This window comes from Equus przewalskii, chromosome 32, assembly GCF_037783145.1.
Source record: "Equus przewalskii isolate Varuska chromosome 32, EquPr2, whole genome shotgun sequence".
Classification (NCBI taxonomy): domain Eukaryota; kingdom Metazoa; phylum Chordata; class Mammalia; order Perissodactyla; family Equidae; genus Equus; species Equus przewalskii.
The window spans coordinates 13,379,665-13,523,843 of record NC_091862.1 but is presented as its reverse complement, the minus strand read 5'-3'; the positions used below and the strand labels follow the sequence as shown (position 1 = coordinate 13,523,843).

Sequence of the window (144,179 nt, the reverse complement as noted above, 5' to 3'; positions counted from 1 at the left end):
GACCATCTGGAAGAGTGAACAGATTCCAGTAAGAAGGAGCTAGAGATATCACTACATAACCAGGAGCTAAGGAAGGAGGACATGATCAGCAGAAGGAGAGAATGTTCAGCCTTATCGAAGGAATTGCAAGGTGAGAGATGCCCAACATTGAGGGGGATTCCAAAAGTCCCACAAAAGCGTTCCATGAGGGTAGCTTTTGAACATCTGCCATATTTGGCAAGTGCCAATGTCGGATCACCATCATAGCTTGAGTCAACTTAGAATTCTTCCCTCCCTTTGCCTCCTGTCTGTCTTCATGCTCCAACTCCGGAAGAGGCAGGAACCTCAATACCTAAATCTCATAAGTAAGTACAAAGAAAAATAGGTGTATTTTAGTTATAAGTTTAGTTTAAAAAATCCTCACATTATAAAAATAATACGTCATGATCAATTACAATATATTCCAGAAATTCAAGAAGCATTCAACATTAGAAAATCTAGCAATGTAATATTCCTCATCAATATTCGAAAGGAGAAAAATTAAAATAGTCATCTTTTTAGGAGTTGAAATGCATTTAATGAAAACTAATACCTATTTATAAAGAAAAGCTATTAGAAAATTAGAAATATAAGGGAGTTTATTTTACTTGGTAAGATCTATCAAATCCCTTCAAAAACATTTTACTTGGTAGAAAAACTACATAAGGTTGGAAACAAGAAAAGGATTCCTCCCCACACAATTCACCTACGAAAAGGAGACCCCGGCCAATGCAATAAGAGAAGAGGGAAAACATACATCAGGATTGGAAGGGAAAAGATAAATTATATGCTCATTATGTCATCATTTATGTATAAAACCCAAGAGAATCAAAGAGACTACAATCAGATTATAATCAGAGTCAGAAGTTTGCTTTATATATATCAACATGCAAAAACTCAAGAGTATCCTCCTATGTATTTTCTCTATTAAGTGTGATAATTAGTTTTATGTATCAACTTGGCAAAGCTATAGTACCCAGTTATCTAATCAAATATTAATCTGGGTATGACTGTGAAGGTATTTTGTAGATGTAGTTAACATCTGTAAACAGCTGACTTCAAGTAAAGCAGATACCCACTGATAATGCGGGTGGGCCTTATCAATCATTTGAAGGCCTTAAGAGAAATAACTGAAGTGTTCCACAAAAGAAATTTTGCCTCAAGACAGAAGTATTAACTCCTGTCTGAGTTTCCACCCTGCAGCCCTGCCCTATGGATTTCAGGCTTCCCGACCTCACACCGTGTGAACCAGTCCCTTAAAATAAATTGATAGAGGGACAGACAGATAGATAAATTTTATTGGTTCTGTTTCTCTGGAGAATTCTGACTGGTAGAGTAAGTGAGATAGAAAATGAGATACATTGTACAATGATAAGAAAACCTGTATTTTATCTGAGACCTAACTTTATAAAAATTAGTAAGACCTACATGGAGAGAAATTTAAATTCTATTAAAAGACATAAAAGAAGTGATATAACATGCTTACGGATGAGATTTCTTAATGTTTTGAAAATATTATTTCTCCCAGTTAATTTATCAATGCAATTACAACTTCAATCTCAGCCGGATTGTTAGGGAATTGTGAAAAATTCATTCCAAAATGGATGTGGAAGAATGAAAGTCTACAGATAGCTAAGGAAATTTTGGAAAATACTAACAAAAAAGGATAAAACATCCTAGCAGTTATGAACACATATTAGAAAGCCATTGGTGTCAAAACAGTACCGTTCTGCATAGGAAATGACAAACAGATCAGTGGAATCAATGAGAATACCTATTGGGCCACATGTTGTGATGAAACTTGGGTTAGGACTTCACAAATGAGAGAAGAAAAAACAGATTTTATGTTAAATAATGTTGGGAAAACTGGCTTGCTATAAGAAGAAACGAAAGAGTAGATTTACTACAACACAATATACGCGAACATAAGTGCATTAAATCTAAATGTTAGAGAAAATGTTACAAAACACTCAAAAGAACGGTGCTGGCCCCGTGGCCGAGTGGTTTAGTCCGCGCGCTCCGCTGCCGGCGGCCCAGTGTTTCGTTGGTTCGAATCCTGGGTACGGACAGGGCACTGCTCATCAAACCACGCTGAGGCAGCGTCCCACATGCCACAACTAGAAGGACCCACAACGAAGAATGTACAACTATGTACCGGGGGGCTTTGGGGAGAAAAAGGAAAAAATAAAATTTAAAAAAAAAAAAAAACACTCAAAAGAAAATTTAAGAAGTTTTACGAGATTAAATTGGGGAAGAATTTACTTTTTTTTTTTTGGAGATTGGCCCTGAGGTAACACCTATTCCCCATCTTCCTCTTTCCCTCTTTTCCTTTACTTTCTCCCCAAAGCCCCAGTGCATAGTTGTACAACCTAGTTGTGAGTCATTTTAGTTGCTCTATGTGGTATGCCACTGCAGCATAGCTTGACTAGCGGTGCATAGGTCTGTGCCCAGGATCTGAACCAGCGAACCCTAGGCCACTGAGGCAGAGCGTGCAAACTTAACCACCAGGGCATAGGGCCGGCCCCAAGAACTTCTTAAACAAGATTCCAAAAGCCCAATTTACAGGGCTAATTTTAATTTATGAATAGCATACTTTATGTACACAGAGTTAGCTATTTAGCAGGCTATTTTTACAACTTAATCACACATAAAAATAAAAGTTGATAGAATTGTGTATAATTAATCTGTAAGTAGAATAAAAATTCCATTTTTGAAATATGAGAACCTAAACGATCCTCAAAGCTCAGCAGTAAGATTCGTAAGAGTCAATGCTTTGATGCTCAGGATCCTTCTAAATTTCATTCGATCACTTATCCAACTTTATCCCGTCTTGTCAGTGACTCAGAGATAACTCTTCTTCCCCCCTTGTCAGGACAAGGTCGAGGCATGGAGGTAGAGTTTCAACAGATTTTGTCTTAAAGTCTCTCCTCAGTTTTCAAAATCTTCTCAGATCTGATGTTTCAATTAATCCATGCCAACACAGGAGTCTACTGGGGAAATGCTTACAGGTCTCTGTAGACGCAGCCACATGTTAGTATATAAAGAAGTCGATTTATGAACAAAAGACTCAGGTTTCAGATCCATCTCCCCTACTTACCAGCCTTGTGACCTTAGAGAAGTAGATTATCATGCTGTTTCAAGTATATACCTGGGTAAAATTAGTGGGATGATGATGAGTTTGCAAGTTCATTAGTTCATTATAGTTCATTAGAAACTATGCTTCTCCAATTATTGGTGATGCCAATGTGAGAATTATAATTGATGGGAGCCCAGAGTGGGTGATATTTGGATGTAGGCACTGTGGACTCTCAAACTACAATACAGGTTAATCACTTCCTCCTTCTATGACAACCGCTGGCCCTATCCTCAACACAGTAGGAAAATGTCTATATGTCTCAGGGTTCTTCGGTTGTATACAACAGAAAAAAAAAAAAAACTGGCTAAATTAAGCCAAAAAATCAAAAGGAATTAATTGGAAGCAAATGTGATAGGGTCATAGAATTGACAAAAGATCTGATAAATTGGGCTTCTTAAAGGCCAGTAAATAGAGCCTATTTGGGGACAGTGAGAACAGAGAGAGAGAATGTCCCCACATCACCATATGGATAAGTCTGCACCAAATATTTTCTCTCCTGGTTTCTCCCCACCTGGAAAGAGACCTTGATTGGCCAAGCTGGGTAACATACTTACCACCTCTTGGACAGGAAAGATCACGGCAACTTCACTGAAATACCAGATAATGCTCCTCACAATAAAGGAGGAGCGTCCTTTCCCCAAAGGGAATCAGGACACAGCTACCAGACTAAAAGGAAGTGCATGCTGGACAAGCAAACAACAATACAGCTTACAACAATCAACAGATATCTCTGACTGTCACCCTCTGAGCCTTTGCTTATATTGGAAGCTACCTGCTGTTAGACCTACCAAAACAGTAGGAATTATGGCTGCTCTACACCTTATGTTCATCTGAAATGGTAGTTTAATTGTTTGGACTTGTTAGGGACACTTGACTATACACCCTCTCCATCTTTACTTGCCTCTCTTCAAACAAAGAACCTAGGAATATATATATACATTTTTTATGAATGTCTCCAAGAAATTGTAATATGTTAAAAATGCATGTATTTTTCCCAGGCATAGTCAGTCATGGTAATTTATTACCCACAGTTTCAAATGGATAGAATAAGATATGCAAAACAGAATGAGGTAGAGATTTATTTAAAAACAGAGAAAAAAAGGAAGCTGTCATAGTCATACTAAGTAAGAAAATCCATCACAGAAGTAGCTCTGCTTTCTTATGACAGAATTCTTTTCCAGAATTAAGGATCTGTCACACTGGCAAGAAATGTGCTTGTAAGGATGCAGAGCTATTCTGTCATCTCAATGAGAAAAGATCTGCAGACTGCAAAAGACAATCATGCAAACTGTGCCCAAATGTGTCTATAGTCAAATAACTACTTTTCTTTGCTTCAGTAGCCTGAAATTTAATTATAAGAATGGCTGCATATTATAAACCAGGTTTGTTTTATTCCCATGGTTTCTTGAGGATTTAGTTCCTATCTAATTTTGACTACTTTTTACAAGTGGAACCAAAATGTGGCCTCGGGATGCAGGATGTTTCAGTAGATGCTCCATGGTCTTATCCACTGGTAAACTGTGCACCACCTGACCTCACTGGGGATGCTGCCCAGTGAAGCATCCAGCCTATATGTGCCCTTTGTGTGTATTGTACTTGTTATTTCCTTTGAATAATTCTTTTTTGCTCAACCCTCGAGAAATAAGGAGAATTCCAGCCTCAGAACAGACCTTTACTGACAACCACTACCAAAGAGCTGCCTATGCCTGTGAAGGTTCATCCCCACTGACAGAATCCTCTTATTTCCCCTCCAATCTATGTCACTGTTTGTAATGAAGACATTGAAAGAGAAATTGGAAAAAAAAAAAATCTGGCTTAATTAAACAGAGGATTTGAAATGTTATTCTTCATGTGTTGTATGAATGAAGATTCTCTCTGGAGTTTAAATCTAGTCTGATTTTTAAAATAGTCTGACACATGAATAGACATCTTGAAAACACTGAGTCTTTTTGAGAACAAGCTTTTACTGGCTTGGTGACCTTTGGCACATCATTTAAACTCCCTTTAGCCTGGGTTTACTTATCTGTAGAATAAGTACCTGGCCTACCCATCTCAGAGGTCAAGCTGAAATAATGAACGTGAAAACACTATGTAAAGCCAAAGTGAAGTGAATGCAATTATTTCTGCAAAGCAGCCTGATGTAGTGCAAATAACACAGACATTGCAATCAGTAGGAGGTCTTGGTCTAATTTAAGATGTTGTACTTAATAGCTGATTATTTATTTTCGTAGTTTTAACTACATAGTACAGAAATTGTTAGCACAGGTTTATAGTCAAACATAGGTTCAAGTATAGAGTCTGCCACTTAATAACATTTTCTATTAGACAGGTACCTTCTTTTCTTTAAGACTCAGCTTTCTCTCTTATAAAATGAGAATCATGTTCTCTATGAAAACCAAAATTAAACTTTTGATATACCCAAAAAAGGGCAGAGAAAATCGAAAGATAAAAGAAGGTAAGGTAGCCTCAGGTGCAGAAAGAGCTGACAAAATTTAAAAGGTGGAAGTAAGCTATACAAAAAGGATAACAGCGGCTGCAGATTTTAAAAAGCAAAAAATAAGCAAGTGTTTTAAATGGACACAAGAATTTTGCTTAGCGTTAAAAAAAAAAAAAGACAAACTATAGAGGCAACTTGAGAAATCTGCAGCAGTAAAAACCAACGAGATTTCGCAAGGACATCCAAATGGGTCAGTATATTTCACCACCACATTTTCAGAATTAAGCAACGAAAGGTGTGTGGATGAGACATTCCTCAGCCTCGGTGACTAGAAAGATGGAGGGTAAAGATGTCAATGTGATGTGTTTACAGGATCACACGTCTTCTTTTCACAATAAGTTTTCAGTGAGCTTTTCTGGAGGTTCAGACAACTTATATTTAGTTTTTAAGATTTAGATTCTGTAGTAGAGCTCAGAGATAGCGCAAGTAAAGCAAACTTTCAAAATGAAAGCAGCATGCAGCTAAGTAACTAAAGTGCTGTCTCTGATGGCTGTGTTAAAGTATTTATGAGGCAAGAATTGCAGCATGAAACGGAGTTTTATGTTAGAAGCATATTTGTGGAATATAGTTCATTTTAACTTGTTCTTTTTTTCTGAAAAATAATTGAAGCAGTAAGCCATGTCTGATTGATTCAAGTTATGAATGATTCAGCTCTGTGTGTTTGAGTGTAAAAGATGCGTAATTTAAAAAATAAACCTAGACCATACATTAATGATGGTGATAATGATATAGCGAGGTTATTGTAAGGATAAAAATGAATAAGTACCCAGGTTTAGTCCAACATCCAAGCATCATGAAAACCAGAGCATATTTCATGAAGAATCCAGTGCCATCTAGAGCTCTCACGCACAGAAGTATTATTTTCATGCCCATGTCCACCATTGAAGTGGTTCAATTATTTCTGTATATCTGCTTATTTCTCACCTGTTACCAAATGTCTTTGAGTGACATTCTCTTTTTTCATCTTGACTTCTGTTTGACCCACACTGGGTTTGACTTGCCAGGAGACCACAGGGCCTTGCTCTTTCATCTTCGACTTCCACACCAGCAACTCTGTTTCATAATTCACAGCCCCAGGATGGATGATCCGATTGGTCTTTCTCATCTTTTCACATTAATCCATGGCACAGATTTCTAGGTGGTCTTTGGGTCCAATGTCTACTTTGTGCCAAATCAGCTGCTAATGGGAATATCTCATGGTGGGGAATTTGGATGAGAAACTTTCACTTACAAGAACTGTGGCCTGATACATAATGAGACCTCTCTCAATGAAATCTGAGTATTTTTAATATCTTTAAGTTTCCAATGCCTACCTCACAAGATTTTTGTGACCATCATATAAGATAATTTACGTGAAAGCTCTTTGAAATCTCTAAAGTAAAGTAATATATGTGATATAAATATGCATACATTTAATTTCAAATAATTTAATTCTGTGTATGTAGTGACTGATTGAATAACTTATCGTCAGTCCTCAAGAATAAGGTACTTGCTAAAGATCCCCTCAAATATACCAACAGTCTGAGTTAGAGCTTCTTACTTTAAATCAGTAGAGATTTAAATAAAATTTCTGTGATTTTCTTCAGTACATATTGAACTACAACTAGCTATCTAGTCCTCTGTTAAACTCTACCTGGTATGCATATAAATGAAATCACACGATACATAATCTTTTGTGTTGGACTTCTTAGAGTAATATTTTTTGAGGTTCAGTCATGCTGTAGCATGAAGATGTCGTTTATTCCTTTTTATTGCTGAGTTGTAGTCCATCGTATGGGTATACCACATTCTGTTTATCCGTTCACCAGCTGATTTGGATTGTTTCTCTTCTTGCAATTATGAATAATGCTGCTATTTTTAATGAGTCATTATGTGGATACGTTTATATTTTTCTTGGATAGATATCTAAGAGTGGCATTGTCAGGTTTTATGGTAAGTTTATGTTTAGCTTTTTAAGATACTGTTAGGCTGTTTTCCAAACCAGTTGTAACATTTTACAGTCTCACCATTAATGTATGAGTTTGTACATACCCTTGCCAACATTTGTGATTGTCTGCCTTTTTTTATGATAGCCATTTTACTGGGTTAAGATGTGACTTCTCATCTATTTTTCAAACTAGCTATAATTGCACTGGTTAAGGGCTATTACTTTTAATAATATAATGTGTATCCAAGAAAATAACAGATTCAGTAAGAGGTGCTCCTCCCCTGCCTTTACCCAAGAGGAGAGATCTTGCTATGGTTATTCTTCTCATTTGAAACTGTCATATCTTAGACCTGCTTCATGTAATTATCACTGGAGAATACCAAATGCATTATCATTGCTCTTCAGATGACTGCCACATCTATTTATCTTTCTGGTGACAAGCACAATGTTATTTCTCTGTAAAATTGCCCATATTCACTAAGATGGACTGTAACAAAGTGGAGTGGGTAAAATATAAATGGATGGAGAGATTGATTTTTTGTGTATATATGGGTGGGCACTTCTTGCCAATCTGTAGCACATATAAGAACTTGAAACTATCTTAAAAAATTAAAACCCACCAGTAGTCCAAGAGGTATTTTAAATGTTTCCAAATCCTTCCTTCTCATCTTTCCCTCAAAATTGTTTTAATAAGAATAAAACAAACTGTTTTGAGTTTTCTCTCCTGTCTCCTAATTTCTTTCAACTTAAAAAAAAATATAACATGTCTTAAAAGGCAGGTTTCAGGAAGGAAGAGGAAAAATAAAAATAAAAATAAAGTAAAAAAATAAAACATAAACCAAGAAAAAAAATCTCCACGAAAGTGTAGGGACCTGAAATTGGCCACCCCAAGATATGTCTCTTTGGCATCAGGATTATTTGAGGCTGATTGCTTTTGATAAGCTGGGACAGGGAAGGAGGCTCTGAGGTACCGAACTTGCCCTTTGTTAGGACACATTTACATTTGTAAGGTAAATCTCTATCTGTAAAAGGTGCCTCCCTCTCTGTACCAGGAAGCAGAAAGGACATGACCTTCTCTCTAGAAACTCTTAATCAATACCAAAGGCAAGGACTTAAATCTGCATTTTATTGTGCCTGTTTCTGGTAACCTCCTGTAGCTGACTTCCCTCCCCCTCCCAACGTTGGCATCTCCTTAAAGATTAAGCATCTTTCTTTAGGCTGGGAACCGATTGCCCCCGCCAGCCCCGAGGCAACACACCTGCCACCCCGCGGCGTTCACTGAGACAGCAGACCTATCTGCTGTTTCCATCAAGAGCTGTGCTGACAGAGCAGCCTCATGACTACTGTAAAAGGGACATTTCAATCATGTGTGAAACACCCTGTTTGAGGGTATATAACCACTCTGTGCACCCCACTTCTTCGGTGCCCTTTCTTCCTGAAGGAAGAAAGGCCCCGGTCCATGGTTCCTCATAAAGCTTTGTTTAATTTTCTCTTGCTATTCTGTCTCATGTGAATTTAATTCGTTCTCCGACCAGACGAACCCACATTTGGAAAGAGGAAATGTCTTCCTCCCCTACAAAAGTCACTAAACAGACTCTTAAAAATTTAGTGCACTTGGAATGATTCTATTCACGGTATTTCGTAACACAATTTCATGATCATTGTGAACTTCCCCAGATTATCTTATATTTTTTGCTTATCTCATTTTATAAGTCAAAGAAAAGGCCCTCCTTCCATTATGCGAATTAACTATCAGGATTTTAAGACTCACAGTCAGTCCAACAAGCTTCATGTGGTAATGAACATGTCAGACATATTCTGTCATTTCTCACCATGCAGAAAACAGAAAAGGAGGATTTACCAAGATATATAAATATATGTTTATTATTTACATTTGTAACTTTTTTTTAAAGAAAAGTAGATGGATGACAGTAGTTTTATGTTTCCTGCCATTACTTCCAACCCTACTATGTTGAATCCTTCTTTCTCATCTCTTAACTGCATCTTGGGAAGATTCCATAACTTTCTGATCACTTTTAGTTATTAAAGTCCGGTCTAATTTAAAGCACCAATCCTAAACTCAATTCAAATCTTACCTCTTCCTTTTCTATTCCATGTCCATTTCTGAGATTAGTTTTGAGTTGTAACCTTAGTTGCTTGAAGTGATCAAAGAAAATGGAATCTGCTTTAACTCCCTTTTCTCTGTTTAGATCTTCTTAGAGCAAGACATTAAAAAGGAATGATAATAGTGGTGGGGTTCATCTAACATAGCTACCTGAATGCTGACAATGGGCACTAGACCTTTTCTTGTTCTGGTTTGAGCTCATTCTCCTTGCTGCTGCTGACCTTCATGGTGATGAGAGTCCACATGCGGTAGTATGAGTGTTTTTCTTAGGAGATTGTTCACTCAATGTTCACCCAGTCCCCTTTGTCACTGATGACCCATTCAGAGATAGTAGCAATGTCTCTTGTTGGCTATGGCAGTGGTTCAAGCCCACAATTACTTCTGTGGAAAGGACAAAACCTTGCTAGGCCAATCAGTCACCTGGGCTTATACTCACATGTCAAATCTCTATGTTCCATCTCATGGAACCACAAGAACTGCACACATCCTTTTTTGTACCCCTCCCAAGATCATAGAGAACTGAGATGGTTTGGGGAACTGATTGCCACCCATCTTCCCATAGTAAGCCCAAGTGCCTTCTCACACTGTTGTGATAGGCTACTCCAAGAAGCCTCCCACATTAAAAATTGAAAGGCCATAAATGAGCACAGTCTCTCTATTTACACATGTCCCTAAACTCTGGGGACACACTGACAAGCTCATCCAAGAACTTGTATGCTCCCTTATACTCCAAAGGAAGAACCAGAGAGGCTGTGTAGATTCTGCAACTCAACAAATACTCAGCCTTGCATTGAATGAAACTGTTCCTTTATGTCAGAAACACTTACATCTATACAGATTCCCTTGGAGCTCCTCTCACTTCCTTGGAAATGAGAAAGTCTCTAGCTGTGAACACTACTTCTCAATATCCCTAATGAAGGCTGACTTAGACTCCCCAGAAGACCCCTTTCTACATAGTCTAAGGATAGAAGTATTGAATATGGTTAGACCATCTGCTGCCTCTGGCTAAGGTGGAAAAGAAGGGCTTGCCCTCAATGGTTCTCTCTTTGGAATTTAGAGCAGAGCTTCTCAAACTAATGTGCACACATTTCACTTGGGGGTGTTGTTAAAATGTGGATTCTGATCCATTAAATCTGAGCTGAGGCCTGAGATTCTGCATTTCTCACAAGCTCCTGGGTGATGCTGATGCTGCTGATTGACAGACTACACTTTGAACAGCAAGGAGAAAGTATTTAGTACCTTTCTTCCCACAACTGTGTATGCTCTGGTTATGAATTCCAGGGGAAAGACGGAAGATGGAGACGTGCAAGCCAAGTGGGGAAGGACACTTTTGTTTCCTATTTAAAATCCTTTTGTATGAATTAGAAACTTTTGTTTTTACTTTTATTAAAAAACATTTAAAAAAAAAAAGCCCAGAAGCTGAAGCAACACAAAAGGATGAAAATAATTTAAAAGATTGCCATCCTTATTGTACATTTATATAAAATCTTCAGTTCTGTTTTTTTTCAAATATGAGTGAAGGGATATACACATCAGCTCACCCTGCTGCTGCAAGTTAAGCAGCTTATGCCCTTCTCACCCGAGATGGGTATCTTTGGTTAGCAAGTATTTATTAACCAGAAGGAAAGTTGGAATGCGTGAAGTCGGACTTCGGTGTGGAACTCTGCGACTACATCACATGACTTTTGAACTCCTATCTGTTAAAGTCAGAAAAAGTACAACGAACCCACGTACCTTTAGAATAGAAAATAAATATATCCATACAATTTCACTTATTTGTGGAATCTGAAAGTCAAAGCAAGTGAATGAACACACAAAACAGAACAAATAGACTTATAGATGTAGGAAACAAACTAGTGGATATCAGAGCGGGGAGGGGTGAGGGAGGAGGGCAGAATACATGAAGGGGATTAAGAGGCTCAAACTTTCCAGTTATAAAATAAATAAGTCATGAGGATGTAACGTACAGCATAGAGAATAAAGTCAATAATATTGTAATAACTTTGCATGGCGATAGATGGTAACTAGGCTTACTGTGCCGATCATTTCATAAGGTATGTAAATACTGAGTCACTATGATGTACACCTGAAACTAATAGGATATTGCATGTCAATTGTACTTCAATAAGAAAGACTTGGGGTCGGCCCAGTGGTGCTGTGGTTAAGTGCGTACATTCCGCTTTGCAGGCCCGGGGCTCCCGGGTTTGGATCCCGGGTGTGGACATGGCACCGCTTGGCAAGCCATGCTGTGGTAGGCATCCCACATATAAAGTAGAGGAAGATGGGCATGGATGTGAGCTCAGGGCCAGTCTTCCTCAGCAAAAAAGAGGAGGATTGGCAGATGTTAGCTCAGAGCTAATCTTCCTCAAAAAAAAAAAAAACAGAAAAACTTTTAACCAGGAATTGTAGGCACCCAAGTTCCAGTTTCATTTCTATTCTACATTAGAAATTGGCAGCAGAATATTAACAACTGAATCAAATAAATAAACATCTATCAGATAATTTACATTATAATAACTGATTTACAAAAAAAAATCATTTTTCCCACAGCAGTAGTATATTTATTGTGCTGAAAGCAGGTAGCAAGGAATGAACAGCTCTGGGGAACCAGTACAGAACTTTCACAAAGATTTACAAATCTCTAGCATTACACACTGAGCAGCAAAGACACAGGTATTGAATTCTCTTAGACCAGACTATTATATGTGTCCCAAATTTTCTGTAATTCTCATGACTGCATGTCTTTGGGGGGAAAAGTGCGTAATTTTAATGCACAATAAATACGTTACAGTTAAAAAAAATGTAAAAGCATGAAAACTTCCATGGTTCTCCTGCCAAAAAGAGACATTGAATATTAGAAAAACTTCTCTAATGGGTTATTTTACCTAAGAAAATACATCAATGCCCCCATTCTCTGAGTGTTTTGATCTGTACTCCTGACGCCTCACAGGGTTCGTGCTTCCCTCCACATTAACTTGTCAGGATTTTCGTCCCCATCTCCTTTCTAATGTGCGATTCCCCTAACACAAGTCTTTCTTCTTTGTTTTTTATGCTTCTGTCTCCCTTCCTCCAGATTCGCTATCTTAGATGCTTAGGTATCTTAGCTGCCGAGGTTAAATGAGGTTTCATGCTCAGACTGAAGTCCTGTTTCTTTCCAATTTTGATTCAGGTTGCCCCTAGGTTCCCTGTACACTTAGCGCCGTCTCTGGTCATGAGCTGGAACTGCAAGCCAGAAAAATTCGTGTCATTCTGAAAACACAGCGGCTCTCTTTGCATTGTAGTCTGGTCTGTATTTTATCTCTGAATCTGCTAAAGAATCTGGCAATGGCTTGCTGTCTATTCTTAGAATCGTCAGTGCCAAACTAATGCATTAATAGCTTTCTCATTCCCCTACTTCCATAAAAAAGTGGAAAGTTTTAACTGAGAACTGATGAATGCGTTTGAGGCAAAACCACATACAGTGCAAGGTGAATACTTGAAATATATTTTGTTTTTAATATCCTCAATTATTGGAAAGTCTTGGATCTGCTCTTTTGCAGGGCTTCAGTGGTACGTATTTATGTAAATAATTGCCTCAAGTTTTTCTTTAATTTTGTGTGTTTCTGACACACTTTTTGTATTTACGCATTTTAATTTGGTCTGACATCATGTTTAGTCTTTTCTCCACTTTTTCCCCCTTCTTCCTATTTTTTCCATTTTCTCTGCTGTCTTTTTTTTCTTTTTCTTTTCTTTTTTTTTTTTTTTTTTGCCTTATCGTGGACCAAAACTTGTGTGGATACACCATGCCTAAACGCTTAAAAAATAAGCACTTCATTTTGCTATAATCAGATCAAGTGTAAATCATATTGTACTATTTGTAAATGATGGCTAATATGTGAACAAAATGTTATCATTTTCATTTCATCAGAATATTTTTGCTAAACTAGGGCATTTTGTATTTAAATTATAAACAGTTTCACTTGCTCTTTTTGTTATAATTAATTTTCCTCATGGTTCTGAATACTCTAGAAGGAAAGAATGAACACTATAACCATTGAGAAACAAAGTATTGACAAATAAAAATGGCAAGTAATAGGATATATTGGAGAATATGAGGAAGCCATTTGGTGTAAACCTAATTCGGCCTGACCTTGTCTTTCCAAAAGGGCCTGACGGAGGCCATTGAGCATGCATTGTATATCTGCTTTAGAGATTCCCTATGGCAAGAGCAAAAGGCCCTTGAGATAAAGGTGCAGCTTCCCTCCCCATCCCAACGTTGGCGTCTCCTTAAGGATTAAGCATCTTTCCTTAGGCTAGAAGCTGATTGCTGCGCTCACCTGTGACCGCCCAGCTGGAGACAATAGACTTGCCTCCTGCTACACCCACCAAGATAGCAGACCCACTACCTGCTGTGTCCATCAAGCGCTGTGCCAACAGGGCAATCTTGTGACTATTGTGGAAGGGACAATTCAATCATATGTGAAACACCCTCTTTGAAGGTATATAACCACCCTATGTACCCCCACTTCTTTGGAGTGCTCTGTTCCTTTGTGGAAAGACTCTCCCGGGTTATAATCCTAAGATTTAAGCTCAGAATAAACTCACCCAAATTTTCATTTATAGATTGGTTATGGATTATTTTCGTCGACAGTATCAATTTCTGATCTTCTCGCTCAAAAAGGAAGTTACTGCAAAATGCCTGCCAAGTAAAGAAGCATAATATTGTGAACACTGAAAAATGACTCTGGGTTTAAATAAAGTACAAGAGGACATGAGAGAATCTGAAAACGTAAAAATGATTAACTATATTAAATGATTGAATGACATCTGCTGGGTAGTTGTGTAAAAAGAATGGCCTAACAACATGTGCATCACAGTGGAAATATGCAAAAATTAAATATTTCTTTAAGAGTTTTGTTGACTCTGTGGGGACCTGGAATTGGCCACCCAAGATATGTCTCTTTGGCATCAGGATTATTTGATGCTGATTGCTTTTGATAAACTGGGACAGGGAAGGAGGCTCTGAGGAATGGAACTTGCCCTTTGTTAGGACACATTTACATCTGCAAGGTAAATCTCTATCTGTAAAAGGTGCCTCCCTCTGTACCAGGAAGAAGAAAGGCGATGACCTTCTCTCTAGAAACTCTTAATCAATACCAAAGGCAAGGACTTAAATCTGCATTTTATTGTGCCTGTTTCTGGTAACCTCCTGTAGCTGACTTCCCTCCCCCCCCTAACTTTGGCATTTCTTTAAGGATTAAGCATCTTTCCTTAGGCTAGGAACTGTTTGCTGAGCTCAGCTGTGACCACTGGCTCAAAACAATAGACTTGCCTCTGGCTAAGCCCTCTGAGACAGCAGACCACTACCTGCTGTGTCCATCAAGCGCTGTGCCAACAGGGCAATCTTGTGAATCTGTAGGAGGGACATTTCAATCACCTGTGAAACACCCTGTTTGGGGGTATATAACCACTGTGTGCACCCCACTTCTTCGGTGCCCTTTCTCCCTGAAGGAAGAAAGGCCCTGGGCCATGGTTCCTCATAAAGCTTTGTTTAATTTTCTCTTGCTATTCTGTCTCATGTGAATTTAATTTGTTCTCCGGCCAGATGAACCCACATTTGGGAAGAGGAAATGTCTTCCTCCCCTAAACTCTGAATCTGATTTACCTTTTATGACTCGGATCTGGCTCCTGCCATTTCACTTCAAGTCATTCAAGGACAAAGACCATCTTCACATCTTGTCAGTCCAGCAAGGAGCACACTGTCTTATTATTCAAGATTTGCTTTTGATGGAGATTTGCAAATTAGCTGTAGGACTCTCTTCATTTATATACAATATTTTAAGCTTCCACTCTGAAGTCTGGTTGCAGTTTTTCCTACATAGCAAAACTTTCCATGCAAAAGCCAATTTACCGTTTCAGAAACACAGAAAGCAAGACAGCAGTAATGCTTCTTGCCCATATTGAATTTCTTCTATGGGGTCAAATTCTGCCGTATGGGAATTCTTTAAATTCTGAAATGGAGGATCCGTTTTCAGCCTGTTTCCAACCACAGGTGACTCTGTGTAAGAAGAGTGAGACCTCGGCACAAATGGCAAAGCGTGGTCTTTATTTATTTATTCATTTGGCTAAACTTCTGAGCATTTATTCTGCTGCATGTGCTGTGCTACACACTGGCACAGGGACAGATAAGACAGAGCCCGAAGAGCTGGGGGCTCCTGCAGAAGATCATACAAGAATAAAAATTAGTCTACATACATTATATATACATACTTCCATGTAAAATACATATATATACACACATACCTAAGTTATTGTATAGCAAAATAGATTGCGAAAATTATCCTTGTACATTTTATAATCATACCGTTCAGAGGACAGCCCACTACACTACCTGGCTACCCATAGACTAACACCATATAGTTGCCTTACTTAAGTACCTAGTTTCTGAAGATTCTAATAGTTTCATGCTGCCTCATATTTGTAAGCACAGTAGGATTTGTGTCAGAGAGTTAGTTACTAAGATGTAAGATAGTGCAGCCCTTTTTTCTACTGTTTGATTACAACTTACTTATCTTGGGATCTATATTTTCAGAGTCCTGCCAGGTAGGAGAGCTTGATTTCCAAGTGAAGATGTTATTATTCACACAATAAATCTTCTTATTCTGCCATTTCTTAAAAAAATGAATTTTAACTAAATCCTTTAAAGCCTCATGTAAAGAAGTATGTCTTCTGGAAATTTTTACTCTCATTTCAGGTAGTAAAGGGAGATGTTTTGGGCCTAGGGGAGGTTGTAGAATCCCTCAACCCATACTGCGCAGGACTTTACATTTTTATATTATTATTTTTGAGTGCAAAAAATGTCAATTAGCTATAGATATGGGATTTCATTTTTTTAAAGCTATAAAACGCAAAGTCAGATCTATGCTAACAAGACATGAACTGATAAATAGATGTTACAAATAGTTATTCAGGAATTAATTTCATAATTGAAATAATGCAAGTGATAGAGGTACAGATAGTGTTTACATCAACACTGTTGAAAACTTTAGGAATTTAATTTTTGTATGCTCTCCTAATTTTCAAAGTTTTACCAAAAAGACTATTTATCTGGAAAAAGATTGATTATCCCCATTATCTATCTAGAATGTGGTCTGTTGTGGTCTGTTAGCTTGGTGATTACTTCAATGATATAATTGTAGTTCTGACTTGATCCAGTCAAGGTTAAGATTCCAGGAAATAAGGCATTTGCAACAGTATACCCTCTGCTTCAGTGGTCAAGAATGAAATAAAAAATTATCAGAAGTCTTGATTTACACATTTATCTTTTTGTATTTTATTTTTAAAATAATTCTCAGAACTTCAAGATAGATCTGCCTCCCCAGAGCTCCTCTGCTAGAATTTGGCAGGAGGTAAACTACTGACACTTTTCTGGTTGGTCAGGTTAAAGATATCCACCAGCGAGGGATAAAACCCAAGAGAATCCTGAAGATGATCAAGAAGAGGGAAAAGGAGGGCTAGCCCCACCACATATTAAAATAATCCTACCTATAAAGCCCTTGTGTTAAAACAATGTGGGATTTCTGCATAGCTCAGACAGAATCACGAAAAAAGATAAATACTCTGAAACACACACTCAAATAATATGTGATAAAAAGACCATCTTAAATAGCAGATATTGCTTTTTTTAAATTAGTGATAACGGGATAACTGGATAGCCATGTAGATAAACAGTAAAATTGGATCCATTACTCACTTGATACAACAGGATAAGCTTCAAATGGATCATAGATTTAAACAAAAAGTGAAATCATGCTAGGAGAAACTTGGATGAATTATTCTATAACCTGCAAAGGGAATAACTTATCCATCTAAGATTCAAAATCCAGAGGCAAAAAGAAATACAAAAAATTTGGTCATATTAAAAAAAAAACTGTTGAATGGTTTAAAACACTATAAGCAAAATAATAAGATAAATTACTTACTTGCAATTTAAATCATAGATAAGCAATTATAGAAAATGCAACATGGAAGAGTCACTATGGAAAATAATTTGAAAATATCTAGTGAAATTACATAGCATTTATCTTTTGACTCAGCAATCTCTCTTGCTTGAATCTATCTGACAGATATACTGGCAAAAGAAAAAAAAACTTTGCATAAAACTATATATTGCAGAAATATTTATGATATATCCACACAATGGTTTACCATGTAGCTATAAAAATAAATGAGGAATATCTCTAAGTAGAACTAGAGATCTGTCTCAGAGAAATATTTTTCAGTGATGAAAGCAAGGTGAAAAGAGAATTGGTTAGTATGCTACAATTTATCTTAAAAAAAGCAACTACTGCAATGACGTGTGTGCTTATCACTAAAAAATAAAAGGAAATGAACATTTTAAAAATAGATACCTACGTAAGAGGAGAAGCAAGTAGGAACAAGGCAATGGAGACGGACGCTAGGCTTCTTCACTCCCTGTTCGGATTTTTAAATTGTGAGAATATCTCACACATTCAAAAAATAAATTATTTAATTTAACTTTCACACATCTTAAGAATTCTTAAGAAAATTAAACCAAAAAACCTAACTACATATGTAGTTGTGTACAATAGGTGTTATTCTATCACAGCCAACATCCTTGAGAACCAAGATTCTCGGTGCAGGAGTAAGAAGATACGGACATGCGGCGGGGAGACTAAGTAACACCCGGGTGGTCATGAATTTGATTTGGAAGTAGGAATGTGACACATGATATTCATTAGCTTTTATTCAAAGAAATAAAATAGCTCACCAGAGAAATGGTTGATTTCAGATCTGAGCAGAAAATAAAAAAAGCTGAACCTGAAACATTTTGTTATACCAAAATAAAGAAGACAAAAGATTTGTAGAGTCATTAAAAGAACTCAGGAGCCAAGCGAAGGAGGCTCCCATTGATCAAAAATGGGACAACTGAACAGCAATAAGGAAAATAACTAAAATGGATTAAAGAACATAAAATACGTGAAGTCATTAGTTCATAAATATTCCAAATAAAATTTTAAAAATTGTTGGTCAATTACTGTTTTGAAAACTGGTAAATAAATAAAAACGAGTAAATAAGCACTATCACTGATAGCTAAATAGTAGATAAAGAGATGTTTCTATTTATCAAAGTAATCCAGCTATTAAATGAGGAAGGAATGATACAGTTGCAATGCCACCATTTAGCAACCCCTAATGAATTAATGAATCAAGAGTGTAAACAGCAACTTGCACCACAAAAATAGAGGTAACCAGACAATATGTGCCCCTGATAGAAGAACAACAATACTACCTCTGAAGTAGTCTTGTCAAAAAAATTCAACCTGGGGGCTGGCCCCGTGGTCGAGTGGTTAAGTTCACGCGCTCTGCTTCGGTGGCCCAGGGTTTGGCTGGTTCGGATCCTGGGCACGGACATGGCATAGCTCATCAGGCCACGCTGAGGCGGCATCCCGCATGCCACAACTACAAGGACCCACAACTAAAATGTACAACTATGTACTGAGGGGATTCGGGGAGAAAAAGCAGAAAGAAAAAAAAAAAGATTGGCAACAGTTGTTAGCTCAGGTGCCAATCTTAAAAAAAAAAAAATTGAACTTGAATATGATTAAGTCTCGAGATGCAGCTATCAGTACAGACAAAAGATGGCAAGAGTTGTTAGCTCAGGTGCCAATCTTTAAAAAAAAAATTGAATCTGAATCTGATTAAGTCTCTAGATGCAGCTACCAGTACAGACAAGAGAGAGGACAGAAGAACACTTGAGAACATTGAATGAGCAAAATCCTGGTAGTTGGAAACTCCTCTAGATAAATAACCTAATTTCTTCCACAAATAAGTCATCAGGGGAAAACGTTGGAGAGAGAACTTATAGATAATAGACACATAAATCATTTTCACCGTTTGGACCTTATTTCAATCCAGATTCAAAGAGCAAATCATGAAACATTTAAAAATGGGAAAATTTCCAAAAATGATAACATATGAAACAGTTGGAGATCAAACACTTACTGGATATTTTATAGTATTAAGGAATTATTGGTAATTATTTTAGATAACGTTATTGTGATTTGGTTAAAAAGAGGTATCTTTAAGAGGTATAAACTGAAACATTTACAGAAGGAATACTATGACTAACAGAATTGCTTCAAAATAATACAGGAGGGCTGAGGTATATCTGAAAACTGTTGACCATGGATTAATAGTTGAAGATGAATAAAGGGTACATGGGGTTTCATTATACACTTCGGTCTACTTTTATATATGTTCTCAATTCTCCTTTTTAAAAAAATTTAACACATCTGGTGATTTCGAAGGACAAATGAAACAAATTAGAAATTAAGGAATAGTTTCTTAGGAGTAAAAGTGTTGAGGCATAAGCAAGCACAGTGCAGGAAATAGAATTCGTTCCTATGATTGTTGCTCAGAGTTTCAAGAGCAGAGGGAATACCAGGTTGGAACGGTAGGCGGAGGTCAGATCTCGGAGAGTCTTGTATGATAAAAGCTGTAAGTTATTGTGAGGGAAATGGGGAGCAATTAAAAATGTTTAAGCAGGACAGAACATCACTGGAAATGGATTTAGCAGGTTCAGATAGCACCTGTGAGGAAACTGCCTGGGGTGAGGCCGGACAGCAGCAGAGCAGGCTGTGACAGCAATGCAGAAAAAGAAATTTAATGGAGATAAAATTGATAGGACTTAGTAATTGAATATGAGATGAGAAATAAAGAAAAAGTCTAGGAGGACTCCCAGGTACTTGATTTTGTTACCTGTGTGGATGGGATTGTAATTAAATTAAAATAAAATAGAATTAATTTTTCAGGGTTTAGAGACTCTTAATGTATCTGAAGCCAATGAGATGCCTAAGTATTAGAAAACGAGAACCACAAATCATAACACCAGTGTCCACTGAATGTGAAAATCAACAGTCACAGAATACGGCTCTATGAATCACGTAAATGATTCTCTATGTGATGGCAAACAGACATTTAAATGTTCTGAGGCACAGTCATGCAATGTTGACGGTGCACATAAGAGCATTTGCTTTCCAAACATTTAGTAAAGACATACAAAAGAATTTTAGATTCTTCTGGATTAAAAAAGAATGATATTTCTGATTTATGGATGCTCAATAGTATTTGACATTTAAATTCAAAGTGAATTTCATCCATTTACTACAATTTTTTGAGCTGCTCTCTATAAAAGGTCATGTTTTCAGTAACTGTCTTCTGGTCTGTTCCTTTGGGTTTAGTATGAAAGTATGTTTTAAACATTAAAATTATTATTCTGGACATTAAAAGAGATAGATAAAACAATAAAGTAGCATGAGTTCCTAAAAGAATCTATTGCAACGTGAGTGGGTCACCAATTTTGATGTCTCCAGAAATAGGAGAAGAAAAAATCCGGAAGACTTATCTTGAAGCTACAGTCCTATATGAATATTTAAATGGATGTTTATCTGTGGTGGTTTTAGGAGCTGATGGAAACTGAAGGAAGCTAAAGCCAAAGCTGACATTTGGTTCTGCTATTGGTCACCAGGGATGGTCTTCAAGTTTGAAAAGGCTGTTTGCCTTTCATTGAGGGCAGAGAGCTGGCATTCTTATTAAGTAGTTTCTAACCGATGTGTCATGGCTTGTGCACAACCACAGTACAAGAGACAACAAGCCTTTGAGATGTGAAACCTACCTCACCACGGAGTAAGCTGAATCCACTTTTTTTTAATTGACATCACACTGATTTATAACATCATGTAAATTTCAGGTATACATCATTTCATTTTGGCTTCTATACAGACTGTATTATGTTCATCACCAAAAGTCTACTTTCCATCCGTCACCATACACACGTGACCCTTTACTCTTTTTGCCTCACCTCCAGTCCCCTTCCACTCTGGTAACCACAAATCTGTTTTCTGTATCTATGTGTTTGTTTGTTTGTTTATCTTCCACATATGAGTGAAATCATATGGTGTTTGTCTTTCTCTGTCTGACTTAGTTCGCTTAGCATAATATCCTCAAGATCTATCTATGTTGTTGCAAATGGCATAATTTTGTCTTTTTTGTGCCTGAGTAATATTCATATGTATATATATCCCACTTCTTTATCCATTCATCCATTGGTGAGCACTTAGGTTGCTCTCAAGTCTTGGCTATTGTGAATAATGCTGCAATGAACATAGGGGTGCATATATCTTTTTGAATCAGTGTTTTCATGTTCTTTGGATACATTCTCTGTACCCACTTCTTGGGGGTCTACATGGTTCAAAGTTCTGAATTAATCTGGATCTTTAAAATTAGTTTAATGAACTAGTTACTTAGAGGCATACGTAATATAAATACTACAATAACTCCACTTTCTGTCCATTGGTGTCCATTACATGGAGGAGAATTTTTGCAAAAAAAATATTTGACACCTTCTCTGGTTTGCTGTTATAGTCAATGCTAAGAGCAGAAAATGTTTTGATTAAGCAACACAATACAAATCAGAGACATTTACCTCCAGAACCAATGATCAGATACCTAAAATGGCTTCCAGTTATTTCACCCTTAATGAAGATATATTAAAAACTATAAACCTATGTTAATATGAAGTCCTCCAAGCTTCCTTCTTTTCATGTATGTTTACTACGTACAGAGAATCTTCCTCCCACTCTTTTTGATGTATTGACTTAAACAAGTGATTAATCCTAGTAGAATTCTTTGTTTTGTAATTACTTTTGATGAGATTTTGGCATAAGAAATCTCACAGAGTCCCATGTTTAGGCAGGGAGAAAATATATTTCCTTTGGAAAAGAAAAAAACACAGCAAAATGTGTTAGCTCTGCACTAAACATGTACACCACTCCCCTCCTGAGTATTAATTTCCTTTAGAAAAAGGATTTGATCCACGCCAGATGTAACTTTCTGTGATCCAGCAAATTTGACAGTACAGCTTTAAAAGGCCCTTAATTAACGTTAATTTCATTACTTTTGTGTCGTGATTGAAAGTTACAGAATAATATCCTCTACTCCCTGGAAACTATTTGCATGGACACACACACACACACACACACACACACACACACACACCTCAAAGTGAGGTAAAATTATGACAAATATTTGGTTATTTTAATTTTATATAAATAAATGTTTATTTAAACATGTAAAATGAACAACTGAAGCACTCGGAGAATTTAAAGCATAAGAAAATTATTCTATTCACTAAGATAAAAAAAGATACAGTTACGATATTTTTCAAGCTCTAATAAAAACCATAAGGCATGGTCTGAATTTTTTATTTTTACAGAGGAGTATTTGAAATATAATCTTAGATAAGATTCAAGAAATTGCTGAGAATAAAAAATGTATATTAAAGCATGGTTGAATACTATCTTCTAGACTCAGCAGAAGATGTTCAAGTAATATTGGCCATCTGATAAGTGGCATTTTGTCTTGCAATCAAGATAATAGTAGCTATTACAATGTATCAAGTAGTATTCTGGGTTCTATGGTGGTGAGAAAATAAAGTTTGATTTTTGTAACTTGCTATTCTTTTGACATATTTATGTATGAATTTTCCACTACCATTTCAAACCTTCAAAATATAAATGCTATATATATACTAAAGATTTCTTCATGGCTCATTTTCCTCTTGTTTAAGGCCTTAAGCTCTGCATGTCAGCTATGTACCAAGCAGCTGTTGCTAGGATGAATCTGTTTCCATAGCAATAGATGAACTCTTCAGATGCATCTAGAATTCTTCCTCTTCTTTACTACCCTTGTATCCCTTGTCCACATGTAAATCAGTGTCCAAATCTCTAGTGCAACACAATTATCTGAAGTGATAATATCCTGCATTTAACGTCCGTGGATGTGGAGAACAGTACAATACAGTATTGATTTTTTTCTATTTCCTTTAAGTTCGCCATTCTTTTCCCAAGCTGTTTAGGCTGAAAAAATTCCTATTACCTGGGGATTAACACTGCACCAAACTGATAAAGATCAAAAACATTTTCTGCCAATGCACTTTTCAGAAACAGCAATTAATAGGAGAATACAACTAAGTGCATATTGGGTCTTTCTTCCCTTTAAAAAAAAAAAAGCAGTATTCAATATGGAACAAACAATGTGTGACAAAAGTAACGGGCATTATCCTCCACATGGATTTGAGCCAGTCCATTTTGGACTCGGTCTCAAATTTCACACATTAGTTGAGATTGACCCATCAGAAGTGTTTCTGGGCTTTCCAAAGTTCTCAAATTCTTGGTGTTAAGTGTCACCATAGTTTTTCTGTCTGTACAGAAGACTGTCATATGATAACTCCTGTTGGATCTAAAATTGTCACTATAGATCCTGCTTTCTGATGCTGTTGTTCAAGAGCCCAAAAATCAGCAGGTTCAATAACTTCACTCAACCTACTGACAGAAGTTCCTGAAGAAATAGAGAGAGAAGCAGTAAAGCTATAATTAGACACCTTTCACAAGGCTCCATAACCCCTGCCAAGTGGTAAACAGATGGAGAACTTTGCAGTATCTGGAAGAAAGAGAAAAAGTAAAGAACATGGAGATAGAAATCTCTACAAATAATATTTGGGTCTACTCTTGGGAACAAACCCTTGCTTTGGGAACACAGACATGATACTGGTTTCTTGACGTAACTTCAGGCTTTCTGAGGGTGAACAGTATTGCTTTCTGTTTCATCTTCTATTCAGATCTAGGCTCTTCTTTCTGTGCAAGAAATGTTGCTTGCTTCTCTACCCATTTATCTTCCCTAGAGGTAGGAGGAAAGAAGCACAATATTCTTAACCAAATAACGTACACTTGTGCTCCAATCGTCTACGACAAAGAAATATATTTATTATGTAAGTATTACATTCGTTAGCAATTATTTCTTTCATTATATTTTACAATGAAAATACACTGATTTTTGTAATATGCCTCTGGAATCACTATTACCTAAAGAGAAAAGAAATAGTAACTTTGAAAATTATTTTTCAAAAAATATATCCATTTAGATTATAATCCATTTAGAGATGGTGATTAGACTTTTGGTGGTGAACATGATGTAGTCTACACAGAAGTCGAAATATAACGATGCACACCTGAAATTTATATAATGTTATAAACCAATGTTACCTCAGTGAAATAAATAAATCTTAAAAGTCCATTTAGAGATATAGAATGATACTTTTACCCTGTTTGTATAAATATATTAGGAAAGAAGTTGAAAATATGAAGCAGTATGTTAGGAAAGATCTTGTAATCTTTTTACTTATCTGTAATTTCTTCAGTTACGTTTGTAAAAGGAGGTAAAAAACAACTTGCATTTTTTAAAAATACCTACTGCCTAATTTGTCATTGTTCAATAATTGCCCAAAATTTATATTAGACATAATAGAAATAACATTCTATTCCAAGTACGGATTTGACTTTTTAAGATGGTTAATGGAGAAGAGCTTAGGAAGCGACTTCTGCGTCTTCTCAGAAGGATGATAAACTGCGACTGCTTAAAACAGCTGGGGATTATTCTTGCCAGCATTTGGCATCCCAACAATGTCTCCTGTCATGTCCATTTCTGCTTTGTCCTCATTATGAGAAAACAGCAGAAGATAATTTTCAATACTGATTATATTCCTCACTATGAATTTAATTAGGAAAAAATGGAACCTCTCAAACAAACCTCCATTTCAATAAATGTCTCTGATAATTTTCCTCTGTATTAATTTTTACATTAAAGGTAGAATGAGAAAATAATGACTTAGAAATCTTGAATTCAAAGTATTTTTCCAAATTTAAAGTTTCATTCTTTCACGTTCAATCATTCATTAAGCAAAAAGTGTAGATCTACCACACTCCAGACATTGGTTAGGCACCTAGGTCACAGAGATGAGTCATATAAGATCTCTGCCGTCAAGGAGTTTTGTTTAGGGTCTTTGCAATAGTAATTATTATCATACTACATATATGAAATAATAATTGATGACTATAATAAATATAAGCTTTTAACAAGCTTCTATTGTAAGATAAATGCTATATGTATAATTAAAAGGAAAAACATAAAAGTTATTATTGTATAGATGATTTAGAACTGGTTCACAAAGTCTTCAAATGTGCCTTTTTATTTCTTGAAAATTGCTCTAATGAAATCATGAGAATTTTATGCAAAGATGTACATACAACAATAGGGATTTGTTAAAATAATGATGAAATATTCATACTATGGATGTAATTCAGCCTGAATATCATAAAGTAGAAGTATGTTTAGCAACTTATAAATTTACTTACAAAATATGTTAAGTAGATAAAAGACAATTATATCACAATCCACATTTTAAAATACACCAAAATGATAACAATTATCTCTGGTGGAGATATTACAGGGGATTTTTTTCATCATTTTGCTTATTTTCTAATTTTTTATAGTGAATGCATTTAAAATTTTCAAGTTGTATGAAATTAGTTTTTAATAAAGCTGAAATACTGAAATAAAAGAGAAAGTCTATAAGTATTAGAAAGCCTAAAAGTAAAAAATTACTAGAAGATAAATCTGACATGAAGGAAGGGAGAGAGGGAAAGAAGGAAGGAAAGAGAGAGAAGGAAGGAAGGACAGAAGGAAAAGAAGAAAGAGAAAACAGAAGAAAAGAAATTCCTCCATAGAAGACTGGAATGGCTTTGACTTGACTTGAGATTAGTTGCCTTGCCCCAAATACCCTGTCTCGACATTACCGTGTTTCCACTGGTAAGTTGCCAGAAACTTGCATCTCAACCTGATGTGCAAGATATCAAAAGATTCCCATGCTTCCAAACCAAAAAACCATGTCTGAATCCAAAGTAAAATACAAATAATAGGGATTTTTGTGTGAACATTCCATCAAAACCACAACACAAACTCTTTTACTATAAGTGTGATGAGAATTAGCCAACATGGAAGCTACTCATCAACGAATGTTTAAAAACAAATCGTGCCTGGAAGTCAAGGTGGGGCTGTGTGTGTGTGCGCACGCACGCATATATTTACAAGTACACATTCATATCTTAGTTAATAGGAATGAAACTTTGTGAATAGTAATCCAGTTAAATATCAGAATTACATTTCTCTTGGTGATTTGTCTAAAAAGAACTCCATGAGAACTCGTTACAAAACACCCTGATTATTTCAGCTGAGAATGACGTAGATCTCCACTCCAAATTTTGCCTAGAGATAATCTGTCTGTTGTTTAAAGCTCATTTTGTTCACTTTGTTGTTTCTCACTGCATGAAACAAGCATGGTACATAGTAAGGGCTAACTAAATATTTGATGAATGAATGAGTAATTGAAATGCTAGTTCTATATGGCTCTCATGTCAGGCAAAAGTGTCTTTGCCTGTCCCCAAATATTTATAACATTGTGTTGGTATTTTTCATAGGCTACTTAAAACACACTGCCTGAAACAACTGTTTTGCTCTTAGATAGGTTCATCCCCTGTGAGTAGAGAGACTATGACTGATTACTGTTTTAATCTTTACTTTTATTTAAGGAATTTCCCTCTAAGGGAAAAAAGTGGTTCTAAGTAAAATAGATCAAAAAGGTAATACACAATGGCAATAAGAATGGAAAATAAATTTTTAAATGTAACTAATATGTTTCTGGAGTTTTGTCCAAAAATCTTATTTACTCTACATTCTCACAAGTGATTTGGAAGTAGAAATAAAATATTTATCAAATATATGGATGAAGAGAAACTGGATGGGAGAGTGAATAAGTTGGATAACAGAATCCATATCAAAAAAGAACTTGTTTAGCTTGCAATAATTGGCAAAAATTTAACACACTAGAATTTAATTGGTGCAATTTTATAGGACTACATAGATAGAACCACTATATAAATTCTAGTTCTGAGTGATTTTGACTTATCAATAGCTTTCATTAAACCAATTTAGTTGATTTTTCCTACCTTATTAAAATGAATATATGCCAAAAACTTGATGTCAATGATCAAAAATCAGATACAATCCTGTAATAAAGGTATAATATCTAGAACAGGAAGATTGATATCATATTTACTATGCACTGATGAGAATAACCTGAATAATTATATTCAGTTCTTGGACCACACTTAAGAGAGGTTCAGAAACCTATTGAGCAAGCAGATGGGTGATGGGCCTAGACACCAAGTCATATAGAATTCTTGGACAAGCTCAGAGAATTAACCTGGACAGAAGAGTCAAGAGGACATGAAGATTCACTGCCTTCAATTGTTAGGGGAATTGTCATGAAAGGTATTATCATGAGAGGATGCAAGGCACAGAAAGAGAGGTTAGGGCCCAAGTTAAAGTAGGAATGTAAATGGTCAGAGCCAACAGGAGGTAGTCTAGGCTGGTCTGGAGATTAGAGTTTCCTGTCACTGAAGTTGCCCACATTCCTGATGAAGGATTGTGTGGTATATACTGCAGGAAGAGGAGCATCATATGAACGATTTAAATAGATAATCTTAAAGTGGATTTCCTTGCAAATCTGAAATTCTAGGTTTAAAGATCTTACAGCATAACTTGCTAAGTGAACTCTGAGAAGACTCTATCTCAACTGTCTACATTAGATCTCTCCAGGATTGAGGATCTTTCTCCTTCAAGTTCTCTTGCCCACTCAGAAGAGCTACTACTTGGAAATATTGTAAGATTTTCTTTGCAGTCTCACTTTGTTCCTTAATGTGGCAGCAAATGAAAAATCATTCCATAACTTTTAGTTGACTGAACGCCTGAAACAGTAAGAGTCAGGCTGTCAGAAACAGACTTAAAAGTTAGAGATGTCATACAAAGAATGAAAGAAATTACAACTGGACAGGACACCAAACTACAATCATTCAGTCATGAGGAACAATGAGCCTATCAAAGCTGTGTACTGAAAAGTATGGACAAGTGAAAACTGACACGCTGTTCATCAAATAAACAGGAAAGGAAAGATGAAATTTGATGTCTAAGTCATCTCCTGCTGGTTACTGGTAAATGACATAACAATACCACTCTTTATGAACTTGAGACTCCCAATAAACATTGTTTTCCACCCATCCCCCAAGAACATACTAGAACAACTTATTGGTACCAACTTGCCTGAAGCTAATTCCTTAATACGATATTTAGTTGGAGTTTTCAGATGGATTGGAGTAGACCATGACAACATAGAAGATCTCAAACATGAATCAATAATTTTTAGTAAACTCTTAAGCACTAAGTTATTACTGTAATTATAATCACTTCTGTCTCTTATTTATCATCTGATTATGGAAAGAGGACAAGGCTTGAGATCAAGTAACCTGGGTCTGAGTCCAAGTGGTTCTCTTAACTATGCATATGACATTGCTCAAGTTATCTAATTTTTATAAGGGTTGGTTTCATCTTATGTGAGAAAAGAGTGGTCTTATAAGTATTTTGATTTTATCCTTTTAAAGTCTATGTGCTTACACTTTAAAAGGTCAACTTGGAAACACAACAGCAAGCTAAAGTTTTCAATATTCAAATATTACTTTAAAAACTTACAAGATGTTTGTGAGCAAAAATTGTCTGCAATAAATCCTTAAATTGTATTTTTAAAGCATCCTCTTAAACAATTTTCTAATGTTCCTGAGAAAATAACACATTTTGAAGCACCTTGGTTAGCTGGCTGTACTTTTTAGCTTGGCTGGGTTCCATAGTTATTCCAATTTTCATTTGTTTACAGAAACATTTGCCTTCCGTTGCTTCTTGGATAACCCTTCTTTGCAATACCTGAGCGATATAGTATACATATAGAGCTTGAAATTACTCCTTGAGAGCCAATATTACTCTTAATAATGTTTGAGGTAATATTTTTTACCATTCACTTTTTCATACAGCAGGTAGTGCATGTTGGAGAATTCTTTTCATATTTGGTCAATATTGCAATTTATCATTTTAATTTTTGTTATTATCATTATTAATACCTGATAACATGTTCAACACTTACTATATGCCTGGAACCAGGTTTAGCAATTTCCGTGCTCTGCAAAAAAGTCACTTTTATTCTGATACTATACGTAAGTTTGCCAGATCTAGCAAACAAAAATACAGGACGCCTAGTCAAACTTGAATTTCAGATGAACAGCAAATAGTTGTTTCATATACATGTATCCCATGCAATATTTGGTATCTTGTATTTTACATGGTAGTCCTAACTGTGTGCCATATTGCCTTACACAACATTCTTTCTGAATGTGTTACTGGGTCAGGCTTAAAGGATATTCAGATCAATATAATATTGCTTGCTTTCATATAAACTAGAAAATATAGTAGTACCATCTATTCATGACATTTTCTGAATTTGTTCAAAGCCAATTTATATATACAGTAAAGCCTAAAGCACTCTTAATTTTAAGTGTAGTTTTTTAGAATCTAATATTGTGCGCTTTGCATTATGTCACGACAACAATGAAAGCAATGAGTCAAATATAGAATAAACTAGATTATAAGTAGAAAGAAGAAATGGAAAACAATTTAAGAGGGTAAAATCTTTGAAAATACTTAAATCTACATTAGTAAGATCCATGTAGATACAAATATGTGAATTACAATTTTTCTGTACTCATTCCAATTTTTTTTCATTTTTTGAATCTATTAATTTTATTTCCAAAAGATCATTACCTAGCAGAAGCAAATTAGGTACCAGTTCTGATTCTATATATAACTAGATAAAATTATGCTTCTTTTTATAATTGTGTAATTTAGAGTTCTATAAGTCTCAAATTTTACTTACCTTCAACGAATTTTGACAATAATTTATTTCCATAAATATAGAGATGCTTTATATTTATATCAAATAATTTCACAACTGTCTTATCTGAAGTTTTGCTGATATAAAGGGCTTCTACAGTATCATTTTCCTAAGCAGGTGATGAATTATTCCTCCTCAAATAAAAGCTGGCAAATGGATCAGAATAATCTTATGCCCTAGATTCACATAAAAATATTTGTCTGTCTTTAAAAATTGTCATATTATATAAGTTCTTCAGAAGAACTTAAAAGGGCCTTACAAATAATTCACAACCAATGAACAGCAGAGGGTCTGTGCTGTCCTTTAGCGTCTACTAGGAATGTACTCCAACCTGTCTATCACTTAATGATAGATGGTAGATAAATAGATAGATAGATAGATAGATAAATGATAGGTGAGCTATTTTAAGGCTTTAATTTAATCCATAAAATGAGTAAGAGCAGTGATTGAAAGCTGGTAGAGAGACTTCCTCAGTCAGAGATTGTCTTTCATTTTGAAGTTGGTAACACTAAAAGAAACCGTGAATTAGCATTTCACGTCTTCTTGGGAACTGTGCCTCCTTTACCCATGAGACTTGGCTTTCCTTAAATGCTTTGTCAACTTCATTTCACTGTAAATCCTGAAACAGTATGAGTTTTTCGACTGCAGAAATTGGTTCATGAAATAAATTACTGACATTTCCATGAAATTTAATTCTTTGTGTGTCAACTTTTGTCATAACTATAGAGAAACCTCTGATGTTGCTCAGCATTGTATAAAAATCACATACAGTTATCTCTAGCAATTGAAACTCTTGCTATCCAAACTATGGAACTAAATAATTTTGGACAAATGCCTGATGAACGCTTTACTACTCAAAATCTCCTTATTCATTCTCTGAAACCCAAGACCCAAAAAGATTTGGATAGCAACATATTTGAGATTATTATTGAGAGCTTCATTAACAAAATTCAGGAAATAAAGAGATTTGATTATTAATATATATATATACCCACAAACAAACAAATATAAGTCTCTCTATGTTGAAAGACATTATGAGGTGCCCTAATGATGCATTAGGAATGATTACATGTTGAGAAAAGAAATTGCCAAATCTCCATCATAATAAAGATCAAGCTCATTATATACTGAATGACAATTATTTTATAGCAAATACAATTCCAATAATAATTACGTGGTTTCAGTAACACAGAAAAATGTATTAAAATGGTCATTAATATTAATAACAATCACTGGAATAACCAATTCCAATGTTTCTAAAAAGTGAAGGCTCTTTTATTTTTATTTTATTTTTAATTACTTTTTAAAAATATGCAAAATATTTACCCTCTAGAAAGTATGCAGTCATATATGTCTCCTATCACAAACATTCCCCAGGCTGGATTTTCCTCCCCAGCTTAACTGAAAGGACAGATGAAGCCTTGCTCTTTATATCCCACTGCTAATGCAGGAGCTTTAGGAAACAGGTCGAAGTAAATGAATATTATAAAATTTCTTGTATAGAACTGAAGAGGATATGACCTACCTAATGAAAAAGATTTTTACCAATGCAGAGGATAAATTTAATTAAAAGGTAACCGTTAAAGAATAACTCAAGGAGGTAACATTTTTAGATATAAAGCGACAATCGCAGAAAGAAATGGATAAGTTATTAGAACTAATTTTTTTAGGTTTCAGACAGTGGGATTTCTTATGCTAAATTAATGCTGTTAATTCCCAAACTTCTTGCATTATAACAGAAAACCTTATGGGTAGTGTGAGTTCTTTAGAATATACTAAAGTTTCCTTTGAGATCTAGTACTTGATTGATTTTCTTGTCCGTGTTCTGTGTGATAAAGATGAATTTACACTATCTTCCCTAGACATAGATTTCTCTATTTCCTTTAGATCTGTTTTGTTAATCACTTTTAAATTGTCTATGTCTTGTGCTTTTTGAGTTTTATCTATTTCTCCCCGTGATTGGAGCTTATGCTCCATAAGGTCAAAGACTCTTTTGTGTTATGTATACTCAACGCATGAAATACTGTTCAATGAATGAAGAATTAGCTACGTAATCAATCTCAGCAGAATTTGGGGGAAATCTGATGAAATTATTCTAAATATATATTGAACAATAGAGGTGCAATTGTAACTAAAATTTAACAAAGAGTAGAAACAACAGGTTTTGCAGATTAACAGATATTGAGACATATTACAACCTGTAATAATTGACTTCCTTTAAAACTTGATATCATCTATAGCCCATGCTATTCTTTATTTTTCACATGTTATTTGAAAAAATATACCATCTGTCCATACAAAGCTGAATTCAGTTTCTTTCATCAGAACTAATAGCAACAGAAATTATAGGAATAAAAAAATAAGATGATACTGGACAGCTACAGGCAAATAATACCATTGGAGCAAAATAAAATTTCCAGAAACATTTCTACATATATTTATGGAAATTGGGTGTATAAAAGATATGGCATCACAGATGATGAGTCAACATGTAATAAGTGCTCACAATATGCCACGTATGATTCTAGGTGCTTTACAAAAATTGTCACAACTGTCCGTGACATACATAGTATTTTTATCTGCATTTTACAGATTAGGAAACTGAGACCCAGCAAAAGGATGTCACTTGCCCAAGGTCAGAGAACTAAGAAATAGCAGAGCCAGAACTTGAAACGAGATCATCCTATTTTGTCTTGCTGCCTCTCCCACAAATAAGTGAAAACAAGATTGCTAACTTATTAAATGGTGTTGGAAGAACGAATTCAGGGCATTAAAAAAATGAAATTACAATCAGATCATTTCACACCTTGTTAAAAATACAATACATAAAGCTTAAGGAAAAACGTAAAATCCGAGCCGTGAAATGATTTTCATAAAACATAGGAGAATACGTTTCTGTGACTGAAGGGGAGAACAAAGTTTTAAGTGTAAATCTTACTTCCGCTTCCAGCCGTGGTGGAGTAACAGATATCAAACTGATCCAGTACCCTCAAAAACAAACTACACAAAGCAACTATTTTCAGGCATTGAACAGCAGGCACGGGAGGACTGTGATGCTAAGGGGAATGAGATTCGGGAGACCACCTAGTGCTGGCAGAGGTTGTAGCCCTGACCATCCAGCGTGGAGAGACAGCACTGAACACTTGGCCTTCAGGTGAGACCTCAAAAAAGCCACTCCTTGAAAGTAGGCCTAATCTGGACAGCAAGAAAACAAATTTGGATAAAAACTGATGCATGCTATTTAATACTGAAAGAGTAACATGTTAGGTAATGAATCTCAAGGGCAAAAATAAATTTTTTGGATATCTGTGCAAAAAAATCAAGTAACTTACAAAGAGATAAAAATCAGCCTGGCTTTATATTGCTGCACAGGTGCAGTCAACTCTAGAAACAGTGAAGAAAATGTTTCTCAGCCTCGGCACTATGATATTTTTGGTCGGATAAGTCTTTGTTGTGAGGGGCTGCCCTGTGCCTCTACTTACCAGATGCCAGAGGCACACTGTCCTCTGCCCAAAAATGACTCCAGATGCCTGATGTCCTTGCTATGGTCTGAATGTTTGTATCCTCCCAAAATTCATATGTTGAAATGCTAACCCCCAAGGTGATGGTATCAGGAGGTGGGGCCTTTGGGAGGTGATGAGGTTGTGAGGGTGGAGCCCTCGTGATTGGGAATTAGTGCCCTTATAAAAGAAGATCAAAAAAGCACCTCGCCCCTTCCACATGTAAAGACAGCAAAAAGGTGCTATCTATGAACTATCAGCCCTCATCAGATATTGAATCCTTTGGTGTCTTCTTGGACTTCTCAGTCTCCAGAATTATGGGAAATAAGTGTCTGTTGTCATTAAGCCGCCCAGTATATGATATTTTGTTAGAGCAGCCCAAATGGTCCAAGACAGTCCCTATGGTGGATGATGAGGTTAAAACTGCCCTCTTGTTCAGAACTACTGAGCCAGAATAATAAAGTACAGAGGGAAAGTATGATCTAAGTGTATTATATCAAGGATGACACACAATCCAAAATATGAAAGAACCCTAGCGCGTCATTCTTGATTGACTTGAATCATTTTTGAAAATGGAACTCAATGATAGAATCCAGGTGACCAAGGCATAGGAGGACAAGAGAGTCAACAGTCTGGTGACTTATGAGTATTGACTCAATTCTAATAATATGGAATAAGTCTAGACAACCATGGGCTATATGGCCATAGAAGGTAAAAGTTATAAATTGGGAGAATCTAAAATAACACTTTAATAAATAAAAACTGTGGGAAAGTGACAGAAAATAAATTGAAGAATATATGTAATTTCCTCATATTTCTTAAAGGAAATTCAATAGTTACTTTGTGTAAAGGATAAATCAAGAATGAATGGTATAAGCCAATTAAATAAATTTAGTAAAACAGAAGAAATAAAATCTATAAAAGGAAAAAGGCAGAAGTAATAGAAGCATATTGATTTTCTCAAAGTAGGACATTAATAGATGCTGCCTACAGTGGTTGTACAAAGAGATAAAGGGTTACGTGTTATAGATACAAAGAAATTCACTAGAGGAAGTGAAAACAGACTATGAGCCTTCAAAACAAAGTCACAGAGAAACTCACACACTCACTGTTACACATAAAACAAGACCGAAAAGGAAATCCAACTAGCAAAAATAGAATATAGGAAACATTCTCAACAGAAAATAAGATTAAAAATTAATACTAATTATAGCAGCAATTTTAAATGGAGGGTAAACGCAACTGTTGAAACATAAAGATTCATACCTGGTTGAATCAACTAAAATGTGCTACGTGTTTTATATAAATGACACGACTAAAACTAATTGTCTCAAATATAGGTAAAGACATGAAAATATTAAATCAAGCATACAATAAAAAAGAATGTTGAAATTGCAATAAGAATATCAACTAAGGTTGAATTTACAGCAGATGATAAATAAACCAAAGAGGGGCACTACCTTTATCAATTAATATAGATAGGGAGGTTTGGCATCTCTACAATGTTGAGTATTACTTAAAAATGCAAGATGATGTAAAATATATTTAAATTTCTTTTAGTATTCTTAAAAGAATGTCTACCTTCTTAGCATTAATGAAAATAAAACTAGAGTTTTTATTTTTTAAGAAAATTACACGAATCTTTTGATCCAGCAATCCCACACTGAGGACTCTGCTCTTCATAGACAAATCCTCCATTATGGAGGGATTTGTAAGTGACACTATTTACTGTCCTGGGATAGAAGACTGAAAATAGAATGCATGCATGTGTCCCAAAGTCAATGGCTGCATAAATTATAATCTGTTCAAACTATAAGCCTCTAGGAACTACTAAACACGATGGGTTATATAAAATCTATCAGAGGCCGCTCTTAGGTTTCAGATTTATATATAATGTATATTTCTTAAACACACAGAAACACACACAAAAAGCAATACTCATGTTTCATACATGCTTGTTTCTGTCTGATTAATCATGGGGCAACTTGTAGAATATACGGATCAAACTCTTCATTTGGCTCACTTCTGGTAGAGGGATTTTGTGGGTTTTGGATAAGAATTTTAATTTTTTCTAAAAGTATCTCTTAACTCTTTGATTCGTTATAAAAAGCAAGTGTTACTTGGGCAATTTAAAAAAATAAAATCTTAAGACCTCGAAAAGCAAATGAAAAAAACTGTTCCATGAGGGACCTACATGTTAGGTGGTGTGAACACAGAGGCGCAGTGTTATTCTAGATCAGAAAATGGTGAGTTGGCCTTTGCGATTCCATGTGGGTGTTTTTCTGTCTTCTAGGTTGGGGTAGGCAAACTTTGTCTGTAAAGGGCCAGATTGTTAAGTATCTTAGGCTTGACAGGCCATACAGATTCTGTCACAACTACTCAACTTTGCTGTACAAAATCAGCCATAAGCAACTGGTAAACAAATGCCATGACTGTATTCCAATAAAAGTTTATTTGTTGACACTGAAGTCTATATTTCATATAATTTTCATGTAAATATTTCCTTCTTTTGATATTTTTTCAGCTATTTATTTGAAAATATAAAAACCATTCTCAGTTGGCAGGCTGCCCCCAAACAGGTTTGGACTACAATTTCCAACCTTCGTACTGGGAAGCACAAGAGGGAATGGCAATAAACCTACTGGAATTGGGTCCTGATGTTCAAGCCAGTGCCTTGGGATCCAGGTGAGCCCGGTACAAAATTTACACAAGATTGGAGGTTATCACTCCTACGTGATATGCTATATGGGTTCTGAAAAATATCTGCCCATGTTCTTTCCTGATGAAATGTACTTGATTACTTTACCAGTTCTAAGACCATACTTAGAAGTCCCATTGTTTACTAAAAAAACCCCAAAAACTAAAATTCTAAGGGAAGAAATGCATTAGGCTATGCTCTCTATCACCATGTGAAATTGTGCAAATGATTTTCTCCTGACAGCTATAGCTAGAAAATGGAAGTTGTAATGGGGTAAAAGAGAGGAAGAAAGCTTCCTTTTAGATAACAGATCACTACTGAGAAAGGTTTGTGGGCTATTTGGGTGGGGTGCAGAGCAGACAAGGAGAGACAAGGGCTGAGACGCAGCCTAGGGGAGGTGGTGCAGACACTGGGGTGTGGAGCCAAACAAGATAAAATAAACATAGCTCCTAGCTTGCCCCAGACTGTATCCTGGTTTTACCACTAAGACTAAAACTGAACAAAACAAAGGTTTTTGAAGGAAGCAAAGGAGAAAAGCAAGAACGACTTCCATTTTTATTCAGATTTATGGCACAGAATTGCCCAGATGTCTTTCAATCGGGGAAGAAAACAGGGCGTCCACTCAACGAAAATGCGGGGCTGTCGAGTTTGACTTAGAGGCAAACCAAGATTTCACGGAGTGGGAATGTTGCGGACTGTAGTAACCGGGGAAATGGTCAGTTTCAGATAAATTTAAGGAAGAATGGGTTAATGTTAATGAGGAAGACTCACTTTCTACAGGACTATTTAAAGTCCCAAATATTCTCATAGGATTTGTTTGATGAGCAGTGCCATGTCCGCGCCCAGGATTTGAACTGACGAAACACTGGGCTGCCTGCAGCGGAGCGTGTGAACTTAACCACTCGGCCACAGGGCCAGCCCTGCAGTAAAACTTTTTTCTTTTTTGAGGAAGATTAGCCCTGAGCTGACATCAACCGCCAATCCTCCTCTTCTTTTGCTGAGGAAGATTAGCCCTGAGCTAACATCTTTGCCCACCTTCCTCTACTTTATATGTGAGACACCTACCACAGCATGGCTTGACAAGCGGTGCATATATCCACACCCAGGATCCAAACCAGTGAACCCCAGGCCTCCGAAGTGCAGTGCGCAAACTTAACCGCTGCACCACCAGGCTGGCCCCCAGTAAAACTCTTCTTAAAAAATTATTGTTAAAACCATAGCAGTTAAATAAAACAGAAATGCAGAGATACATTTTTAAAATAATATATTAAAGTTAATGCTTCTGAAAAAGAAGTGAAAGGATGTATAATAGTTTAAGAAAATTGTGAAGGAAATTTTGCGCCCTGCCATAAGGTTGACGTATTTGCTTTTATTTTTAATAGTCTTATTTTCTTTCATATTACAAAAAATAATTGTGTAACAATATAGTTAAAAGCATTGAAGAATATAAAATCATCTGTAATTTTACTGTACAGGATAATTTGTATCAAATACATACTCCCATAGTGTTTAGTTTGCCTATGTACATATTTATCAAAAAGAGAGTTTGCCTTAATAATATTCTCTTGTGTAACAAACACACAAAAAACATCTATGGAACAAATATCTATCTCAGTGAATTATCACGAAATAAACACCCCAATAACCACCACTCAAGAGAAGATAGTAACACTGTAAGCACCCCAAAAGGTCCCTTGAAGAGACACAATCACAATCACTGCTCGTCCTTCCTCCCCCACCTAACGTGATACTGACTTCTAACATTATGGCTATTTTTGCAACATTTTGAAATTTATGAAAAGGAAAAATACAGTATGTCTTCTTCTGAGCACAGCTTTTTCAGTCAATATTATGTTTATGATATTTGTCCCTGTAGTCGTGTCTTGCTGTAATTTGTTCACCTTTACTGATGAATAATATATCGCTATATGAAAATGCCACTATTTAACTATCTATTCTACTTTGGTTTTCAGTTGACTCTTTTACACTGATTTCTGGTTGATACCTAGCTGTGAAATAGCTGAGTCCTTGAGATTGAGTACATTCAAATTTAGTAGATAATGCCACAGTTTTGCAAAGTGGTTGTTCCAATTTATATTTCTGCCAGCGTTTCCATTTCTTTGTATCATTGCTGACACTTGGTATTGTCAGTTTGTTGAATTTAGCCATTCCGATATATGTTTGATATGTCATTATATTTTGATTTACATTTCTTTAATCACCTTTTTATATAGTTAATGATCATTTGCGCATCCTCTTTTTTGTTCAAGACACTTGCCTATAATTTTACTGGATCATCTATCATTTTTTCTCTCCAGTGATTTTGTTGAGATTATAATGGTTTAGACATTGTATAATTTCAAGTGTACATTATTTATCAATTTCTGAACAGACTTCATTGTGCTCACCACCAGTAGTTTCATTTTTGTGTGTCACCATATATGATATGTGCGGAAACAGAAATTCAGAGATAAGAGCATGTGCATCTACTAAGAGGCCCTGCTCACCTGGACACATCACACCTAGGAGTGCACCCAAAGCACCACTCCTCCTAGCAGGACCTCTTGATCTTGATGGGCAGCTGGCAGCTAGAGAAGTTGGCAGGATGGTTGATGCTGACCAGTATTTGGCAGTGAAGACATTAGTGCCAGATGTTGCTCTTTACCTGCAGAGAACTGAAGTGTATCGTAGCCCTGCTCCAAAGAGCTCTAAGGCAGAGACAACTGGCAATGAGATGTGTTTGGCTAAGCTCCAAATTGCTGGACTCTTTGACTCTTTTCACATGTTCTGGGCACCAATTAACTAGACTCAAATAGGTCACAATGACATTTGTCTAATTTAATATATGAGGAAACTGGGGCACAGAAAGATCAAAAGTGTCTTTTGCACAATGACACAGATTGCTAAGTGGGGAGTTAGGATCTGAAACCAGGGAATTTATCTCCATAGTTGGTGCACGACATTCTAGAAACATTCATTAATTTTCTCAAGGTGAAACAAAAACGGCATAATAGAAAAGAATAGATAAGTTGTGTTGATATTAACTATCTCCAGGGTGTGACCTGTTGATCTACAGATCATAAACATCTTCAGACTTGCACTAAAAGAACATAATAGCTTTCTGCAACTCTTCATGACTCTGGCTCTTCTTTACTTAACAGAATAAGTAATAACTGAAAGCTAGTTTGTGTACAAGTTTAATATGTTAGACTGGTATAATGAAAATTGTGATGATCATAGCTTGTAGTTTGTACAGTACCTTTAAGCTTTTCAGTGTTTTGACACGGTATGAATTATATCAATAAAATTGTCTTGGGTAGTTTTTTCGGTGTGAAACAAGTAGAATTTTGGTTGCCAGAATTGATCATTCATTAAAATAGAGCTTGAGTAGGTACATTATTTTGGTAACACAACTTCTCTGCTCTCTTCTAACTACAAAAAATGTCACATCCACATTAAGGGAAACATGACACTTAAAGTAATGCCATTCTGAGGATGGTTATTCAAACATACTTTCAGTTTATTGTCTTATACAAGATTTGACTACTTGACATGATTATTTAAACTCTATAGATAGAGGAGTAGTACTGTTGATTTCCACAAAATAGATAATTACAAGAGCTATACTAGCAGATTTAGATTAGTAAAAATAAATCTGGTTAATTTTTCTGACAGCAGATCTTTAGAAATCAGAAAACCCACATGGCATTATCTTTCAAACTGAAGCAGATTTAATGATTTTTTAATTTCAATCAAATAGCCAAAAACTAAGAACATATTACATAAGCTAAACATAGACTGAACTTCAACAAGATGCAGCAATGAAATGTGTTCAAATGATATTATTCTGACATAGTTCTTGCTTTGTCCAATTTGTTCATTTTTTATACAATTTAGGGGCATAAATTTCAATTTAAAGGAAATAACTAGTTTATTTTGTTGTGTTTTCTGGGAGGTTATTTTATTCTTTTCGACTTCAAGTGCATAGAAGTGGGGCAATCAGCCACAGCTTATGGTACACTGTAATGCTTGCTTCCTATATTCTTCTTTTTAAATTTATTTTCATTTGCTTTTATTTTCCTCCCCTTTATCCCTTTGTATCATCCCTAATATCACCTCATCTTCACCCCAATCCATCATGTCAGCATAAATTACATGAATACAATTTACAAAATGGCATGGAGCTATCATCTCTTTGTGTCACTTCACAATTTTCATTCCAAGTACGCTGTGAGTCACCCATCCTGTCCTATGTAGATATAGTAGTCTCCTTTTTCACTGTGGCATAGTATTCCATCATTTGCAATACCTCATTTTATCCATCCAGTCTCCATGGATGGGCATTTAGATTGTATCCCACTCTTTGATTGCACTAGCAAGGCTGGACAATTTCTTCGTGTGTATATATAGAATGGTTATTCTCAAGAGTACGTCTCAAGGAATAGAGTTGATGAGTCATGACATACGTATATACACAAATTCACTACCAATGGCTTTGCAGAGTAGTTGACCCTAATTATATTTCAGAAGCAGGGAAAAATTTGATTTTCTATGTTGATCTCTGACCTTAATTTTGATGGCAAAAATTGGCATTTCATTGTTTTTTTTAATTAAAAAATTTTCTGAAACTTCTAGGTATTCGTGTTTCTTCCTGTGAACACAATTGATGTATTACATCATTTCTTGGCTAATTAGTGGTTCTCCTGTCTTATTGATGCTAAATTGAAGGAATTTCTTACATATTTAAGATTGTAATCCTTTTTAGCTGTATGTTGTGCCAGAATCATCAAGTTTATGACCTGTCTGTTAATCTTGTCCTCGATGCTATTTGAATAACAGAAATCTTTACTTGTGTTGTATTTAAAGCCCCCAAATTTTGCCTTGATGTTTTGTACTTTTTTCACATTTTATTTTTTAATATTTTGTTGAGGTCGAACATGCACAAAGGGCAAAAATTTTGAGTGTACAGTTTGATGAACGTTTATATACATGCAAACCCTTGTGATGGCCACTCAGATCAAAATATAGCATATTTCTAGTGCCCCAGAAAGTTCCCTTGTGTCTTTTCCAAGGCAAAATCACTGCCCGCCCTTACCTCCATACCCAGGTAGCAACCACTGCAGCCAGACATTTGCTTCGTTTGTTCTTCAACTTCTTATAAATGGAATCATACACATTATGTATTCTTTTTGTCTAGTTTTACTCTCTCATCACTATGACACTGAGGTTCATCCATGTTGTTGCAGGTCGCAGTAGTTCCATTTTGTAGCTGTGTGGTTCTCCATTGAACAAACACACCATAACGTCTATCCGTTCTGCTATCGATGGACGTTTGGGTTATTTCCAGTTTGGGGCTATTATGAATAAGCTGTTACATATTGCACAAAGAATTTCACAAATGCATTTTGTACATATGTCTTTAACTGGGTTTATGCACTCACTTCTTTCGAATATATTTATATAACATGTATTATATATACATATGAAGTATATATAAAATTTCTGGGTCAAGGGTTATGCATATACTTAGTATTAGTAGATATTGCAAAAAATGTTTCCAAAGTAGTTGTCCCAATTTACACTCCAAGGAGCAATATATGAGAGCTCTAAATGCACCACCTTCTTGCCAAGATTTTGTGTTATTGGTCTGTTTAATTATAGCCATTCTCAGAAGTGCGTAGCAGAATAACGTGTGTTTATTCCTTTTTTATCAATATTTATCTTCATTTCTCTGGCTTCTTCGTCAATTGTTTAGAGGAGAACATTGCCTGGAGTACCACAGAACTAGTTATCGTATATAGACTGTCAGCGTGGACGAATCAATTTCCTGTTCCAGGACATTACTTAACAAGAAGGTTTTCTAATCACAGATAATAACCTTTATCAACCTTATTTTCATCATTTGTTATATATAAAATCACTATATTTTAATGTATTAGTTGATGAATTATATTACTAGACTTCCTAGTGTAAACCTTTGTTATATAACTAGAATAAAACGCAGCTTATTACGCTGTAATTGTGTTGCTCAATTCTGTTTGCTTAGAATTCTGTTTACTTAAAATATTTCTATCAGCATCCATATGTGAGTTTGGCTTCTTGACTTACTTTTACGTACCATATTTTAGGGGCATTAATATCAAGGTTATGTTGCTTCACAAAACAAATTGAATTTTTTTCTGTTTCTCTTCTGTGGAATTGGTCAAATAGTATTGATTAAACCTCATTCAAAGCAAGGTGGAATTCTCTTCGCCTCTCTCTAGCCTGATTTTTTTCAGGAAGTAACATTTTCACAACAATCTCTATTCCTTCTGTGGCACTTGGCTTACTATGTTTTCCTACAGGCAATGTAACAAACTGGCTGAAAGTAGGGGCTCTGGTGCCAGAAGCCCATGGTTAGACTTTGGTTCCATCGCTCACTAGCTGTATGTCCTCAGGCAAATTACTTCTCCTTCTGTGCCTCCATTTCTTCACTGAAGAATAGGAATGATAAAAATAATGATAATGCCTGTCTCATAAGGTTGCTGCGAAAATAAAAAAATTAAGATATGTAAAGATCTCAGAACAGTGCCTGGCACAAGATAAGCAGCATTTAATACTATTATTTCATCTCTTCTGGGCACAATTTGGGCAATTTACATTCTTGTGGAAAATGTATTTCATCAAATTAAAATGCATAATATGGGCAGAACCATCTCTGTTGCATCTTTAAATTTCCTTTGTATCATTTTTATTTCCCCATTATCATTTTTTATTCTTTATTGATGTATTTTCCTCTCTTTTTCTTGATTGGTTTTGCTAACAATTTATGGTCTTGTTTTCCCCAAAGAACCAGCAGGAGATTTATTCCTTATTTCTAATGATTTTCATTTTCTAATTCATTATTTTCTACTTTTATTTTTATTTGTTTCTTTGTTTTCTTTAGATTTTAGTTTTTACAACTCCTTGTGTTGAGTGCTTAACATTTTCTTTTCATTTTTCTTGATGATTTACTTACAGTTATTTTATTCCATCTGCATGTCAAAGGTTCAGCTAAGTAGTCTTTTTATTATTTTTATTTTCTGGATATTTTGCAATTTTGGTATAGATTCCCTCTTTTACCAAATAATTCATTATGAGAAATAATTCATTATGAGAAGCTTTTACCTGTTAATTTTTTTTTCTTTTCTATCAATTTTCTTTTAATAAATATTGTCTTATTCTCCATTTTTCTTATGGATAAATTAATTTTTATTGAATTTTGATCAGAAAATGTTCAAATGCCATCTCTTCTCTGTAACTTTTCTCTTTTTCTAGTGGTGCCTTTTAATGAACAGTGTTCTTAAATTTAATTTAGGAAAATTTGTCAAATGTTTTATTTATTATAAATAAATACTCACTTTATGAGTGTTATTTTTTAAAATTTTTGCTACTCAAAGGTCATACAGATTCAGCTTGCACTTTTCTAAATTTTTCATTTTGCTTTTTACATTTAATGCTTTGACCTACTGGAAATTAATTTTTGTGTATGATTTGAGGTGCAATTGCAATTTTTCCCATTTCCAAACTATTTTCACAACATTATCCTAAGCATAGTTTCTAACTCCAGAAAAATCTTTTGTGTGCTGCATCTGTACCTCCTTAAAAGCTGGGGTTTTCTTACCCCAATTTTTTATCTGCCTATAAAATCAATTTTATTATACCAAATGTCCTATTTGTTTTAACTGATAATGGTTTTTCCAGCTGTTGTATCCCTTTAGATGAAATATATTCTTTACCCAGTCATCACAGATGGTGAAAATCAAGAGGCCTGTAATTTAAGACTAGGCATGCTTCCTGCCAAAGCACCTGGAAGAAACCTTCCTTCTCCTCAGAATCCTGAACTCTGCCAGCCTCAAGGACAGGAATGACTTGGTGCTCCTTCAGTTCCTTCTGACCCTCTGGGTGATGGGGAGACCAGGTCCCTGATGGTAAGTGCTGCCTGCCCTGTTACTTTCCAGAGCTCATCCCAGAACTTCAGACATTGTCAAAAGCTCTGCACAGTTTTCTTGGCATGGACTCCCAGAAAGCCCAAGGCTTTCCTTGTTCCTAATTGCGTATAGGCCCATTGCTGTTGTATTTTTGCTTTATTTTCAACGTTTCTCATTTAGCTATCTATGGGATAGAAAGGAATATTTTGAGTTGGACTTAACCATCTAAAATGATACTTTTTTCTAGAAGCAGATGTGTTGTTATTGCTGTTCTTTTGTTTTATCTATAAAACAGTTCTCATGGATAAATTAGAATTATTTTAGTATCTCTGTTCTCTAGCTATTGCCTCTCTAAGCACCTCAGCTGAGGGTTATTACAATTGCCAGGACCATCATTTAGCAGTTGTGGCCCTTATGGTTTTATGTAAATTGAATCATTTCAGCTTTCCAAATCTTAGATTTTTAGTTATTTCCTGTGGCAGGCAGAATGGAATTAGAACCAGACTTCCCATGTGTTCTGAATAAAATGTACATATAAGAAAGAGAAAAAAATACTTTCCCCCTGTTACAAACATTGCCTTACTCTTTATGGCAGTACATCATTCTGAGAGGCTTCTTCCTCTGTCTCCTTCTGAGCTCTAAACATCCTGGAATAGCTCTCCCTGCACAATGAAAGCTTTGCTAGTACTGTTGCTTAGTGCCTGAGTTTTTCATCTATGTCCTACATCAAGAAATTGGAAAAATCACCCAGAAGTACATCAATCTGATATATCAGCTGGGGAAAGGTGAAACACTCTAAGACAATTAAAATGCAAATTAATACCATGTGGCTTTGTTTCAGAGATAAGGAAATGCAAACTGGAGGCCTTTAACATAGCTTAATTTAGCTGTAGTTACATTTCTAATTCCTAGTATTTATAGTGAGAGCCCAGACTATCCTTCTCTTATTTGACTTTACCTTTATAAAGGCAGACATCCTCTGGCATCCTCTAGGTTTTTCCACCTAGTGTGTGGGAAACATGCACCATCTCTCTTACCTGGAGTCCTCACAGTAATTGATGTATGGCCATGCCCTGCTACACCAACTTACTGCGTGCCCGAATAACTTCTTGCCATGCTTCGGTCTGAGTTTAACCGCAGCATATGAACGGTCACCAGTTCCATTTCCGAAAGTTTGATTACTTGCGTTAGGTAGTACCTCTGGAGACAGAGGGCTGGGAAAATTCTTGGTGCTATCACTGTTACTTCAAAAGCTGATTCTCCTTCCACAGAATGACATATTTATGCCTTTGGGGAGCTAAGGAAGCCAAAGAGCACGTTTAAATCATCTGCCCATTATCACTTCTGAATACTTCCACTGCTTCTGCCATTAGACAACTCAGTGACTCAAAGCCAGATGTTTTTATCCCCAAGTGAAAAGTCTTACATTTGGTCTAAAATTACAGATATACTGAAGTGCAGAAACTGAAATTCTGAATTGACCAAAGGGTTTTATTTAACACCAGGGCATTCAAAGTGTTTCTGAACGAGCGGCCAAAAATTTATCTTTTGTAAATATATTCTCTGTGTCAGTATGTGTTTCTTGACATACCAATACTTATTGTTCCGACCAGTAAGACTTTGTTTTCATACAGCTCTGGTTTTACCTAAGTTATGGCTCAAAAACAGTCTGTCATGATTTTTCCTTTTGGCACTTGGAAAGAAAAATCATATTTCCCTCTTCCTTCTCTGTGGGTTTGATCACGAAGTCATCCCTGCTTGTTTTTTCTACAATGTTGGGTAGCTCTATTTATTTTTTAAAATACAGTAACTATTTTTTATTAAGGTTATAAAAGTTAACATCCTTGTGAAATTTCAGTTGTACATTATTATTAGTCATGTTGTAGGTACACCACTTCACCCCTAGTGCCCTCCCCCCACCCCCCTTTCCCCTGGCAACCACCGATCAGTTCTCTTTGTCCATATGTGAGCTACCACCTATGAGTGGAGTCATACAGAGCTCGTCTTTCTCTGTCTGGCTTGTTTCACTCAACATAATACTCTCAAGGTCTATCCATGTTGTTGTGAATGGGACGACTTTGTCCTTTTTTATGGCTGAGTAGTATTCCATTGTATATATATACCACGTCTTCTTTATCCAATCATCAGTTGCTGGGCACTTAGGTTGTTCCATGACTTAGCTATTGTGAATAATGCTGCAATGAAGATAGGGGTGCATGGAACTTCTGGAATTGCTGATTTCAGGTTCTTAGGATAGATACCCAGTAGTGGGATGGCTGGGTCATAAGGTATTTCTATTCTTAACTTTTTGAGGAATCGCCATACTGTTTTCCATAGTGGCTGCACCAATTTGCATTCCCACCAACAGTGTATGAGGGTTCCCTTTTCTCCACAGCCTCTCCAACATTTGTCACTCTTGGTTTTGGATATTTTTGCCATTCTAACAGGTGTAAGGTGATATCTTAGTGTAGTTTTGATTTGCATTTCCCTGATGATTAGTGATGATGAGCATCTTTTCATGTGTCTATTGGCCATCTGTATATCTTCTTTGGAGAAATGTCTGTTCATGTCCCCTGCCCATTTTGTAATTGGGTTGTTTGATTTTTTATTGTTGAGTTGTGTGAGTTCTTTGTATATTATGGAGATTAACCCTTTGTCGGATAAATAACTTGTGAATATTTTTTCCCAATTAGTGGACCGTTTTTTTGTTTCAATCCTGTTTTCCCTTGCCTTGAAGAAGCTCTTTAGCCTGATGAAGTCCCATTTGTTTATTCTTTCTATTGTTTCCCTCATGTGAGGGGTTATGGTGTCCAAAAAGATTCTTTTGAAGCTGATGTCAAAGAGTGTGCTGCCGATATTCTCTTCTAGAAGACTTATTGTTTCAGGCCTAATCTTTAGGTCTTTGATCCATTTTGAGTTTATTTTAGTAAGTGGTGAAAAAGAATGGTTGATTTTCATTCTTTTACATGTGGCTGTCCAGTTTTCCCAGCACCATTTGTTGAAGAGACTTTCTTTCCTCCATTGTAGGCCCTCAGCTCCTTTGTCAAAGATTAGCTGTCCATAGATGTGTGGTTTTATTTCTGGGCTTTCAATTCTGTTCCATTGATCTGTGCATCTGCTTTTGTACCAGTACCATGCTGTTTTGATTACTGTAGCTTTGTAGTATGTTTTGAAGTCAGGGATTGTGATGCCTCCAGCTTTGTTCTTCTTTCTCAGGATTGCTTTAGCAATTCGGGGTCTTTGTTTGCCCCATGTGAATTTTTGGATTCTTTGTTCAATTTCTGTAAAAAATGACATTGGAATTGTGAATGGGATAGCGCTGAATCTGTAGATTGCTTTAGGTAGTATGGACATTTTAACTATGTTTATTCTTCCAATCCATGTGCATGGAATGTCTTTCCATCTCTTTATGTCGTCGTTGATTTCTTTCAAGAAGGTCTTGTAGTTTTTGTTGTATAGATCTTTCACTTCCTTGGTTAAATTTATCCCAAGGTATTTTATTCTTTTTGTTGCGATCGTGAATGGGATTGAGTTCTTGAGATCTTTTTCTGTTAGTTCATTGTTAGCATATAGAAATGCTACTGATTTATGTATGTTGATTTTATACCCTGCAACTTTGCTGTAGTTGTTGATTGTTTCTAATAGTATTTCTATGGATTCTTTGGGGTTTTCTATATATAAGATCATGTCGTCTGCTAACAGCAAGAGTTTTACTTCTTCGTTGCCTATTTGGATTCCTTTTATTTCTTTTTCCTGCCAAATAGCTCTGGCCAACACCTCCAGTACTATGTTGAATAAGAGTGGTGAAAGCGGGCACCCTTGTCTTGTTCCTGTTCTGAGAGGGATGGGTTTCAGTTTTTGTCCGTTGAGTATGATGTTGGCTGTGGGTTTGTCATATATGGCCTTTATTATGTTGAGGTACTTTCCTTCTATACCTATTTTATTGAGGGTTTTTATCATAAATGGATGTTGGATCTTGTTGAATGCTTTCTCTGCATCTATTGAGATGATCATGTGGTTTTTGTTTCTCATATTGTTAATGTAGTGAATCACGTTGATTGACTTGCAGATGTTGAACCATCCTTGTGTCCCTGGTATAAATCCCACTTGATCACGGTGTATAATCTTTTTGATATATTGCTGTATTCGGTTTGCCAAAATTTTGTTGAGGATTTTTGCATCTATGTTCATCAGTGATATTGGCCTGTAGTTTTCCTTCTTTGTGTTGTTCTTGTCAGGTTTGGGGATCAGGGTGATGTTGGCTTCATAGAATGTATTAGGGAGTGCTCCATCTTCCTCTATTTTCTGGAAGAGTTTGAGAAGGATAGGTATTAAATCTTCTTTGAATCTTTGGTAGAATTCTCCAGAGAAGCTGTCTGGTCCTGGACTGTTATTTTTGGGGAGGTTTTTGATTACTGTTTCTTTACTTGTGATTGGTCTATTCAGATTCTCTATTTCTTCCTGATTCAGTTTGGGTAGGTTGTATGAGGCTAGGAATTTATCCATTTCTTCTAGGTTGTTCAATTTGTTGGCATATAGTTTTTCATAGTATTCTCTTATGATCCTTTGTATTTCTTCGGTATCTGTTGTGATTTCTCCTCTCTCGTTTCTAATTTTATTTATTTCAGACTTCTCTCTCTTTTATTTAGCGAGTCTGGCTAAGGGTTTGTCAATTTTGTTAATTTTTTCGAAGAACCAACTCTTTGTTTCATTGATCCTTTCTACTGTCTTTTTTGTTTCAATATCATTTATTTCTGCTCTAATTTTTATTATTTCCCTCCTTCTACTGTCTTTGGGCTTTGTTTGTTCTTCTTTTTCTAATTCCGTTAGGTGTCATTTGAGGTAGTTTATGTAAGATTTTTCTTGCTTATTGAGGTGAGCCTGTATTGCAATGAATTTCCCTCTTAGGACTGCCTTTGCTGCGTCCCAAATAATTTGGTACAGTGTGTTTTCATTTTCATTTGTCTCCCGATAATATTTGATTTCTTCTTTAATTTCTTCAATAATCCATTTTTTGTTCAGTAGCATGTTGTTTAGTCTCCACATTTTTGGCCTTTTCCCAGCTTTATTCTTCTAGTTGATTTCTAGTTTCATAGCACTGTGATCAGAAAAGATGCTTGATATTATTTCAACCCTCTTGAACTTATTGATGCTTGCTTTGTTTCCCAAGATATGGTCTATCCTTGAGAATGTTCCATGCGCGCTTGAGAAGAATGTGTAACCTGCTGTTTTTGGATGAAGTGTCCTATATATATCTATTAGGTCCATCTGATCTAATTTTTCATTTAATTCTATAATTTCCTTGTTGATTTTCTGTCTGGATGATCTGTCCATTGATGTTAATGGGGTGTTGAGGTCCCCTACTATTATTGTATTGCTGTTGATGTCTCCTTTTAGCTTTGTTAATAGTTTCTTTACGAGTTTTGGTGCTCCTGTGTTAGGTGCATATATATTTATAACTGTTATGTCATCTTGGTGGAGCATCCCTTTTATCATTATATACTGTCCCTCTTTGTCTTTCTTTATCTGTTTTGCTTTGAAGTCTACTTTGTCTGATATAAGTATGGCAACACCTGCTTTCTTTTGTTCATTATTGGTTTGGAGTACTGTCTTCCAACCCTTCACTTTGAGTCTGTGTTTGTCTTTGGGGCTGACGTGTGTTTCCTGGAGACAACATATTGTTGGATCTTGTTCTTTGATCCATCCTGCCACTCTGTGCCTTTTGATTGGAGAGTTCAATCCATTCATGTTTAGTGTGATTATTGAAATGTGGGGGCCTACTGTTGCAATTTTATCACTTGTTTTCCAGTTCTTTTGGATTTTGTCCTGATGGAGAGCTGTTACTTTGTGTTATTGTCCTTCTGCTTATCTCCTTTGTTCTGGATTTTGTAACCCCTTTCCTTCTTTTGGTTTTTCAGGAATGAGTTTCTTCCTGAGCAATTCTTGAAGAGGAGGTTTTGTGGTGATGAACTCCCTTAACTTTTGTTTATCTGGGAAAGTTTTTATTACTCCATCATATTTGAAGGATATTTTTGCTGGGTAGAGTATTCTTGGCTGCAGGTTTTTGTCCTTCAGAGTTTTGAATATTTCATTCCAATCTCTTCTAGCCTGTAAGGTCTCTCCTGAGAAATCTGCTGATAGCCTTATGGGGTTTCCTTTGTAAGTTATTTTCTTCTGCCTGGCTGCCCTTAGTATTTTCTCTTTGTCATTGACTTTTGCTAGTTTCACTACTATATGTCTTGGGCTTGGTCTTCTTGCATTAATAAAGTTTGGAGATCTATTGGCTTCTGTGACGTGACATTCCATCTCTCTTCCCAAGTTTGGAAAGTTCTCAGCTATTATTTCTTTGAACAGGCCTTCTGCCCCCTTCTCCTTCTCTTCTCCCTCTGGTATACCTATAATCCTTATGTTGCATCTCCTAATTGAGTCGGATAATTCTTGGAGAGTTTCTTCATTTCTTTTTAGTCTTAATTCTCTCTCCTCCTCTGCCTGCAGCATTTCTATATTCCTATCCTCCAAATTGCTAATTCTGTCCTCCATATTATCGACCCTACTGTTCAGAGAGTCCAGATTTTTCTTAATCTCCTCCATTGTGTTCTTCATCTCCAGTATTTCTAATTGGTTCTTTATAGTGTCAAGCTCTTTTGTGACATAGCTCCTGAACTCATTGAGTTGTCTATCTGAATTCTCTTTTAGGTCGTTGAGTTTTTTCATAATGGCAGTTTTGAAATCATCGTCATTTAGGTTATAGATTTCATTGTCTTTGGGATTGTTTTCTGAGTGCTTATCATTTTCCTTCTGTTCTGGAGATTTAATATATTTTTTCATACTGCTTGATGGCGTGGATTTGTGCCTCCTCATAGAGATAGAGTTTAGTCTCTGCTTCCACTTGTTGCGTCTGGTGTGGGGGGAGGGGGCAGCTGTTTAGACTGCCCCAACCAGGAACGCTGTCAGCTGTTACTGACTGGGCCTGTATCCCTCCTCGTAGTCACAGTGGTCCTGTGGGGTCCCTCGTCAGTTGTGGGGCAATCACAAGGGGGCCTCAGGCTGCTGGTGCCTACTGCTGCAGCCCACCTAGATGCACTCCCTCCTTGTGGTCTGCAGCAGTGTTGTGAGCTTTCCCATCAGCCAGGAGCAGGATCACCTATAATCTCCAATTTGTCCCTAACAGAGCCCACCAGATCACACTTGTCCACTATAGGTCCCAGCAGAGTTATGGGTATCTTCTGCAGTCTGTCATTAGCTCCCTGTGCTGCTTTTGCCCCAGGGCCTTCCCACCTTGCGATTGCCAGTCGAGACCTCTCCACTAGTGCTGTTCAGAGGCTTTCGCTGAGGCTGCTGTAAGAACCTGGAGATCCCACCTGGGCTACGTAGCCATTTCACCAGAGCTCCACTCTGCCCCACTTCACTCTCACAGGATCCCTGGGAGCCCCTTGCCTTGTCTGGGACATAGCCAGAGTCCGTGGGCTTGGCAGTGGCTTGTAAGCTGCTGCCTTGTGGGGAATTCTGCTCTAGGGAGCTTCCTGGTGTTCTGAATGCTGGGCAGGGCCTCCCTGCCAATGGCGAGCAGAGGCCCTCCCTGCTGGAGGGGTGCAGGACCCTGGAGGGACCCCCCAGGCCACAGAGCCAGGTGTTGGAGCTCCACCCAGTCCCCAAGCGCATCCACAGGAAGTCCGGGCACCCCCTGCACTGACCCATGTGCAGGAGATGGTGAGCCCGGTGGCAGCTTGCAGCCTGGAGCTGCCCCAGGGGATCCTCCCACTGGGAGCTTCCCTTTGTCCTGGATTCTGGGTGTGGCCTCCCTGCTAATGGTGAGCAGAGGCTTTCCCTGCCCGGGAGATGCGGGACCCTGGAGCCTTCCCCCGTGCCGCAGAGCCAGGCACTGGAGCTCCAATCATCTTCCCAAGCACGTCTACAGGAAGTCTGAGTACCCCCTGCACCAAGCCATGCACCGGAGACCATGAGCTCAGTGGCAGCTTGCGGTCTTGTGCCGTGCCGGGCCCACCAGGAGCTTCTCTTTGTTATGTCTTCTGGGTGGGGCCTCCCTGCTAATGGCGAGCGGAGGCCTTCCCTGCCCGTGGGTGCAGGACCCTGGGGATTTCCCCCTGGGCTTAGGTTGATCGTGGGTGGCTTGGGTAGGGGTGTTGTCACCTGTTTCCACCATCGCTCCGCTGGTGAGTGCACACTCCTGCCCTTGTTGTGTGGCAATGCTATGGGGGAGTCCACTGGAAGAGAGCCTCCTGCAGGAACTAGGCTGTCCGGGGGTCGGGGGTCGGGGGTCAGGGGTCAGAGAGTTTTCACCTATTTCCACCTCCTCCCGGGGGGAATTCCATCCACCTTCTGATGTGTAGTAGCATGAGACTTTTAGGCGTTTTGAGATGCTATCTGGATATCCTTTGTTAATCGGTGAATGTCCAATTAGTTGTAGATTCGACGGGGGAGAGACAAAGAAGACCTCTCACTCCGCCATCTTGGTCCTGCCCTCCTACAGTAACTATTTTTAAAATACAGATGGGCCTCTGTAGCAACGTTTTTTTTTACTTACCACTTGATGAACAATTGAATGATTATCTTTTAAAAATCTGTGGCGTTTAATTGCTCAAGGCTTTTCTGGACACCACTAACCCATGGGATTCAGGAGTTTAAGGTCCTCCTGTAGTTCTCTGGTTTTTCATTGATAAATAAGGAATAAACCAAAAAAAAAAGTTTTTGTTGATGGATGAAAATGTTTTGGCAAGAATGCTGGACCAGTAAGACAGAATGATAACACACTGATAATAATTCATGGCTATCCAAAGAACAAGGAACCATCCTGAGGCCTGCTGAATGGCTTCAACAATTTAGCAGATGCAGAGCAAACATTTTTCCTATCTGCAGGAAGGAATCATATCCTTTGAAATAACTCTGCCATGTGGTGTTGCTAAAACTTTTACAATGGTAATCAAAGGCATTTCAGCAGTCTGCCTATATAGAGTTTAAAAAGTTGTCCTGATAGGTACCACCTATCTCATACAGTGGCACACCCATCTTGAATCTCCCCAGCAGATATGGAATTTGGGGTGATTCCCTTAGCCTGCATGCATAAGCTCTATGACAACATTAATTCAGAACAATTTCAACCATAACTTTTAACCAAAATAGCAGAATATGTAGCAACAGAACAGAGGGTCAGGATTGAGTCGGTCTTCTATGATCAGAACTTCAAATACGCATCTAGATGCCTAATTTATTCACTTTACTGCATAACATTTTATTTTTCCTCAAAACTCTGACATCTCTTCCCCAAAACATCATTCTATGAGCAGAAACAAAAGCACTCAGAGGATAATTTCCTCATCCTATTCCACCAAATCCGCCAAGATCCAGCATCTGTCCTTGTGTACCTGCTTCCTTCCTGAACAAGAGGCGAGCAGCCCTTCTCCAGATAAGGTCAATTCCTCCACCTGTGTTCTGGATCCTGGCTCCTGAAACTACCTATTTATCTCCCCTGTCATCAAATTTTCTCTGTTCGCTGGATTATTCTCATGACACAGCAACAATGGGACATCTTCCTTCTTTTAAAAATCCTCTTTAAATCTTACATATTCCCAATTTTTAACACATTTCTCTGTTCCTTTTAGTAGCAAAAAGAAAAAAAATCATTTTTATCCTCATCACCTCCATTTTTTTGTCACCCACTCTCCCCTGAACTCATTTCAAGCTTTCATCTTCATCACTGCACTGAAACTAATCTTGTTCTTGGTCAATAATGATATTCATATTGTCACATCCAATCGTCCTGGTTGGCCATCCGTCTTACACAATCTCTTAGGAGCATTTGACCCAAAAGTTCACACTTTCTTCTTTCAAATACCTCTCCACTTGGTGTTAGAAATGTCACATGCTTCTGATTTTCCTCCTCTCTGACTGGTCATTTCTTCTTGGTCTCCTCTGTTTGGGTTCTACGTATCTTCCTGGCTTCTAAACATTGGCATATTGCAGGGCTCCACCTTGGACCATTTCTATCTCTGACTACAGTCATCTCTAGATGATCTCATCTGGCATCATAGGTTAGTGTCACCCGCACATTAGTGCCTCCAATAATTATACCTCAGCTCCAAAATGCCCCCTAGTATCTATCCAACTACTTACATGAAATCTCTACTTGATGCCTAATAGTCATATTAGTAGTGATATCTAATAGCTAAATTCCTATGTTCCCTTCTTAAGTAGAATTTTCCCTAAGTTTTTCTCAACTCTTATTGAGGTTACTGTTATCCCAGTTGCTCCAGCCAGTAAACATAGAATGCCTTATTTTTCTCTTTCCCTCACATCCCACCAGCCACCCATCAACAAATTTTGTCGTCTCTGACTTCAATCTCTTCTTACCTCCTGAAATGTTTGTTCAAGGTCACATTCTCTCTCAACTGGACAACTGAATATGCCTCTGTTCTCTCTGCTTCTCCTTTTGCCTTTCCACATCCATGTTCTGATTATCTATTGTTGTATAGCAAACTTTCTCAAAGCAAAGTGACTTGAAAACGACAATAATTTTATATCGTTTTTCATAGTTCTGTTTGTTGATTGAGCTCATATGAGCAATTATTTGGCTGGCTGCACTTGGATTAGGACACTGAAAAACCTAGGCCTCTCTCTGTCTGGCAGTCTTAGGGCTTTTCCTGCCCATGGGATCTCTCCAATATGGTGCCCTGGCTTCCTACATGGCAGGCAAAAGCTCCCAAAGTGAGTGACACTCTTCTTAATTGTTGTGGGAGAGGAGTGCACCAGAGAATGAATTCTGAGAAGCGTGGTCCATTGTGAGCCATCTTTGGAGACTAGCTGCCACGTTCTCCAGAGTGATCTTTTTAAAACGTAAATCACATCATGATTTATCATAATCATATCAACTCTGCTCTCAATGCTCCAAGAAATTTCCATCACACTCAAAATGAATTTCAAAGTCCTTCACATGGCCTACCAGCTCCTACATGATCCTGCTCCTGGGTACCTCTCTAATTTATTCACTACCACTCTCTGGAAATGCCAAACACAAGTATACTGGTATTCTAAATTATCTGGACAATTGCTTCCAAGTTTTAGTTCATCTTACATTTATAGTCTGGGATAGACTGCAGGAAATGTAGATCTAAACAAAGTCACTGATGCAAGCTGAGTGGATAAGAAATTAGTATTGTTGCTGAAGAACCAAGAGACTCAAAAAATGTAATTTCTATTACCTTAAATGGTTCTGTTGCCTATAAAGTCCATCATCCATCGCTTCTCCTGAGCCTTGCGTTAATAGTCAGAGTAAGAATTATTTTCCTAGTTTTCAGTTTAAGAACCCAAGTCTTTTAACCACTGTAACTTGTCTAATGTCAGAGATAGAGTAAGTAGTGGAGCCAGAATGTAAACCCAACTCCTCTAATTACTTTCTCAGTGTTCTGGCTACTTTCTATGACTACAACACCAGATAGAAGAAACTCTGAGATATCAAACTATTGCAAAAGAATAGATAAACTGCATCAATTTATCCTTGTAGTGTGCTGTCTTATCTCCTCAGTTCAGTCACTGGATATAAATGATATTGCAAGGTGCTCCTTGGCATTTCTTCTTCAGTGCAGACAATAAACAGAGACTTATGAGAACAAATTGCCATCTTCTCAGAGCCGCTCTTTTTAACATGGGCTGGAGTGAGTTAGGATCTACCTATCCAGGTATCAATTCACTGATTTATCCATATAGTCACACTTTCCTTTCTTCATTTGTCCATTCAACAGTATCTTTAGGTGTTAGTCACCCCCACAACCACAAAATAAAAAGGAGTTTGAGGCCTAGCTGAAGGAATGAGAAAGAGATACACAGCGATGTAGGAACAGGGCATAAAACTTAGCCACAATGCAAAATAACAAAGGTAAAGGTGGGTTCGTGAAAGACTTTTTAAGAGTTTGTTACCTCCTATTGGAATGTCCCAAATTATGACTGGCCTCAGGCACAGACTGCTTCTCCCAACTGTCATTGAAACAGTGGTTCTGTACAAACAATTGAAGGACTTTGGAAGATATAGCTATTCTTTTGGACAACTTCTGACCCACTTATTTGATGTAAATATATGCAATAGACTATCAATCTGGCTCACACTGATGAAGTCTAATTAGAGAACATATTTCAAAATTTGCCTCCTCCTGTGGACAACATCATGCTCACTGTGCTTAGCATTAAAGGTTAGAAACAGCAACCCAAGTATCTTCATCATTAGTGTCAGAAATCTAACAATCCATGCTGGCTTACAGACAACCAGACAACCTCTCCTGTCAAACCTCATCTCAAAGTATGTTGTGATGTGTCTAAATATAAATAGAAGGTATAGGAACAGAGTGGAGCATATACCCAAAGCATAGATTTATTGCTTTAAGAACAGGCTGACACTTTGTCCATTGACAGCCATGGGAATTGTCCATCCATTTCATGAGAACCAAAGGGGAAGGTATCTCTGGTCTCAGTAGCAAGAAGAATTGTGCTTCTACAGAGCACCTAGTTATTGGATTCTGTGAAACACATAAGTGCTTATGTTCCTTTTCTAGCAAGTGTATAACATTAACATGGGTAACGAAATAGTTAATTTTGTGTCAAATGAGCCGGGCCACTGTGCCCAGATATGTGGTCAAATATTATTCTGGATATTCTATGAAGGTGTTTGGGGGTAACATGAACATTGAAAATACAAGACTTTGAGTAAAGCAGATTGTTCCCTGCAACGTGGGTGGGCCTTGTCCAATCGGTTGAAGGCCTGAATAAAACAAAAGTCTGACCACCCCTGAGCAAGAGAGAATTCTGCCAGCAGAAACCCTTCAGACTTGAATTGCAACGTCAACTCCTTTGGGTCTCCAGCCTTCAGACTTGAACTGCAGCTGCATTGGCTCTTCCTGGGTCTCCAGCCTGCTGGCTCGCCCTCCAGGTTTTGGGCTTTCCAGCCTCCATAGTCATGTGAGCTAATCCTTAAAATAAATATATATATTTTACACACACACACACACACACACACACGTACATACATATCCTATTTGTTCTGTTTCTCTGGAGAACCCTTACTAACACTATGATGCACATTTTGCACACTGTGCATTCTTTTAGCTTTTACAGACTATCCTATTATTAATGTCCTTTTGATTGCTTTCTCTTACCTAGTTTCATTTGAATAAATCTTGGGAAAAGAAAAGTAGTCCCTGACAGTCAGGAGCCAGTCTGTCACTCATAGCTAGGCCTTGGTGTTCTCCTATGGAACGTCATTTCAAAGACCATCAGACAAAGTCAATCTGTGACTCTGATGGATCAAGACACAAGACCATAATCATGCTTGAAAAGAGACAAAAAAAAATAACATTGTCCAAACTGCAGAAATTTCTAAACACCTCCCTATCCTGGCTAATAGGAATGACTACAGTTTTAGCCTCATCTAGTCTTCTCTCCTTTAAGATAAGATTTATTAACATAGAAATACCCCAACTCTCTGACAGCATCCAGTCCAGAAAAATGTCTGCTTTCTCAACCTTCATCGAAACTGATAAACCCAAGCCCAAATCTTACTTTAAGGTTATTTCTGAAACTTCCTTACTGAGATGACTCAGTTCTTGATGGTGTACATTTTCCCTTGCTGAAACAAGCAATAAACCCAACTTGTTCAACTACAGATATATTTCTCATGGTCTTTGGCTAGAGGGTATTAATAATCTTAACATTATATGTATCACCAGTTGCTTTAAATGATTGCCAAATTAAATCAGGTGGCATGCAATATTTAAACAGTAGCAGCATAAAGTGTGAAATTTAGAAAGACCAATAATAGTTTTGTATTCTGAATGCATTCTTAACGCTACTTTGACGGATTCAAAGTTTATTTTGGTGTCTTATGATTACAAACCAATATTGGACATCCAGAGCTCTCAGTAAATTGTTGCCTGGGAGTATTAAATTAATCCCAAGTAGCTACCTTGTTTCCTTTTCTTGAATTAAACTATAGGTTTGTAATCCTTGTAATTCTAGGTACAGTGAGTGTTGGGTAGCAATGAAACACTTTTTAAACTGCCACTGTTAATGCAGCCACCAAAAGAAAAAGACGTAGGATGTATAAATTCCAATTCAATTTGGGAGATAATGGAATGATACAATTAAACACTCAAATGATTTAAAAAAGAAAAGAAAAGAGAAAGCTCAAACAAATTGGGGCAAAGAAAAGATGTGCAAAGAGAAAACCAAAAATAATGACAACATAAATCCAAATGTATCAAAAAATGAAACAAATTGAAGGTTCTCCTACTAGCCAAAATGGAGTAATAGAGACTTACTTAGTGCTCCCATTGGAACAATAAAAAATAGGATGAAACATATAAAACAAAAGTCTTTAAGACATTAGGCTATGGCAAAAAAGGACAGCAATCTCTGAGAAATGCAAATGAAGCAAGCCCTCCAATTGCTCTGTCTTACTGCCTCAGAGAGTCTCCAGACCTCCACCACAGGAAGGGGGAACCCAGGCAGAGAATCTGAGTAGTGAGGAGGTGGAACTAGGCGTCCAGGTACAGCAAGGCAGCGAGAGTTCACCAAACAGAATTCTGGAGAGGAGAGGGCTGCACGCAGAGAGAACCCTGAAATCTGCAGAAGATGCCCCTTGAGTATTTGACATAGCACCGAACAGTTCATGTGTGTGAGAAAAGTGTGGGAGGCTAGGGAAAGAATCGCCCAAAAGGGTTAGAGGGAATATTTCCTGACACTCACTCGGGGCTGAAAACAATGCCTGTTCCTACCAGCCAAATGGGAAAATATCAATTTATGGGACATGAAGTAGAGTATGCAAAAGGTCCTCTAATCTAAATTCAACAAACCTACAAAGACACATGGTTTGCGAAAAGAAATGATGTTGCTGCAATTTTATTTATCGTCTCAAAATCAACCTTTGTTTTGATTAGTTTTCTCTATTGTTTTTCTGTTTTCTAATTAATTGATTTCTTCTCTGATGTGTATTATTTCCTTTCTTTTGCTTGCTTTCTCATTACTCTTCTTTTTCTAGTGTGTTAAAATGGAAGCTGATGTTAGTGATTTGAGACCCTTTTTTTTCCTAATACAGGACTTTAGTCTTATAAATTTCCCTCTAAGTACTGCTTTAGCTGTGATGCACAAATTTCAATATGATGTGTTTTCCTTTTCATTCACTGAAAAATACTTTCTAATTTCCTTTTTGAATTCTTTGTCCATTAGTTTATTTAGAAGATCTCTAAGATTCTAGAGATATTTCTTTTTTATTATTGCTTTCTAATTTAATTCCATTGTGCTCGGAGAACATACTTCCTATGACTTGAATCTTTGAAAATTTATGGAGACTCATTTTATGTTCCAGAATAAGGTCTATTTTGTTGAATGTTCCATATGCATTTAAAAGATTGTGCAATTTAGTCTTATTCAGGGGAATGTCCTGAAAATGTCAATTACTATAGTTCAAATTGGATGAGGGTATTGTTCAAGTCTTCCACATCCTTGCTGGTTTTCTATCTACTTGTTCTATAATATTGAGAAGAGCTGTTATGAAATATTCAACTGTAATTGTGGATTTGTCCATTTCTCCTTGTAGTTCTTTTAGTTTTTCAGTTTTTTGTGGATTTGTCCATTTCTCCTTGTAGTTCTTTTAGTTTTTCAGTTTTTTCTTGATGTATATTGAGGTTCTATTATTAAATATATAAATAATTAGGATTTTTAAGTTCTCCTAATGAATTGACCCCTTTATCATCAGAAAATGTCTCTTTTTACTACTGGTAATATTTATTCTGAAATCTACTTTGATATTAATATAGCCACCCCAGATTTTCTTTAAATACTATTATTATGGTATATTTTTTCATCATTTTACTTTTAGTTATTTCTATCTTATTTAGTATATTTCTTTATACATTTTTCTTACTCCCTTTCCTTTGGGGACTCCGTTATACATATATTAAGCTGCTTGAAGTTTTCCCACAACTCTCTGATATTCATTTTTTCTTCTATTTCATTTTGAATATTCTATGTTGCTATATCCACAAGTTCATTGATTCTTTTTCTTCTGCAATGTCTAATTTACTGTTAATCTCATTCAGTGTATTTATTATCTTGGATATTATAGTTTTCATCTTGAGAAGTTTGATATGGGAATGTGTGTATTTTTTTTCCATGTCTTACTTAATATGCTTCTTAAACATACAGATTACAATTACAATAACTATTTTAACATCATTGTTTACTAATTTTGTCATCTATGCCATTTTGAGGTTGTTTTAGTTGACTGAGTCTTCTCCTAACTATGGATCATATTTTCCTGCTTCTTTGGCATGCCTAGTAATTTTCTATTGTATGCCAACACTATGATTTTCATCTTGCTTTTTTCTGGAAATTTTTGTATTTCTATAAATATTCTTGACCTTTATTGTGGGACAGAGATAATTTACTTGGAAACAGTATGGTCCTTTGGGTCTTAAAAAAACTTTGTTAGGCAAGATCAAAGCAGTATTTTGTCTAGGTTGAATTTTCCCTACTACTAAGATGAAACCCTTTTGAGCACTTCTCTTTTTTTTTTTTTTTTTTGAGGAAGATTAACCCTGAGCTAACTACTGCCAATCCTCCTCTTTTTGCTAAGAAAGACTGGCCCTGAGCTAACATCCATGCCCATCTTCCTTTACTTTATACTTGGGATGCCTACCACAGCATGGCTTTTGCCAAGTGGTACCATGTCCACACCTGGATCCAAACTAGCGAACCCTAGGCTGGCCCCTTGAAGCTGAACGTGCAAACTTAACCACTGTTCCACCGGGCTGGCCTCTTGAGCACTTTTCTTGATGCTCCATGAATTAAAAGATTTTTCACTCCCACTGGTGGGAATAGGAACTATTCTCAACCCTTCTTCAAGTACTGTTTTCTCTAATCCTTTCAGGTGGTTCTTCCTCTGGTCTCAGACAGTTTCCTCGCATTCATGTGCTTATCAGTATATACCCAGAGACTCGAGAGGGAGCTCTGTGGCTTTCTCATACACAGCTCTCCCTTCTCTGGTACTCTTGCTTCCCAACTCAAGCCACCTTGGCCTCCATGGACTCCAAGTCCTCGCTCTTCAGTTGAAAGAAATCACCAGGTTCTATCTGGGTTTTCTCTCCTTGTATTGCAGCCTCGGAACTTTCTCCAGGTGGGAAGTTGGGAAAATGTTCAGGTTCAACTTATTTGTTTCCCATCTTGCAGACATCATTGTCTTTTGTTGCCTAATGTCCAATATCTTGAAAACTACTTTCATGTATTTATGGTTATCTCAGGTGAGAAGGTAAATCTAGTTCCTTTATTTCATTTCCACTAGAAGCAGAAATCCCAGAATTGAAGTTTTAAATTTACAAAGTGCTGATCTCAAATAGGAAAAGTTTGAAATAGGATATTCTACCCAGCTATGTAATTATTAGTGCAAGAAGATGGATGATTACTAAGAATGGTAACGACTGATATTTCCTTAATGCACATTTTTACATCATACACAATAAAGGGAAGAAGAAAGATTTCTCCCATTAAAGGCATTTGAGTCTACCCCTATATTTTCTCAACTGCTATGGTCTACTAATTCTCTCATCAGCTACATCAAAGCAAGAACATTTCACCAGATAGAGTGACTGGATAGCTTCATCTGTTATGGGCACCTTTTTCTGCATTGAGAACATTGCAGAGAATCATTCTGGGAACTGTTTGGGGGAGTGAAGATTGTGAACAGTGGCCAGTTGTGTTTCTCTTTTACTGTTGCTTTATGGACTTCATATTTCGCTTAGGTTGAAGTCCACAGAGGTTTTAATAAATGTAAACCCTGGGAGCTCATAAACCATATCCCAAAGTCTACAAACGTAATTGTTCTTTATTTTGCTCTACTCTAAGGAATGCTGACAGACACCTATAGCTCAAAGCAATTTTCCACTCAGTTTAACTTATTGTTTATTTAAAAACTATTTATTTAGTGTCTACTAAGTCAAGACACTGTGTGAGACAGAGTTTATAACACATGAAGCAAAAAGTCGTCTCTGTACTAATGAAGTATATAATCTAGTGAGGAAATGGATAACACAAGTAAACAAATAAATGAGTATTTAAATACAAATTGCATTAGGTGCTGTGAAGGAAATGAATAGAAAGCTATGCCAGAGAATAATAAGGCAATCAATTTTGATAATATAAGGAAGTGCTTTCTAAGACAATAACATATAAAGTGACCCACAATGAAAAACAAAGCAATCACAGAAATAGCACAAAAGAGAGTTATCAGAGAGATACGTTTGTACTGAGATGTTAAGAAAGAAAAGACAGCTTAATGTGTTCAAGGAAATGAAATAAAATCACTGGTTAAAGTACAGGACAGGAGAGAGTGGAACAAGATGAGACTGGAGGACAAGCAGAAGCCATATCCTAGAGGATCTTAAGTACAGTAGTCAATGAAGAGTTTAGAGCATGGCAACAGCAGAATCATCTTCACGTTATTAAAACATCACTTTAACTTCCACCTGTAGATTGGAGGAAGGCAAGAGTGGAAGCAAATATATCAACTAAGAGACTAATACAGGAGTCCAGATGAGAATGTTAGTGAAATATCCTGAGGTGGCGGCGGTGGAGATGCAGAGAGCGGATGATTATATGTTTGGATGGAGAGTTTGTTTATAGATGAACGTGTGGGGATATGGGAAGGTAAGGAACCAACTTTAGGTCTCAAGTTTCTGTTTTGAAAACTAACTTAACAATGATGTCACTTACTGAGATGTGAAAAGACTGAGTGAGAAAAAGTTTTGGAAGTGAAATCAGGAGTTCAGTTTGAGGCCCATTAAGTTTGGAATGACCAGGAATTATCAAAATAGAGATGTTAATTAGCCAACTGGATAAATAATTCAGGGGATGAGTTTGAAGTGGAAATACAATTTTGGCAGTTGTTAGAATTTAGGTTATATTTAAAGGCACGGGGCTGGATAAACTCAGCTAACCAGAGAACGTAATCAGGGGACCCTAAGACTTACCCCCAAGAGTGATAGTTAATATTATGTGTCAACTTGATTGGATCACAGGATGCCCAGATATCTGATTGAACATTATATTTGTTTGTCTCTGAGGATGTTTCCAGAAGAGATTAGCATTTGAATCTGTAGACTGAGTAGAGTCCATTGCCCTCCCCAATGTGTGTGGGCACCATCCAATCCCTCAAGGACCTGAAGAGAATGACAATGTGGAGGAAGGGAATATTCATCCTCTTTATCTCTCTCTGCCTGACTGTTGAGCAGAGGCATTAACCTTTTCTAACCTCAGCACTTCTGGTTCTCAATCCTTCAGACTCAGACTGGAATCTACACCATTGGCCTTCTGGCGTTCAGGCCTTCAAACTACACCACTGGTTTTCCTGGGTCTCCAGCTTGCACATGGCAGACAGTGGGACTTCTCAGCCTCCATAATCACATGAACCGTTGCTTTATAATAAATCTCTTTGTATATATGTATCTACTATCAGTTCTGTTTCTCTGGAGAACCCTGACTAATAAACCAAGGAACTCCAACTCCAATATCTAGATTTCAGGCAACGGAAGAGAAAGAGTGCCAGAGAAAAAAAGAAGAGAAAAGAGGGCAGTGTGATGTGATAAAAGCCAAGAGAAGAAGGGGTTCTAAGAAAGCTAAAGTGAGCAGATTGAGGAAAGGGATGTGTCAATTAATTCTAAAAGTCAATAGCGATCTTGTGAAGAAGAGTTTTTGTGAAGCATTAGAAGTAAAGCCAGATTGAATAGGTTGCAAAGAGATAGAAGGTGAGGAAGTAGAGACTGCATATGTGACCAATAACTTGGAAAAATGATTTTGAATGAAATCAATGAAATGGGTTGGTAAATACAGGGAGACATGCATCAAGGAATGGTTTTGTAAAGATAGATGATTCCATGGTGTATATGTAATCTTTCCTCACTGAAATGAACCCTGAATATTTGCCATGGTACAAATTTGGAGCCTATACATAAGTTGGGGGAAGAAATCAAAGTTGCCTAGCATCATCAAGGAAAGAAGGCTTTATGGCAGTTTACCTTCCTGAAAGATATGTGGAAATTCATTCTATCAATATTTGTGCAAACCAACCCATTGAAAAAACTCATCGGTATCAGCACAATTTTACAAAACTATCCAACCAAAAATTTTCTTTCTATTTAATAAGAAGAAGTGTTTTTTGATGCAGATTCTCATAGAATTACAGCAATTCATGTGACGTGTGTCACTATGAAAGCTTTCTTTCTCTGCCTGTGTAAAACTAAGCACTACCAGACCAAAGATAGAGGGCTAGACATCAGGTTTCACTTCAGGATGTGCTTTTCCTGCAATTTTACTGCTAAAAGAGCCAAACTCATAGGATATCTTCAGCAAAAACGAGAATTCTTTAGTTCTTCTCACACCTATGGGTGAGATATGGATAAATGAAGAGTAGATAAATAAGCACAGACGAAGGAATGAGCAGAGCACCTAGTTGTGAGGGAGCAGTCAAGAAGCTAGTCTTATTATTTAATAGAAAACATATAAAGTTTAAATGAAGGGACTGTTCTTTTTAATTTAACAGCTTCCTTCCAAGTAAGCATGCCGAGCATATTCTATTCATTTTTATTCAACACAATGAGGTTGATCTTATTATTTTAATTTTACAGATGAGGAAACTAAGGTAAGTTAAATATCTTACCCAAGGATACACAACTGGCAAGTATCAGAGCCAGGGTCTAAGTCCAGCTTATACAGCTCCAAAGCCAGTGGTCGCAAAGATGCAACAAATACTCAGCAGTAGATGAAAGCGGTTAGGAATGTAGGCTAGGAAACAGACTGCCTGAGCGCAATACCTAATTCCACTCTATATCAACTCTGTGAACTTGGACAAGTTATTGCTTCTACTCTATCTCAGTTTTCTCATCTATAAAATGGGGATAATGGTAACATTAACTTCATAGGATTGTTATGAGAATTAAATGAGTTTAAACAATGCTTGGACCATAGACCTCAGTAAATGACAATCATTAGAATATTGCCTTCTCATAAGAAGAAGGGTTCTTCTCTGTTTGGTGAGGTCACTCCTTTAATAGAGTGTTCCTAGTGACTTTAGTGGGCAAAGATGCTTCACAGTCGAATCATGCTAAACCACTTGTGATTTTATATCTGATGTAGACAGCTATTATTTTTATTCTAAATCCTGACAAAATTGTCTCTGGCCCATCACTATTTATGTGTTTACTTGTTGTGTAAGTTTTACCCACCCCACCCCCCAATAAATCCTTGTTTGTCTTCCTGTAAAGAGAACGATAGCTACGAAATCCATCAGCACCAAAGCTGGGAAGGCTTCCAGGTTCATTTGGAGAACACTCCGTGGAGCTTAGGGGAGGTGTGATCTGTCACAATATTGTAAGTTTGCACTAAGACTGCATTCTAAAAACTCGCTGGGAAAAGGGAAAGCAAACAAGAAGGAGCAGCTGAGTCAGGCAGGCTTCTCCATTCGGTGTGCTGTCATGACTCTGCCAGCACTAATTGCCCCTTTCTCTTACAAACAAGAGAATTCAGCCCAGTAGATGTGGCAGAACCGGGTTGCTCTCATGTGATAGAAAAGGAGTCCTGTCTTTTAGGTAATTGCAGACTCTTGTTCTTGTGGTTGTTATACGCAATAAATGTCATTCTATGAGAAGGACTAACCTTTGCATCTCATCGAAATTTTTCCCAGAAACCTGGAGCATAGAACTCTGATATCTACTCATATTGTGGCAGAAAAGCGACAGTACAAGGCACATTACCGAAATAGCACTGTCTAGGGGAGATAGACCTGATTTGTTTTGCTGTAGAAGTCTTTTCCGCTGAAAGAGCAAGAATAAGGTCTACTTGAGACTCATTTTTTGAATATTCTGCATTCTGCCTTGTCCCTGTGATGGAAAAGCAGACAAACAAGGGAGAGCAGACACAAAAGCTGTAATTAACAATTTTGAGAATTAAATGAGATGGCGTGTTATGTGTGCATATCTGTGTTTTCCCAGAGTGGCTACGGAATAAGTAATATTTATACCAGGGTATGGCTTCACAGAAATTATTTTAGAGTTCCTATTATTACTTCTTAATTTAATTATACATTTGGAAGCTTGGAAAATATGAGAAAATCTAGGGCTCCCAGACATGAAAATATTTAGAAAAATCAGCTAAAGACAGAAAAGAATAGAGAAAAGCTTCAACAGATGAAAAGTTTCACAAAAGTGTTGTTTTTCAATATAAATATAAAATATCTTCATGACTGTCTGTATAGCTTGCCTGTGTGCATGTGTGTGTGCCTTTACACATGATCACACACAAAAAATATTTAAGGCCAAACAATTTGAATTGGAGGAATATGTATGTCTCGTATCTCCAAAAGGTTAAAGTGGCAAATAATGCCACATTCTAGCACCCGTGAGCCTAGCCTGGAGTCTCACATTCAAAGGGGGAATTTTTGTCAAGATTGGTCTATGTTTTCAATTACATTTCAATCAATTAATAACGTTTTTCTGTCTTTAAACTTATTCATCCTCAACAATGTTCAAAAATAAAAATAGGCTCTATGAAATATTTTCCAAAAGCAGATAAAATATGAGTGAATTTGTTTAGTAATATTATTTCTCAATATCCTTATTTAATTAGGCCCTGCAAAAGAGGGGAGGAGAGTTTTCAAGTAGCTGTTATCCTTGAGCCCCAAACATTTTGATCCTGCCTTTTTAAGTCAGCTACTAATCCAGAGAAAACAAGAACAATGAGGAGAGTTATGCATCAAGCAGCAACGAGCTGCAGCCAGGACACTTTCAAAAAATAATGAATGAAATTCTAAGGAGTTGAGAGGCAGCTATGTGCGTTTAATTTAAATCACCAGTATAATTGTGTGTGAGAATAATTAAATAGTTTGAGAAATTCTATTAGCAATGTCATTCAAGTGACTGAAATCATCAATGCATGTTGGCAAAACTTATGGAAATAATTTGTGAATTTACTCATCCAACAAATGTTTATTGAGGACCTACTTCGTGCCAGAAAATTCTCTGCCTTTATGGAACTAAGATAGAATGATAGAAAACAGTGAATACAGAAGTAAAATGTATAATAGTTTGGACACTGATAAGCGCTAAATAAAGCTTAGTGCTATGGAGTGAAATAAAGTGGCAGTAGTGTGTCTCTTAGTTGGCTATTATCACAACGTTGCGGCATTCATCAGTGAGTGTTTATTGCACATGTGTCCGCTATGCCGATCTCAGCCAGGGTTGACTGACTGTAGAACCAGCAAGGTTGATCTCGGGTGAGGTAATTGGAGCAACTCCGCTCTAATTCACATCTTTCTCAACCTCCAGCAGGCCAGTCTGAGCAGGTTCTCAGGGCCTTGGAAGAGGTATGGAGAACAAGTAGAAACATCCAAGGCTTCTTGAGACCTAGACTTGGAACTGGCACACTGTCACTTCTAATTCATTCTACCAGCCAAAGAAAGTCGTATTACCAAACCTAGACCCGAGGAGCAGTCACTTCACTCACTAGGAGAGAGAGCTGGAGAGTTAATAGTAAAGGATATTGACACAGGGAAGAGTAGGAAATGGGGCCAATGATGCATCTACCACAGTGTGTAGGCTACTTGAAGGGAGTTATTGATCCATTTGGTCCAATTGATCAGACATCTTAAGGAGGCAAAAGAGTGATCCACTTGGATATCTGGGAGAAATATTTCACATGTAATGGCCATGAAGCAGTATGGAGAAAGTGAGGGGAAAGTGGTAGAAATGAGGTGAGAGAGGTGGTGGAGGAAAGTGAATTGGGGCACAGATCTTACAGGTCCTTGAAAGAACTTTTATTTACTCTAAGTTAGATAAGAAGCCATGTAAAGATTATGAGAAAAGACAAAAACATAACTTGATATTTACAGGGTTTACTACAACTGGCAAAATGCTGGGCATGTCAATGATTGTCATGAAAACTGAAAGATTAATTGACAGCCATGGAGAAATATGTACTTACAGACGATAAGAGGAATTGGTAAATTCTACACGTGGGATCATATATACAAAACTACATATAGGATACCTAAAAGGAAATTTAATGGCTATTCAAGACAAGGTGATTTACAATTTGCTTATGCTGCATTTAGAAAATTCCCCAGCTAAGCATAAATGTCACTATAAGCTATGGCTTTGGATGTATAACTGCTAGGCTCATTGAGCACAGATGTCCTTTATGTAGCATATGCCTTTCTTAAAAGTTTTCTGGGGTTTTAAATTTTAAAGTGAAGTAATTCTCCATTGTTAATTTAAAATATGTAATCCCATGCAAAAATTAATTGAAATTCCCTAAATAAGAAATTTTCCAGAAACAATAATGGAAATTAATAAAGTAGCAGGTATAAAAAGTTAATATACAAAAAGTAAAATCCTACATATGTAAAAATATAACCAAGTAAAACTATAATGGAAAAATACCACATTTGGAACAGCAAAAAAAAAAAAAATAAGAAGAATAATAGAAAACACCTAGGCTGAACTTTAACAAGAAATATCCACACCTTTACGAGGAAATCTGTAAAACACTCTTAAATGGTGCAACAATAAATGTAAACAAATGAAAAGAATGTACCATGTACTTGGGTAGGAAGAATCAACATCATAAATAGATCAGTTTTCCCTAGGGTAATTTAGAAATTTAATACAATACCACTGACAAACCATCAAGTTTTTCTTTTCTAGAAATAGACAGGTTAACTATAAAGTTCGTTTGGAAAAAACAAAGCAAAAATATTGAAAAAGAAGTAGTTCTATCAGTTATTGAAATACACTATGAAGTCTCATAAGGTGTGGAATCTGTTGCATAAAAAAACAGAGAGACAATAGAACAGAATAAAACATTCAGAAATACACTCATTTTACATACACACACACACATAACATATAGAATACATAAAGGTGGCCTCTCAAGTCTGAGGGGAAAGATGAACTTTTTAGTATGTGGAATTACAATAACTGGACAGCCATAAGGAAAAAAAGATAAAAATTAGATCCATTCCTTGCACCATAAAGGAACATAAATTCCAAAAGGATCAAAAAGCCATTGTAAAAAGTAAAACATACTTGTACTAGAAACTAGAAGCCAACATGGTTAAATTCCTCTATAATCTGGGAGCAGGAAAATTTGCCTATTTACCACCAAAGTCCAGAAGTGATACAGGAAAATATGGATATTTTCAGTACATAAAATTAAAAAAAAAAAAAATACTTTTTACGTGGCAAAAGACACCATGAGCAAATAAAACAGACAAATGTCAGGGGCTGGCCTGGTGGCGCAGCAGTTAAGTTTGCGTGCTCCAGTTCAGTGGCCTGGGCTTCGCCGGTTCAGATCCCAGGCACAGACCTACGTGCTGCTTATCAAGCCATGCAGTGGCAAGTGTCCCACATATAAAATCGAGGAAGACGGGCACAGATGTTAGCTCAGGGCCAGTCTTCCACAGCAAAAAGAGGAGGATTGGTAGTGGATGTTGGCTCAGGGCTAATCTACGCCCCCCCCCCCCCAAACAAAGACAAATGACAAACTGGGAAAAAATATAGCTAAAGTGTTAATATCCTTAACATATAAAGAGCTCCTAAATAAAGAAGAAAAAAACTAATAACTTTATTTTTTAAACAAAATAGAAAACTGAACAGAGAGCTCAAAGATAATTAAGGCGAATGGTTCTTAACTCTAAGGAAAGACGTTCAACTTCAATGGTAAGAAAAACGCAATTTAAAACTATATTGACATACCATTTCTCATCTGCTGGATTAACAAAAATCCAAAAGGTTGAGACCACACTCAGTTGTTAAATCAATGACGAATCAGGCACTCATATATTTCTGTTAGAGCTGTAAAAAAGTAAAATTCCCGAAGAGAGGAACTGAATAATATCTAGCAAAATTATACATACATTCACCCTTTGAGCCAGCAATAACTCCAGGAATCTACCTAAAAGACACACTGGCAGAAAATATGAAAAGCACAAAGGTGTTCATTGTACTGGTATTTGTAATAGCAAAAGTCTTAAAATTACCCAAATGTCCATTAAATAGAGACTGGTTGAATAAACTATGGTACATCCACACAAAGGGGTTACTTAGAGCTGCAAAAAAGAATGAATCTCGACATATCTTTACTTATCACTACATGTTATCTTCAGGAAAACTTATTGAAGTAGCATATTATAAAATTAACATACAAAAAGCATAAGAAAGTGATGAGGAGTAAAAAAATGTATGACGTGCTAACACATCTAAGAATGGAAGAGGGGCACTATTAATACATATACATAACTTTATAACAAAAAAATTATGGAGGGGGCTGGCCCCGTGGCCGAGTGGTTAAGTTCGCGCGCTCCACTGCAGGCAGCCCAGTGTTTCGTTGGTTCAAATCCTGGGCACGGACATGGCACTGCTCATCAAACCACGCTGAGGCAGCGTCCCACATGCCACAACTAGAAGGACCCACAACGAAGAATATACAACTATGTACCGGGGGTTTTGGGGAGAAAAAGGAAAAAATAAAATCTTTTAAAAAAAATAAAAATAAAAATAAATTATGGAGAAAACCTAAAGCTTAAAAAATGATTATCTTTACATCAGGGAGGAAGAGAAAAAAGTGGTAGGTAGGCAGTGGTTAAACTTCTTTAGATGTACTTTATATCGTATACTTCACTCTAACGATTTAAATTGGGGATAAAACATATTTGAATACTGTAAGTTTTAGTACTGAATTTGAAAAATTTACACTGAAAGTCACTTTCAAGTCTGGAAATTCTGCTTCAACTTTTGTAACATAGCATTAACTTATTTTCTACAGCTAGTAATATATTTTGGCACGTGTGAAAGCACCATATGTGTGGACTGTATTTTTCACCATGATAGGGGCTCCATGATACAGCAGAGAAGGAGATAGTGTAGTGGAGAGTTCCTCAATTGGAAATCAGGTTAGTAGTCCAAAAAAGAGAAGAAAATAAAAAAGGAGTTCTTTAGAAATAAAAACCCCAATGGTTAATAATTGTGTTAGGAAATAAAAATATGATTGGGTTTATTCCTTTAATGGCTGTAATCTCATTTATGTAATCAAATGCAAATATCACAGTATACCTCTTAGTTCGGTTTCTCCTTGGACTATCAATCTGATTTTGACATAACATTGACTTGGTTTTATTCCTGGCACTTATCACCACCAGACATTATATCATAAACTAATTCGTTGTCTCTCTTTCAACTCTTCTTCCCTTCCTTCCTCTAGAACCTAAGCTCCATTAAAATAAGGACTTTGGTTTGCTCTTTTAAACTAGTACTTGATTCCAGTGCCTGGCACATAAATGTTGCCCCAAAAATATTTGATAAATAAATGAATGTGTGAATGTCATTTATTTGTCATAGCCAAAAATCTACCCAAGACTTGATATGACCCAAGGTCATAGTGTGTTTAGCCATGTGTGTAAACCCAAATGTTTAGGATGGACAGTGTCTCCTTTAGGCTTTTAATGGCATTGGTCCATAGGTTGTACATGATATCAATGGCAGAATGTAGTGACTAAAGATGAGCCTCAGAAGGCACTCACTCCACCTTCTCTCAGAGCCTGGTTTACTCACCTGGGTAGAGAGATTCATGATGGTACCTACCCCATAGGGTTATTCCAGGTAAAGCATGGAACACAGTGCCTGGCACACAATGAGCTCCCAGAAAATGTCTTATTTGTACTCATGTCTTGGGAGAAGAGAGTAAGGACAGAAGAGTGAAGGAGTCATGACACTTCCCTAACATCTAACTTCCTCAACTCCATGTTCTAGTATTTTCCATACAGGTGACCATTGTTGAGTTGTTGGAATAATTTGAGCTTCAGTTTCTGAATTAGTGATATGGAAATAAAATAATTCCTACTCAACATACAGCACCTGGATTGTTCTGAAAATCAAATCAGACCACTTAAGTGGAAGTGCTGTTACCATACGACTGTGCTGTGTCCTTTGTCATCTACCACTCAATCCATTTAGTCAAATAAGTCAACTGCCTAATCAATTCATCAAACAATACATATTTATGATCATTTTCCATGTGAAAGGTACTAAACTGTTCACCATGTAGAACAATGTGATTATTCACAGCACTGTCCGAGGAAACTACAGACAAAAGAGTCACTCATTTCTTCTGACTTTTAACATTCGTCTGCTGGCACCCATATGGAAAGGTAGAGGAGATTTTTTTCCATAAAGAACACATCCCTGGGTTCAAATTCCTTTATCATTTTCTATTGTTCCCCCAAAATTCTTCTTCTTGTCTTTTCTTGGTCCTAGTCATCAAAAATATGGGAGTCCAAATCAACTTACATAAGTCAGTAGCATTTCTATACTCTAATAATGAGCTAACAGAAAGAGAACTCAAGAACACAGTCTCATTCACAATCACAACAAAAAAGAATAAAATATCTTGGAATAAATTTAACGAAGGTAATGAAAGACCTATACAATGAAAACTGCAAGACTTTCCTGAAAGAAATTGAAAGACATAAAGAGATGGAAAGAGATTCCTTCCTCATGGATTGGAAGAATAAACATAGTTAAAATGTCCATAATACCTAAAGCAATCTACAGATTTAATGCAATCCCAAACAGAATCCCAATGACATTCTTCACAGAAATAGAACAAAGAATCCAAAAATTCATAAGGGGCAACAAAAGACCCCGAATTGCTAAAGCAATCCTGAGAAAAAAGAGCAAAGCTGGAGGCATGACAATCCCTGACTTCAAAATATACAAAAAGCTATTCTAATCAAAACAGCGTGGTAGAAAAACAGGTACACAGATCAATGGAACAGAACTGAAAGCCCAGAAATAAAACCACACATCTATGGACAGCTAATCTTTGACAAAGCAGCTGAGAACGTACAATGGAGAAAAGAAAGTCTTTTCAACAAACGGTGTTGGGAAAACTGGACAGTCACATGTAAAAGAATGAAAACAAAACATTCTTTTACTCCATTCACAAAAATAAACTCAAGATGGATCAAAGACTTAAAGTCAAGACCTGAAACCATAAGACTTCTAGAAGAAAATTTAGGCAGTACATTCTTTGACATCAGTCTTAAAAGGATCTTTTCAGATACCATGTCTTCTCAGACAAGGGAAACAATAGGAAGAATAAACAAATGGGACTTCATCAGACTAAAGAGTTTTTTCAAGGCAAGGGAAAACAGGATTGACACACAAACATAACCTACCAACTGGGAAAAATTATTTGCAGATCATATATCCAATAAGGGTTAATTTCCTTAATATATAAAGAACTCACACAACTCAACAACAAAAAATCAAACAACCCGATCAAAATATGGGCAGGGGATATGAACAGACATTTCTCCAAAAAAGATATACACTTGGCAAATAGGCATATGAAAAGATGCTCATCATCACTAATAATCAGGGAAATGCAAATCAAAACTACACTAAGATATCACCTTACACACATTAGAATGGCTAAAATAACCAAGACAAAAAATGACAAACGTTGGAGAGGTTGTGGCGAAAAAGGAACCCTCATACACTACTTGTGGGAATGCAAACTGGTGCAGCCACTATGGAAAACAGTATGAAGATTTCTCAAAAAATTAAAAATAGAAATACCATATGACCCAGCCATCCCACTACTGGGTATCTATCCAAAGAACTTGAAATCAGCAATTCAAAGAGACTTATGCACTATTATGTTCACTGCAGCATTATTCACAGTAGCCAAGACATGGAAGCAACCTAAGTGCCCATTGACTGACTACTGGATAAAGAAGATATGGTACATATATACAATGGAATACTATTCAGCCATAAAAATGGATAAATCACCCCATTCACAGCAACGTGGATGGATCTTGAGGGTATTATGTTAACTGAAATAAGCCAGATAGAGAAAGACAAACTCTATGTGATTCCACTCATATGTGGAAGATAAACACGTGGACAAAGAGAACAGATTAGTGGTTACCAGGGTAATGGGGGGTGGGAGGTGGGCACAAAGGGTGAATTGGTATACCTATAATATGACTGACAAATAATAATGTATAACTGAAATTTCACAAGGTTGTAAACTATCATAACCTCAATAAAAAAGAAATATGAGACTCCAAAACCAATTATTGTTCTGATAAATAATAAAAATAGACTAAAGTCACTTATATTGCCCCAGGAGAAAGCATTAGGTACCCTCTTCTAAGCACAATGTCATTCTCTTATCCAATCTTTGGGCCCAAGAATGAGAACTTAAGTCTTGAAAATACTACTATGCCTAGACCTAAGATAACCTTTCTCTTCATGTTTCCTGCTTCTCTTGAAAAAGAAGGCATTTTCTGTTTGGGTTCAAAGCCCACCTTCCTTACATCCATCACTAAGCTGTTCTCCCTGGCACCCCACCCTCACCCCTGTTAATATACCTTTCTTTTCTTTCTGAACATGTACTTTCTCTCCCACCAAAACAAAATTTTCATTATATCACAATTTTTCTGAACAATAATACCATCTTATTTGGTTTAGCTTATAGATTCCCCTTCTTTTCGTACAGGTCTCTATATTCCTTCCATGAGGCTTCACTGAACTCAAATATACATTCGTACATTGAAAAGTATCCCCTTTATACTTTGATCACCCCTGAAAATATTTAAATATACATAGAACTGACATTTTCTAAGGTAGTAAATTGCAATATGACAGCAAATGAAATTTTTTTTTTTTAAAAAAAAACTAAGCACTCTAGAGCATGAATACCTAAATGAAAATAGTTTTTCAAAATGGTCATTTTGTAAGATTATGTATTTCTACAAATACTTGCTATTTCAAGAACTAATCTTGCAATTACCTTCAAAAAATGTATAAGCTAAATTTTTTCAAAAATCTATCTCCATACTCAGAGGCTGATTGCTTTTTTTTTTTTTTTTTTTTTTGCTGAGGAAGATTAGCTCTGAGTTAACAACTATGCCAATCTTCCTCCACTTTTTATATGTGTGTCACCACCACAGCATGGCTGATGAGTGGAGTAGTTCCATGCCCTGGATCCAAACCTGTGAACCCCGGACTGTGGAAGTGGAACACACCAAACTTAACCACTATGCCATGGGGCCAGCCCCAGAAGGCTGACTATCTTTCAAGCCCAAAGTCAAATCATGTAAGCACAATACATAAACTTGGCTCTAAATCACTTTTTTTATTCCAGAAAATCAATTTTACCTTCAAAGAACAAAGACTTAAACACTTGCAGCTATATTAAGGATACATCAATAATTATAAGGGAGCACAGTTCCAAATGAGATTTTCTAGAAATACCATCGGCTATCATTGATGATTCTGTAGCCTCTTATTAGGAAATCTTTGAACAGACATATTCCTATTTATATTTATATTCGGGTATGTTTTCTCAAAACTTTGTAGAATACCTGACACATTGTATCCTTCTGAGAGTCTTCTCACAGTATTCAGACACACATTTACATTTAAGAAGACATTTTAACATATTTGCAAAGAAGTGTAAATCCCGGGTTTTGCTCTTGGGGGTCTTAAGCTTCATTAAGAAAATAAAATAGACAGGCATTATGGAGACACTAGGATTTTAAAACTTTTTTCTGATACCCAGAAAAATGTTTTTTAATTCAAAATAGTACTATGTCTGGTCCCTTTAACAATTCAAATTTTGATAGTAATATATTACCAAGAATGAGCTTGGAAGTGTCAACTCGCTTGAATCAAAAGTCTTACTGTATGTCTGGACCTTTTCAAGAGAAATGAGGAGCAGAAAAGTTTAATTTTAAGCCAAAAAAAAAGCCAAGATATGCCCTCAGCTTTTCCCCCGGGAAATTTGTTTATAGTAAAGAAAATTCTGGGATATTTTCCCTACAGGATTTGGAAAGTATAAGGAGATTGGAGAAGAGGTTAGGGTGATTAATATCATTATACATCAAATATTGTGCAATCTATTCAATGAAAAGAGGAAAAAATATATTTAAATGGGAAGAATCCAGAGTTAAAAACAACTTTAAAAATACACGTATTGCAAATCAAAAGCACAATGAGCTATCACCTCACAACCATCAGGATGGCTGTAATTAAAAAGACAAGAAATAAGTGTTGGAGAGGATATGGAGAAAGGGGACACTCATACACAGCTCTGTGAATGTAAACTGGTGCAGCCACTATGGAGATTCCTTAAAAAATAAGAATAGGGCTGGCCCGGTGGTGCAGCGGTTATGTTCACACATTCCACTTCAGTCGCCCAGGGTTTGCCAGTTGGGATCCCAGGTGTGGACATAGCACTGCTTGGCAAGCCATACTATGGTAGGCATCCCACATATAAAGTAGAGGAAGTTGGGCACGGATGTTAGCTCAGGGCCAGTCTTCCTTAGCAAAAAGAGGAGAATTGGCAGCAGATGTTAGCTCAGGGCTAATCTTCCTCAAAAAAAAAAAAAAAAAAAAGAGAAGAAGAAGAGTAGAACTACCATATGATCCAACTATTCTACTTCTGGGTATTGATCCAGAGAACATGAAATCACAAATGTGAAAAGATATTTGCACCCCTATGTTAGCTATAGCATTATTCACAATAGCCAAGACTTGGAAACAACCTAAGTACCCATCAATGGATGAATGGATAAAGGAGATGTGGTACACAATGGAATACTACTCAGCCATAAAAAAGATGAAATCTTACCATTTGCAACAACATGGATGGACCAACAGAATGTGGTCTACACAGAAATTGAAATATAATGATGTACACCGAAAATTTATATAATGTTATAGACCAATGTTACGTCAATATAAATAAATAAGTAAAATATGTTTATTGCTTTCATTGCTTCTATAGAAAAGGGGTCACAGAAAAGAGAAAAAAATAAAATTATATCAGTACATCTCTGAACCTGCAAATGGATGCAGATGAAGTTTAATCGAAAGTAATGAGTAGAAGTTATAGCCAGAAAGAATATAAGTGTAGGTTAATGCTAGGATTATCATAGAACTTTTTTTTGGTTTTATATTAAAAGCAATAAGAAAAAAACAAAAATTAAAGAAAAATCTATGATAGTTTAATCCCATCCAAAGCTCTGTGATTAGGAGTTTAAATCTCTTTAAATATTATTTTAAAAAAACACATTTTCTTAACGTTAATTTAAAAATATTGGTTTTTAGAGAATTTTAAATTAGTATTTTACTAAAGATACTTATGAGAAAAATGACTTATCTAACGTTTTTGGACAAGTGCGTTCAGTCTGAAATACTCTGCTCCGTGTCTAGTTGCATCTAACCATTGGGTCTTTGCTTTTTTCCTGGCAATCAGTTGCTACAGAAATGTTTACTGAAGGTCTTATATATTCTATCACTGTGCTATTGTGCTACATTATTAAATAGGATCAAAACAGTGCCCTATAGTCAGTCAACAAATATGTATTAAATACTTCTTGTGTGCTAAGGAGAAAATGAGCAAAATACAGGGACAAGAAAGAGTATGGTGTGTACAAGAATTATAAGCTGTTCAGTATTCTTGGGAGCAAAGCATAAACCACGAATATCCAAAGATGAAGCTAGAAGGGTTTGTCCTAAACAACTATATGTGACAGGGGACTCAGCTTTATTCTATAAATTATGGGAAGCCAACAAACGTGATCAGTAGGGCACAGTCAGATTTCCGTTTTCAACATCTCATTTTGGCAACAGTGTATATGGTGAATGTGTACACAGAAAGAGACATCAGTTCAGAGCTTACTGTGTAACTCTCAATGAGTGACAAAAGCCTGAACTGGAAGAGTAATAGCAAGAATGAGAGGAAATTTTAAAGATAGAATCAGCAATCGTGGTGATTGAATGTGGAGACAAAAAAGGGATTGGGAGCAGTCTATGATTTTATTTAACAAATATTTATATCATGTTTATATGTGCCAAGGATTCTTGTAAACGCTTTATTATCAACAAGTCATATAATACCCACAAAAGCCCTCTGAAGGAGGTACTAATGGGAACCCAATTTTATGGATTAAAGAAACACGCTATCAGGGACCAGCTCCGGGGTGTAGTGGTTAATTCCAGTGTGCTCCACTTTGGCGTCCTGGGTTCACAGGTTCGGATCCTGGATGCAGACCTACACCACTCATCAGCCATGCTGTGGCAGGGATGCACACATAAAGTGGAGGAAGAATGGGGCAGATGTTAGCTCAGGGCTAATCTTCCTCAAAAAAAAAAAAAACACGCTGTCAGCTGGTTAAGTCAGTGTTTCGTGGTCACACTGCTTGTTTGTTGTGAAAATAAGATTTTACTGGTAAACGGGACACCAGAGTTTATGCAGAGTGGTTAGCTGCAGGATGCCGCCCACTTGGAAGTGCCGAGGATGGATGTCAGCTTTCTGGGTTGGGAGACTCAGGGGATGGTGATACCATTAAGAGAAGTACGTTTGGATAAGAAGGTGAGAATACTTTGGACATATGGCATTTCTAGCACCTAAGTGGAAATGTCTACCAAACCCATGGGTATTAGAATCTGAAGATTTAGATAAAGGTCAGAGCTAGAGATGTGGGTTAGGCCCATCAACATATAGGTTAAAATCAAGGGTTATTTGAGATCACTTTGGAAAAGAATGTTGAGAAGGTTCAAAGAATGCTGAAAAATATCAACATTTTAAGGAGCAAGCAAAGGAAGAAGGAACCATTAAGATAAACAAAAAAGAATGATCAGAGTGGAAAGATAATCAAGAAATAAAGTTGTGGAGAGATAATAAAGAGTGTCAGGAAGAGAGATTCTATAAGATAAGACTAAAAATGCCATGAGGCTACCATTATGAAAGTTCCTAGTGTCCTTAGAAATAAAGGCCAGGGGCTGGCCCGGTGGCACAGTGGTTAAGTTCATACACTCCCCTTCTCAGTGGCCCGGGGTTTGCCGGTTCGGATCCCGGGTGTGGACATAGCACTGCTTGCACGCCATGCTGCGGTAGGTGTCCCACATATAAAGTAGAGGAAGATGGGCACAGATGTTAGCTCAGGGCCAGTCTTCCTCAGCAAAAAGAGGAGGACTGGCAGTAGTTAGCTCAGGGCTAATCTTCCTCAAAAAAAAAAAAAGAAAGAAAGAAAGAAAGGCCAGATTTTAAGTGTGGAGGAGCCAACGGGGCTGTGAGAAAATAGAGGGAAGACTGAGGGCAGTGCTTGAGTTAGAGATAAAAACAAGAATAACGTGCCTTTTTTTAAATGAAAATGGAATAGCCTGATTGTATTAACACCAAAGTAAGAGCGTCTGTTGTACAAAGGCAGATGTGTAATGGTTTGAAAGCAGAATTAATGTGCTAGAAGAATGCTGCACCATCACTTTCTCTGTGATCTGTGGTGCCTGGAAGTTCAGGTAGGGGAAAAATGAAAAAGTTAATCGGGGAAAAGAATCACAGAGTAGTACGTGGATTCTTATACGGATTAATAAGGATTTGTGTGTGTGTGTGTGAGTCATTGAAGGCTATGGTGCAAAGGAGTATTTGCTCAGGGAGAAATTTTAGGAAGATTTATTTATACAGCACTGAGATATATATGTATATGTCTAAAGGATTGATAGGAAATGAAAGCAGAAAACAGGAACTATTTATAATAGTCTAGATCAGTGGTTCTGAAAGTGTGGTCCATTGATCCTGGGGTTCTCTAAAACTCCTTAAAGAATCCATGAGGTCAAAACCATTTTCCTAATAATTCTAGAAAGTTATATGGCTTTTTCACTGTATTGAAATTTGCATCAATGATGCAAAAAGAAGTGATGGGGAAAGCTGCCAGCACCTTAGCAGGAATCAAGGCAGTGACACCAAACTGCTTGTACTCACTGTATTCTTCACAAAAAAGAAAAAATTTTCACTTTTAAAATGTCATTGATGGATCAGTAACAATTATTAATTTAATTAAATCTTGACCCTTGAGTGTATGTCTTTTTGACATTCTGGACGATGAAACAGGAAGTAGAGACCAAGCATTTCTCTCTCACTTCAGAGTAGACGGCTCTCTCTCGAGGAAAAGCACTTGTGTGATTGTTCCAGTTGTGAACCAAAATTTCCACGGGATACTATTTTTACATAAAGTATGACTGAAAGGTAAATTGCATGTATTCAGAAGCGTATATTTGTAGAGATTTTGCTGAAAATGAAGGAAGTGAGACTGTCACTTCAAAGAAAACTGAAAGTATTTATTACCCATGATAAAAATCCAAGCAAAATTGGAAATTGGAAAATTTTTCCTCCATTGTCAATTAGATAGCATTCCAATATTTGAAGAAATTTCCTATATTATCAGTGGTGATATTAAGGTATATGATTTTTAATATTATATAATGGAATGTTTCAGCATTTGGAAAATTAACATAATCCAGTAAACCAATATTTTTCAGATGATCAAGGCATGACAAAATGATGCATGAGTAGCAGATTATTTCAAAGTGGAAGATAGACCAATTGATTTTAATGTAACAGAGCACAAAAAATTCACTGATATGATTTCAATTTCCATATTCCAACTAACATTTAAGAAAGAAGCACTTAAGTTTGGGTTTATTATCAAAGAAAAATAACCACAATTATCTGTAAAGGCCACTAAAATGCACTTCCTTTTTCCAACCACAAGTGTAAGGCCACATTTTCTTCAAATACTTCAACCAAAAAACATCGCAACTTACCAAATGCTAAAGAGGATATTAGAATCCAAATGTCTTCTTCTAAACCAGACATTAAAACTAATTGCATAATGTAAAACAAAGCCACTCTTCTCATTAAATATTTTCTTATTTTACAAGATATAGGATTTTTTCTTAAAAAAATTGTTCCCATATAACAGGTTTATTCTTATTTTAAATGAATTGATAAAGGTTTTTAAATTTTTGTTTTAATTTCTAAGCGATAAATTGTGATAAAGACAACACACATAAATAAAAGTTCTTTGAATCCTCAATAATTTTTAAATGTGTAAAAAAGTCCTGAGACCAAGAAATCCGACAACTGTGCCTCTAAATATAAAGTGATAAGAGAGAGTACTGGAGAAATGGTGGTCCTCTATAACTGAAAAGTGAAGAGCAAGATTCAAATAGAGATGAGGTTCCAGATTTTAAGAAAGACATTTAGATCCATGGCCCACTTAAACTAGCTGCTTAAATGAATTATTTGAAGCAGTTGGACTCATCGACACAATCTGCAGGCCCTTAAAAGAATCAGGTCCTGTAAGGTCAATTCTGTGCTATTAAACATAGTGTAATATTTCTGATCATTCTTCTTGCTAATCTCCAGGCCACATACAAAGATATAAAAAGCCAAAAGGCAAAGGATAAATTCTTTCATATACAAGTTATCCTGCAAAACTTCTTTGAAGTTGATTCTCATATTTTTATTTTACAGAACAGGAAACCAAGTATCAGGAAGCATGAGCAATTTTAGCTAAGTCACAAGGAAGTAAATAGCAGAGTCTAGATTTCAAGCTGCTTTTTAAATTTAAAGTCCAGGACTTTGGCCCACTCTATCCCAGATGTCTCTCTTAGGTTTATCAGGTTGAGGTAGTTGTGAAGTATTTTCTTCTTTTTTGTTTTATTTTTACCACATAAATGAGAGTACCTATTCCATTTCACTGGATGTTTACACAACACTGCAGTGATCTAAGATAACGTTGTATCGTAATGCATTTACGTTCTCATTAGTGATACCGATTTAGATGTTAGGTAACATAGAAAATATCTGTAAACAAACACATAAAATATTCTTCCAGTGAAATCTTGGATGTTCCCTTTTTTCATGTGCTTCAAACCACTGTAATAGCTTGACCCATAGTGTTTATGTCTGTATTCCTCATTAACAGCTGTTTATCATGTGTTCTATTAACAGCTACTCTCAAAAAAATCAGGACAAAGCTATCAAAATAAGTATGAGATGATGGCAATTATACAAATAACTAAAGCCAACATATTTTGAAATACAAGGAAGAGGAGTGACTTTTAGCACTTGCCTGGGATTCATCCTCACTATTACTAAACACATGGCTTTGGAGAAAATATTTTAATGAAAAAATGTTATATAATATGGCTTTTATATCAATGTTAAATGTTGACTGAAAGATAAGTTTTTCTTTCTGCAAATAGAAAATCTAGTCTAAGCAAAAATTATCAACAAAATGGCAGATATTCCTATTAATCAGATAACATATGAAGCCTCAAGGAAACTACAGGTTATATGGTTAGAATCCATGTTATATAAAATAATTAGGCTTGCAATAAATTGACTCGTTTATTTACAGCCCATCTCCTTTCACAGTAGACTTGAGACAACTCTGGTCAGAAGTATAATATAACAAAATAGGAGGAATTTGAGGTCCTTTTATACTATATATGAAGAGGTATTAATTTATTATTTTTATAACAGCTCTTCTCTGGGATTCCCAAGACTGAAGATATTTGAAAGAGATTAAATTTTTTTCTTCTTTTTTCCAAGTTGTGTATTGAATAGATGGGAGATACTGAGATGTAGATGTTAGTACAATTTAAGGAAAGACTTGCAATGATGTCCAGAAAATCCTACACTTAAAATAGACATAATAATTATCCTTAATGAAACTGGAGAAAGAGTAGTAGAAAAGGAAAACATCAAATTACGGTTAAAAATATATAGCTGAGTGTCCAGCCCGGTGTTGCAGTGGTTAAGTTTGCACATTCCTCTTCAGTGGCCCAGGGTCCACAGGTTCACATCCCAGCACAGACCTAGCACCACTTGTCAAGCCATGCTGTGGTGCAACCAACATAAAATAGAGGACGATTGGCATCTATGTTAGCTCAGTGACCATCTTCCTCAAGCAAAAAGAGGAAGACTGGCAATAGATATTAGCTCAGGGCCAATCTTCCTCACAAAAAACAAAAAAGAGAGAGAGAAAAGAAAAAAATACATATAGTTGAAATACAAAGTTCAAATTCCTTCTCCACAGAATGATTACACTTTTTGTAAAATAGAATGAAAAACAAATAATATTTCCAGAAAAGGACAATGGGAATTGAGTTGCTCTTTGACAGTAACTCTAGAAGGAAAGTCACATGGCCAGTCAATATGTTTACACATTTAAATCCTGGCTGGTGAACAGAACACACTGAGTTACAACGGACAAAATGGTACCATAAAAGTATTCATAAAAGTATTCATAAATGTATTTTGTTTTCACACTGTGCCATTTAAAAATCGCCCAGATTATTTCAGATGATGTTATTGTCTTAGTCAGTTTGAGCTGCTGTAACAACATGCTGTAAACTGAGTGGCTGATAAGCAACAGAAATTTATTTCTCACAGTTCTAAAGGCTAGAAGTCTGAGATCAGGGCGCCAGTATGGTCAGCTTCAGGTAAGGGCCCTCTTCTGGGTTGCAGACCGCCAGACTGCTGTCTTCTCATTGGACCGTCACATGGCGGAAAGAGAGTTAGAGAGTTCTCTGGGGTCTCTTTTATAACGGCAATAATCTCATTCATGAAGGCTCCACCCTCATGACCTAATTACTTCCCAAAGACCTCATCTCCTAATACCATCACATTCGGTGCTAGGACTTCAACATATGAATTTGGGGAGAACACATTCAGTCTGTAGCATTTATGAAACACGATAATTATTTTTCAATTGAATTAAAATATATATGTACATATACATATATATTTAATACACAGATCTGGGGGAGGGAGTCCACTATGTATTAAGTACTATATAGCGAATGGGCCTGCTCTCAGGAAGCATAAAGCTGGGAGGGTAAGTAAAATATATAAAGTAGGAAGTATGCATACGACAGATGACAGAATCACCATTCCGAAAGATCTTGTTTGATTTGAATCATGAACTGGATCTAACAAGATGTAATTTAAAAATAAAAAATTTATGGTGTGCTCAGATCCCTCTAGAAGAATTATAAATTTATAGGAGAGGAAAAACATGACTCATCAGGTATAAGTAAGTTTCTGTGTTCTAAGTAATTGTTTCTGTCTTTTTTAAATTCAGCAGCTGGTCCAAAGTAGACCTTTAATAAATATTTCTTTAACTGATTTGTATCATGTTTAGGGAATTTTGTCAATACTCAACCTAAAGAGAGTCAAGACAGCAGTGTGACTTCGAAAAAAAAAAAGAGGGAATGGGACCCTTTGATACCTGTATTCACAGAAAGAGGAAGTTTATAATCTTGTTTAGTTTTTATTGGTCAGACCAAACTTAGGGCACTGTTTTTAGCTCTAGAGCTGTACCTTAAGAGCAGATACAAACTATAATGTGAATAGAAAAGAGGCAAGGCTACTGAAAAAACTCAAAACCACATCTTATCAGAAACAGTCGAAGGAAGACAACATTTAACTTGTAGAAGAGACTACTCAGTTGTTTTCAAATATAGAAAGTGTAATAATGACAGTTATCATTTATTAAACAACTACTATTGCATTGTGCATCTCATTTAATCCTGTTACCAGACATGTGAGGTATTATTAACATGTTTTTGACATGATCAGAAAACTGTCACTGAGTGAGGTTAAAGTAACATATCCAAATTCATAGCTAAAAAGTTACAAATCTAAGATTCACAAAATGATTTGACTCCAACGTCAGGTCTTATTACGTTGTGTCTATTTGTTTTTCATATGAAGTAAGCTTGTACCGGTTCTGTCTGTCCTCAAGAGACTAAACAATGGCAGGGAATTTCAGTTCAATGTGAGTGAGTTGATATATTAGTTTATAGGAGAATATGTGGCAAGGTATTTTTATTAGTCTCCAGATCTCTATAACCTTTTATTGTTGAAATTAAATGCTTTAATGTAAGAGGATTAAAATAATACTGAAATTGGCAAAATAACCTATGATTAGTAGAGTTTATCTATGAGTTACCTGTTTTCAAGAAAATGATAAAAATAATATTGGAATTAAATGTTCCCTTCAAGCTCCCTAACCCACCCTTCTCCCTGCTCCCCAAGAGTGTGACTTTCTATGACCAACTGGGGATATTTAATGCTAATGTTTATTGTTAAAAGATAAATACATGCTCAAACATATACATATACAGAAATGAAAATTACTTCAGAATTAGTGTTAATTTTACAACAAAAATCCCTTAACCCTGGTTGATTTACAAATTTATTTCTAAAATAGAAGCATTTGTGGACTTAAAAGTGAGGTATCAAATTTTTAAATGTATTAATTCCTCAACCTTGTGTGGACCACTTCAGTTCCAGATGTCTATGTAGTTCCCTCTGGGACCTCTACACTAGAAAACAGACAGAAATAATGCAAAGTTGTTTGGTTTTGACAACCTGATACTGAGAAGTGCATGTCCCTGTAGGCACTCTGGAGATAAGACAGATAATTAGTAATTCCAAATGGATCTATGAGATTTAAGATGTGGAGGATCATCATTATCTTTCACTGGTTTTTCTGGATGCCATAATCCTCTGATTTCTGTAACCAATTTTTGTGCTTCTTTCCCACTGGGATGGAAATCAAACACAACTAGAGTGTCTACTCTAGGAGAAATTGAGGGATATGGAGTAAAGGCAATAGGCTCCCCCTACAAAAGTTTGTTTCTCATTTCTTTTTCAGGGAAAGGCTCTCTCTTGTTCAGGCAGGTTTCAAGGGTTGGAAATTCATATTTAATGATATGAAAACATGGTTACCTTATTGTGAATGTGCAGGACTAAGGCAAGAAGGACTAAATAAGAAGATTTTGTGTCCCCTGTCCCAAATGATTGCAGTAGGTAGTACTGATGGAAGAACATTGGGGTGTTAGAGTTGCCCTGGCTGTGTCAGGCCAATGTCTTTCCTGTCATACTGTACAGAGAAAATGGCACTGGAAAAATGGAGTGATGTCAAACTCCCTTTTCATGCTTTACTGTTACCAAAAACTCTGTCTCACTCCCCACCCATTCCCTCCAACTCCTTTCCCGATTCTGTCCCTCCTTAGAGATGTTTGCACTGCCCGTGCTAAGTGGGGGGATCAGTCCGTTGGATCGCTTTGCGCAAAATCCACCCTTCTCTCTCCTCCCTCCCCTCCAGCCTCTGGATCCTGCACAGCCCTCCCTCCCCTCAGCGGTTTGGGGTTGGGGATGTTTCTCTCTGAACTACTAAGGTTGGAGGGGGCTGCAAGCAGTGGATAATGTCAGATGCTCAGCTATCCCCTTCTGCTCCTCTCTGGCTCCGCCAGGGATGGTCTCTGTAAGAAACAGCAGGAGCTGTGGCAGCAGCTAAAGGAAGCGGCTGAAGCGCGTGGAACCAGAACAGTCCGGGCGCTCGCGGTTACCTCACATCGTGGTCACAGCCGGCCGTCAGCACCATGGACAGCAGCACTGTCCCCGCAAACGCCAGCAATTGCAATGATCCCTTTACGCAGTCTTCAAGTTGCTCCCCAGCACCCAGCCCCGGTTCCTGGGTCAACTTCTCCCACGCAGATGGCAACCTCTCCGACCCATGCGGTCCGAACCGTACCGAACTGGGCGGGAGCGACAGCCTGTGCCCTCCGACCGGCAGTCCTTCTATGATCACAGCCATCACAATCATGGCCATCTACTCCATCGTATGCGTGGTGGGTCTCTTCGGAAACTTCCTGGTCATGTATGTGATTGTCAGGTAAGGAAGGTGCCAGGGGTCCGAACGGAGATTTCAGCAGCTAATAGGGGCAAAAAGGGACACCTGAGTCCCCAGACCGACTGTTTGGCGGGAGGATGAGAGAAGGGAGGTAAACAGTGGAGAACGTGGGAACGACAGTGGATAGAGTGGTTGCTGTTTGAGTGCAAAAATCTACTTTTCTATTTTTCAGGAACAGAGAAGTTGCTTTGGTAAAAGCTATAAAGCTCTGGCAAAAAAAATTCTCTACCTTAGAGCTCACTTATACTGAGTCAAGAGGGCTCTTGGGCACAGAGCCCCTCAGCCTTTGGCAGGAGCTGAGGAAATCGTAATTTATGAGTAATGGAAGAGGAATTCTAGTTCGTTTTCCCTAATTGGAGGGCCAGATCTCCTTCTCAGTTCTTTTCAGAGATGAACCTTGGCAACTTTCCTACTCCTGCTGGTTTGGGTATACTTTGCTCCACCACCGCCCCACCCATCCCCTTCCCTGTCACAGTAGCCTATACTCCCCCTCTTCCCTCCATCTTGAGGCCACACTCATAAAGGAAGTTTTCCTGCTGTCTCTCCACAGTAAATAGTGTTGCTTTGTTGTAACAAACATGACAGTTGTATTGCCTAGAGCAGTCAGCATCTGTCAGCTGCACATCTACTAGGAGAGTCACAAACTGAATCCGAAATAGGTAGTGCAGTTCAGGAGAACCAAAGGACGTGACTGTTTTTCAATGCCTCCAAAAGTGAGAACCAGTTGGAAGTGACCAAAAGTAGCATAATTCTGGATTATAAACTATGATATAGGAAGTTGTAATGGTTGATCTGAAAAAAAGAAAAAGTGTTTTAGTCCACTTAAATTATATCGAAAGAGTTTGTGGCCCACCTTCTATTTAGCCAGAAATTCCAAGTTTATTTGGTAAAGAGTGTGCAAGCTCTCAATATTAAATGATTTAGATTGTGTTAGTGTTGATGTGTATATTCAAGTCCTACATGTTAATATGGAATACTATATATTTACTTTTGTTAAAGTAGATAAATATTTTAACACTTTAAAATGGCTCTTAATTTGGGGTCTTCTTCCTACTAAGGGTTCTGCGTATGTAGTGAACATGGCATTTTCATATGTAGCTACAACATTTGCTTCATCTGTTCAGCAATATTTCTGGTTTCAATGGAGATCTTTAATCATTAATTGTTTTCCCCGTTATGCTTTCATTATCAAGGTACTGAAAGTTGCTTGCAATCTATTCTTTCTACTTATATATCTGATTTCTTTAATTAATAATTGTTAAAGAGTAAAACTAATTTTCCTGATGGCCTGATGAGGAATAAGATAAGTAGCGCTCTCTGAGAAAAGAGCACCATCTATTGAGGAAAAGGCTAACAACAGAAAAAAATAATCCAGGAAGAGAATCAAGGAAGCATTTATTTTTTAAAACATTTACTTTATGTTATCCAATACAAAGATTCATATCAAAGATAAAAACCATGTCTCATTCTGCAGTTATGGTAATAAAAATCATAACTAAAGTCTTGCCTTTTGAAGGGAAAATATGTTTCTCATTTTTCCTGGGAAAATTCATAGAATAATAAGCTTATAGGGCTCGAAGGGACCTTAAGGATTCTTTATATGAGGTGAGTAAACTGAGGCACAGAAAATAGAAATTATCTCTCCAAGGACAGATAGTCCATTAGCTCAATCCCACTGAATCTCTCTTAACCAATACAATCTTCCGTTTATCAGGATGGCAAATCATGATTTGAGTTAATTCAACTAAAAGGTTAACAGAGTAGATTTAGTTAGCAGGAATAATGTGGAAATAATAAATTATCCCAAATTTGTGTCCAGGATCCTAGAGAATAAGGATGAAGAGAAATTACCAAAGCATCTAGAAATCCTACCATCTGAGACATAATCTTTCATTCCTTTTTGTTTCTTGTCTTGGTATTTTCCTCCCTCATTTTTCTCCCCTCTACTTTATACTTTTCTGTAAAGAAAGAGCCAGTGGAGCACCAACTGGCTGTGAAATAAACAGATTTGTCTTATTCCAGTGTTTAAGAGATTGCTAGTTGGGTGAGTTTGTTTTAAAGGCATTACCTCTGACTTCTTCATGAGCTGGAGAAGGAGGGTGACCTTATATCTTACTGAGAACATGATATTATGCTTTCTTTCTCTGTACTTCAAGTTCTAACAAAATGCAGGATGATTTAAAAGGTCACCCCAAACACCCACCTGTGGCAAGTCAGGTGTTTAATTCCAAGGTCAGGTAACCCTTTGGGAATATGACTGTGAAACAGAAAAATAGACAGTTCAGTGACCAAAGAAGTAAGGAGGAAAGCATCTGGAGATTGAAGAAAGTATGTCTATTTAGCTGAGAATGTTTAACTGGACTGCCTTCAGGCTGTGATGTTTTCACTACCAAATGGCCAGTTCAGAAATATTACTGCTCCTGTTAAAAAGAGGAGTATAATGCTGCCTCTATTAAAGTATTGAGGTGAAATGCTCGTCTTTTAGATGCTATTATTTAAAATTCAACAAATATTTTTAAGTGGTCAAGTAGTTACAGTTTTCTAACCAGATTAAGGCAATGTTTATTGGAATATCTTAATGCATTGAGTGAATTGTGAGGCTCAGATGGCTATGATAACAAAAACAGCAAGAAAAATAACTGGTAATACAGGTGTTGTGATTAAGGCTTTTCTGTTTTGTGTCTCAACTCCGTCATCATCATACCTACATCAACAACATTATTAAATACTGTGACATAGGTAGAATTCTTACGTGGTGCTATTCTAAGGAACGCAAGGGAGGAAAAGAGATACTGTCATATGACTTAAAATCCAGATGTTAAACAATACAAATGTTATAACTATTCATGGCCTGAAAGCATTTTTGGTTTTAAAGAAAAAAATTACTTCCAGGGTAATAACATTATAAAAATTACCACAAAGATTCTGGAAAATATGGTGATAAAAATATTATAAGATGTAGCAGTTAAAATGGGATGATAGTATATTATTGTTAAGTATGTTTTAAGGAAAAAAATCAATCAAAATCACATATAGTTATAGCAGGAATATATACAGGAATATTTCGCTTATTGAAAATATTTGACCAAAGTATAGAATTAACTATAACTATAAAAACTAATATAGTCCCAGATGTGTTTATTTTGTGAGTTTTTTTTTTCAAAAAAAATTTCTCCATGTAGTCGTGAACATGGTCTATGCAGACACTGATGAAACAGGTAGAGGGTTAGAAACTTAGATTTTTGTGGGCTGTGTAAACCATCCCTTCAAGTAAAGTTCCAATTAAGAGTACCAAACGATACTGCCTTCATTTTCAAGCTTATTGCTTAATTTGGCTAGATTAATTCTCAATATGACTAGTTATCAGAGAAGAGCATTTAAATATATGGAAGGTGTTATTGTCATTTTTCTTTCACTAAAAAGTATTTCTGATTTTAAAACAAGTCCTATGAGCTTATACTTGCTCTATATACTAAATATTTGATTCAAGTTTAAACTACAAAATGATCAGTCAAGCCTGATTGGAACAGAGGTACAAGGTTTTTACTTAATTCAGATATAAGCAGCGGAGGAAATAAGGAATAATAATGTTTTATCTAACTTAAGGATATGCATGTATGTATTTATATATATAGACATATACAAATATATATGCATGAATTAATTTGAATGTATATGTCACTGAATATGGTCACTAGCAATTTCCATGAAATAAAAAATATAGTTTATTTAGAAAGCTCAAATACTAATACAGCTCACTTCCTTTTTTAAAAAACTATAAAATCTCCTAGAATATGGATTTAAAGGGAAAAACTCCAACTAAATGAAAATCTGTCCCTAACATAATGGTTTACATCAAAACATAAGAATTGAATTGTATGCCTTTCACTTCACAATGGAGAGCCTCTGGTATTATCTGTTATAATCTGAACTTTAACTACCATTTCCTATAAAGACGCTAATTCTGCTGTAAGGTCTGTTCCTCAGCGTGTCCTGAGAACACTAAACTGCTTTCCATTTTCTCCATTGTGAGCTGTGTCTCTGTCATTTGCACAAAGTTTTCATTGAGTTTCTTGTTCCTTTATTCTTTCTTTCTTGAAAGAATGAGCTAGCTTATATTTTATGAAATATTTTCAACATAAACGAATATATAGAGAATAATGTCTTCACCTTTAAAAATTATATATATAATTATAATATGTATACTTCTAGTAATATATATTGTATATTATATATTATTTATATGTACATAATATAATGGATAATACATAATTTATATATTACATGTAATGTATAATGTAATATATAACATAATTATATAAACATAATAATACAGTATATAAAACATATATATAATATATATAAGAAGCCTCCTCTCTTTTCTGCTCCTTTCTCAGAGACTATCACTATCATAAATTTGGTGGTTATTATTCACATACATATTTTTAAACTTTTATTTCACATGTGTGTTTCCACAAGCAAAATGTAACCTTTTCAACACATTCTTCAAACTTTATATATTAAATATTTATATTTTACATTAATGTTAATACAAATAATTTCACTATTTGCCCAGAGTTGTTCTAGTTCTAGCAGATAAATAATAAAAACTAGATGTCAAACAAAACAACGTAAAGCAAGCAAAAACTTTGCCCATTAACTCTCCTGAACACTTTTAACTTATCTCTAAATCTGCATTAAAAATTATTGTAAAGATTTCTCTGCAAGTGTTTTGCAAACTAAGTAATATTTCCATTAATATTTATATACACTATTCAGAAAAAAATTTTGTGCATTTGCTGCAACAAGTAAATCTGTTCATGGATATAACTTAGGCATAATTTCTCTACTTCTAAGAAGGAAATAAAAATAATTGGTTCTGATTACCTCAAAATGTCATTTAAGTGACAAATGCTGACAATATTTACTTTGGGGTTTTGAACATCTTGGAAGATCCTTTACACATAAAAATTGAAAATGTTATTTCCCCTAGTATTCCACTTTAGGTATTAATTGAAATCAAATTGTTTTTGTCAGCAGGAAAAAATAAACTCATTTCGATAAATAATATAAAAGACTATGACATTTTAAAATATATTAACAATAAATACCAAGAATAAATGTTGCGTGGAGCTTTAAAATATGAGAATTTCAAATCTTTAACCCTCACAAAGTTTAGTATAAATTTAACTGAAATAATGATTTATGACAATAGTCTCCAAACTCATTTTTAGATGTAGACACTTATTTCAAGAACTTGGAAGTCAACATAGAAAACAGATCAAAGAAGAGCTATTCAGAATTCATCATGTGTTGGGGCCCAAGAACACTGCTCAACTGCTACGTCCATTCCACACACCCCCCCCCCGCCCCATTGCGGTCCCAAAGGCACCTCCCTGGAATTTCCAGGGCTCCCTCAGGCACTATTTTAAAGCAATGGTTTTCATATTATTTCAGACTCCTCTTGTCCCTCACCTCTCATCCTTCAGCTCACCTTTTGCTTCAGTAATTGATGTAGCAGTCAATTTTGCCCAGATATGACTTGGTAACACTTTATTTTAGCTGCATCTGTATCCCTCACCTTCTGCCCTGGAGCTTCTCTAACTCCACCAGCCTCCAGAGAAATCAGCCTGAGGAAACGGGAAGAAGTTGCCACTCCGTGGAACAACCCTTGGCAGGGGAAATGGGGGCCTGTGGACAAACAGCCCCCTCTGCTTCAGTCTCTCCTTACTTGCACAGTTCTGAGGAGCAGACCAGAAGGCACATCGGAAGGTCTGGTCAACATTTTGATCATCTCAAAGATGTGCTGCTCCTTCTTCCCAGTTTCACTCCTCCCCCATTTCTGTTACTCGCTTCTGTTCCTCACTTCTCTTCCCTGCAGTTGCTTTCCAAGATGATTCACCTTCACATAAGATCTTGTCTCAGACTCTGCAAAGCTCATCATTCCTGTTATTTTGTAACTGGCTACTATGTGTTGGCACAGTAAAATCTGATTAATAAATAGAGCTTTATAGACTCATTGAATATAGATTTTTCTTAACAATTAGAAACTCTTAAGAAAAATTCTAATAAGTATTCCCAATTAGAACTACCAAGCAAGTTCATAAGCTAAGCTTTTCCTTCCATTTTTTTCCTGCCTCAGGACCCAGAAAAGTACATTAGTACTTTAGTATATTTTGCTTAATGGAGAAGGAGTAGGCAAAAGTCATGTATGGCATTCAGTTTACTTCTTGAGTTCATGGTGATGGTAGCACTAGGGTCTCTGATATGTAAAGGAAATGAAACTCCCTATGCCTTCTAAAAAATTATCTGAAGACAAAAACTACCGCTCCCTTCTCTGCTTATCCCAAGTTGTATAGTAACCATAAGAGTACTTATAATAACTAAGCTCAAGAAAATTTCAAGGTCCTCAAAACTGAGCTAAAATGACCAATACAAGAAATGTCATATAAAAGAAGCATCATGCCGGGGCTGGCCCCGTGGCCGAGTGGTTGAGTTCGCGCGCTCCGCTGCAGGCGGCCCAGTGTTTCGTTGGTTCGAATCCTGGGCGCGGACATGGCACTGCTCATGGGACCACGCTGAGGCAGCGTCCCACATGCCACAACTAGAAGAACCTACAACTAAGAATACACAACTATGAACCGGGGGGCTTTGGGGAGAAAAAGGAAAAAATAAAATCTTTAATAAAAAAGAAGCATCATGCCATAAGCTTGTCATAGCAATGCCTTTCCTTAGCCATCCTTTTTTGTTTTAGGTCACCTTATTTCCTTCCCTCCCAATTCCTCAGGCTGAGGGTCCTTGAACCAAGACAGAAATTCAGAAAAGAAGAGTAGCACGGAAGAAAAGCTTTGCTTTGGCTCAGAACCCCTAGTGTCAATTGTGGATCGACTTCTCTCTGTTCTGTGCCTCATTCTCTCACTTGTAAAATGTGTGAATTGGACTAAAAATCTTAAAGTCCCTTCTAGGACTAAGATTTCCCGTGGCGACTTCAATGACTGTTTCTCCACAATTTTTTCCAGCTATCCTGTATAGAGAAAAAAGTAATCACCTACAAAATTAAATGATCTTGGTGCCAAATCCATTTCTCGCCCTTGGATTCTAAATGAGCTCACATGGAAACTGTCAGAGAGAGAAAGTGCTGAGTTGCTAGCTGTTGCAGTGGTCAATTAAGATAATGAGCCAAGCTGAAAGTCACAGGCAAGCATTTATTCACTTACGGTGACAGTATAAGCAAGAGGTTGAACAGGAAAAGCTATCAGCTCCCCAATGTTCCATTTTTCCCCACAGAGAGGCACCAGGTCACATATATGAGCGCAGATATAGGGGAGGGGGAAGGAGGGTCATCGTCTTGCTGCACAGGGAGCCACAAACAAAAGGATCCTGTTGTTTTATGGACCTGGGGTCCAGCAGGAGGGAGAGGAGGAGGGTTAGGCATGGGAAAGTACTGAGTCGGAGTGGAGAAGAGTTTCTTCAAGGTGTCCTGGTAAGGAGGTCTCAGCAGAGGCAACTGGGAAGGACCTTGCCAATGGCCCCTCACTGAGGAGGCCTGCAAATGGAGGTGTTTGGGGTAAGAATGTATATACACACAAAAGCATGGTTGGTGAAGGTGTGGGAGGGTCATGAGTCCTTGACCACAGCTCCTTCTAGTCTGTGTACCAAATCTGTGGTAGAGAGCAGCTCTACCCCACAAAGCCTGCCAGGTAAAGCCTTTGCAAGTGCCTATAGTTGCCCTCAAAGGTCACATAAAAGATTTTGAAGTGGACCCAGATTTCTCAAATTCAGCTTAAACCCTCATATCTCTCTCTCATTCTCTGTTTAATTCATGGGGTGATCACTTTAATATTTGCCTTCAGAAATTAATCATATTCTTCATGTTGCATTTCAGAACTGAGTCAGAGAGAGAGGAGATAGTGGTTGCATCAAATCTCATCAAGTGAAACTTTGTAAACCAATGGGTTGAGTAGGTAGGGCTCTTATACATGGTGGAGCATATGATGGGTTCTGTCTAATGAGAGAGAGAGGATTCTGTTCTAGATATCAGTGTCTGTCCAGGCAAGAATATCATCTTTTTTTTTTTTAATTCAACCATGTGTTAGCTTATCAGTTGCATATAAGTAGGTATCCTAAAGTGACTCAAATAGTAACCATTCAGATTTACTAAGAAGTATTAGGATAATTTAAATTAATATTTGAATAAGTTAAACCAACCTGATCCATTCATTGTCTTCAAAGATGTTACATATTAACGTCTTCTTTACATTTTTCTTTCCTCTTTCTATTTTCCTCCCATCATCTCTCCACTTCTTTTTCTCCCAAAATCCTTCTCATTCTTCAAATCCCAACTTGAATCCATTCCTCCTTGCAGCTGCCTCAAAGTACTCATTAAACCAACTTTCCTGCAGTGTAATCCATAATATATGCTCCTACTGTGAAAACTCTGTGAGTTTTCTCAGGACTTTAAAAAATGTTACTTGATAATCCTTGAAGAATTTGTCTACAATTATCTCTCTGTGTTAGCCATGAAATTCAACATTTCACAGTCAAGCAACAGAACTGTCTGTCTTTAAAATATTGTGTCTTTCAAAGTTTTTAGCATTTTAAATTTATCTCACATTATTCAAATATAAATTCTAATTCAGACAATTCATTCAATTCACTGCTTTATTCTTGCCGTTATGTCTTGAGTCATGAAAACTGATCTGTACCGGTGGATTGCTATCAGCAAATAATAAATTCAGACATACACACATATGTATCTATATACACTTGTACACATAAGTCCACAAACTTTACTCATAATTTAACTCCAGAAAGTAAAATTTTAAAGAGTGAAAAGGAAATTAATATAGTCGATTCTCATTATTCATGGCAGTTATGTTCTATAAAGTCACCCTGACTACTGAATTAGAGATGACGAAGATTTGCTCCTGTGGGAGATACAGGATTAGGTTTTGTGAGCCTCCAATCACAGCAGTTTCATCAACTAATCAATAGGTAATGTTCTGTTATGCGTGTTTCTGTTTAAAGGCAGCCTATTTAATACATACTTTTGATTCATTAACGTTGAACTCCAAGCCAACAGCATCATAACTAATGCCTGCACAAAGCTTATGTAAGGTACCTACTTTCTCCATTGGGCACGTCACAGCCATCTTGTACTTAGGAACACCAGCGCTATGCTTTTTTTAAAGAGTGAAATCACCAACAAAAACACACAAACGTGCCAAAATTGTGGCACTAAATAGACCTCGAAAAGGAGACATTTGGAGTCTGAGAGCTGAAATGGGAAAGCAGAGTGTTGCTTTGGGCTTGACCTCAGCTGGGAACTTGCTCATCAGAGCTGCTCAATTTTTTGCCTTTCTAGATGTGTCTGCGAATCACTACAAAAGCCCATGAATGCAGATTTTATGGGTACAAATAAATTTTAGCAAATAAGCTTGTTTGCGAATACAGAACCCACGAATAATGAGGATCGATTGCATATGCAATGTTCTTCAAGGAAATATTTTAAAAATACAGCTGAAGAAAAAAACAAGGAGGCTATGTTCCATATTAAATATGACAGCAGGTTCAAGAAATGAAGACAAGTTTTGTGTTTTTATTACCATTTATCATACTCAGAGGGAATAGCTTGAAAGCAAAATGGATTCTCGTATGATTCAATCATCAGTCTGTCACTAGAGACCTAGGTATGGCACACAAATTTGAAACTATACATGGTATATTTCATTTTGCATATTGAAATAAAATTCTTAAAATTAAATTGATCCCCTTGTATTTCTAAAAATAGAAGTTTAAAATAGAATTGGGATTATGTAATGTAAGTATGTGAATGTCTGGATTATAATTACAATTTAGGATTCCTTTCAGTTGCCTGAAGTCTTATGCTTTTATTTTTAGTAAAGTTCTAAGTTCCAGAAAGAAAACTTTCGCCTAAGAGTGAAACTGCCCTATAGACGTACAATTGCAACTGTTACTTGATGCTTAAATACAACAAGCTTCAGAGTAATTTTTAAGCCACAAATTCCTTACTCTAGTTTTTAATAAGAAACTAAAAAGGGCTCTGCCTATGGTGTAATGGCTCCAGGTCTGTGAATTAGCCTGTTTTCTCCACACTGAGAAGGGGGAGAATGCACAAATAAAGTAGGGATGCAGTCCGGAACATAAAACCCTGTTTGATGACAAAATGCTTTCATGAGCCAATGTAAAGTTTGAGTCTAAATGATTCCAAAGAATTTCACTTCATTTTTACTACATTTGGGCACACAAACAACTCATACCCATCAGATAAAAAGGGCTCACTTCTCTCAGTCGAGACCAGGGTGTGACAAATGTTTACTGCAAAGGGCCAGAAAGAAAATCTATCAGGCTTTGCAACCAGATGGTCTCTGTCACGACCACTCCACTCTGCTGCTGAAGCCCAAAAGTGGCCATAGATAAAGTGTAAGTGAATGGGCATGACTATGTTCTGATAAAACTTTGTATGAACACTGAAACTTGAATTTCCATATAATTTTCACCTGCCTCAAAATATTATTTTTCTTTTGACTTTTTTCAACCATTTAAAAATGTAAAACCATCTATAATCTTACTTTGTTTTGTGGTTATTCTACCAGGATGCTGGCTCTGTGAAGATATAAAAGGGAGACATGCAGGGCCCAGCCATGGCTGCGTGGTTACAGTCCACGCGCTCTGCTTCAGCAGCCCAGGTTTGTGGGTCTTGATCCCGAACACAGACCTACCGCACTCACCAATCCCTTTGTGGAGGCGTCCCACCCACGAAATGAGGGCAGAACGGCACAGATGTCAGCTCAGGGCTGAAATTCCTCAGGCCAAAAAAAGAGAAGGATTGGCAACAGATGTCAGCTTAGGGTGAATCTTGCTTAGGGGAAAAAGAAAAAGAAAGGCAGACATGTAAAAACTCAGTTTTTACATATTTTAAAATTTTTAAATATTTCTCAAATTTAAACATATTTCTTATTAATGACAATGACAAAACAATCGATTTTTAACTGGTATTTTAAAAATTATTTTGTCTAATCTTTTAGTTGATTTTTATGAAAATCCATGCGTTTCATTATCAGAAAAATAATCATGCCATATTTTCTTTGGTTAACTTACTCTACAAGAATGACATGATTCTTCATTCAGTACAAAAATGCTAATCTTCATTTTGGTTTACTTGATTATATGATGCAAATTATTCCACAACAAATATTACTTCCCTTTTACAGCCTGAGATTAAAAACAACCAAGCTAATTATTATATATAAACATAGAAAAAAATACAAATAAAAATGTAAACCTCTTTAGCTGACAGGTCATAAAAAGAAGCAGTGGGCTGGATTTGACCCACAAGCTATCATTTGCCAAACTCTGGTACAGAATGTGCTAAATAAAATTTATTTTCTTTCAGTGGTCATAAAATAAGAATATATTGTCTTTGACAAATTTGATTGAATGTTGCTTAATAGATAGAGACAAAGCATTTTGTAAAAATATCCTAGTACCAACTTGCAATATTTTTCAATATCAGAAAATAGCCATACAAATGTGAAATTTCGCACAAACCAGAGAGTATTCATAGATTATTAAGACAGAGGATATTACTTTTTTGAAACTGATGTTGAAGTTGGACTAAAGTAGTAATCACACAGGATTGTCTCATTTCACCCCAGGTCCCCATCGTCAACCTCCATCTCTTCATTTGACTCAGACGATCCACAATATTCATTACCACCCTTAGCCAGAGATTAAGGAGTAAGTGCTTAGAAAATAGCATTTCCGAAAAATTTCCCTCTATTGGATATGCTTTTCGGTTATCTTAAATGAGGGCAATTTTCTAGGCTTTCCCACAGTATTTTCATCTTCAATCATTTGAAGCTTTCAGGAAAAATTGAAACTGTCATCTGCAAATTCATATTAACTTCTTAACAAACATAAAATCTGTCCTCAAAGACACCTATGCGTGCACACCAGCCACTTTGCACCCACCCGAGTGCACCCAGATGGTGACTGGCAGCTTCATTTCACTCAATCTCTCTTTATGCCCTTTCAAGCACAAAGGCTCATTGCTTGGATTTTTTTCTCTTCTTTCTGACTTACATAACTTGTTTGTTTTTCAAAACTTTGGTTTCTGCAGTTCTCAAAGTTTGCTTTGAAAAATGTTATTCCTCGCATTTTAGAACTCAGACTATCCTGTTGGATAAAAAGGACTGGGGTAGACCAAGGCGTTCTGTGGTATTTTTTATCCTTCAGCTTCTTATCCATGGTTTTGCTCAATGATTTCCTAAAGACTTGCTGAAATCTCCTCCCTGCCTCACTTCACATCTTTAATCAGTCCCCATCTGTCTCCAAATGACTGCTTCTTTGATCAGTTGTTCTCACAGAGAACTTTCTGGCACGTACAGAAATTCTTTAGAGTAGCCAGATGGCCACCAGGTATAGGTTTGCAAGGAGAGCCAAGTTAAGGAGAGTTTTAACTGGATGATATATAGTCCAGCTGAAGAATTCCACAGCTCACAGAATCTCTCAAGAGAGAATTGGAGCTAAATTCGAGGATAAAAAAATTTGACTTTCCTTCCAATTTACTCCTGGAACACCCAGAGCTATTGCATAAATCTTTGCAGCGTGTTAAGACAAATAGAAGGCCTCCAGGATCTTCCATTTAGTGATTAGACATTATCATCCTCTGAGAAGCCTTTTAAAAAAAAAGGAAACCCACCTCCACCTAAGACTAATTAAATCAGAATCTCTGGGGGTAGCTTCTGGTCATAGATAGGTCTAAAATCTCCCCCAAGTGATTCTGACATGCAGTCAAGATTGAGAAGCACAGATCTGGACCAACCTATCCATTTTATGGATGAGAAAACTGAGTCCTGTTTGGCAAGGAGGTTTAAGATGTCTGTCCATATGTTTTACTTCTCTAAACTTTAAGAAGCTGTTCACAGAATAAGAAACTAGTTAAATTACCTCCTGAAAAGCTAAAGCTCAGGATGTTTCAAAAATTTCCCTAAAATTGACAGATCAGCTCTCTTCACAAGAGGTATACTGGAGTGGATAGAATGCTAAACCTGGAACCAGAAGACTCATGTTTGAAGCCCTGCTCCTTACTTATCATAGTCACATAACCTCCCTGAATCTCGTTAGTTAGCATTTACTAAAGGAATAATAATCATATTCAATCTCACATGGATTTTAGGTCAAATTAGATAAGATACACGGAAGTGTGTGATAAACTCTAGAAGTGCTATATAAAAATAGGGAATTTTGTTATTTGCTTCCCTTCCTCTGGGAATTTATCTTCCCTCCCACTAGGCTCACATCATCAATGTGAGGGATCTCAACATTCAACTAGTGCTTTTGCCTTCCCATAGGTCAAACATATTATTGGTTACAATATTTTGAAATGCAGTTTATCCTTTTGGAATCACAATTTCTGCAGAGGCCAAGCAAGGCATTGCAAGGGTGTCACTGTTGTCATTCTTCATTTCAGTCAACTCTTTCCTGATGTGCTGAGTCCAAAGCATCTTGTGGGCAACCATCATGATGTGAAGAGTATCCTAAGGATGGATAAAGGCAACTTACTTGGCTCCCTATTGATAAGTCTTTTTATAATGTCCAACAAATCCAGTGGAGAAAAAAGATGCAAACCAATTATTTTTTGGAAAAAAATAGCAATTTTTTCCTAAATGTTGCACATTTAAATTGGTGTTATAGTCAAAGCGTCTAAAGCAGAATCTAAGTCTAAATGTTGACTGCATGTGATTAGATTCATTTCACCCAGCAGAGTAGTTTATTTGAATTAGGAGAAATAACTTATAATAATGGCATTCTCTGAATACTAGCTGCGGAAATTTAGGCATTGAAAATATCATTTCAGTGAAGGGTCCCAGCTTCTGTTACGAGTCTGAGTCGCTAGTCTCAGTAAAATTGGTCAAAAAGACAAGGCTCTCCATGGAGGATGAATTGATGACACAGTGAGTCTGTGTGCCTGTCTATTCCTAACACCTTCATAATGGATTTTTCCAGGACTTGCAAAGCAAAATGTCTGCAAAATTCCTAAATCAGAGTAGTAAACTCTATAAATAAAGTAAGCACAAGGAAGAAAATAACATTCTTGAGGCTTACAGTGTTCCTGAGAACTAAGTATTCCAAGTACAGAAAGTGTGGGGAACAAGGAGATTAATGAAAGCGAAGGATTTCTTTGTTTCTGAGCATTTTTTCGCTGAAACACTGGGTTCAATGCCAGTGAAAGGTTGAGCATTTTGTGGGGGAGTATTAAACGTTAATTGTAAAATGCTGCCGGCAGTATAACCTGAACATCAGAACCTGATTGTGCCTGCCAAGAAGAACAGGGGAAATTATTACTGACATTATAATTTCATACTCAGCCCCCATCGTCTCTAAAAAGGAAACCACATGAATTGGATGAAATTAAATATGTGCTTCTGATTATGGTGGCAATCCAAGTCCACTAAAATAAGAAGTCCTATTAAAAGCAGACAGCGTTAATTGAAATCCTTCAAATGGTCTGTCCTTCTGATGACAAAAGGAAGCTTATTTAACTTCTTTGTAAAACGAACAAAACATATATCTAAAGAATAAAGATAACACATTTAAAATTATGTAGGACTTTAATTTTTTCATTGCATTGAGCAATTTGATTCTTATAAAATTTTTGTGAGTATAGAGAGAGAAAAAATTGTTAACCAAACTAATATTAAATAAGATGACACTGAGGATCCTTTATTTATTTTCTGTGTTTGTTGAACACTAACTATGCACAAAGCTCTCTCCTAGAAGCTCCAGATCTACCAATGAGCAAAACAGACGCAGTCCTACCTCTCTCCGAAAGTACAGTCTGACAGAGAAGAAAGTTAAACCATTTTACCAGTTGATAGATGCCAAGGGCAGGACGAACCTAGTGTTCTTCAGCCACGCTATTAGACAAACATGATTCCCAAAGTTTAGGACAATTATTGCAGCTCATCTTCTTCCATTACCAAGCCCAGCAATGGGATAAATTCAGATTTAAGTCTTTATTCAATTTTCCAAATTTTGTTGAAGACATTATTTATATCTCAGAGACAAGACAGACAAAAGCCAGTGGAGAGGGCCTTGATTAATTTTCATAAAACAATGAAAGATAATCCTAATGACCACAATTTACAAATATTTCTCAAAGCAGATGTAAACATTTTACAAATTGTAAGGATAATGCAATGGAATAGTAGGGTCCTGAATTAATGGGATTCAGAGGAAGAAAATCTTAAGAATCATTGCTCTGGGATGCTTATCAGTGTGTCACTGTACTGAAACGATGAGCAGTCTACTTCTGAACACCCTGTCACATGGACACAGGCAGCAGAAAGCTCAAGCTGGAAGTCAGACTTGAAACTTCTCTTCTTTGAAATTACTCTCCTTTTTATGGAATTTGGGATATAAGTATCAAAGGAGAAAGTGATGCCATCCTTTGAAAAGGATTACTGCTCTCAACAAAGAATAAGTTTCCTGCCAATAAACAAATATGTCACATTTTCATAAAAGACGTTGGTACATTGGTACATGAGTCAATGCCACAAAGAATACATTAAAACACATAAATCACACCAATGATAATTTCCACAAAAGAGTATTATTTTCTCAACAATATAAAAGCTCAAAGTAACGGTATATGAATGAAGAATTAACATGCCTATCTACATACCCTTGCCTTAATTGCCTTTTAAAACATATTTTACATAAAGATATGTGTCCTGGGGCCAGCCCAGTGGTGCAAGAGTTAAGTTTGCACACTCTGCTTCGGCAGCCTAGGGTTTGCTGGTTCAGATCCCAGGTGCGGACGTATGCACTGTGTATCAAGCCATGTAGTGGCAGGCATCCCACATATAAAGTAGAGGAAGATGGACACGGAGTGTTAGCTCAGGGAGAATCTTCCTCAAAAAAAAAATATGTCCTCTAATCTGTCAAAAAATTTACTCTAACTCTCATACAATGATAGAAACCTTGCTTTGATATAGCTGAGATATTTTGATCACACCATTGTTTGACGTTAAGTTGATATTCAGAATATAACAAATTGCTCAACATTCTAGCTAAAATATAAGATGTAGAATTTAAAAAGTCAAAATATTTTGTAGGGGATAATTGATCAAGGAAAATAGTTGTGTTTTCAGAGCAATCATAGGAAAGAATGTATCAGTTATCTTTAGCACATATGAGAAAATATGCCTAAAACAATGTTAGTATAGGCAAACAGAAGTAGCACTTTTATAAATAGAAACATTTAATCTGTGTCTTGTTGGAGAGTTGTATCTGCCTTATTAAATTTGACACGCATGAGAAGCATAACCGCCATCATCATCATCATCACCATCATCTTAGCTAATGTTTATTGAAAGTTAGTACATTAGAATTGATACTAACAATCCTTAAATACACTATTTTTAAAATTTTCATTCTTATGACAACCATTTAAGGAAGATACTAGTATTTTCCAAGTTTTACAGAAAATTTGAGTAATAAGTACAACTTTGTCCAGCTAGTAAATTATAGTACCAAGATTGGAAATAAGATCTATATGACCCTTAAACTTAAGGTCTTTCAAAACTGTTATGTCTAATTGCATCAAGGTGAGATTTTCGAGCCAGTTGTTGAGGCTTCATTAGGATGGCTGACTGGACTATTATCTTAACTCTTACAGCATATGTCCCAGAATCTCCCCTAATTGACAACCTGTTCATGACTTCATTTGTTGATAGGGAGTGGCACTGAAAATGAGAACAGAGGAAACAGGAAACTCGTCTCCTTACAGGTCTAAATCTGGAGTGTTTCCTATGTATCAGGATGTGGTATTTTGAATTGAGCTTGTGTCTCTGGGCTAACTGGGTACAGGTCTCTAACTGACCTTGCCCTTCAGCCTGGAAAAATAGAATCCGTTAATTATTTGTAGAACTTCTAATTACGAAAACTCAGTTGTGATCTAAAGGTGCTCTCATACTGTGTCCCCAACAGCATAATTTTATGCTGTGACTGGTGGATGCCAATAATTTATATCAACAAACTGATCAGGAGACAACTAGTGTGCCAGACTCAGTGCTGAGACGTATAGATCCAGCTGGGGTTTCTGGATCTGTTATTCAGCCAAGCACCATGCCATTTTCGTATTTCCATTTACCTGAATAAAAAAAGGAAATTTCCATGGGGGCTGGCCCCGTGGCCGAGTGGTTAAGTTCGCGCGCTCCACTGCAGGCGGCCTGGTGTTTTGCTGGTTTGAATGCTGGGCGCGGACATGGCACTGCTCATCGGGCCACAACTAGAAGGACCCACACGAAGAGTACACAGCTATGTACTGGGGGGCTTTGGGGAGAAAAAGGAAAAAAATGAAAAAAATCTTTAAAAAAGAAATTAAAAAAAATTTTTTTTAATTAAAAAAAAAAACCGGAAATTTCCGATTTGGAGAATGTAAGCCCCTTGAAGACAAGACTGTCTTTTTTGTTTTTAACTCTTATATCCCTGAACTTAACAGAGTAACAAATGGTCATAAGACATAGTATAGCTGAAATGTTTCAGTAAATTGAATTGATTATACTGTTATCTTAATGCTATATTTATTTCAGCTTCTGTGTTTCAGTGTCCCATTTCTGGTTTGTGAAAATAACAACTTTTACATCGTTATTCCTCTGAGAGTTAATGGTTGAAAGAAACCTGGAATTCTCAAAAATAAAATTCTCGTAAAATGGGTAACTATTGTTTAACTTGGAGAGCGAAGATATTTTTCAGGGTTATTTTTCACATTCAAGTGGAGAAGAGAACCTGAGCACATGGAGTCTCTGCTTTCTCCTTCTCCCACTTCATCGTCCAAAGGCGTCCAAATGGGAGAGTGGCTACAAGTGATGGAGCAAAAATGAATCTGGAAGAGTTAATTCTGGAAGAATCTGAGAGGAATCAACGTGGAAGAAAAGATACACTTTTACTCAAAGATTTTGCTAAAGCATCCTCCTAAGTAAATTCTAAGAAAAGCATCGCACTCCGTGTCCTTGTCTCCCCATGAGCAAAACACCAGATGGACAGGCTGGGAGAAAGTTAGCTGGAATCACTGCCAAGTGAAAGCAACCAGGCATATCGGTGTTACTCCACGGAGTCTATACAAAGTAAAGGGACACTGAAAGAACTGAAAATCCTCCCTTCTCACTCATGACTCTTACCTATAACTCCTTTTTTGCTTCTCAAATGGTTCATGGAGTCACTTACGAAAAGTATGGAGAACTAGCCTGTACAACTCCCATGCCAGTTCATTCCACATTTTATGGTTTGGAAGCAGACTGAAGGACATGAGTTATCCAGGGAGATTACCAGTCAATGGAATTCTGCTTCTTGCATCAACATGATGGACTGAAAACTGACAAATATTGGGAGAAGAATTCTCAGTGGTGAGAATTTTTTTCTCCCCCTGAAAAACCATGGATTTATTCTTACCCAGGAGAAGAAAGATGAGGTGACCATAATATTATTATGCTACCAATAATATTAACCATAATATCAGGAAGGCAATAGGAGTCAGGTTCTTCCCCCAGGAAATGGGAAAAGAGAAATCACAAGATAACGTTTAACTAAAGAATCCAGATTCATCTGGGTGATGCACCACACAAAAGGTCACACTAGTGACTAAAGAGAAATTTCTAGCCTCTGCTATGGGCCAACCATTTCACAGACATTTAAAAATGCAAAGTTTAGGGCAAGAAAAAGAAGTTCTACTTCACAGAGCAGAAAATAAACTGGCAACAAAATGTGATGATTACTCTCTATCAGTAAAATGAGTAGTAAAATTTGCCAATTTAAATGTATTTAGCAGAGGTTTATATTTGCTTCTGAAAAAACAGATACATGACAGAGTAATTGGAGAAACTAGATTTACATTTATTTCTAGAAGACAGATAATAAATAGGCCCATTTGGTGTTGACTGTCTACTAATCCTTTCCTGCCACCATCAAAGACAAAATATTTGGTAGCGTGGGCCAGACGTATTACCCCGGGAAGCAAATATAACCTTTTCATGGGCACTCTCCATGTGATGAAACAAATGTTGAATAAGTGCAACTTTCCTGACGCTCAAATGCAAGTTACTTTCTCCTTTCGACGTTGCCATATCACTCCATACTTTGCCATAATATCTAACATTAGATGGTGTTTTTTTTGAAATCACTTGCTTCCGGTCTCTCACCAGACTGAAGTTTCCTCCAAAACAGGAGGGGGCACATCTCAGTTGAGAACCATTGCCTAGGACAGTACTTAGCAAAAATTAAAATTAAAATGGTGTTAAATGTATGTTGGACTTAATGTTGACACTTAGAAGTTTTCCTGGCGAAAAAAGTAATTATGAAAATATAAATATGTTCTACGAAAATTAAACACATAGCTAGACTTTTTAAGATGTTCTATTTCATTTATAAAGTCCAATATAATTTTTAAGCTAGGACAAACATGAAATGTATAACTTTGATCACGAAGTTAGAGTATTAAACATAAAATGTTATCAGAGTTTGTCTCTTCCTGTTCAGCTTATGGTGATCTGTAGTTTATATTTTACATTCTTAAGATTTTTAAAAATGGATCTTCAATGGCATAATGAAGAAAAACAATTAATAATATGAAAATAAAAGGGGATAAAATTTCAAAAGTACTATATGATCTTGAGAGGCAATAAAATATTGCATAGAGGGATTTTTCACTAAAATATAAATCATGGTCATGTTTGGAGTCTGCCTATAAAAATAGAGTTACATACATTAATTTTTGACTAAAAATGTCGTTAGTGCCAAATGAGTTTATTACAAGTTGAAAGACAACTCTACACTGATTTAATCATCCTATTGCACTGTAAGACTAAAATTTCAAATTTTGAAAACTAATAGGACTTCTTTGCTTTGCCAGATTACTGGTTTATTCATGAATCATATTTTCTCCTAACAAGTGCTAGTGAATTCTCCACAGAGGAAGGAAAATACCTTCCAAAAAATTTCTCTGCCTGAAAATACTTAGAAAAAAAATCTCAAACTCCTTTCTGTTTCCTAGAAAAATCTCAAGTCAGCATAAGAAAGTTATAAAAGATTGTGTAATTCTTGAATAGAAAACAGTTATCATAAATATACAATTTTATATAAGGAAGACCTACAGGAAATAATTACCTTAATTTTTCCTTCAATTGGTCAAAAAGGATTTTGGACAGCTACTGTTGCAAGAATTAATGGAATGCCAAAATATTTAGACAGCAGCAGGTGCTATGACACATTAAAAGAGAAAAACAGGGCATGCTCATCAACAGTTTTGACTAACGGAATTTGAAATTAAGTCTTCATGGATCTTAATTAAATCTCTGTTGCAAAACTGAGGAGAAATGAGAACATTCTTATTTCAACTCTCTACACAGTGTTCTGATACATAATTCTCTCCAACATGTTGTGCTATTATTACACACTGCTCATGGTTATATCTACCGGACACACACAAACGCAAAAACAAAGAGAAAATCCAAAATATCCAGGTTTTTGCTTGCATAGCAACAAAAAACCAGGTCTTTCAAATGTACAATGTTAAACACTTTTGTCCTTGACAACTTTTCGAAAGCTCAGTTCTCTTTAAATTAGAGACAATAGTCAATTGTTTTAGCTTCTACTAGGAGTTTTGTGAGCCTCAGTTTACACAGCTGTATGGAGAACTGCTTGTAAACTTCCTGCCCTTTATGAAAGTAATTACTGGTCCTCCAGATAGCTTATCTTACCTGGTGCGTGTTGCAGCAGTGAAATGTAATAGTGAAGAGCATAAACTACAGCAAACAGATCTAGATTGAAACTTTGCCTCTGCCACTGTTATTCTTGAGCAAGTTATTTAACCTCCATGAACCTCAGTTTATTCATCTACGAAAGAAGTGATAATATGCAACTCATAAGTCTGTTGTGAAGAGTGAGTAGGAAAATTCAAGTAAACTGCGTACAGCAATACCTGGCTCAAAGAAAGCATTCAATGAATTTGTCTATAGATGTAACACTCAAAACACAGCACCTATCACCATCATCATTTAATTTTTTTTAATGGTAATTTTTAGTGGTGATATAATCACCTCTTTACAGTTGTGGAAATGGAAGCTCAGCCACTTGGCCAAGGTTACAAGACACAGCCGTCAGACTTATGTATCCTAATTCCAAACCCAATGTTCCTCCTACCAGACTATGCTGGATTGTTTTCTACCTAACTTGATTAAGAAGCCAAATTGGGGGAAATTAACAAAATCAAGATAGTTTTAGTTATTCACTACTCTGTGGGTTCATAGCATTTTAATGGGGCTGGACTTGCTCTTAAGATTAAGTAAACAGTTGGTATGACTTGACAATCAACAGGAATGGTCCTACCTTAAAAAGGAAGATTTTCATTGCTTGATCTCCTGACACTTAAGATTTTAATTAAGGAACATCAGATAGTCATTTTAAAATGTAAAATATCTCAAGAAGTTATTGAAAATAAGCACTACAAATATAAACCAGTTGACTACAATTGAGCAAGCAGGTCTTTACTTTGATGACTTCTAGATCCTAAGAATCACGGTCAACTACTATTTGAAGGAATGGAATGCATATTAGGTGAAGAGAGTTAACCTACAGCATGGTGAAAATCCAGCTACAGATGCAATGCATGGTCGCGGGCTTTGAAAAAGGGGAACAACCCTGAAAAAATGTGAGATGGTATCCAATACAAGCTTTCGTAGCCCCCAGTTCCACCCAGAATGGGTTCCGCCTGCTTCAGACAGACATTGAGAGAATACACTGCCAAAATTCCCACAGTGCAAGCAGCTGTTGTAGCTACAATGCCCTCTAAGTGGCCTATACCCATCTGTGGACATCACTGGAAAATTCCTAATTCTTACCTCCAATTGCAAACTGCTCTTGTCTTACTACTTCTGGTGCAACCTCCTGATCCAAGTACACTCTGTTGTCAGTGCTCACCAGACAAAAGCCACCAGGAATACACCTAGAGCCAAACAAAACTAGGCTTATTAAGCTTGCTGCAGCAAAGGAGACAGAACACCACAGGGAGTTTAATTTATGTTGGCGACTTAGGAAAGGATTCAAGGAACCAGAAGTCTGTCTAGACAGGGAGTATTTAGACAGACATAAGAGTAATTTGACACATGGGCATCAGTGAGTTTTTTATCTAGGAGACAGAATTCACAGAGTAAGACTAGAGTTTTCATTGAATAAGAAGTAGTAGTGGCTTAATATTAACCAGGAGAGGGAGATATTTGGCATTTTTATGGTTGTGGGTGATTTTCGTTTTAGCTTTGTTCAGGCATGGTCATCTAGTCGACTTGTTTTGTCTTGTTGCATCATGGTCATGGAGAGTCCTTATCTGAGGTTGATGTTCTATAGAATTATGTTCCACAAAGAAATACCACAGCCCAGCTGTTTGCAACTAGGCTAGCTCCCTGAAAGCTGTCAGGAGCTCTTTTCTTTCTCACTATTATTCAGCCTCACTACTATTACATGCCATCCCCTTCTCTCCTCTGGCCATAGGGGAGGGATTTAAATGGGGACCAATGTGGGAATGATAAGATGACATGGGGTGGGAAGGTATGATTTATTCCTATAGAGATTCCTACTGAGGGGAAGAAATTCCTTAAGACTATAGATGAATAGGAATGTCATATCTAAAGAGATTATATAGACGTAGGCATTAGGGTCAGGAGACTTCATCATGTGGCTCAGGCAAGCAGGCAGTAAAGTACAGATTGTCCCTATACTCCAGAAGCTTACAGACTAAAAGACAAAAGAGATAATACTAGTATAATCCACACATCTGTTACACAGCACTGAGATTTCATGTGAAGCAAGAAAAAGGTTGAAATTTATTCTCAAGTTCATTAATAGCACAAAATTTGCCTTTATTAAATACTCAAACTGAAAATTTGTTTAAAGTGAGTACAAAAGTGGCTAATTGAGAATAGGCAGAAGACTCCACTCCTGGTCTCCAAACTCCAGAACGCCTTTGAGAAATTATTTTTTAAGGAACACAAATTAAAGCAATTAATCAGTGAAAAGCCATACGTAAACTTTTGAAAATGGTAAAGAAATTCTTGTAGGCGATGTAGATGTTTAAAGGGCCCTATTAAATGTCACTCCTATTTTCTCTGCTGATGTTTGAATCAACTGAGAGATAATACAAAATGAATCAGCAGATGGAGAAGAAATATCAGCTTTATCATTGATAAAGACTTTGCTGATGTGGCTTAGTTGCACAGTAATAATGGCTTCCTAATTTGAACCCCAGAAATCCACTAACCCACCTAGTCACAGGTCTGGACCACTGGAGACCTCTGCACAAGGGGACAGCCCCTTTAAAATTTAGAACCTAGAGCAGTAGGATAGAAAATGTGTTTCCTTTGAGCAGCTGAATCTCAGAAAGAGATAGAGGAAGGGACAGATCTTTATCCTAAACATGTAAACTAGATAAGTCACTCCTCCTCCTTTTGAAAGGAGTGAATGATACAACAGAGAGAGATCAACAGTATTAGAGTCATTGATGACTTTACTCATGAAATACGAATTCAGAAGAAAAGAGTTTGATTTACTTCAGATAAACTAAAACTCTGAAGGAATACCTGGGACAGAGAACAGATAATATGAGCCTCTGGAAGATTCCATAATGGAATGGGTTTCCACAGTGATGGCAGCCATATGAGTTGACCCTTGGGTATATTACAGTCCACAGGCTAGACAGAAGCAACAATATCCATTTAAAAACTGGACAATGTTTGGGGCAGAACTACGAGGCTGTCCCTGGGAGACTAGCAATACTCTGGAGGGTTAGAAGGTAGCCAGCAGTGTACTCTCTCTACCTCAAGCCCATCTCATCATCCATTCTTACTGAAAATCGTATGGCAGACAAGGTTCAGGAGCTAATTCCACCTCCTGTCCCCAGTTAGGCTGCACAGTGGAGGCGGTGAACATTCTACCAAGGAATATTAATTTCAAGGGCCCCCTTAAAATCATTACTCACCGTATTGTTAATAGGTGACTACATAACAAAAGAGATGGGGGAAGACATAACAAACAGAAGAATTTACACTTGAGAAAACAATTAAAAAACAAGCAGAGGCTGGCCTGGTGATGTAGTGATCGGGTTCGTGCACTCTGCTTTAGCAGCCTAGGGTTCGCCGGTTCAGATCCTGGGTGTGGACCTACACACCACTCATCAAGCCATGCCATGGTGGCATGCCACATACAAAATAGAGGAAGATTGGCACAGATAGGAGCTCATGGACAATCTTCCTCAAAGGATTGGCGATGGATGTTAGTTCATAGCCAATCATACTCACCAAAAAAAAAAAGCAATCACGCAAGGTCTTTAAAATAAGTTATGTTTAACAACTTTGGAGAGAAGAAAGAGAGTATTGCTTCCATGAAACAAGAAGAAGCAATTAGAAAATAATAAGAGATTATTAACAAGCAAAGCATAGCAGCTAAGGGCCCAAATAATCTGGGCTCAAATCTAGGCTCCAACAATTGTTATCCAGGGTCCCCCAGGACAAGTTATTTAGCCAATCTCTGTCTAAGTTTTCTTGTCTGTATAATGGGGATAATCATAACAGCTACTAATTATTTAACATTTGCAAAGCACTCAGCGCAATAGCTGACACATAAGTGTTTGTTAAATAAAGAACCAAATTTAAAATCCTGAAAATGACAACCATAATTTTTGGCATTCAAGATTCTATAGGTGACTATAGTCATTATGAGACGAGTCTAGAGAGATCACACCCATGGGAAGGATCAAGAGGCACCATGAAAGAGACGGTGTTTGATTTGGGCTCAGTAATGGTGTTTCACTCTAGCTAAATGTTAGCCCCACCTTCTATAGACACACTCATAAATAGTCATTATCAAGAACTTCAAAATCTCGCCTTTAAGAACGCCCCCTCCTTTCAGACCAGCACCTCTTAATTCTCCAGAGCCTGAATCTGGTCATCCCACATGCTTTGTAAACTCCAATCCATCATTCTAATCACATGCTTTGTAAACTACAAATCTCAAATGAGCACTCAACACTGCCAAGCAAATATTTCTTTACTAAATTTACTTTCCCTCTCTCCTCTCTGCTAGACCTCCCACATTCTTTATTCGGTCACCTTCTTTAACCGATGCCCCAGGCTTTTACTTTATTTATTCTTTCAACAAATATTTTGTGTTTGCCTACGCAGTAGAATCAACGATAGTGAATCTGGATTCTTTGTAGAAACTCTGCTAAAATGAAAAACAGAAATGAAGTCACAAAATGGAAAATGAGGTAAAGAGAGGGATTTTGAAAAAATATAAGCAAACAGAAAGTCCTCAACAAACCTGCAAACCTTTTCTGTATCTGTACCCATATTTTTAGTCTTGTTGCTAGTAACAATCAAGAAGTGACCAACCACTCCACGTGTGCTGGGAATTCCATCTCCTTCCAGTTTTCAAGGACATTGCTCACACAGGTATCTTCTATTTCCCTGCTTCATCAATTTTCCATTGCTACAACATGATTCAATAGCACACACACACACATTCTCTAATATATCAGATCAAGTTTTAAAAAAATTATTTCTTGAACTCATATTCCCTCTGGTTCTCTTCATAGTAAACTATCTCAAAAATGTTTTCCATACCATCCACCTCCTTCACTCCCCATTTACTTTTTAACTCTTATCTATTTATCTTCCAACCTCAACCACTCCAGGCAGTTGTCAACACCATTCATAATCTGTGTTTTGTTAAAGGCAGTGGTCGTATATCTCAGTCCTCATTTTACTCGATCTCTCTGCAACATTGAGTGAATTAGACCACTATAGACCTCATGATACCCTTTCCTCTCTTAATTTCCTTAACCCTGACTCTGAGTTTCTTCTTTAATTCTCTGGCTATTCCTTACTCTTCTACATTTATTAGAGATTTAACTTGTTTAACCTCTAATTTATTAAATTAGAGATTTATAAATCTGTAGAAGATGTATAAATCTTCTACATTTCTTAGAGATTTCCTCTTCCCTACACACACTTTCTCCTTAAGTGTTCTTCCACTGTCTCATGCTTTATACACTGCCCATATGTTAACTATTCCCAAATCCACACCTTCAGCCATCTTCTCTTCTAGGCTCCATATTAGAACTGCTTATTTAATTTCACCAGGTATCTAATAGGCATTTAGCAAAACAATAAACTAAAATACTACCCAATGTGTATATTTCCTTTCAGTGAATATCTTACAGCTCTTTTATCTTTAAAACCAGACTATGAGACTGAGCTTTATTGTCCCAAAGAAAAAGGAGGCTATGAAATAACGCAATGAGGATGAAAAAACAAAATTCTTCACTATGTGTTCCATTATAGGGTTTTGAAAGACTTAGCTTTAAATTGCAAGACTAGGTAGATGAAAAAAGGGAAATGTTTTGAATGAATTCTAAAATATTGAACTTGATTATGAAAATCTCAACCTAAAGGACTGTGAGAATACAGTTTATATCATAAACCGTAAGTTAGAGGAAAAGCTAGTGAAAATAGTGGTTTTCCTCCCACACAGAGAGAAAAGAGAACTTTCCGGGCTGGAAGAAAGCTATTTGGAAAGACAGGAAAAAGAGAACAGAGTTTGGGGCTGGTCCCGTGGCTGAGTGATTGAGTTGGCGAACTCTGCTGCGGCGGCCCAGGGTTTCACCAGTTCAGATCCTGGGTGCGAACCTGGCGCCACTCACCCAGCCGTGCTGGGGCGGCGTACCACATGCCACAACTAGAAGGACCACAACTAAAATATACAACTATCTGCCCAGGGGGCCTTTGGATAGAAACAGGAAGGGTAAAATCTTTAAAAAAGAAAAAAAAAAAACCGCAGAGGTTAACTCTCAGTGGAAGACCCTGCCTTACCACTTGCCCACCTCACTGCCTCCATCTAGGTGGAAACTCTGCATGGGGGTATAAATAAAAAATATGATTGTGAGTACAAAATAATAAGAGACTTGATCTCACATCGGGCTGGAATTCTGCAATGAGATGCCTCACAGAGTATCACAGAGTGCAACTGGATCATTACAATGGAGCAGAAATGGTGGTAAGGCAGAGCTAAGCAGAGAAAGGAACTGAGATGGTCTTGTAATAAATGGAGGAGACCCAAAAATGGAGTGTAGGAGATTATTGGAGTTGAGAATCAATGTGCCATCCAGAGGCGTCCCTATTGCTTGCGGCAAGAGAGCCCTCCAGTTACTCTATGGTAGAAAGCCCAGGGCACAGAACAGGGAGATCACGAGGCTGAATCTCAAGAGGAGCCCTGTTAGAGCAAGCTGAGATGGGGCAGGGACAGGTTCAGAACGTGTAGAGTGGGGCTCAAAGCTCACATACCTTAGAGCATTCTTTAAGAAAATGATAAAAATTGCAAATAAAAAGAAATTAAAGCAAATAATTAGACTGAAAAATCATGAAAAATACAAATTTTTAAAAGCTGACAAATACTACAAACATCACAAAATCTAGAAAAATAATTTTTTATTAATTAACTCCCTGCCATACCTCTGTTATGCTTTTCTAAATTCTAGGCTGTATACTTTTTGAATCTCTCGTCATTTGATAACAATTTTACAACCTCATTTTCTGTGGGAAAGTAGAAAAATAATTCTTCCTCAAGCACAGTTGATCAAATTTATTTATTTTTATTGATACTTTAGAAAAATTTTTTCAGTTTAACAAATTGATACTGGAATTGTCATGTAAATTTCAAGACTGTCAAATTTGGAGAAATTTCTTTCTTATATGAGCTATAAGATGTATCAAGAAAATATGTATCATACAAGTAAGATGTGTCTAATATGTTAGGATGCATAAAATATGTGATTTCACATATAGACATACTCATGGCTGGAGTACTGCAACAAACTTATGCTTTCAAAAGCAAGAATTCTGTTAACTTCTATCTCAAACAATTGTCATCAAGAGGTACAGTCTGTGAATAATTGCATTTTACACTATATAATCAAATAGAGTCATAATAGAAAAGAACTATTTTGATTGGATATTGATTAAAATCAAATCCTCCATTTACAAAAATATATGGCTGGTGATTAAAAAAGTTTTCCACAGACCAGCTTCTGGCTCTGACATTTTAAACCTCATTTCTCTCTCACTTACCTTCTCATGCATCCTGTATAACACATTCATGTGCTCTCTCTTTCCCTCTTTCCTTCTCTAACTTTTTCTCTTCCTCTCTTATTTTCTGTGCTTTTCTGGAATTTTGCCCTTCTCTGTGTTCAACATTCTTCACAGTTTGCATCAAGCCACAAGGCAATCTTAGCCACTTGCATGCTTGGAATTACCATCCAAAGGCCGATGACATAAATGAATTGTTCCAGCTGAACTGCAAGCATATTCAGCTGCTTAATGGACATTTTGCTTTTGTCTTACAATATAATGCACTCAAAATTGAACTCTCTATCAATACCAAATTGATATTCCTCTCTTTCTTCTCTGTTAGGTAACGATATTACCATTCTTCCATGCTAGAATTTGGGAGTCATATTACATCCTTCCTCCTTTACTTCCTATTTCTAAAAAAGTAATTAACTTTTATTGATCTTTCTTTCTAATTATCTTAATTCTCCATTTGTCATATCTTCTTAAATAATGTTATTAATTTTTTCTATTACTGATTGTGGTGTGGTGGTGTTAGTGGTGGTGGTAGTGGATGAGAAAGAACAAGTTCACTGAGAACTATTGCATTTGAGAAACCAATAGCAGGTGCAGATATCCAGGTGCAGATATCCAAAAGAGAGTTGGAAAGGCAGTCATGGAATTTGAGAGAGAGATTGTGAGTCAACTATGCAGAAATGATAGGTTTAAACCATGGATTGTGAGCGAGTAAAGCAAAGGAAATGGAAAACGTAGCTTTCCTTTAAAAATGTATGACTCTGTGATAACAGTCAATATAATGAGAAAATTTCTCAAAATTTCCGAGATACTCCCAGCATGGCCATCTTTGAAAAGAAGAAAAAAAAGCTTTGCATGACCACTTTGTTTTAGCTAGATAGGGGCCAAATGTATCAGCAATGCATATCCAGAAATACACATGGCCAACAGTACAGTACAGAAGGCACATTTTAGTTTTAGATGAAACCTAGAGAAATGGGGGGGAAGCCTCAAACATTTGCACATCTCTCTGCACCTCAGGTTCTTTCACCGTAAAACAAAGTGATCACGCAATGTGGTCTTGAAAGCCCCTTTCAGATCCTACTTCTCATCATTCCATGACCTGCTATGACCAAAGTTATTTCTAATTTGACAATGAATTGACAAGGCAAAAAGGAATATTCCCTGTTCACTTTTACTCCAAAAGCTGCCAGTTCCCTTTAAAAAGTTTGTTTCATCTTGTCACAAAAAATAAAAATAAAATAACCCAAACCCTCTTCCTGTATTCAATTCCATTCAGCAAGAGTTTACTGGTGCCCAGCTTGTGCTGGGTTCAGTGCTGAATGAAGAATTTAATTATTTTTTATTTCTTTTAACTTTTTTGTTCATCCTATCTCTCATATTTTACTTCCATTGAGTGATTACATGCACAACATCATCACCAAAAGTGTAGATGAAGCCTTATATTTGTTGCGCAGAGTGCAATAGATAATAATGCTCCTCACAGTCTATGCCCTCTAAAAATGTACAATCTACGGCATACGCTTGAGCTTCTTCAAAAAGCAATTTTCTAATATTGATAGAATTGTTTTATTATATTCTGAAGTCACCTTATTTTTTGTTGCTTCAGTATTAAAGAAATATCTAGGCATACACCATCATTTGACGTTAGTGGTAATACGCACTTGATCATTTTTTATGTACAGAACTCTTGGATCCTAAAATAGAAGAAATTTCCTTTTCTCTTAGAATTCTCAAATTAGAAAGCTAAAGTATTTCTAAATTCTAAAAACGAGGCCTTTACAGTAAAAGCAAAACATTGTTATCTATGCAGCAAAAAGCCCAAGCTCCTGAGGTAAGTGTTCTGATGCTGTTTTTGAAGTCATTTGGTCTAAAGAGATGAATAATCTATATATCTGCAAACAAAAATTTAAAGTCACAGATAAGAATATTTAATCCAATTATAGTGGTTTATAGACATCAGAGGATTTAGCATAGTGGTATTTTTCTATAGTGCATAAATATTAATGCACAAATATTATTTATCACGGAATCAAGGAAGCAAAACATGGTTTTTTTCTTATGCACTTCTGATGAGATAAATGCTAGTCATGTCCTGAAGTAAAATTTTCAGAAATCAAATAAATCAGGAAATAAGCATTTTTAAAAAGCATAATTCAGAATATGGTTAAGCAAAGTCTCTTGACCGCCACGGAAGAGTGTCTCTCTCGTTTCCTTTGTTTTGCCCAGAGGAGTGAGCATTGACGTGTGGCCGTATTCTCTCCTCATTCTCCGCCTCAGTGTCCAATTTCAAAAAGAGGATTTGGAGAGCCTTATAAGCATTCATACAGTAAAATAAGAGAAATAAAGAAGAAAAGAGGCAAATAGGAAGCCAAAAAAGAATGAAATGATGAGATTAGCAAAAGAGTTTGTACAATAGAATTGTATTAGATTCATATGCCATTAGAATTCTATGCAATTAAGAGAAGACACACATTTTATTCTGATTTTTCTCAGCACCAAATGCAAAGATGAAAAATATGATCAATTATTCGTTTCACATTTTCTATTTATAAAGTGCACTCAATGCTTCAAGAGATCAGATTTTTCCCTTGTTCCATCTGAAAGAGATTAGGAATTGCCATTAATAGGACACGGAGGAAGAAGAAAATAGGAATATAGAGAACAAAAAAATGAAGTGGGTATGGATAAAGAGAGAGCAACACTCAACCAGAAAGACTGATGATCATTACACTCTGGTAACACAGATGGAAAGAGACAATTGACCTCTGGAAAAAGGGCCTCTTTGGTTAATTTCTTGTAGGTCTCTGTCTTCTGTTTTGAAGGAAACCAGCAAGCCACAGTCACTTTCCTGTCTGTGGGGCTCAGAGGTCCGAGGTTAATACTCTCTCCATTTGCTAGTATAAGCTCAGTGGAGATTTGCTCATTGACCACACAAAACCACTTTGAAATAAATGTCATTGAAATGTTTTAAACATTTTATGGCTAAGTGAGACATGCCCTGTCCCCTCTTTCACTAAGCTAGTGGAGAACATAACAGAAAATAACAAATTAATATATGGCCTTTTTCTGTGTTAATAGCTGAAGAGAGTGTATCACTGGTTTTGATTTTGGTTTCTGTTGTTTTCAATCTCTCTCTGTCTCTCTCTGTCTCTCTGTCTCTGTCTGTCTCTCTCTCTCTCTCTCTCTCACACACAAACACACACACACACGCACACACATGCTTGCCTGAGATATCAGAATGGAATGGATAATAAAGGAGAAATGCAGGTAGGTCCTCACTCATATGACCATTTTCTTCATCTAAATAATAACCTGAAGTATATAAGTACATTTATTTCGTTGGATTTATCCAAGAAATCATTGCTATTTAAAGATGACACTCTAGGGAGTTTCTTTTCTCCTTCAAAAATGTGGATTTTTTAATGTGAGGGTAAGTGGACATAAAAGTCATAACAGATTCTAGAAAGGTATCTCTGCAAGCACAGTGCCAAACAAATAAAAGGGGCTCGTCGAATTCTTACTGAATTCAAAAGCCCCCAAATCTGAAAATGAGGAGCCGTTCTGGCAGTAATGCCACTTCTGAAATGATAGCAGGCTAGATCGAGTGTCAGAATTTTAGAGCTCGAGAAACAGTTCGAGCCTATTGACCCTGAGGAGGTTAATGAAATCCTCCTTTATAACTTCAGCTTCCTGGTGCTTATTGAAACCAAGCAAACTTTCCTGGAACACTGACTTAAGGTCCTAAACAAAGGAGTCTATGAACATCTCCTCCTACCAACAGCCATCTTGGGCTGAATGAGTTAGAGTCCTAATTTCGTGTGACTGAAAAACAACACAAGCTGAAGCTTAAAGAGAATTTATTGTACCAGGTAAAAAAAAAGTCCAAAAAAGATTCGGTGTCAGGTATGGGTTTCTCTCTCACTCTGTTGATATCCTCGGGGTTAGGTCTGTTTTCAGACAAGCTCTTCCAGAAACTGTGTACTTTACATCCTCTCGGGTTTGGGTCCTGTGGGAAAAATAGTATACTCTTTTCCCAGAAGTCCCCCCAAAATATCATTCGCTCTAGTTGAAATGTGAGACCACTGCTGAACATCCATGGTGGCCCCAATTGCTTTACATCTTTATGCCCTGAACTGGTAATGGAGCCCACGGAAACATATGGACTGAGAGTGGGAAATGGGTGGGTCCCCGGAGTGAAACTGAGGTACTGTTACTAACATCAGGGTAAATAGATGTGGAATGTCAAATATATTGGACAATTTGACAATATATTTGCAAGATACTCTTCTACCATCAGATACAATTTATTACTCTTGTCAGTGTGTCTGCTTATTTCTTCTACTTAGTAGTTCTAATTTCTGTGGCTTTGAAGATATATAACACTCCTAGATACTTACACAAGAAAAAGAAAAACATATGTCCATGGAAAGACTTGTGCATGAATGTTCATAACAGCTAATTGGTAATATCCCCAAACTAGATGCAGCTCAATTCTCATTAATAGATGAATGGATAAACAAGTTATGGCATATCCATGCAATGGAATACCATTTGGCAATGAAAAAGAGTGAATTATTGACACATGCAACAACATGGATAAATCTCAAAATAATTATCTGAGTGAAAGAAACTAGAAAGAAAGAATATATACTGAATGATTCTATTTACGTAAAATTCTAGAAAACGTAAACTAATTTATAATGACAGAAAACAGATCAAGATTGAGTGATAGCCTAGGGAAGAGTGGGGATGGGGGTCAAGACAGGGATGGGCAAAATGGAAAGATTATAGAGCTACACAAGGAAACTTTTGGGGGTGATTGAAATGTTCATTTATCTTGATGATGATTTGGTGCTTTTTTTTTGCTGTAAAGGGCCAGATAGTAAATATTTTAGGCTTTGCAAGTTATACAGTCTCTGTAGCAACTATTCAACTCTGCCATTGCATCATCAAAACAGTCATAGATAAGAAGTAATTAAATGTGTGTGAATAAGTTCCAATAAAACTGTTTACAAAAACAAGCAGCAGCCCAACTGAGTTTGCAGGCCGTAGTTTGCCAGTCCCTGATCTTGATTATGCTGATGGTTTCACAAGGGTGTGCACATGTCAAAACTTATCAAACTGCACAGTTTAATTATCTGCCTCAATGGAACTATTATATAATAAAAACAAAACAACCTAACTTTCCCATCACAGATTGGATAAAGTCTAATATTTTTACCAAGGCATACAAGTCTCTCCATGAACTGGCCTCCATATTCCTCCTTGATCAGATTCATTGTCACCCTTAAGCAGTGCCAAACATGCGCTTCATGCCATTTCAACTCTAAGCCTGTAGGTTCTTTCTCTGCCTGGACCGATCTACACCTACTAACCGTCAGATTAAATTTTTGCGTCTGGACTTCCAGGATGCCTTCCTTCTTTCCTTATCTTACCCCTTCTATTGCCTTTGCCTCATCTCTATGTGCCCATAATAGCCTGCATTTGTGTATATGTACATATGTATATATGCGCATACATGCATTATATATACACTCTTGCACTATTATGTTGTTCCATAATTTTAGCCACATATCTGAAATTTTTCTCTTATGTGTTTAGAATTAAAGTGAATTATTATCCAGTGTCTGGATACTTGACTGAGAGCTCCCCGTGTCTTTTACACCTATCACAGTTCCTGGCACACTAAAAAATACCAAACAAACAGTACATTAGTATGGCAGCTATTATTATAATCATTTTACAGATAAGAACACAGACAGGTAGGGAAATTATATATTTACTCCATAGGCACATGGTTATAAATAGCCAATCTAGTACTAGAAAAAATTCTTCCATACTTAATCTCAAATGCTTTCCACTAATCCTTGCATTTTTTTTTATTATTGGAAGCTTATCTGTATTTCACATCAGTGTCTTTTTCTGACTCTGCCACTGCTCTTCCTTAATCTCCTAGATACACCAAAATGAAGACTGCCACCAACATCTATATTTTCAATCTTGCTCTGGCAGATGCCTTAGCAACCAGCACCCTGCCATTCCAGAGTGTTAATTACCTAATGGGAACATGGCCATTTGGAACCATCCTCTGCAAGATCGTGATCTCCATAGATTACTATAATATGTTCACCAGCATATTCACCCTCTGTACTATGAGTGTTGATCGCTACATTGCAGTCTGCCATCCCGTCAAGGCCCTGGATTTCCGTACTCCCCGCAATGCCAAAATCGTCAACGTCTGCAACTGGATCCTCTCTTCAGCCATTGGTCTGCCTGTAATGTTCATGGCAACAACAAAATACAGGCATGGTGAGTAATGTTGCAGGCCTGAGGGAGGAGAGTTTTTAGATCAATATGTTGGTGAAGTCATGAGCCAAGTAGAATTCATGGAGTGGTCCAATGTCTTAGTCAAATTGTAATTTTAACGATTCTTTCCAGCAAAATGCCTTTAAATATTTCGAAATAGGAATTTTACCTATAATTTTAAGCCCACTAAACATTTTATACAGAATGCAATCTATTGGTTCCTGATTTCTCTGCATTTACCTTTTCAAAATGATAGGGAAATAAGAATATAGCTCTTCCAAGAGTAATTAGAGCTTAAACCCAAAAAACATTAAGTGAGAGGCTTGTTTTAAAATTTCAACTGACTGCCTACATGACAAATTTGTCTTTTTAGACCTCATATCAGGATGATGAACTACCTATCAAAAAGTGAAGTGAAAACATCCATTAGCTAAAAACTTCTATAGATTTTGGACAGTGATTATATGTTTTGATATCAACATAGTCCCATAGAGGATCTAGCTAATGATGATAGGTCCATAATTGTTGACTGAATGAAAGCTTAATATAATTGAAGTAGACAACAAAATGAGATATTTAGAAAAAAGATTAAAAATAACTCTTCCTGAAAATCAACAAGAGAATATGTTTCTCTCACAATTTTTTTAAATCTTCCCTTACTGGCTTGTGTAGTAATGGCCTTAAGTTATCTCTCCTCAAGGCTGTACATTAAAGCAAAATGGTAATATTAATACTCAATAACGTAATTGAATGCTGCTAATTCTTCCGTATAATTCTTTTCTTCTAGGTTCCATAGACTGTACACTAACATTCTCTCACCCAACATGGTACTGGGAAAACCTGCTGAAAATCTGTGTTTTCATCTTTGCCTTCATCATGCCGGTCCTCATCATTACGGTGTGTTATGGACTGATGATCTTACGCCTCAAGAGTGTCCGTATGCTCTCTGGCTCCAAAGAAAAAGACAGAAACCTGAGAAGAATCACCAGGATGGTGCTTGTGGTTGTGGCTGTGTTCATTGTCTGCTGGACTCCCATTCACATTTATGTCATCATTAAAGCCTTGATTACGATCCCAGAAACTACTTTCCAGACCGTCTCTTGGCACTTCTGCATTGCTCTAGGTTACACAAATAGCTGCCTGAACCCAGTCCTTTATGCATTTCTGGATGAAAACTTCAAACGATGCTTCAGAGAGTTCTGTATCCCAACTTCCTCCACCATTGAGCAGCAAAACTCTACTCGAGTTCGTCAGAACACTAGAGACCACCCCTCCACGGCCAATACAGTGGATAGGACTAACCATCAGGTACGCAGCTTCTAAAGTTGGGTATATCTACTGGGGATGGCATAAAAATTATAGAACTTTGCACCCACCCAAGATTTTAATCCATTAGAAGGAGTTCAATTACTAGGGGATTGAGGTTCAGCATGAGGATGGAAGGAGGGGGGAGCAAATTGTGATCATTGTGTTGGAGAGGAGCTTCGTTACCTAAACTGAGCTCTATATATTTGTACCTATTCATTTAGATGTGCCACCTAGAAACTGTAAAGCTGCTAAAAATAACTGTCTTCAGAGCCTTTTCTTCTATGCAAAATTCATGACTCTAGCACATTCTGGAAGTGATCTTGATCTAGAATTCTTCATATTTCCCCAGCAATGTTATGTATTTTATGCATAGCACTCCAATATCCCTGCCACTTTTCAAGAGCCACTTTGTCCACTGTGGTTATGTGTACAAGATGTTCCCAGCAAATCAGTGTCACAGCAAAGGAGAAAAGGAAAGAAAAAACGGCCAACCTAAACCTTGTTAAGTCACTGTTTGTAAATTTTTATCCCGGAACGCTAAAGCAAACACCAAACATATTACTTAATCATTAGAACTAAATTAGTTTCACAACAGTCATCATACCAGTCTGGGTTATTATCGTGAAGAGGGACTATCTGTTGGAAAATTTATTCCTACGTGCAGAGGAGTACATATGGGGGCCTGCACAGATAGAGGAAGATTCAAGATTTACACACAGTACTATAATCCCGTGAGAAATCAAAAGAGAGGAAAGAGAAAAATATGTCTCCAAGTTAATATTATCTTGTTAGGTCACTGGTTTGCAAAATTTGGAAACTGACCTATAAAGTAAGTCAAACATTCCACATGTTAATATTAATTTCAGTAAGTAAATTTTCAAATAGTGCCTGCATGCAAAAATCACAACCTGTGTAACCTTATAACACTGAACTCAAATTCTAACTTCCTGTGAAGTAAATCCCTGAGTCAGAACCTGAGATGAAGTTCCTAGTGTCGGGGGCAGGTCTGTGGGGACAGATGCCTCCATAAAAATGGGTAGGAAGTCAAGTCGAGGAGCCAGATGGAGAGCCTGGTTCAGTGGAGTGCAGCTGCTTCCTCTCTGCTTTCTCTTCACCACGCCCCACCTCACTCTCTCCTCTTACCCCCACTACCGCCACCCAGCCCAGCCCAGGCTCACCCCTTCTAATTGACCACAGGACTAATGTAATACAGTCTGGATGGATCTGCCAAAAGGGGCATTTATCCTCATTCCCCTGCTATTAAATAACACTAAAATGAATGCAGGAACTCACACCCCCTAGGGAGTAGGAGGTAATCATGGCAGACCTACTTCCAACCAAAGGGAAATTATTAACTTATTATGTCTCACTTCTAATTCCATTTCAGAAATAAAAGCCAGAAAAAAATGTTTTTCTACCCTGCTTCTTTTCTCTATTTTTTTTTCAATATCAAGCCCTCTAAACCTGCTCCTTTTGCTAAGCAGCTTTCTTACTCAATCACTATCAAAATCTGGCAAGTATCTTAAAGAAGGTAGGGATTTAAATAGATTTTCTCCAACCTGAGGATAATATATTAAAGAATGTAACTTAAAACTGACAGTCCTGAACTAAGGTTAAAATATTTTTCATTGAAGCAATATATTTCCATTGGGGCACAATGATGGCCATTATGAAGTAGTGATTCTTTCTCTTTCAGTGCCTGTATATTCCTTCCCTCTCCTTTCACGTGCTTCAGGGTGGGACAGTTGGTAGTGTACCCTGGACCACTGCTGGGGCCTCTTGTCATGTCTGATCCTCTCAACACCCATCACTTGCCTTGCCTTTCTGGAAATACAGCTCCCAGCCTGTCCAGTGGAGTGTTTCTCCAGAGTTCATTCTGATTGTCCTTTAGTTGCCCCGACACTGCCTTTGACTCCCTTCCAAATCCAGCATTTCACATTAGTGTGGTTCTTGCACAGCCAGAGAGAGGAGAAAGGAAGCTAATTGGGGAAGCTCTGCTCTAAGTAACTAAAAGGTTTGCTTTAAAAATACATCCAATTAGGGCTTATCTTCATTGCTGCCTCTATGAAGCAGCACCAGTGTCAGATAACAGCAGAAACACTTTAGCCCTGGAATTGGCTGCTTTCCCAAAATGCCCAGCTGGGAGAGCTGGACAGAAAAGAGTGGCTGCCAGGAAAAGAGGAAAAGACACTCTGACATGTTTGAAAATTAAGATAAATCAAAGGTCCAGTTCACTAATCTCCTCTGATGTGTCATCATTAGAATCAAGGCAGTTCAACACAGACATCTGGAATGATACATCAGCCTTTGGTGGTAGTTTCAATAATATATCAAAATAATAAAATTCTTTGAAGGAAAAATCAGAGGCTTTATGGCCGTGTCTGTAGGACAGAGTTGATTAGTTGTACAAATTCAGTGTCTGACAAACAGCCTTTTTTTTTTTTTTTTGCATCGTAAGCAATCAGGTTAGGAAACAAAGCTAGTTGGATTTACACTAACTTTTAAACTGCTTGTTTGAAGTTTGTACTGTTGTAGATGTTTATGTGCTGCTGATATACTTGCATTTTCTCCAAGAAGTGTATTATACTATATATGTCACATCTCAAGCACATTAGTCAACTTCATATTCCGCAGATCACAGATCCAATATCAAATCTCCCCAGGGTGTCTGTATTCTGACAACTGTACACTGAGACTGTGTCCATACAGCGCAAAGTGAAGTGGAGAGTTGGCAGTTGTCAAGGTAATTTGATAAGCCATATGAGAAAATTCTGTGCCCAAAATGAACTGTGAGCCATATTTACAAAGTTAAGGGCTACTCAGTCAGTTTTGACTGCATAACAAATCATTCCAAAATTTAGTGTCTTAAAGCAGCCATTTATTTAGTTTGAGATTCTATAGATCAGTAATTTGGGCTAGGCTGGACTGGACTAGGCAATTCTTCCAGTCTTCCCGGGGCTCACACTGGAGTCCGCAGCAGCCGCCTGAGTGGCTATCAGCCAGCTGATCTAGGATGAACTCAGCAAGAATAGTTAGTTCCACGTGGATCCTCATCTTCCATCATGTTGACCCAGGCTTATTCTCATGGTGGTCATGGGTTCTAGATTCAAGAGGTGGAAAAACAGTCTCTATCTGTTGATGGGAGGTGTTGCTGTCACATTGCAAAGGGATGTGGATATAGAGAGGGGAGTAACTGTGGCCGTTTTTGCTAACGATCTACAGTAGGCACATGCTGCACAGGACAGGCAAGCCACAGCTTCCTGAGAACACAAACCATGCCTGCCTTGCTTTTTCTTGTACCTCCAGTATCTACCTAACACAGGGTCTGGCACATTAAAGAGTATGTACTTCAAAAATATCTGTTGAATGAATGAATGGTCAGAGGGCTCACAGTACTTCAGGAGGTATGGACGGTGATGGGAATGACCCCTTTCTTGGAACTGATTGACAACCTAAGTGACTGAGTTAACACACTGACATTATTTCAGGCTAACCCTGTAGTAACAAGAAAATATTCAGAGGAGAGTTTCTTTGTTTTCTCTTCTTCCGCCTTTAGTCTTCTGATCAAAAGTTATACTTTTCAGAAACTTTCCTACACTTGTGCTTGTCTTCAGATTTTATTTTTAACAAGTGCTATTAATGAGGAGGCCAAGAAATGGACTCAGTGCCCTAAAGAGGTCTTGCCCTAGCTAAGTATAAAAGAAAAAAAGATGGTCTCGTGTTCTTTTGTACACTCCAGGGCTCAGCCTACTGCTCCAGCTGTGGTGCTTCATGCTTGATTTATGTTCGACTTGCTGTCTTTATGGCTTCTAGATCTTGATTAGGTTGACTCAGGCATAGGCACTCATTTTCCATCTGCTCTCAATGCAATTTAATTCCTCTGTACATGTACCACCTTGCCATTGTCCTCGTTGGACCACACTTTGCTTCAGAACACATCTAGCATTTGCTCAAATCAGTCCAGGTACAACTCAGACCTGAGATGCTGGCCACTACTAACTTCGTTTCCACCCCAATCGCATTCTATAAAGCATTTTTTGTTTTGTCATCTTGATTATTATTATTTTTGTTGTTGTTGTTGTTGAGGAAGATTCACCCTGCTAGCATCTGTTGCCATTCTTCTTCTTCTTGCTAAGGAAGATTCACCCTGAGCTAACATCTGTGTTCATCTTCCTCTATTTTGTACATGAGCCACCACCACAGCATGGCCACCAACAGACAAGCAGTGTAGGTCCACACCCAGGAACCAAATCCTGGTCACCAAAGTGGAGCATGCCAAATTTAATTTCTTGGCCACTGGGACTAGCCCTAGATTATTTTTTATTAATGTTTAACATTATATGGGAAAAGGAACAACTCTATTAGGTCAGATGGATTATTATTTAAAGACTTTGTATTGACCATAACCATAAGGATAATGCTATCTTACATTTGAATGACGATGTACAGATTAAAAAGTGCATTCATGTGCACCATCACATCGGCTTCCTACAATAATCCTAAAGGGTAGATATGAAATGATTATACAAGACCAAAGCACCAGTAAGAGGCAGAATCCAGACAAACATCTGGGCTTCTAATATTAATCCAAAGCTTTTCTCTGCTGTCCCACGACATGCTACTTCATGCTCAAGTAATTTTGTATGGTCTCAGCCAGAGGTTCTCAAGCTTCACTGTGAGATCCCAAAATTGTAACTTCTGAAGAACTCCTCTAAGAAATTCTGGGTCAAGGTAGGGTTCAACAATCTGCATTTTTAATAAAACACTAAACTGAAAACTCTGGTTTAAACTGCGACTTCATCCAAACACCACCAAACTTACTGTTTCGTCTAACTGGTAACCCTTTCAGTCAAGCTGGTTGATATGAATTTTTTCATCAAATTAATCTCCTATTTAGCAGAATAATGTAGTCTTCCTTGAACAAAGCCTTAACTTTCTAATATATCTATTAGAGAGTCTTATAGGACAAAGTTACATACCAGTGATAAAGCTAACGTTATGGGACCTCCCGTTAACTCCTCAGAGCTTAGGTCCATTCCTAAGCCCTCTGGTTACTATTTTTAAAACACTTTCTTGAAATCTTAGTGAAAGGAGCAGGTCAAGAAATTAGGCTAAACTAAAATCAGAAGCATAATTTTTAAAATCAATCACATCACTAGCAAAAGTCAGATCTTGAGGCTTTTTACAAGACATCTGTGGGAAGCTCATTTGAGAAGGAAAGGCATTTAAATTTCATGACAAAAGCTTCAAATGAGAATAGCTCACAAAATTACAGAGCTGGGCCACATTAATGCATATTTTGTGAATGAAACCAAAATGGCTATTCTTTCAATTCTGTGGTTTAAAAAGAAATTGATTCCAGTTATGAGTGTGTGTGTGTGCACTCACACATGTGCACGCATAATATGCATGTGCCATTTTATGTATGTGTTAATAGCATATATCTTAAAATGAATAATGCCTTTTATAAATAGCAAAAGAATGTCATATGTTTCTATAAATTGACTGTAATCTGGGAGGAGACAATATTGTTTAATTGGAAATATGCTTATTCCCAGAAAATATTTAGTTTTAAGACTATTCGTAATAACGTTTATTGACAAGTTTGTGTCCAGTACCTTATTTAATCATAAGAAGTACGGATCATTAGCTCTACTCTACAGCTGAGAAAATCAGTGCTTAAGGAGTTAACTTGCCCAAGGTAACAGTTAAAAAGTAGTGGCTGAGGAATGAATCCGGTTGAATTTGGTATTATAACCTGGACTGTTAGTCAACGTGCCCTACTGTCTCCTCAGTCTGCTTTTCACTCTTCTCAGTGGTGGTTCTTAGAACTAAATTTTAGCATTCATATACTGACTATTTGAATACCGTAAGATTGTTATGTAAGCTTGTTTAGATGTATTCATGATGTATCTGTGTGTCTGTGCACAGGGAAACTTTAAAGTGCACAGGTAAAGGTAAATTTTAATGAACAGCATGGGGAATTAGAAATTCAGTAATGAGGTATTTGGTTACCATTATATGAGTTCAAACTATTTGAACTAAAATCTTTTGTGGTCATTAAGGTCATATTGACTCTCATTGAACGATAGCATTTTCTTTTCCACAAGTTAACATTTTTATTCATGTCAGAGAGATTTGTTTAATATTTTTCATAAATTGACCTTTATGATCATGCATACAATCATATTTATCCTCCTAGAAGAGGTAGCTTGGTGCGGTGGTGATGCCAGAGGGGCCCAAGACAGGGAGTCAGGCAAATGTTCTAGTTTCTCATGCTCTGCCTGATCAACATGTGATGAGAAAACCCCTTCTTCTTGCAAGAACTGTTTTCTCAACTCTCACATAAGTGAATTATTCTGTAAACAGAATCATACAGCAGACATTGATACGCGAATTAACTAGAGTTCTTCCTGATTGAATACTCTGATCTTCCAGGGAAGTTGAATTTTTAAGATTCAATTAACTCGTATAATTACTGTAGCATGTTCCTATGCTTGTTGTTTCAACTAATAGAACCAACTGATAAAATATAGCAACATCTTTTTCTTTGAAAAACTAACGTAAAATGAGATGTTATTTATTGGCTAACCTTAAGTGGTGAAGCGCTATTTGATAACCACTTATCATTAAAAAGTTCTCACATCGAGATGTAGTGTTTTAGACTTGTCAACCTTTATCTTTTCTAGATATGTCTTCTAGATATAAGGTATATTTTCTTTATCTACTGTATCTTTTGGTAGGTTGCCATAAATATTTGCAAATTGCTACAATTTTACAAAAATCATAATATTATTTTGGGGGATGACATTGTGAAAACTACAAACTTGCAGAATAAAATATATCTTACTTTATCCTTACTAATTATTATTTCTCTGGAAATCAAGAACCTAGAGCCACAAGTTTTTTCAGCCTGCTCCCTTTACACTCAGGAATTTCTTTCTTATATTGGAGAGTTCCTGGCTTTGAAATAAATAGAAACTTTCATGATGAGAAGAAAATTAGAACCATATAGTCTACGATTTCTACTTTTTACTGCAATAAAATCCCATGTATATGGTGTGAGTGAGGGGAGGCTAAAACAGGATTGATTTTGAGTGCTAAATTATAATAGTACCTCTTCAAAACATGAATGGTTTTCCTGATACGTATCCAAAAGATCATAATACCAGCTCTCAAGACCCCCACATTGCCGGTGATGTATGCTGAAGGAATGAATTGCCATAAGTATTAACTATACATGGGTGCAAATAAGTGTCAATTTAATTTAGTGCTTGTGGGTTTACTATTTGTGGATCAAAGGAAATGAACCATTTTTTCTTTCTCTAACACTTGACTTATTAGGGACACATACAGCAAATAAATAACAAGCCTGATAGGTTAGCTCCATATAATCACAAATATCAAATAAATATAAGCTTAAAGTTTCATTACAATTTAAAATAATCATCCTCTCAATCCAAGAATGAACATGTAGAAAACTAATTCATTTTATTTGTCTACATAAAGCGTAGTATTTATTAGCAAAGAAGGAAGAAAGGAAAACAAAAAGGATGGAAGGAAGGCATGAAAAAGAGGTGGCCCACAGAGTACATTTTGTGCCTGAAGTCAACTATATTCCTCCTACTATTTTATTTCTCATACAAATACTAGAAATCCCAGGAATGCTGGAAATCTATCAAGTCCTATCTAATTATTTCCACTTTTTTCTACCCACATTATCAAATCTTCATAAAGATTAAGAAAAAGATATATTATGTATATAATGTGTATATGATCCAAAGTCCCCAAATGGTGTATCTAAGCCTCTAAATGCATAAGAAATGAATAACATTTTCTTGCGATGACATAGGTAAGTCTAAGACATCTGATAGAAAGGCAAAAAAGTAAAGTCTGTGAGGAATGACATTAAGAAATTACAATATCTTAAGAAAAGTCAAATTAGTAAGGAAAAAACCCTTTTACAACAAGAAAATGCGGTGAAGAGTGGATGTGGAGTGGGATATGGCCACTATATATTTGACTATGCAATTGCCTATTTAACCCATCCTATAATTTACCAACTTGCAAGAATATCTCACGCTTCCTGTTGTTTCTTCTCTGTCATGTCAGGTAGAATGTCCTTATATTCGAAAATCCCCAAATATATGTGAGCTCATTCAAATTCAAAATATCAACTTTTAAAAATTGCTGCCTTTGAGCTACTCTTTGGAAACAGAAGAGATACATGCCACTCATAGAATCTTAAAATGTTGCAGATAAAGACTTGAGGTACGCCTAGCATACTCTTCAATAACTGAAGATTTTTCTGGTTATTTCAGAAATTCAGTGGAACAAATAGATTTCACATGGCCATACTATAAGTAAATATCAACATCTAAATTCCAATAATGCAGTTGGATTTATCAAGCAGATGCAAAATATTCATGCTTCTTAGGATATTAGACTGAAAAAGAGCACTACAGGTCATCTAGGCCAAACCTCCTAGTCCTAAAAATGGAGAAATTGTAAACCAGAAATGTATTTTTTATTGCATGCTTTTTTCTAATTAAAAGATGATAGTGAGAGTCTTTTCAAATTGAGTTCAAGAAAAATTTGGTGATTAAAGAGAAAGATAACTATATTTTTACATAACTCTAGTACATGTAAATTTAAAAATATAAGCAGGAAGGGGAAACTTTATAATTAGGTAAGAATAGCAGATATAATATAAAATCTTAAAAATTTTGATGGTTCACTTATTTAACCATTTTCTACCACTGACAAGATTCCACCACTGAATGTCTCTGGGCAAGTTTCTGAAACTGTGTATTTCAATTTCCTCATCGGTAAGAATGGTGATAACTATAGTAGCTAATACTTAGCTTTGACGTCAGGGTGATATGTGATTGTCCATGCAAAGTACATAGCACGGTGCCAGGCAACTGGCTAATACTACTGTTCTAAGCCACTCAATGAGGCTTTACTCTTCATTTCCTCCCATCCCTGTTCCTCAAGAAGTTGAATTACAGCTCTTATAGAGAAAATTTCAAAGGAACGAAGTACTGTTGCTAAAAGAAATCATAAGTTTGGTCTAACACAAGGCTTCTCAACCTTGGCGCTAGTGACATTTTGGGCCAGATAATCCTGTGTTGTGGGGGACGTGTCTGTAGAATGTTTAGAAGCCTCCCTGGTCTCTACCCACTAGATGCCAGTGTCACCCAACCAACCCCAGTTGTGACAGCCAAAACGTCTCCAGACATTGCCAAAAAAATCAGTTGAAAACCACTGCAGTAAAAATCAGTTGAGAACCACGAATCTAACCTGAGAAACCGTGTTTGATAAGTGAAGAAACATCAAGGTCCAAATTAGTTGGCACGCCCTTAAAGAAGTGCCTGCGAGTTGGAACTAAACCCCGGGTGTCATGACATTAGTCTCAATCTCTAAAACATCATAATGATTTCTGAAAAGAAAGCTTTCTTCAGCACTGCTAACCAGTTGCAAAGAATAAGACTCAACATTATTGGAAGACGAGGAAAGCGCAATTCTTCAACCTTTATTTTATTTCAAACTTCTCTTTCAGAGAAAAGATCTTCACCCTGAATGATTATTAGGAAAGAATGAAAGGCCAGGAAAGGTGAAGATGCTGTTAGAGAACACTGAGAGGCTCTGAATGAGGTCAAATGTCCGGGCGATCTTAAAACATTAAGGGAGCTTGTAAATGAAACACAAATCGTAACCTCCGAAGCAAAGAAGCGAGGGAGTAGTCCCGGAAAACTAGAAGAAAAAAGTAAAGTCTCAATTTTAATGGTAACTTTGTAGCAACTGAAAATCACACAGAATATTTAACTTTGCACTGATTATTTTTAGAACCCAGATCATATTATTAAAATATATTTTTCTGTGGCTCTGTTTTCATGGTTTCTATAATGAATGAGATTTTGAAGCCTATTACTGGCTGAAACTCCGATCAGCTTCAAAAGTACCCAGGTCTATTATTGGCTTCAAGGGCAACTTTGGATGGCATCACGAATTGGAAAGAGAAAACGGAAGTGGAAGAGAGTGGCTGCAAAGCACAAAAGTATAAATATTAAACCAGCTTTCCTCAACCAATACTCTGGGGCATGTCACTTCACCTCTCAACACTTCTGTTTCCTTCCAAAGTTGGATGAAATTGGAAAAGATAATCTCTTACATTCCTACCAGGGATAGGAAACACACTCAAATCGTTGTATGGATGGAGATTAAAAGTGCCTTAAATAAGCTTCAGTTTGAACCTGAGCCTTTCAAAGCTTTGTTTTTCAAAACAGGCTGAAAATTAGCCCAAGGGGATTTGCTAGTTGACTTCCTGGAAAAACAACAGTTTAAAAAGCTGTTGACAATATTGGAAAACTCATGGTAGATTAAAATATTGTGTCTATGTCAAGTGTCAAATTTACTGAAATTTATAACAGTACTGTGGTCATTGTCTAGAAAGAAGTCCAATCTCAGAAAATGAGGAGTTACAAGTTTCCAAAGGAGATATCTCAGTGAGCAAGTGGGTTGGCTTGTTACAACTCTGTGGGCTTCAAAAATAGATAAGGTGACTCAATGGACCAGAGAAAATAGTTTACTACTCACAGCACAGAAAACAGCAGGAGCATCAGCACATGAGCACTGGTTCCCTTGCCCACATGTCCCATGATGCAACACAATGGACCCAGATTGCTGCTACGTACACAGTGGATTGCACTGCAGCAAAGCAGCCCAGAGCCAGGGCTTCAGCACATTTTGTAGCAAGCAGTAAACAAACCAATCCACTTCTCCCAGGAGCAAACAATCACAAAGTGATCGTGCTGTGGTTCCCACAGTGTTTGGACAGCAAAGGTTCTTAATTGACTATGTGACTCCAGAAATGACTCAGTTAGAAGATAGTTAGGACTTGCAATTCAGCTCAGTCAGCAAGATTTTTCCGGGATGCTTGGTGGACGCTCTCTCCCAAGAATTCATCTGTCAGCTCAACATATTTTTGGCTGCACTCAATTTTCATGTGATTATGCCACCCTATCAGCAATTTGGGTTAGACATACTGACAGGGCTAGGACCAGATCTCTTCTATTAATTTCAATCAATACTTGATTAGGGTTATTGTCCAAGGAATCCCATCCGTAGGGTGAAGTCAATCTGTAGGCAGTGAACAACTAACTGGATGAGGGATCATAATGAGGCTGTCACTCTGTCTAGGATAGACCCTGTCTATAGCATCTTCAGCCCTCAGGCTTTGAGTAGCTTCCTCCATGGGATTTTATAGGATTTTATTGGCCTCAAGAAAGTCTCCTTGGGATAGCCATAATATAATCATTGAAACAGAAATCCACATTAGCAAACCTCATTGTGGGGCATGATTCTGTAGCATTTAAATAATCTTCATAGTGACTTAATGCATGGGTTGTCATGTGAGGCAGCCTAGGTGCTTCGTTTACCCTCTAAATGCATAATCTTCCTCATTCCCTCATCAACCATGTGTCTAATAGCTCCTCAGTCTGTTGGTCAAAGCATCCCTGGACTTTCTTCCTTTCCCTCTCACTGTGAGTGTACATTTTCGTACTCACTATGGGGGCATATTGCCCTCTAGATGTTTCTAGTTGCGACTTGAACTGGGTGAAGTTGTGCTTTCCTCCCTGGTGGGGCTTAAAGACTTCTCCTAGTCCCGTAGTCCGTAAGAGAGCCAACAGCAACCATGGCACCATTTGGAAGGCCAGTTAGATTTTATCCCTCACCACTCAGCCTCCATCCATTGACTCAAATCATGTTCATCAACAGGTAGGACAAGAGTGGACCATTCACTCCCCATCTTTCTGTACCACTTGGGCCAGAACATTTGCTGCCAGCTCCCAAGGAGTTTCTTCATAGCCTCGAATCTCATCCATGAGCACTTGCCTTTTCTATTCCAAAAGACCGTTGTCTGTCTTGGCACCCTGCTCATTGTGTCAGTTTGGGAAGAACATCTGCACTTAGAAAATGGTAAGAAGTAACAAGACTCCAAAGGAGAAGACTGAGCAAACAAGCAGGTTGTCTTGGCACAAGTCTATAGGTGGCAAAGTAGACAAAAACTCAGACAGCTTAGTGTTCACAGCACAGCAAACAGCAGAGGCTTTAGCGCATTAGTGCCTCCTCTGCCCTCAGATCTCACTGGGCGATGCAGTGGGGCCGGATGGCAGCTACACACATAATGGCTGCACAACTACAGATGGTTATACACACACTCGCACACACAATGGGTTGTGTCATAGTTAAGGAACTCAAAGATAAACTCGTAACCCCTTTGGAGGCAAGTAATAAATGAACCTCCCCAGGAGCAAGCCGCCAGACAGTGATCAACGCTGGGGTCACCTAAGTCTACTGAATTGCCACGTGGCTGTCTGCAGAAGCTGTTCCGGATCAGAGGACAGTTAAGCCTTGCAGTTTGGCACAGTCAGCAAGGATGTGCAGGAACCTCAGGGCCCATGGCAGAATGTCTCTCCCATGGTGATTACGATCTTTCTGTTCCTTATTCTTAGGAAAAATATATTGAAATATTTGGAGATAGAAGTTCATCTTAGTATCAAATTATTCGTTTAGATAATATGTATATGTGTGTGTGTGTGCATGTGTGTATGTGTAGAAGGAGAAAGAAAAAAGAAGAGAAAGCAAATGATAAAGAGAATGGGTAAAATGTTAATAGTACATGGATCTAGGTAAAAGATACGGAAGTGTTCCTTGTACGATTCTTATTTTTGCACTTTTCCTGAAGTTTGGACTTTACCAAAATAAAGAAAAAGAATGTCTCATCCTTTTACACTTACTATACAAACGCTTCCTTTTCTTCTCACCAAAAGTAATAATAACAATTACAGCAAGGATTATTTGTTAATTACAATATTGTTTGATTTCCCTAATCCTCCTCCCTTATTTGAAAAGGAAAGCCACACTTCACAATTAAGTCACATTTTTTGTGTGTGAATAAATGTCATGTTATTAGCTCAACATATATGCTAGCTTTACAGTAGAGGTTGGGGTAGGGAAATCCCTGTGCTTCAAATCAGTTGCTTCAGAAAAAATTCCAATAATTTTGAGAATTGGGTGAAAAATAAAGATTTTTTTTATCTAGAAATAAAGAACATAAGAGGTATTGCAAAAAAAAAATAAAAGCATTGTTTTACTTTTGACGTTTTAGCCAAGTCATGAATAATGTGAGGATAAAGAGGGAGGAAGAAGGTCAAAGACAGGGAGCTGAGGGGTTTGGGTTAAAATATAGTTTTTCAAGGAAGCCATCAATAATATCTCTTTGATGACTAGTATGTAATTCTTATTCATTGGTGTATACAAATGGAATAGCATATTCATAACAATCCGAGAGATTATTCATAATAACCCAAGAGATTAATTAATGTCTTCACATGTAGGAAAAACTTTGAGGGTTGCAGGTGAAAATATACATTAAGGTCCTCAATACAGGTCTGACACACAGAAGACACCCAATAAATGTGTGCTACAACCAAATCTGAAATCCTCACTGTCTTTTTTCTTTCTCTTTCAGCTAGAAAATCTGGAAGCAGAAACTGCTCCGTTGCCCTAAGTGGGTCTCATGCCATTCAGAGCCTCACTGAGCTTAAAAGCCACCATATATTTGGAAGAAGATTGCTGCGAGAATGTGTGGGAGGTTCTAGTTTCCTAGGAACATGCTTGCTTCTGAGTCATCAAAACTCTTTCCTCTCTGGCCACTCCACTCGGCACATTAGAGGGACATCCAAACTAAATCAAGCACTGGGAAGGAGAGGACTATATCACACTAACGAGTCCACCTTGCGTACCTAATCACGAGGAAGATGCCCAATGGGACCAAAACGCACTGTGGTATGTGAATTGGGGTCACATGGAAGATGACCCTTCTGTATATAATATTTCGTTTTCAAGCAAATATTTATGACCTCATCAAAGAAAAATCATTGATTGTTAAATTCACCATAGTAACACGTAAAGTAAATGCTACCTCTGATCAAAGCATCTTGTGTGGAAAGTCCAAGACTTTCTAGTCTTCTCTAAGGGAATACTTGCTCTATTTTTCACCTTTAACGTTAACCTTAAAATCGTCTTTTGGTCAAGGCATCATTTCCACCTTCATTTCTTGGTTTTGTATTTTTTAAAAGAATACCTAGCTCCAAAACTGCAAGGGAAAAGATAAGATGAAAGGTAATCTGAAGCATGGTAATATGTCAGCTTCAGAAAGCTTGGTTCTTGTGCATTGCAAGTACTTCCTGGGAGTCATAATGGGAGATTTTTCCATTGTTAGGCTTGCAGTGATTTGCTCCTCAGTTTTAACTGTTCCATTCCTTTGCTCCCATCTAAGTATTCACAGAAGGTGACAGTGGGTCAGTGAACTCATCACTTCTACACAGGAAGTCAAGCATTAAAATGCACTCTTCATTTCTCAGTAGTTTCTCCACACTGCATGCTCCCTTTGCATATTATTTTCCTTTTTCTGACTCTGCTCAGAACACTTATGCCTTTTGAATAAGCATGATAAAATGACAGATGCTTTTGTTGACTTTCAGAACAGTTTAAACTTTTTTAAAAATATAGATGCAATAAGCTTAATTTCAAAACAGAAAGACTCAAATGACCATAGATAAAAACGGCTGATCTACTTTTCAATCCTCTGTAGTTACTTGGACATGAAATATTAACAATGACCCCAAAATATTTCCCCAGAATATTGTGTTTATGTAATGTCATCACCAATATGTTGGTCTTTTTGATCTTTGCTAAATGTCAAGATTTCATTTGTAAAATGTCAGTCTTCTAAGTAGTTTCTTTAAGACAATCCTCCTCTTTGACTGGTTTTCTTTGGTATAAATATGGTAGAAATTTGCCAATCACTCATTTTATTTGATCTATGTAGACAGTCAAGTCAAATGGCACATGCCAAAAAGCTTTCCTCTTTGAAATTCTGTCTGCATTGATTAAATGAATCATGCATATTGTAGTTATTTATGAAGACGCAAGTAGAAAACAGGGTAGTATCTTCTGTTATAAGAGTATTCCTGAGTCTGCAAGCTGCCAGAAGACTCAACCTTAAATTTGTATCTGTTCTTCAATTTAACAAGGCACAGTAAGCACTGGACACCCGAAGGCAATGTTTCAAGAAGACAACCATTGCAGACCAGAATGAGCCAATTTACTGTCTCAGATCCAATTGGCTGCAGTCACGTGGACCCAACACATGTACCCATTGCGTGAGAGAAAAACAAAAACTAAGATAAATGTTTTCATGTTTCCTTCTGATTAAGTCTTATATTTGCCTCTAATAACCTCCATTTCTCAAATATTATGTCCCAGAATGGATATGCATTATTTTTAATATTTGTTCTGATCAAAGTAACTAAAACCAGGGCCTGAAAAAGCTTTAAAGTGTTAAATAGCTGCATTTGTGTGCAATACTTTTACAAATATATACCTATATACACTACTAGAGCTTCCACAGGTAAAAGGGATAGTTCAAATGAAACACAATAATGAAGAATAAAATACTTGTATATCAGTCGCTGGGGAGGAAAATTCTTGTCTTTAATAGGTTAGAGTAACATGAGTTCACTCGAGGGATGACGGAGTACTGAGCTCTGCTCACAAGGCTGTTTCTCAACCATTATTGTTTCTGCCTAATCACTTACTCTTTGTTAAGACATTCTAAAGTAAGTAATAAATGTGTTCTCAATATTTTTCATTCAAAACTATTTTTTATCATAAATTTGCTAGATCTTGCAATTCTATGGCAAATAGAGAAGGAACAGCCCTAACCCCGTTGGATGGGCTAAAGTTTCTTAGAAATCTGAAGATAAAGAAAATGTAATGTTCTGCTTTGTTCTTCCTTTTTATTTCTCCCTCATCCTTATGGATGGGGTTTCTTCCTATCTGGCATCCCAGTAATGCAGACTGTAGATGTGAAGCGGAAATTTGGCTTCTTCACCTGATTACTTGCTGTGGAAATTCTAATCCCAAGTGGGTAATGGCCTTTGCTCCTTTAGTCTCCACCTTCACTGTCATTTTGCTCCTGCATTCTTCTTTCCCTGCTAGTCCCTAGAAAGCAGAGAAGAGAGATGAGACTCACCTAAGGCAAAAGCGAGTTACCTGGAATCTACTGCCAACACCCTCACTGTGGGGTCCTCTGAAGGAGGTTTGATCACACTTTTTAAAAAAGTCTTTTGCTGTGATATTCCAGATCCACGTTAACAATTTGATGATGTCAAATAAAAGAGTTTACTGAAGGGGCTGAATGTTTTGAGCTTTGAGTCACCTACATCCGTGTTGGAATACACATTGTGGCATTTTTTGGCTTTGTGGTTTGGAGCAACATATTTAAGCTCTCTTAGCTTCAGTCTTCTCTTAAGAGCAGGGCAATAATAGCAATCTTATTGGGTTATGGTCAGGATCAGTGAGATAATATATAAAAAAATATTGGCTTACAATGCAGCAAATGCTTCCTATTTGTAGTAAAAATTATAAATGAAAATTATCAATGTCAATAAAAACAAGAGAAACTTGGTGAATTCAATGGAAACCACCACTGATGAGCCTTAGCTCAAAACTCTGAGAGGGATCTCTTTTGAGAAGGCAGACGGCACCTCCAGGCAGGACCTCTATGACAGAATGGCATTCCAACAGTGCATCGGAGGAAGCAGGACTCTTAATCTGGCCATTTGAAACAGTTCTCAATATCAAAATAGACAGTTGGAAGTTTTACAATAAACTCTTCTAAAAAATAGCTTTGAGTTAGTAAGAGGATATTCATTTCCTTAGATAATGTGATATTTTGCTAAAACTGATATCCATTCACTTGCAAATTTTTTTATTGAAAAGGCACAATTAGCTTATTTAATCTTACCTAAAAGAAGCTAACAAAATTCTATTCCCAACACTATCACATGCACCATTTACGTCTCAGGATCCAGGAAAAAGTTGAAATTCAGAAGTACAGATACAAAGCCTAGGAAGGAAACGTAACTAAGGTACAAAGAATGTACCTCCAAAAGGATTCTGTCTGACCACATTTATCACAAGATCCCCAAAGCTTCCAAATATTTACTTAAGTCAAGTGTATTTATTTGTTCAAAAGCTAAAACAAGATCCCCTTGGTAATGCTTGGATTAAGTGTTTCATTCAAAATGCTTGGAAATGATAAGATGTGTGCTGCCTCTCTCATATGGCAAAGGTAATCAGTTTATACAGACAAATTTGCTGTCTACCAGCAATTACCAAGACGAGATGGCCCACAGGTGATTTCTCCAGCTTCAGCCCCGAATACTGCAGAAGCTGATATTACCTCTTGGATTTTCCAAACTCTCAAGTGCTCTAGCCAAAGCAAACTAAGGATAGGACATTTTAGTCTCAGCTTCTTGGCTTCTCTACTGGCCGCACATGCCCCTGCTATGGCTCTGCAATTCTGGATGTTGATCATAACCAGAAACGCTACCCTTTTCATAGAAATATCCACCAACAGGAAATTAGTGTCTTGAGGAATCCTTACTGCCATTGTAGAAGCATCAACATTCTTGCCTAGATTCTCAACATCATTATTTTCTTATAGGCCATGTTGTTTGGGGTAGGGGAAGGGATGGAAACAAACATGAACCTTTATCAGTGCCTTGGTCTGACTACTATATTTTCACTGGTGTGAGATGCTTCAGGAGTCATAGTCACAGAATACAGCACCCAGATTATATTTAAGACCACTGCCATTAGGACCATAGGGCCTTAAGTGACAAGTCAATCAAACGGTCTAACTTTGGGATAACCAGCCAAGAGACAGTTGCATTTAATTATAAATAATTTCAACCCATAGTCATGTTTTTCACTGAGACCAAATACTAAAACTGCAGGAAGGTATGTACATTACTAACTGTTCAAAATTAAGCAAAACCAAATACCAAAAGCTTAGTGTGTTACAGTGTGTGGCAAATATTCAAGCTCTTATCATGTAATGCCATGACATTTCTTAAAAGAGTCAGCAAATGGATCAAGTTCAATTTAATTCAACCAACCTTATTGTGTCCTAGGCACTTGGGCTCCAAACATAAGAACCACTGAGGCTGAGGTTATAGGATTATGAAAAGCAGACTGAGGGTGAATTGGAAGTGCATCCTGTATCAATGAGAGACCTTTTCAAATAACATTGAATAGCAGCATATGCTTTTCAAAAGAATTTTAAGAACTCAGAAATTATTAAAATTAAATATATCAATCTTTGAAAGCATCTCTTGACTCAAATATGTGATGATTTGAGACTCTAGGCACGTGTTCAAAGTAAGATCAATTTTCTGGAGTTCTTCCTGTCATACATTTAATACAAATTTAATAATATATTTATTCAACTCACTTTGTGTTACCTATAAGCTTGTAGTAAGTGAGAACTCCATTAAAATCTGCACTTGGAATTGCCCTTAAACTTTACAAAGTTAGGAAATTAGGAGAGTTATTTCTTCCTCTGCATTTTGATAGAGATTCAGGTTTGCATTTCACAGCCAACCCACCTGGAAACTAATGCTTAGAGCTCAAATATCCCCATGTCCCAGACCCCAAATCTAGAAAAAAACAGTCCCATGATCTCTTCTGATACGAGAGGTGAGCTCCTTCCTTCTCCCCCAAGTTCCAGAAACTAAGTAAATCTCTGATCCATTCATGTCCACGAGTTCCTCATACTCCTGAAGACAACAAAAAACTGTATGGCAATAGATTAAAATATTCCTAGAGAGTATTACTAGGTCTGAGATAATGCAAGAGGTTTATTATTTACCTGTAAAAAGCAAGTTAAGAGTCAAATAGAACCAATATGAAGTAAGGAAGGTAGAAGAGAGCTTACTCATTTTTATCATTCTACCATTTGAATTATTTGGCACCACACTTTGCTGACACTCAGAGGAAATGGTTGGCATTACTGTGCTTTATACAAAGAGATTATCTCTAAAAAGTGCTCGGATGTTTTGTAGAGCAGATAGTAATCTATTCAAACTTGCAAAGGTTCTATATACTATCAGACTACAACCAGGACCTACCAAAACCACAGTTGAGTGCAAGCAGCCACACTAGATAGTTTTCCGGCTGTTTCAGGTAAACCTCTGCAATTGTGGAAACAACACAGAACAGTCCTATGCTAATATAAAAATTGTCTAATACTAATCATAACAGCCCACAACATTTCAATGTAAGCACAGATATGTTTATATTTTTCAGATGGTGTTGTCTTCAGTTTTGGTTTTGAAAGAACGGCAATATTAAGTATATCTCATGAGAGGGGAAGCTCACAATTTTTGCAGTAACTGAATTTACCTCTGAACACCTCAATGGTTGCACTTCTCAACGATTTGTTGTCATTCAAAGCTACTTATGAATCAAATATAGTTCTCTTCTCATGCCACAATCACGTGCATGAAATCTAAATCAGTATAGTTGAAATAAAAAGGTTTATTACTTCACTTCCAACTAATAACATCGCATTCTTAGTGATATATACATTGCCTATAAAGAAAAATGTGTATTTGTTTTATGATTTCAGAAAAGGAGCACAGAGGTTCTTTTGGAAACTGAGGAAAATTCATCTCAGTATTGTAACATGCCCAGTACTAAGAAGGCTTAGCAGCAAAAATCTTCCAGGAAAAGATGATTTTAACCATTGCCTACAACCTCCTTCTTCTTACCTTGCAATTTGATTTTTGAAAGAACCTAAGTCTTGATAACAGGCTACCATATTTGCTTTCAAGTCTCTTAAAAGAAATTTCTGTGGCTTTGCTTCAAATACATAAATGTTTTACTTAATTAGCATTTACCCACTGATGTCATAAAATGTTCAGTGAATACGCAGGATTACAAAGTACCAAATGAAAATGAGAAGAGGAGTGGTACAAACTGAGGGAGACACAAGAAGATAAAGGGAAGAAATAAAGGAAACAAGTATTTTCCTCAGAGTCTGGGTAAAACTGAACATAGTCACGTCTAAGATGCAGAGATACTTTTCACATGCCATGTCCGGTTATGGACATAATGTCACCACCCCACACTGCTATGACACCAAAACAACCAAGCCTAGAGACCAGTCGGTGCCTCTTTTGGTCTGCAAGTGACTGGACAGACTTGGCTTCCCCAGATGTCCCCAGTTCTGAGATAAGAAGGCCCAGGTACAGTTGTAGACAGGCACATGGACCCCTCAAAGGAGCTCCCATCAGAGGTATACCTGTGGATCCCACTGGTTTTTGAGTGACATTTTAGAGCTCTTACTCTCTCAAAATAAGAAAATGCAATTTGCATGAAGTTCCCATTATACAGCATAGTATTGAGATGCAGTATTAATTTCTATCGTTTTCCTAGCAGAATAGTACATACGACTTTCTCTTGCTATGGTCAAGACAACAGGCTTTGAAATCAGTGGACACTATAGTCCAAGGAGTCTGACTACCAGAGACTTCCAAAGGAGAAGAGTTCCCGTCTATAAGCTGAATTTGGATGAAATGCTCAGTCTGGTGTTTCAGAATGCCTATTCCTTATCTGCCGACACTTTGAGGTGTTTTTGTTGGTTGGTTGGTTGGTTACTTGGTTGGTTTGGGGGTTTTTGTGGTTGTTGTTGGCTTATTTGTTGTTGCTGTTCAAAATTTTTTACTTTTCCATGGGATATTTGTCATCACACAGGTGCATGTTCCTCTGTTTTCTCTCCGGAATGGATTTCTCCTTGTAATGTCCAGTGTAGGAGGTTGTCATCTCCAGAATAAAGTGGAAAATTGAGACATATCTTTGTTCATAGCTTGACATCATGATGGGCCACCTACCTTCCCCATTTCTCCGAAAAATAGTCCCCTTCTCTGCATCATTTTGACTTTAGAACCAGTCAGAATCCAATCTCCAGTGTCCTGACTAGCACAAGAAACCTATCAGCTGATTCTTGTTCAGCTCTGCAGGTGGTAAACCTGATTCCTATTGCCTGCTCCTGCCTCCTCAGGGGTTCATTCAGAAAACAGAAAAATAACAAGGCCCTCCAGTTACTCTCTTTGGCTGTGAGACAATTTGTTCCCATCTGCCCCCAGGCTCACCCTGCGCTCTGACACAGGGGGAAGCTGCT

At 37.0% G+C, this 144,179-nt stretch overlaps 1 protein-coding gene across 1 annotated transcript; it reads left to right on the top strand.

Moving 5' to 3' along the window:
- Positions 1-86,644: 86,644 nt before the first annotated feature.
- On the top strand, positions 86,645-143,851 carry OPRM1 (opioid receptor mu 1). The gene is made up of 4 exons (XM_008529101.2): positions 86,645-87,233; positions 121,422-121,774; positions 122,559-123,079; positions 136,617-143,851. The coding sequence occupies exons 1-4, from the start codon at positions 86,941-86,943 to the stop codon at positions 136,653-136,655; spliced, it is 1,206 nt and encodes a 401-aa protein (XP_008527323.2). The 5' UTR covers positions 86,645-86,940; the 3' UTR covers positions 136,656-143,851.
- The last annotated feature ends 328 nt before the right edge of the window (positions 143,852-144,179 follow it).

Excerpts from the sequence above, each read along its gene's own strand:
- OPRM1 (XM_008529101.2), top strand. The coding sequence starts at position 86,941 with ATGGACAGCAGCACTGTCCCCGCAAACGCCAGCAATTGCAATGATCCC. Across the intron at positions 87,234-121,421 it reads GTCATGTATGTGATTGTCAG|ATACACCAAAATGAAGACTG; the intron begins GTAAGGAAGGTG and ends TTAATCTCCTAG. Across the intron at positions 121,775-122,558 it reads AACAACAAAATACAGGCATG|GTTCCATAGACTGTACACTA; the intron begins GTGAGTAATGTT and ends CTTTTCTTCTAG.